The 144,179-nt window shown below is 40.3% G+C and overlaps 7 protein-coding genes across 13 annotated transcripts; 4 read left to right on the forward strand and 3 right to left on the reverse strand.

Moving 5' to 3' along the window:
* Window positions 1-21,359: 21,359 nt before the first annotated feature.
* On the reverse strand, window positions 21,360-26,516 carry LOC116250957 (cytochrome b561 and DOMON domain-containing protein At5g47530-like). 7 transcript variants are annotated; one of them, XR_004171550.2, is made up of 4 exons: window positions 25,548-26,516; window positions 24,994-25,402; window positions 24,059-24,107; window positions 23,377-23,901 (listed from the first exon to the last, which is right to left on the reverse strand). XR_004171550.2 is itself a non-coding variant. In XM_031624970.2 (2 exons), exons 1-2 carry the CDS (start codon window positions 26,157-26,159, stop codon window positions 25,250-25,252), a joined length of 765 nt encoding a protein of 254 aa, XP_031480830.1. In that variant the 5' UTR covers window positions 26,160-26,516; the 3' UTR covers window positions 23,377-25,249. The 7 variants fall into 7 exon arrangements, 2 of the variants coding, with proteins under 2 accessions (XP_031480830.1, XP_031480831.1); XR_007572891.1 differs by lacking the exons at window positions 23,377-23,901; window positions 24,059-24,107 and adding an exon at window positions 21,360-21,467; XR_004171549.2 differs by having other exon boundaries at window positions 23,377-24,107.
* A 15,029-nt stretch (window positions 26,517-41,545) lies between these two features.
* On the reverse strand, window positions 41,546-42,381 carry LOC116250959 (cytochrome b561 and DOMON domain-containing protein At5g47530-like). The gene has a single exon (XM_031624972.2). It carries the CDS (start codon window positions 42,302-42,304, stop codon window positions 41,564-41,566), a length of 741 nt encoding a protein of 246 aa, XP_031480832.1. The 5' UTR covers window positions 42,305-42,381; the 3' UTR covers window positions 41,546-41,563.
* A 4,382-nt stretch (window positions 42,382-46,763) lies between these two features.
* LOC116250317 (auxin-induced in root cultures protein 12-like) lies at window positions 46,764-49,382 on the forward strand. The gene is made up of 2 exons (XM_031623950.2): window positions 46,764-47,385; window positions 48,728-49,382. Exons 1-2 carry the CDS (start codon window positions 46,825-46,827, stop codon window positions 49,193-49,195), a joined length of 1,029 nt encoding a protein of 342 aa, XP_031479810.1. The 5' UTR covers window positions 46,764-46,824; the 3' UTR covers window positions 49,196-49,382.
* A 7,109-nt stretch (window positions 49,383-56,491) lies between these two features.
* On the forward strand, window positions 56,492-60,304 carry LOC116250600 (probable cytokinin riboside 5'-monophosphate phosphoribohydrolase LOGL10). The gene is made up of 4 exons (XM_031624352.2): window positions 56,492-56,794; window positions 58,413-58,541; window positions 59,380-59,564; window positions 59,688-60,304. Exons 1-4 carry the CDS (start codon window positions 56,606-56,608, stop codon window positions 60,046-60,048), a joined length of 864 nt encoding a protein of 287 aa, XP_031480212.1. The 5' UTR covers window positions 56,492-56,605; the 3' UTR covers window positions 60,049-60,304.
* Window positions 60,305-61,816: 1,512 nt separating this feature from the next.
* On the reverse strand, window positions 61,817-64,862 carry LOC116250601 (chloroplastic import inner membrane translocase subunit TIM22-2-like). The gene is made up of 5 exons (XM_031624353.2): window positions 64,484-64,862; window positions 63,928-63,992; window positions 63,706-63,778; window positions 63,560-63,613; window positions 61,817-62,282 (listed from the first exon to the last, which is right to left on the reverse strand). The coding sequence occupies exons 1-5, from the start codon at window positions 64,674-64,676 to the stop codon at window positions 62,035-62,037; spliced, it is 633 nt and encodes a 210-aa protein (XP_031480213.1). The 5' UTR covers window positions 64,677-64,862; the 3' UTR covers window positions 61,817-62,034.
* Window positions 64,863-66,001: 1,139 nt separating this feature from the next.
* On the forward strand, window positions 66,002-67,726 carry LOC116250318 (berberine bridge enzyme-like 22). The gene is given in 3 exon segments (XM_031623951.1): window positions 66,002-66,987; window positions 66,989-67,605; window positions 67,716-67,726. Coding segments are annotated over 3 exon segments (1,614 nt in total).
* A 20,401-nt stretch (window positions 67,727-88,127) lies between these two features.
* On the forward strand, window positions 88,128-90,061 carry LOC116251135 (uncharacterized). The gene has a single exon (XM_031625221.2). It carries the CDS (start codon window positions 88,595-88,597, stop codon window positions 89,828-89,830), a length of 1,236 nt encoding a protein of 411 aa, XP_031481081.1. The 5' UTR covers window positions 88,128-88,594; the 3' UTR covers window positions 89,831-90,061.
* Window positions 90,062-144,179: the final 54,118 nt, after the last annotated feature.

A 144,179-nucleotide genomic window follows, 5' to 3' on the forward strand; every position in this document is an offset into this window, starting at 1 on the left:
CTCTAGCCGTCACCAAGGGTGAATTCTGGCAGCCTTGGCTTCACCCTGGTATCCTACGATCTCCAAGAGTGACCAGAAACATGTCCACTTGCACCTTGCTAAATCAAGTGATGGGAAATCACTATTCAATCAAGTAATATGAGCAAGTGTGGGGAAAATAGATGCAATCACCAAATTATAATTGAACCCCAAGATGTGTGTGAATGTTGGGGGAAGCTGTCGCCAATCTCACTTGGCGAGTATGGTTCCTTCTAGGGTAGGTCCGGAGCCAGGTAGGTTGGTCCGCTCCTCCTTGGTCAAGGCTAGGCTGAAGGCTCTCGACCAGCTTCCTTGGTCACCTTTCCGAGTTAGGATGTTGACCACGTTGACTCCACCTGGTTCATGTTAGGAAAGACCCCATAGGGTAAGTCTTGGCTCAAGTCGACTTGGTTGGCTCCTTCTGAGTGTAGTGCTTGAACTCCTTCCTAAGATGGCGCGGTCTCCTCCTCCAAGCATGTGGTAACTCTTCCTTCCAATCGGGGTGGATGGGCTCACCTTCCTAATCCTTCTCCTTCCGGATTAGTCTTCCTTCCGAGATAGTTGTGCATGATTCCCTTGATTGCCTCTCTACTGATTTGGCTGAATCCTTCCTATTTGAGAGAGATCCCCTCCAAGTTGGTGCAAGATAAGAATCCCCTTTCTCTAGAAGCACGTGGTAGCACCTTTCTCATGATATAAATACCCTTCCTAAAATGGCACTAGGAAAATTAACAACACCCTTCATGCGGTTATCCTCCTTCCTATTTTAGCATTGAGGATCACCTTCCCAAATTATGGTTGTCGTTTCTATATCTTCCAAATGGGTTGCACAGCCAAATTTCCACGTGGCTGCCCCTCACCATGCCTAGAGTTTGAATTCCTTCCAAAATGGACATAAGATCTCCACCAAGATAGCGAGCTAATCACCTTCCTATTAGGGTGCACCTTCTTCCTTGAATTAGCGCCAAGTGTCCTTCCACCGGTTTGGGAATCAACTTTCCTCTTAGGACCGAGTGCTCCCTTTCACATGCGAATTCCCTTTAATGCCCATGTAAACCAATATCACAACTAAGTTTAGAATTTGATTGTAGGGGTAATTCGGGAAAGACAACATGACGTTTTCTCCCTTGCAGCTTTAGGATTTTCTGCCAGCTGGCGGTGAACAACCAAAACTCCGGCCGATGACTATAGCACCAGAAAAACAACTCCAATCTGGCCCAAACTAAGCCATATTACACCTGCAAAGTTCCGTCGGCTGATCAAAACCTATCAATTGCGGTTCCCTTGACAGCAATTGTAGAAGATAGAGCCCGACCTCTTGCTGCAGGTTCCTCCTTGATTCGAACTCCAAATCGCATCAAATTTGGGCAGATGGTGCCTCAGAACCTGGCTAACATAATGGTATTGATCACTTCCTTTGGTCGCCATCCGTTCGCCGGAATCCACCCTTTGATCAAACTATTTTAGCCGCGGATTCTAGCTCCTTGTATTCTGCTGAAACTCAGCCGATTGAATAGAATCTTTCTCCCTAGTTGTCCACAGTTCCTCGCCGATACACAAGACAAGATTCAATCAATACTTGCAGCGAGAATGATTGTACCAATCCTATGACCAAACTAGGCTAGATCTAGTGTTAGACTGCCACCTCGAGACAACCGAATGTGTCATTTCTCCCCTACTAGCTCTACCGAAATTGATCTTCAATCCAAGTTGAAATTGATTGGAACACACCCGAGTTAGACAAGATTTCTCTTGAATGCGGGGGCTGTCCACACGTTAGATCTCATGGATTGTAAACAAGACTTCTAAGCCAAGCATCAAGAGAATAGATACTTAACTTTCAGTAGAAGCCTTGTCGGTAGTTGATGTACAAGTTTGAGAATCGCCACCAAAGCCACGGGTGCCGTTCCACTTTCTCATGACCTCGGCCTCTAGACTCCCTGCATGGTCAAGGAGAATGCACCGTAGGTGAGGGAAACATTGTCAAAGCCTCCTGTGGGCAGCAACCGGCCGTTGCCTCTCTGGATTTTCCAGCAATGCTACTCACACGATAATGAGTATTTGGGTTGTAGTGCCTCACGGCCACACCCTTGGGGCCAAAGAACTCCTCATGGGAGAGAGAGAGAAACTCAATTCTTCCTTCCAAAAAGCACATGTACAATAACTCGGTTTTAGCCTTTATAGCTTGGCTGAACCGATTCCTACCTTGTCTCAGGTTGAGACGTTACAAGAAGTAAAATGACTCAAAGTAAAAGCAAAAGCAAAAGCAACTAAAACGATACATGAGCTGAACCAAACCGAAACCAAAACAAGAAATAACATGACTTGAGCGCTAGGCTCACACCTCGCTTAGGTTGTGCGTGAGCTCTTGTTGACTCAACTAAAAGGAAAATTGGGCTTATGCCCGGACTCCCTCAGGTTACACATGAGCTCTTCCTGGTCCATCGTGATGTTGCTGAAGAGAACTGGGCTTGCACCCACCTCGCCTAGGTTAGCCCTAGGCTACTGTTACGGACCTCCCAGATGGTCCAGACCCAGGCGAGGCCGAACAGCCCGAGCCAAGCATTAGGCGTAGAAACGCGTCAGATTTTTGGGGCTCGGTCCTTGCAGCAGTTAGCCGAGGAAACTCCCAAGGAGGCTAACGTAGCACCAGGTCAGGTTGCAGTGGGAGGAGCGGGAGGAGCAGCCAAGTCCGCAACGGTGCTCGAACAGGATGAACCTCAGGGTCACACTGAACCGGTTGTAGAACTCACCGAGCGTAGGCTAGACGCACCCAAATCGAGTTCGACTTTCTCAACCCGCGAGGTCGTCTAAGACCAAGGGTCTTAAGTGAACGGCTCGGTCAGCCAGACCGAGCCCTTATACTCCAAATGCGAAGTGAGGGCGCTTACCCTCACGAGGTCCCCCTCCTTGGGCTCATAAGGTTCAAGGAGTCGATCTTAGTAGTTAGGCGTTTTAGCATTTGCTCTTCGTTTTTATTAACTCATTTTACTTAGCGCCTTGGAGATTTGAAGTAGAGACCTAAGCCGGCGGGTTGTGCCGAGCGCCCTTAAGTTTTGGACTTTGGTTTTTGGATCCGCTCTTGTAAATATCGGATCATATTAGGTTTGTATATAAGGATTTGGATCCTTTGTAAAATCATCGAGGAAATTGAATTTTGGCTCATTGCGAGTTTTGGCTCTCTCTCCTCTTCGAGGACTCCATCTCTTCGACCCCCTCTCTCAACCCGAGTTAGGAGCGTCTCCCACCATTGAATCCCCTTGCCCCCGTCGTCCGTGTAGACCTCGGCCTCAAGGAAGAAAAACAAGGCGGATCCCTTCCCACCGGCGGTGATCCCTCCTCGTCCACGCTTGCCTCTACGAAGAAGAACAACAGCCCGATCATCGGTGCCTCCCCCTTGAACACGAAGGAGAAGAAAGGCTGAGATCGGCATTAGAGAAGATCGAAGTCCCCAAGGCTTCGATTCAACGGCTTATTAAGGTTAGTACCCGGATCATTAGACTTCGTCCATTCGGCTTGGAGTTGTTCACTTCCGGAGCCTCACCCGCGACCTAGGCCCCTTGCTCGGCATACCCGAGTGACTGGTTTGAGGATCTACGGTGCCCCTCCCTTGGTGCACTCTCTTCCCCGCTTGGAATCGGTTTTCTATCCGTAGGAACCAGCCCAAGCCACCCCAAGGATTCCGACGGACTGTTTCGCAAAAAGGATCACGTTCTACCGTCGAGTCTCATTCAAATGTTGGCGTGAATTCCAGCAGCATTAAAAGGGCTCAAACTCCCGGTTCAACATCAAGGTTTGGGCTCCAAAGTTATCATATTGGAATCGCCACATCGAGCTGTCCAACATAGTTGATTTTGGGCGCTTTTGGCCCACGCGATAGCAAGTTACCATCCGGCCGGAATTCTGGTCGGAGCTAGACGCCGCTGCAACATCTGACGCCTGACATTGTTCCAGGCGGCAGAGTACCGTTCTGCCCCTCCGTCATCAGAAGCCCCCGTAGATTCGAGGAGGGCACAAGCGTCAATTCGGACGAGGAGCTAACCCTAGCCGCGGTGCGTGAAGGAGCGCCTCTTCCTTGGCCGCCGGCCTATTCCGGGTAAGTTTTCCTACCGCGCATCTTGGCCCTCCGTTTCTCCACGTGTCAAGCATCCACCAACCCGCGTCCTACCCTGTCCTCGTAGCCAGCCACGTGTCCTCACCAGCTAACCTAGTCCCCTCCGAGAATCCCTCTTGGATCCCGAGCTCCCAGCTCGCAACCCCAGCCCGCCGCTTTCCTTTTTGGTGTATTCTTCTGGTCGCCAACCCTAACGCCTCATCCCTCCATCGCGCCACTTGTCACGATCTCAGCCACCCTGCACCAAGTCACCCGCCCACGTGTCCGCCACCTGTCCTGCCTGGTCCCACTTAGAGCCTCGCCCCGTCCACGCGGCAGCCAGCTCACCAAACCGCGTGCCACCTACACCCGAGCGATTTGGCAAGTCCCTGGCCGCACGCTCCCCTTTCCCGTTTCCTCGCCTATCTCCCCTATCCTCATCTCAGCCCTAACCCGCAGTCCATCTCCACCGCTCATCTCCTCCACGTGTCACCTATCTAGTTAGAGAGAGAGAACTCGAGGAATCTCGAGTGCCACCTCCTTGATTGCCTAATCTCCTTAGCAATCAAGCTCGATCTCCTTCCTACTTTCTAGGATCGTGATCTCCTCTCCCCTTCTCGCTAGCCTTTCCCCTAGCGAGCTACTCTTGATCGTTGATCTTGCCACGTGGCAAGACCCGATGCACTCTCTTGGCTAGACCGCCAAGTCCAAACCCCCCTAGCTAGGTTAGCCTCTTGCGTCGCCTACCCTAGGAGCTCACTACCCACACTTGATCCGAACCCACTTGACCTTAGGACCTAGTCAACCCTCTGATTTCTAGACTTAGCTCACTAGGTCAACCCTCAAGCTTGACCTAACCCTAGTCTTCTCAAGCCTACCTCGAGATTGCCCGAACCTACTTCACCCGGACCTATCACTTGGCCCAGTAGTCAACCTACCCTCTAGAACCCACTACCGTACCCGGTCTCACGTGACCAACTCATCCGAGCTTAGGCTCATCCCTAGCCAACCCGCATTGGCCTACCCTCTTAGTTAGAAACCCTAACACCTCTCCCCAAACCTCATCTTTCCCTCGGCCTACCTCAACCTTAACCTCTCTTGACCAAACCGACCTACCCATCTAGAGCCCAGCCGTGCCTTAGTTAGGATTAGGTGTAGCTGTTCCGTCGGCCGCCCCCGTGGTCGACCCCCTTCCGTCGTCATTCTCTTGGCGTCCGTGGCCGAGCCACATCCGAAGGAAGGAAGGTAGGCATTGCCCTTCTCGGCACTCGCCCCCCTCGTCACTCTGCCGGAGTTCGGGCGAGAACCGCAGCATCAGCGCACTCGGACGCGCGCTCCCCGCCGTCCTACTGTCTGCACCGTCGTCGCCTGCAGGCGCGCCAGCCTCGGCCGAGCGCTCCCTGCCTGCCCTTTCTCCACGCCAGTGCCTTCAGCGTTCAGCGGCAACTAGGTCGTGCGCTTCCCGCCGGTCTCCCAGCCCTTGCAGCAAGCTCCGAGGAGGCTCGCCTCAAGTGGACTTCTCTGGTCCGTAGCTGCAATATCCGAGGCACGGTATTCGCCTCGGATCTCATTCGGCGCAGCCAAGGCATCGCCTTGGCCGGTATCGTCCCCTTAAACCCCCTTGTAGTTTCGGGTGGGAGCATTTGCTTTTGCATTAGGAACTTGTTAGTTTGTCTCTTACTGCTTTAGCCCGGGCTTAGACCCATCGTCCGTTACGTGGTACCTCGGAGGCCGTAGGCCAAAGACACGACCGCCGCGGGCCCAGCCGTCCTATTTGGGATTTGGGCGTGGTTTGTCCGTTAGTCGTGGTTTGTTTGTGGTTTGTGAGTGAGTTGCGAGTGATTCTTTGTATCGAACGCGCTTGTAAAGCCTCGCATCCGATTTTAGTTTAATTGTAGTAGGATAATCCTTAGCTAGGATTTTTGGGAAAGGGTTAACCCGCTCTTGTAATCCATCACCGTGGGATTTTGCGCCGGGGTCCTGTCCGGCCGGGTAGACCTTGTGTTTAATTTGCTAGGATTTTTTGGTTTTTAGATTACCTCAAGGAGACTTGGGAACTAGGACTCGCGCTTGGTTCGCGCTTTCTAGCCGCAACCGGGTGAGTGCCTAACAATTGGTATCAGAGCTACCTTGGGGTATATTTCGTTGTTTGAGCACCCGAAGACTGAAGAATCGGCTTCACCAAAGGCAGCTTGTTCGGTTTTCTTGGTAGAGTGCAGATTAGGCAGTGGTTTTCTAGTGGATATTTCGGATTTCTGTCAGTGGTCAGTTTCGGTCTTCTTGTGTTCACGACTTCCGTAGATTAGTGTAGTTCTAGGCTTCGCTTGCTCCCCTTTAGCAAGTGTAGGGCTGTACACCTTGTACACCCGAGGGTAGCCAAGCTTGAGGTGCGTCGCCGAGACACCAGGCGGGTGTGGCGATTTAGGCTCCTTGAGCCCGGCCGAGAGCGAAGCGGGACTGCCGAGGCGCTAAGGCGTAGCACGGCAGTAGACGGGCCAACCCGTCTCCCTTGCCTTAGAACGCACGCGGCATCAGCGGCAGCGGCAGCGTGCAGAGGGCAGATTCCGTCTAGATAGGTCAGCGTAGCTTAAGAGTGGTAGTTTTTCAGATTTTGGATTTTTAGGGCAGTGGAGTTTAGGTAGAGCAACAGTGTTGCCTTGGCGGTTTCAAGCCATCCAAATGGCCAAGTCAAAGAAGAACCTCAACGTTGAGGAAGGCACCGCCGATGAGAGCCAAACCGAGGCACCTCATCACTCCGAATCCGTAGAGATTCAAGAACCCCTTGCCGGTCGCATCCTACAGCTAGAGCGGGATTTTAACCGCTGGAAAAGAGAGATGCAAAATATGGACCAGCAACGTAGAAATGAGGCCGTCCGTAGAGAGGAGGAACAACAACGAGAAACCAATGAGATGAAGGGCATGCTTAAAGCAATTACAGCCCACCTCAACATTGGTACAGATCGACCCACCTCGGACCCCTCCACATCAGGTCGAGACAAGGGCAAGGGCATATACGTTGAAGCGGACACCCATGACGCTTCACATTTTGGCACCCCGAGAGAAGGTGCCGGAAAAAGGATGCACCCCCCGCCGGACCGCACTCAGCAAGAGATGCGTAATTCCTTCCAACATCAACGCTTTGGTAACACAAGCCAAAGCCGAAGCTATTATGGCTCGGAAGGAGAGGAGGGTGAATCTCCTCAAAGAGAACGAAGAAGAACCAACTCTCGGCAAGACGAGAGGAGAACCCCCACGGTTAGATATGAATTTCCCAAATTCAATGGGGAAGGACTACGAGAGTGGCTCTTCATGGCAGAGCATTACTTCGTTTGCCACCGCATTCCGGAGGAAGAATGGATAGAAATCGCGGCCGCTAACACCACGGGCGAAGCTACGACCCAATATCTCTGGTTTGATCACAAAACTAGAGAACCAACTTGGGAGAAGTTCAAAGCAAGCTTCCAACTTCGTTTCGGTGAATCCACCTACTTGGACTATGATGAAGATTTGAAGAAGTTAGTCCAAAGAACGACCGTGCCAGCCTACCACAAGGAATTCATCCGTCTGGCTAGCCGAGTCCAATGGACCGAGAAGGCACTTATCGGAGCCTTCAAAGGTGGATTGAAGCAGGAGGTTGTCTTAGAAATGAAAGTCCAGAACTATGACACCCTCGAGGAATGCTTTGCCATGGCACGAATATGTGAAGAGCGCCTAGAGGAGAAGCGAGCCTTGAAGAGGACTCGCAAGTTTGACAAGCAGAAAAAGAAACCGGCGTTCTCTTCTAGCTCACGGCCTAGGGGTAATGAATCAACTCCCTACCCACCTCGACGGGAGTTCAGGGCCGATACAAGATCCGGTAGGAGCCCCCTACCCGCTACCTCACACCGAAGCACATTGAAGAATATCGAAGAAAAGGCTTATGCTATCGTTGTGAAGGAAAATGGGACAAGAACCATCAATGCAAATCCTTCTTCCATGTGATGGTAGTGAATGATCCCGAAAACAGTACCAGCTCGGATAGTGAATCATCCACGAGTTCATCTTCCAGCTCGAGTTCCTCTTCCGAGGAAGAGGTACAAATAAAAAGAAAGGCCAAGAAGTCGGTAAGAGAGGAAAAGAAACAAGAAGAGACTCCTAAAGCCGAAGGCAAGACCGATGAAGGAGAGTCTCTTCACACCATGCAAGACCCCCACAAGCCCAACGCCATGCGAGTTTTTGGGCGTATCAACGGGCAAAAAGTTTTGATTTTGCTTGATTGTGGAGCAACGAATAACTTCCTAACCGAGGAAGCAGCTCAACGATGCAATGTTGCCTTGTAACCAAGTAAACCCCAAACTATTGTCGTGGGAGGGGGTTACCGGCTGAAGTGCGTGCACGAGGTTAAGGACATGGAGGTCACCATCAAGAAGCGCACCTTCAAAGTTGACTCGTTGGTCATACCCTTGGATGGAGTCGACTTAGTCCTAGGCATGTCTTGGTTTTTATCATGGAAGGATATCCACTGGGACGTCAAGAATTTCTCTATGACGTTCATTCCAGAGCTTGATGGGGAGCCCATCACGTTGCAAGGACTAGCCAGCACGACAAGTCCTAAGGCCGCCCTGCGTTGCCTCGACCAGGAGCAGCCAGCCTGCTGGGTCCTTACGCTAGCTACAGATGTTCCGGGATCAGACGAGACAATTGAAGAACCGATCCCACCCTCAATTCAGAATGTGTTGAACGAGTTTCCCGAGATATTTGCGGAACCGAAAGGCCTACCACCTCAAAGGGCCTATGACCACCGCATAGTACTCACGCAAGGAGCTGAGCCTGTAAATGTCAGGCCTTATCGATATGGGCATAGTCAGAAGGCGGAAATAGAACGCCTCGTAAAAGAAATGCTCCAAGACGGAATAATCCGCCCAAGCTGTAGTCCGTTCTCCTCTCCAGTACTCCTGGTTAAGAAGAAAGACAACACATGGAGATTTTGCATTGACTACAGAGCATTGAACGAGGTAACCGTCAAGGATCGGCACCCAATACCGGTCATAGATGAGTTGTTGGACGAGCTTGCCGGCGCCACCATTTTTTCGAAGATAGACCTTCGCGCCGGCTACCACCAAATTCGAATGCAAGACGAAGATATTTCAAAAACTGCTTTCCGAACTCACGATGGCCATTACGAGTTCTTAGTAATGCCATTTGGTTTAACAAACGCACCAGCCACCTTCCAGAGGTGCATGAATGATGTATTTCGGGAGCATCTACGCAGTTTTATCTTGGTCTTCTTTGACGACATCCTCATCTACAGCAAAAGTGAGGAAAAGCATCGGGAATACCTGAGCATAACACTAAGCATATTGAAGGAACATCAGCTTTTTGCGAAGATGTCCAAATGTAGCTTTGGACAGTCTTCAATAGGGTATCTCGGGCACATTGTGTCGCGAGAAGGGGTTCGGGCAGACCCCGAAAAATTGCACGCCATGGAGAAATGGCCACTGCCCAAGGATCTAAAGGGTCTACGAGGCTTCCTTGGACTCACAGGGTACTACAGGAGGTTTATACAAGGATATGGTATTATTGCTCAACCTCTAACCCAAATGCTGAAAAAGGGAGCTTTTCAGTGGACAGAGAAATCTAGGGTCGCATTTGACAAACTCAAGTCGGCCTTGATGACCGCTCCAGTTTTGACACTCCCCGACTTCACCAAGACCTTTACAATCGAAACCGATGCATGTGAAGTTGGCGTTGGGGCCGTACTCGGCCAAGAGGGTCATCCCATCGCATACATGTCGAAGGCCCTAACCAGTAGGGCGAAACCTCTCTCAACGTATGAGAAGGAATTGCTTGCTATTGTGATTGCGGTGGAGAAGTGGCGTCCCTATCTCATTGGACGCAGGTTCATAGTCCGGACTGATCAAAACAGCTTGAGATACATGCTTAAGCAACGTGTATCCACCCCAACACAACAACGTTGGTTAGCCAAACTGTTGGGGTACGATTTTGAAATCGAGTATAAGAAAGGTCCGGAGAACAAGGCAGCAGATTCCCTATCACGCCTTACCGAACAGTTCATGACACTCTCGGTGGTGGAAACCAACTTGTGGTTACGATTGGCTAACGATCAAGATAATGACCAATCGACCAAGTTACTTAAGGCTGCAGAAAAGCAGAATCCGGGTTCCATCCCTTTACATTCGGTTAAAGGGGATCTTCTTTTTAGGAAGGGTCGAGCTGTTGTCCCTCCTAATTCAGAGCTGAAACGAGAGCTTCTGCAGCATTTCCATGACTCGCCTGCTGCAGGACACGAAGGGGTCGCTAAGACCGTGAGTAGAGTCAAGGCCCAGTTCTGGTGGCGAGGACTGAAGGCCGATGTGCAAAGATACATCCGTCAGTGCAAGATTTGCCAAAGGGAGAAATATGAGGCAATCAAGCCTCCAGGTCACCTAAATCCACTCCCAATTCCTACAAGACCATGGACGGATATCACCATGGATTTCATAGATGCTATGCCCCGCTCAGAAGGAAAAGAGGCAATACTAGTTGTGATAGATAGGCTGTCGAAATACAGCCACTTTGCACCATTGCCATGGCTGTACCAAGGGCCAATGGTGGCTCACGTCTTCCAGGAGTACGTTGGAAAACTCCACGGGATGCCTCAGACGATCATCTGCGACAGAGACTCAATTTTTATGAGGGCGTTCTGGAAGGAGTACATGAAGACGTTAGGTACAGAACTTCGGTTCAGCACTGCCCATCACCCGCAAACCGACGGGCAAAGCGAGGTTGTGAATCGGTCTCTCGAGACTTATCTCAGATGCTTCGCGGGAGAAAGACCTAATTCATGGGTCAAATACTTACCCTGGGCCGAGTGGTCTTACAACACGAGTTGGCACTCGTCGGCAGGGATGACTCCCTATGAGGCAGTCTACAGTTTTCCACCTCCAGCCATTCCAACTTATGAAGGAGGTAGCGCCTTAGAGGATAATGTGGACTGCGAACTGCGCACCAGAGAGGAGGTCCTTAACTCCTTGAAACAGAATTTGATTAAAGCGCAGAATCGAATGAAGCAAGTCTACGATAAAGGTAGACAAGACCGAGAATTCGAAGAGGGGCAGTACGTATGGTTGAAGAGGCTTCCTCTGAAGCAGAAGTCTCTAATGGGGCAGCCATACTCGAAACTTCTGCCACGTTACTACGGGCCATATCCCATATTACAGAAAGTCGGCAAGGCCGCAAACCGATTGGGATTGCCCAGAGAGGCACAAGTCCACCCTGTGTTTCATGTCTCTCGCTTGAAACCACAACAAGACGAGATACCGACGACAGTGGAACATGTGCCAGATCAGTTGCTGACGCCTTACAGAATTTTAAAGCACAGATATACGAGAAGGCAAGGCAGAACAAGGCATGAAATATTGGTTGAGTGGGAAGGCCCCGACCAAGGAACCTCTTGGGAGGAATTTGGGTCAGTTGCTCATCGTTTTCCCTCTTCCAGCGCTCGAGGACAAGCGCAAGGTAGGGAGGGGGAATCTGTTACGAACCTCCCAGATGGTCCAGACCCAGGCGAGGCCGAACAGCCCGAGCCAAGCATTAGGCGTAGAAACGCGTCAGATTTGTGGGCTCGGTCCTTGCAGCAGTTAGCCGAGGAAACTCCCAAGGAGGCTAACGTAGCACCAGGTCAGGTTGCAGTGGGAGGAGCGGGAGGAGCAGCCAAGTCCGCAACGGTGCTCGAACAGGATGAACCTCAGGGTCACACTGAACCGGTTGTAGAACTCACCGAGCGTAGGCTAGACGCACCCAAATCGAGTTCGACTTTCTCAACCCGCGAGGTCGTCTAAGACCAAGGGTCTTAAGTGAACGGCTCGGTCAGCCAGACCGAGCCCTTATACTCCAAATGTGAAGTGAGGGCGCTTACCCTCACGAGGTCCCCCTCCTTGGGCTCATAAGGTTCAAGGAGTCGATCTTAGTACTTAGGCGTTTTAGCATTTGCTCTTCGTTTTTATTAACTCATTTTACTTAGCGCCTTGGAGATTTGAAGTAGAGACCTAAGCTGGCGGGTTGTGCCGAGCGCCCTTAAGTTTTGGACTTTGGTTTTTGGATCCGCTCTTGTAAATATCGGATCATATTAGGTTTGTATATAAGGATTTGGATCCTTTGTAAAATCATCGAGGAAATTGAATTTTGGCTCATTGCGAGTTTTGGCTCTCTCTCCTCTTCGAGGACTCCATCTCTTCGACCCCCTCTCTCAACCCGAGTTAGGAGCGTCTCCCACCATTGAATCCCCTTGCCCCCGTCGTCCGTGTAGACCTCGGCCTCAAGGAAGAAAAACAAGGCGGATCCCTTCCCACCGGCGGTGATCCTTCCTCGTCCACGCTTGCCTCTACGAAGAAGAACAACAGCCTGATCATCGGTGCCTCCCCCTTGAACACGAAGGAGAAGAAAGGCTGAGATCGGCATTAGAGAAGATCGAAGTCCCCAAGGCTTCGATTCGACGGCTTATTAAGGTTAGTACCCGGATCATTAGACTTCGTCCATTCGGCTTGGAGTTGTTCACTTCCGGAGCCTCACCCGCGACCTAGGCCCCTTGCTCGGCATACCCGAGTGACTGGTTTGAGGATCTACGGTGCCCCTCCCTTGGTGCACTCTCTTCCCCGCTTGGAATCGGTTTTCTATCCGTAGGAACCAGCCCAAGCCACCCCAAGGATTCCGACGGACTGTTTCGCAAAAAGGATCACGTTCTACCGTCGAGTCTCATTCAAACGTTGGCATGAATTCCAGCAGCATTAAAAGGGCTCAAACTCCCGGTTCAACATCAAGGTTTGGGCTCCAAAGTTATCATATTGGAATCGCCACATCGAGCTGTCCAACATAGTTGATTTTGGGCGCTTTTGGCCCACGCGATAGCAAGTTACCATCCGGCCGGAATTCTGGTCGGAGCTAGACGCCGCTGCAACATCCGGCGCCTGACATTGTTCCAGGCGGCAGAGTACCGTTCTGCCCCTCCGTCATCAGAAGCCCCCGTAGATTCGAGGAGGGCACAAGCGTCAATTCGGACGAGGAGCTAACCCTAGCCGCGGTGCGTGAAGGAGCGCCTCTTCCTTGGCCGCCGGCCTATTCCGGGTAAGTTTTCCTACCGCGCATCTTGGCCCTCCGTTTCTCCACGTGTCAAGCATCCACCAACCCGCGTCCTACCCTGTCCTCGTAGCCAGCCACGTGTCCTCACCAGCTAACCTAGTCCCCTCCGAGAATCCCTCTTGGATCCCGAGCTCCCAGCTCGCAACCCCAGCCCGCCGCTTTCCTTTTTGGTGTATTCTTCTGGTCGCCAACCCTAACGCCTCATCCCTCCATCGCGCCACTTGTCACGATCTCAGCCACCCTGCGCCAAGTCACCCGCCCACGTGTCCGCCACCTGTCCTGCCTGGTCCCACTTAGAGCCTCGCCCCGTCCACGCGGCAGCCAGCTCACCAAACCGCGTGCCACCTACACCCGAGCGATTTGGCAAGTCCCTGGCCGCACGCTCCCCTTTCCCGTTTCCTCGCCTATCTCCCCTATCCTCATCTCAGCCCTAACCCGCAGTCCATCTCCACCGCTCATCTCCTCCACGTGTCACCTATCTAGTTAGAGAGAGAGAACTCGAGGAATCTCGAGTGCCACCTCCTTGATTGCCTAATCTCCTTAGCAATCAAGCTCGATCTCCTTCCTACTTTCTAGGATCGTGATCTCCTCTCCCCTTCTCGCTAGCCTTTCCCCTAGCGAGCTACTCTTGACCGTTGATCTTGCCACGTGGCAAGACCCGACGCACTCTCTTGGCTACACCGCCAAGTCCAAACACCCCTAGCTAGGTTAGCCTCTTGCGTCGCCTACCCTAGGAGCTCACTACCCACACTTGATCCGAACCCACTTGACCTTAGGACCTAGTCAACCCTCTGACTTCTAGACTTAGCTCACTAGGTCAACCCTCAAGCTTGACCTAACCCTAGTCTTCTCGAGCCTACCTCGAGATTGCTCGAACCTACTTCACCCGGACCTATCACTTGGCCCAGTAGTCAACCTACCCTCTAGAACCCACTACCGTACCCGGTCTCACGTGACCAACTCATCCGAGCTTAGGCTCATCCCTAGCCAACCCGCATTGGCCTACCCTCTTAGTTAGAAACCCTAACACCTCTCCCCAAACCTCATCTTTCCCTCGGCCTACCTCAACCTTAACCTCTCTTGACCAAACCGACCTACCCATCTAGAGCCCAGCCGTAACCAAGCCCAGCCGTGCCTTAGTTAGGATTAGGTGTAGCTGTTCCGTCGGCCGCCCCCATGGTCGACCCCCTTCCGTCGTCATTCTCCTGGCGTCCGTGGCCGAGCCACATCCGAAGGAAGGAAGGTAGGCGTTGCCCTTCTCGGCGCTCGCCCCCCTCGTCACTCTGCCGGAGTTCGGGCGAGAACCGCAGCATCAGCGAACTCGGACGCGCGCTCCCCGCCGTCCTACCGTCTGCACCGTCGTCGCCCGCAGGCGCGCCAGCCTCGGCCGAGCGCTCCCTGCCTGCCCTTTCTCCGCGCCTTCAGCGGCAGCTAGGCCGTGCGCTTCCCGCTGGTCTCCCAGCCCTTGCAGCAAGCTCCGAGGAGGCTCGCCTCTAGTGGACTTCTCTGGTCCGTAGCTGCAATATCCGAGGCACGGTATTCGCCTCGGATCTCATTCGGCGCAGCCAAGGCATCGCCTTGGCCGGTATCGTCCCCTTAAACCCCCTTGTAGTTTCGGGTGGGAGCATTTGCTTTTGCATTAGGAACTTGTTAGTTTGTCTCTTACTGCTTTAGCCCGGGCTTAGACCCATCGTCCGTTACGTGGTACCTAGGAGGCCGTAGGCCAAAGACACGACCGCCGCGGGCCCAGCCGTCCTATTTGGGATTTGGGCGTGGTTTGTCCGTTAGTCGTGGTTTGTTTGTGGTTTGTGAGTGAGTTGCGAGTGATTCTTTGTATCGAACGCGCTTGTAAAGCCTCGCATCCGATTTTAGTTTAATTGTAGTAGGATAATCCTTAGCTAGGATTTTTGGGAAAGGGTTAACCCGCTCTTGTAATCCATCACCGTGGGATTTTGCGCCGGGGTCCTGTCCGGCCGGGTAGACCTTGTGTTTAATTTGCTAGGATTTTTTGGTTTTTAGATTACCTCAAGGAGACTTGGGAACTAGGACTCGTGCTTGGTTCGCGCTTTCTAGCCGCAACCGGGTGAGTGCCTAACAGCTACTGATGAAGAGGAATGTCTCCTTTGACCACACTTGCTCTCTGCATCTTGACTTGAGCTGGCTTTGACTTTGGACCCACTTGGTGCTGCCCATCGGTCCTCCTTTGAACTTTTCACTCGTCCTCTTGCCAAGTCCAGACCCACTTGCCTCCTCATGCATGCCCTTAGTCACCCTAAGTTCACCTTGGCTGACTAGTTTGCTTTGGGCATTAGGGTCTCCCCAATCAAATTGCTAAGTTCAGGCTCAGCCTCACTTAACTTTAATACGTCTTTGCTAACTAGTCCGCCTTTGTCCGTCTCGTTCTGTCCATGAAGGATAACCTCACTTTGATTTCTCATGCTATCGCATGTATCCTCAAATATGCTCGGCATGGTCCAAATTAGGCACGTACCAACATCGAAGTTATGCCTCAAATGGATATTAGAGACTCCAAAACTGAGACGCTACAAGCCCAGCAGGTCTCCTATATAGGTGTTGTGGGTGATTGCTCTGGAGTAGAATGGGGAAATATGAAAATCATATGGTCTACCATAACTTTTTCAAAAATTTATGGTGGCATTTAGCATGGCTGCCTGGTTGAGTACAGTAGCATGGCCAGACTTTGCTGAGGCAGCTTGGCTCCATGGGTTTGGTGCCTTGGCAGTTGGGGCCCATCGCCCATAATACAGCTTTGCTTTAGACCTTCGCCGCCATCACCCACCAAAAAAAGCCTGGTCCCAATGCATTTCAAGCCCAACAACATGAAAAACCCTCAGGGGATGGTTTAAACCTGATATCTGGTGACTTGTTTTAGCATTATCCTCGTGAATTCATTGTCAATTTCATGAATTGATCATTTCTGTTCTCAAATTGGGGAAAATCCCCAAATCTATCGAGGAGTTCGTCGAACAGCAGTAGGAGTGATTTTCTGATCCAAGCAAGACTTCCTTTGGGGCGCGATTCTGATTGAAGGCGATTCTAGGGTCGAGCAAGGTGGCGTTGGATTCCGGCACGTGTCTAGTATTTTTGGACCGAGTTGCAGATTTTTGGATGATCTTGTGAAGAGCTACAAAATTTACAAGTGCTGCAGGCTTCTGAAGTTTCCTGTGACCTCCTGCGAGTGAGAGTCGCCTGCGACCCAAACAGACTTCAGCTGGGAATCCTCAGCAATCTGGTGACACATACTCGCCTTCCATCTCTCTATACTCTCTATAATTTGTCTAGACTTTGATGTTGTTCATGTTTTAGAGCTATATCAACTGATTGAAGCTATTGTCGAAGAGGTCAGTCATTGTACAGGAGCAGTGAAGAAGGAACGCGTCCGCCGGCGCTTACTGGCGACCACCACCCCCAAATTAGATACTCCTGGGGTTCAATTTGATATCTGGTGACTTCTTCATGACTCTTTGAGCTATATCTTGAGTATCTACCTTGATGCTTGACTGTTGCGCAGTTGGAAGCTGTCAATCCTGTAGAAGACTTGCTGTTCGTGGGAAGCTGGGACTGTACATCTGATGAGCTGCAGTAGTAGACGCCTATGCAGATTTGCAGGAGCCGATGACATTTAAGGCATTTGTCGGTGCCTAACCGATGATAACATGCCCTTATCAACAATCACAAGGGCAAAACTACACTTCGGTGAAGCACCTTAACTTCTGGTTGCTCTTACCTTGCTGATTTAATAGACAGTAAACTATCGTCTGCATGTTTGAGCCTAAGGTGTGCAAGGAAGCTAGAACTAGTTGCAAAAAGGAGCTAGCAGCAATCTGATCATGGTGCTGGAGCTGAATAGCTGAGACCTTGGACTTAGTCTCAGCTGAAACATCATTAGTGGAGATGCGAGACGTGGCTCCGGTAGGTGAGACTTTTTTCATCCTATAGATCACGAGTGGGCATGTGATTGTAGCCAGCCATAAGCCCTTCCAGGCTCCATCTGACTGTGGACTCCTTTGAAGCACATCCCTTAGGACACAGTCCCGGCTGGGCAGACCACCTAAGGGGTCCGAGGGGTATGGTTTGCATTCGCCTAAGCATGGATGACAGGATGGAAGGATGCTGTAGATGAATTATGTTGAGTGATGAGTGCTATTTTTGTATCGCATATGGTTGTACAAGCCTCACATTTTCATAGCTTCTGTAGTAGGCTGAAACCGGGCTGGGAGAACAACTCTTGTAACCAGTCCTAAGGGTTAATTTGAGATGGGGTTGCTGTTCAGCCGGGTTAAAATTGTATAACCTCCCTTAATATTCATCAGCCGGCTGCATCCTCGAATTGATTCTCGGGCGAGAGCTGGTTGTTGACAGCAATTTTTGGGTGCAGCTGAACCGGCTCTAACAGTTGGTATCAGAGCTGTGTTGGAGGAGCATATTCAGCCAGATCAGTTCTCAGTTGGTAGCAGCAAGGTTGGAATTATGGGGCAGAAGGAAAAGAAAATACCAAAGGAGGTCGAAATCTTTGAACAAGAAGAAGATTATGAGTTTGCAGCCAAGATATCACAGCTGCATAAAGTTCAAATTGATGAGAGGCTAATGCATCTTGAAGACTACATGACTGTGATTAAAAGCAAAATGCATAAATTGGACACACTAGATTGGTTAAAGGATTTTATGGACAGAATATTTGTCACAACTGAGACCCTAAACCAGTGAATGGAACAAGTAGAAAAATTAAATCGATGTGCTAATGTTCAGGATGAGAGAGGAAAAAATAGCCCAAACTCATTGGGAACATCATATCAAAGAGCACATATCCAAAATGAACCGGAAGGTCCAATGACCTACAATGAGGCTGCTAAAGTAGGAGGCCACACAAATGAAGACATAAGGATTGGTGACACTTATTTAGATCCGGAAAAAAGAGATCCCACCCATACACCAGCTTGGCATAATAGGTCACCAATAGAAAAGAACCAAGGACGGGCACATACATCTTCAACAAGAATAGAGCGTCCAACTGAAAAATATCAGCTGAATGTTTCGGAACCGATGAGAGAAAAAGGCATAGACATGGAATGTAAATTTGCTTATTTCTAATTGTATTTTAGCATTGACTACAAATCTGGATAAATAGTATCATCTTCTTTATGGTATCTTTAATTGGCCATAAACATAATCTAAGAAGTTAATTTGCTAAATTCGTCGGATTCTATGTTGCTTCTTATGGCTCAATTTTTCAGTGTGTTTTCTCTCAGTATTTTTGAGATCATTTAGTTAAGTTTGAAAATGTGTTATATGTCTAACTATTTCTTTCATTTCTTGTAACATATTTTACTTCTTTTGTGCATGTTTGCCAACAACTCCTAACTAGCCTCATTGATGCATGTCAACCTAAGTCGAAGGCTAGAATATTGTACTTCTTTTATGTATTCAATGCCATGTACAAATATCATCTTAATATAAAAGATGGACTAAATTAGGAAAAACATTGTTTGTTTTATTTCAGTTTAAATGATGACATCAATTGCACTTTGCATTTATTATGTTTCTTACAGGGGTTTGAATTGTATTCACATTATTTAGGTTGTACAAAGATAATGGAATATTGAAAGAAAATTGCAACATTTTAATGACGGTATAAAACCATCACTAAAAACATAATTACTGACGGTATACTAACATCAACAAAATTGCATGGTTTACTGATGGATAAAGCCGATGTCAATCTAAAGGAAACTGCAATGACATGTATTCTCTATCGATAAATGTCTTGCAAATACTGACAGCATGATGATGTTGTCTGTAAAAATTTCATATTTTGCTTGTGGCATCTTCCCATCGTTGTAGTTCCATTATATTGATGTTGGTATTTCCCATCAATGAAAGTTTCAATGACAGTCTCTACACTAACGGATTGCTACATCTGTCAGTGATACTTATACTGACAGCTTGTTACCTTATACTAATGCTTTCTGTCCGTCATTAAAGTTTCTTTTTTTTTTAGTGCAATTTCTTTTGAGTGTAGCCATGGATTCACTTGGGGTCATATTACCTTTCTTTAGATCAAATATTTTTTTTGTGAGACCTGATACATTTGGGCAGTACTGTACTTGTCACTATAAAACTCCTTTGTAGCATGTCGAATCTCTTCCATGGTTTCAAAATAATAAAAAACTATCAGGGAGCTCAGAGTCCATGAGTTATATAACGAGGAGATCACCATGTGATTTCTGGGTCCCTGTCCTTCATACTTAGGGTCACCAATGTTTGGTTTGGTTTTTTTCCATTGATGTACCCTAGTTTCGATTTTCTACTAACCAAAAGAGTCACAACCTTGGACCCAGCCAGATAATTCATACCATTCAATGAAACGTTGGTGATTTTGAGAACAATGGTACATGTTTCCATGACAATGTTTGCTGCCGAGTTGTCTCTGATTTAGAGTTGCGTCCATGTGAACCACTAGTTTCTTCACTTTCTTGGGAAGCCATGAATGAATGAGAAAGAACCAGGCAAGCATAGCTCTGATACCATGAAAAAATTCAAGAGAAAAAATTCAGAAATTAGTTGACATGGTTTAGATCTTTTGATCCTACGTCCACAGTAGAATGCCACGTGGCGCGTGTGTTTCTTTCTTATTTCTTCATCCAATTTGTTAGAAGAAATATACAGTCAAATTGAGGAATGGTAACAAAAAATGGAAGTTTAGTATAATCGCCAACCGAAGGAAAGAGGACTTGATAAACACGTCTACGTGATCCAAGCCAGCCCTTCACCACAATTGTTTATTTTGCGACCAAAGCATGATTCTGACTGAATTTTTATAGCTACATCTAGTACTTTCCTTTGATGATTAAACAAATCCGTAAATTGGGTTCGGTCCTGCATGTGTTGACATTGTGTGGTGAAAATTTGATAGAAATCGGGCTGCACTTAGCCCTCCAAAATTACAAAATTCTAAAATATGTTCCCGTGCACTAAGTTTGCATGCATAGTCAGAAGTAATTTAGCTTTTTAATGGTTTTAGATTTTGTGCAATGAATTTCAAGTCTATAACTTGGAACTGCCTCCTAAGCATTTCAAGAACATCCAATTTTTATGCACAGTAAAATATGTTCCCGTGCACTAAGTTTGCATGCAATGACTTTAGTTTCTGAGCTAGGAATGAGTACTTAGTTTAATGTGCTTTATAGTTTGTTTTCTAGTTTTCTTTTTGCATTTAGATTTGATATTTAGTCTTTACTTGATAGTAATAGTTCCATTTTAGTTGTAGGAGCATATTTTAGTTATTTAATTTGGAGGTCTCTCTAGTATACTAGGAGAAGGGCGGGTACTGTGGCCAAGTCAAATGCGTAAAGATGCATAATTTCTTCAACATTAGTTGCAATCAGCTGGAGAATACATCGACCAACAACAAATCAGATTTCATTCGTCTTGGTGCATTTTTGTGTTTCAGTTGTTTGTTAACATCTGAATAATGTACTTTTTTTATATCTTTTATTTTTTCAAGGTAATAAAATGAAATGTTATTGGGATTTAAATCTCATATTTGCATATGTTCCCCATGTTTGACTTGATCCCCCCACTTGTGGAATTGGTCTTTTTATTTGGTATTCGTTCTTTAGCTGTTTTTGTTAAAAGATATTATTTCAAATTTCATTTTTCAAAGGGAGCACCTCTTCTCAATATGTGTAAACATTTAATTTTTCCGGCTATCCAACCAAGGGTGGAGACGGGATGGTAGGGACCCTACCACCATTCAGATGTGACTAAATCTTTAGCTGGACCTTTGTGTTTAATAATTTGTCTATCATCTTCTATGTCTAACATATAACTTTTAGGTGGTAAGAAGATTCCTCTCTTGACATGGTCTTCTAGTTTAAACTTACCCAATTCAATGGAAGAGATCAAATCGTCAGGAAGAGGACTTCCTAGAACTATTGAGTCGGTATCAGTATAGTAACAGTCAGGTCTCGAAATGTATGGGTACATATGAATACGAGCACATGCAGTGATAGCAGCAGCCAATGGAACTGCCGACATCTTAGGAGCTTTCCAATCATCGTCGTCAGCAAAGCTACTATTGCTAATGTAATTGACCATATAATAATGATCGGTCAGCTTCTCTGCAGATTGAAAATTATCCATCTTCATCAATTCTTCATATTTCTTTTGATTGCAGATCTCTGTTACTGTACTTTCAGGATTCACGCCCCCCACCCCTCTTCTCAAAAAAAAAAAATTGCATGTAAACTTAAAGAAAAATTATTTATTCTACATAAAAATGATATTTAAGCACTTGTCAAAATTTTGAAATTATACTTTAGCCCCTTTTATGAAAAATACATGTCAACGCCCCTATGTCCAACCATGAATAAATCACGCATTCATGAATTTTCGACAGAGATACAGTGGCACTGGAAAGTTACTCACTACTACATGATAAGTAGCCTTTTCAGTTTTGTTCCTACGTTTGTCTCTTCCACTTGATAGTTATGAACTTCATCTTTATAGCTATTCGCATTGTTCGTTAAACAAAACGAAGATGAGAAGATAGTCGGAAAACTTGCCTGTATCCTTCTTTTGAAACTTTTTGTTGTTACTGAACTAATGCAATTGCAATCCACAAGAAGAGAAATGTATTAGCATGAAATGTGTTAAATAAGCCGGGGCATCGGGCTGAGCCGCCGCCGGGCCGGCCCGGCCAGGCCTGATCGGACCCGGGTCTGGGCCCGGAAAAACCTAGCCCGGGCCAGACCTGGGCCCGATAGGCCGGCCTGACTCTCCGCTCCCCCTCTCCCTCTCCGCTCCCGCTCTCCTTCTCAGCTCCCCCTCTCCCTCTCCGTCTCCGCTCCCCCTCCCTCACTCCCTCTCTGCTCCCGCTCTCCTTCTCAGCTCCCCCTCCCCCTCCCCCTCTCCCTCTCCTTCTCCGCTCCCCCTCTCCCTCTCCCTCTCTCTCTCTGCTCCCGCTCCCCCTCTCCACTCCCCCTCTCCCTCTCCCTTCTCCTCCGTCTCCCTCGCCACTTCCCCTCCTCCTTCGTCTCCCTCTTCCTCCTCTGTCTCCCTCCCCCTCCCTTTCCTCCTCCATCGGAGCGTGACGGGAGGGCGGGGAAAGGGGGTCGGGAGGGCGGGCCGGGCCAGACCGGGTCGGGCTGAGCGGCCCGGCCCGATGCCCAGGCCTAGTGTTAAAATATGTTTTTAAATAAATCTAAGTAAAAGCACCACCAATGCATTGATATGTTTGTGCTATTTTTATTTTTTATTCATGTAAAATGGGGAGGGGGAAGGGAAGAGAGAAAGAATCACTTTCTCTGTTTTATCTTAACACTACAAAGAAGGGTGATGACATTAAGGGTCTGTTTGATTGTCGGGTGAAATTTAACGTGGTAAATTTACCAAGGTAAATTTTTCTAGAAAAATTTACAGGATGAAATTTTTCCCTCTTCCAATCTGAGGTCCTGTTTAATGCACAGGAAGAATTTAACATGTTAAATTTAACCCTGTTTGATGCACAAGAAGAATTTAACGTGGTAAATTTAACCCTGTTTGATGCACAAGAAGAATTTAACGTGGTAAATATTGTTTTTTTTTTTGTCTTCTCCTCTCTAAATTTGACGTGGAAATTAGGGAAGCAGGCCAGGTCTGATATAAACATTACTGGATTTGACATAATCAGATTTTGCTATATCAAATTCAAGTTAGGTAGAACAAGCTAAAACATAATTTCACACTATCAACTAATTGGATGTGTTTCACATTTGAGGCTAGGTTGCAACAGATATTTGAGGGGCACTCAATTGAAGAACTGTGTGGACTTTGAATCCAACCACCTGAGCTACCATTATTCACTAGCAAAGAGAAGCTAGATGCAATTCTCATCAGGATAACAAAGAGAAGCTAGATGCAAAAGGTTAATTTGCATCCCCGGCTGGATGAGTAGAAAATGGAACCCTCAGCTTAGCTTAGAGTTTGGTCTTCACCTTGTGGACAGAGGAAAGGACTTCGCAAGAAAAATGTTCTTGCGAAGACGTTTCTGGTTTCTGAATAGCAACAACAAATCGCAATATACACGCGTGGTGACATCGAGACATACTCCAATAGCATTAGCAGATGAATAATGCAGAAAATGTCTGATTTAGTTGCATTTTTTCAAGCTGAAAGTTACGGATCACACACTCAGCAGATAACAGATAGGTTATGGCAACGTTGCAAATCTTTTCTGTATTTCCTAAGATTAGTTTGAAGCTTATCAATTTATTGCTTTCTCAAAGGAGAAACTCCAAAAGAAATAAGAGAAGAAAAAGATTAAGGGAGACTCTATGCCAAGGCAAAGTTTTATTTATACTGATATTAACTACTAGATTAACTTTAAAGTGACAAAACAGAGCATTGGAAAGTGGAAAAAAACCATTTCCTGATACATAAGCAGCCTAAAAGATCTTTAAAATCAAAACGGTTTTGAAGATAAGACAAGAGGATTAACTGATCAGCTTGTTTCTCAAGGTTGAATTAATGAAAGAGAAAACTATGCAAATGAATCAACTTGGCATCTTCAAGCCTGCGCTTTTTTGTCCTAACAGCTGCCTTAATCTTCTTTTTATTTGCCCTGACTTCACTTTGTTTGCTGCTTTCAAGGCCTGCGCCTTCGCATCAGGTTTCTAAGCAGGAGCGGTACGTAGAAATTTCAAATTACCAGCAAGGAACATGAAGTAGAGAGAGAGACACAAGCTAGTACTAGTATACTACAAACTTAAACTACAATATGTAGTGTAAAGAAATGAATTGCACATCAACTCAGAAACAACGTGGACATACTTTTTGCAGGAGCAATTCTATGGCAAATTGGCTGCCTCAGAAGTGCTACCTGCAAAAGGGCAACAGGTTAAGATTTCAACATATTATAAACATAAGATCAGGACAACTTATAAACATAAGATCAGGTGACTTCTGTCAAGATTGCCACATGCACTGCAAGATCTTAAGAATTCAATAAGGAGCCGAAGATAGACAAGTGCCTCGCATGGTACTGGATCATAATCATAATCATCAAATACAAACATCAAAAGTATATTACACTTGCAAAGAAATACCGTAAAGGAACCTTAACCCTCAAAATTCAGTGGGATTCTTAAACACCAGCCTCAGTAAGGACTCGCTGGCCATAAGTGGCCACAATCCAGTATAGAGGGAAGTGCGCCTAGAACTTGCCACAACTTAGAAAGCAAATCCACATGACTTTAGTAAAAGCATAATGCGAGACTTCTGAAATTGAACTTGACATGTTCCATTAAATTCCAAGAGCATGATCCACATTAGGAGATCAATAATGAGAAAGGTTATCCCAAAAAGAAGTTGGAAGGAAAAGAATTTTAGGGAAAACAGCTGAAAAATGTCCCTTTCCAAGAAGCAAGGTGCCGGTGGAGATGATGAACTCCTCAAGGGAAGCAGACCTAAACAAATTGCCGATGATATAAGACAGTTATCATGCCACCAAATACTGCACACACACACATAGCGAGAGAGAAAGGAGCGACCTCGAGAGAGAGAGAGAGAGGTGTAGGCGACTTAGCGACATTTGCTCACTGAAGCATAGCGATGGCTCTCTAAAAGGCCTGGTTTCCATTGTTGGTCCTCCTCGATCACGAAGGATAGAGAGGAACCATCTGGAACCGATTGCAAGAGAGAGACGGAGAAAAACAAATTGGGCGGTTTTGAAAAAGGGACACATCGAGAGCAAGAGAAACCCTTACATGAGCGGCGACTGTGGCGTTGGCGAATCGGCAGAGGAGCGGAGCAGAAATGGCGGAGCGGCGACGTTGAGAGCGGCCTTTGGTGCGACGGTGAGAAGTTTCTTTGCAAGGGAGGAGGAGCTGCAAAGGAGGGAAAGGAGTGAAATGCGACGGGAGAAGAGGGTGTCGAGCGGGTGAAATTCCACCCGCTCTCTTTTGCATTAAACGGGGTGAATTTCACCCCGTTTGATGCATTTTTGGTCGGGCGGGTGAAATTTCACCCGCCAGTAACAGGGCTTAATGGGAGACATTTCTCATTAGGGCAAGACAAAGAGAGAGAGAGATCTTTCAGGAAATGGCTTCCACCACCCCTTGGCGTTGCGTCGTCGGCCGAAGAACCGTCCCCTCCGCTGGACATGCTCCGCTCCCCCTACTGGAACAGTTATAATTAGATAAAATAAATCAGTTAGCTTTGAAGACCGAGCACGATATTCAAAGCTAATCACAACACGTAAAGTACCAACAAAACTAAACAATCATTGGAAACTGAAAAACGTTTCCTAAAAGGGCTTTACCTTTTTTCTGCGGGTCTTCGTATCACCGTCACTTGTGGACGTGCTGTGGCCGGAGATGAGGTCGAGGGTCCCCATGGACAGAAGGTTGGCACCCGTAGTAGGATGCATGGAGGGAGTCCTTTCAGACATGGGACCGGTCTGCCACACCTGATGCACGGTGGAGGTGTTGCTCGGCAGGCTCAAGGTCGCAAAGAGGATGATGTCGCCGCCGGAGACCTCGCCGGCGATTTTGGAGACGGGGAAGCTCAGGCTCCCGTTCCGCATGGAGGGTGTGTAACTAACGACCGATGTGGTTATCACGTTGACACTGTCAGAGAAGACGTAGCCCACGATGGCCTGCGAGCCAACCATGCCCTGGCCGGTGGGATTGATGGCCCAGGCGACCCAGTCGCCTCCCGAAGCAGGGGTAGCCCTATAGGCTACGTCGACGGTACCATTGGAAGCATAGTACGTCCAGTGGAGGGAGGCGTTGAGGACGGGGAGGTCAATGCAGGTCCCAAAGATCTTGTTGGTGAAATTCTGCGACGTGCAAGTCCGTGCAGAGGAGGCGTAAATGACGCTACCTACAATGTGGAGCAGGAGCAGCGACCTGCAAGTAGCGGAACGTACCATTCTAGATTATTGGGACCTTCTGGTCCGGAATGCGGAGACGTCTGCTGCTGCTCTCTTTCTTCCTCTATCTCTCTTCACAGAGATGGAAAGTGAAAGGGAACATGAGGAAGAAAGAGAGGGGACGTGGTGATCTCCTGGTTGGGTGGAAGGAGCTAGCTTGCTTTATAGGTGGAGGACTCACGTCCAAGCAATTGATAACTTCATTGGCCTTTCTCTGTCTCCCGCTTTCGAACAACCATCTTTCCTGTGAGGGAGGGGAGGGACCAAGAAGGTCGTACGCCGAACTGTGGCTTTCTCACGGCGAACATCTTCCTTGGTGGTCAAGCTTCTGATCTCTGTCAGCTAAGAGGGTTGCGAATTTTTTTTAGGCATCAAAAAGCCATTTCAAGTTTCTTTTATTGATCAGCTCGTGAAAGTGTTCTCATTTATGTAGCCATTAAACAAATGTCGACCAAATTTCAAGCACCTTTGAGAATAAAAATGAGCAAATGTGAATGGAAGAAGTTGACAAAACAACCACAGCCATCAGGCTCGCTCTTGTTTGAGTTCTAATTATAATTGATCAATATTGACTTTGGGTTTGTATCTAAATTTGTTTGCAAATAAGCCATGAACAATCAATTAAAAGCGGGGAAAGTCTAATCATGTAGAGCATCATATGTGTTCGGAGGGAGGGGATCTCCTTCCCGGCAACAAATATGAACGCAAAAATGAAAAAGAGAGATAGAGTATACAGAAATTTTTTTATAAATGTTCATATATTTTAAGAGGTGTTTAGGTGATACTTCAAAACTAGGTTTTTGAAGTGTTTAGATGCCATCAAATTGGGTTTAAAGAAAACCTAATTTTAATAAGACTTGGTTTTATAAAAAAGAGTGAAAAACCTAGTTTTATTTAAGTTATTCAAAAACTAAGTTTTGGATGTGCCATCCAAACATAAACACAAACTTTTTAAAACTCGTTAAAAATCTTAGTTTTGACAAAAAGTTAGTCTTACAAAAAAGAGTTAAAAAAGAGGGTGTCGTAAATGCCCTCTTAATTTTTTAATATTTTTATAATTTCTTTTTTCTCTTTTTAAAGTTATTTCCTTGTCACTTTAACTGGAACATTTTACACTTAAGCAGCATCGAGTTCCTTGGGCCTGTGGACCATAACTGATGGTTTGGAGAGGCACGTGCCTTATGGAAATGGGGCGGGGACCCGGCAAGTCTGGCTTAAAGAGTGGCCCAAGCCTGCGCATTCACCAAGCCCCCCTCCGTCGGCAAGCCTGGCTTAAAGAGTGGCCCAAGCCTGCACATTCACAAGGCCCCCTTCCTCGGGCAATCTCTTTTGAACTATGTCAGCCTTTTTGTTACGATGACCACAACGCCGTGGACAATCATTTTTTATATTGTTTCAGTTCGATGGCTAATGCCATTCGGTGCAAAGTGAATAAAGTGCTTGCGCAACTTAAGTAAGGAAATCATATTATTTTTGTCTTTTTAAAAAGTTTTTTTATTTAGATGAAAGGTATTTTTGTGATAACCATACTGACGCACGAAAACTATAATGCATATAACCAGGTTTACTAAGTGGATGCGACTTTGAAGGATTAAGGTCAACTGTGTGTGAGTATTTTCCTTTTCATTACGAGGCTTCTATTTTTTTCCTTTCTCAAGGTAAGTTTTGCCTTTAATAATAAAAAAAATATTTTCCTCTATTTTTATTGTTCTTAATGAGTTAAATCCAACGGGCCATTAGATTGCATCAGTTTGGTTTTACATAAGGCTGTACACAAGTAGATTCGAACTCAGTAAGCTCGAGTTTGACTCTTAAGCTTGAGCCCAAGTCACAACGCCAGCACGACTTAGTTGAAGCTCATTCATAAGCTCCCCATTTGACCTTAACTCTTTCCTTTATTTTAAGTTTAAAAATTACAAAAATAAATTCAAATTAAATAAGCTTTATCGAATTGAGTTCACGTAAGTCAAACTGGACCTGTTTATAAACTTGAGCATTCAATTCATCTAGTTTAATAACTAAATCAAACTCAATAATCGAATGAGTTTAAGACAGCTCTTGTTTGACTTCATATGCAGCCTTAGATAAGTAGTCACGCGTCAAGTTTATCTCAGGCTTCCACTTTCACGGAAAAAGCCTTGCCACAAATGAGCTTTTATGGACTGTGCGATCAGCCGTGCGTCAACGTTGCATCATGATCATCACGACTTCACATTGTTTCCGATGTCACCTGGTGGGGCATCGGATGACCAATTAGTGCTGCATGCGCCTTCACCCACGCCTGCTCCTTGAATTGCCTTGAGAAAATCCGATCTTTCAATTTGATCTATAAGGTCATCGTCGCATCAATCTTGCGTCATGCATGCCATCACCACAGCGTCGGACAATGAGTTCCCGTATCGTTTTCATATGGTGGCTAACGTCACTCAGTGGGCATCGGCTTATTTTTAAATTATTTTTATTAAATTATTAATATATATTTTAAATATTTAAATAAAGTACTTGGTATTATGAGGTTGACGGAAATTTTGAATAATGTTCTATTTTGACCTTTTACCTATCCTCTTTCAAGCTCTTAGTGGGAAAAGAGGGCTTTTTTTTTTTTTTGGTTGAATGTTAATATCTAATTGGTCCTCGTTAGCCACGGTCCATCAATAAGCAACCTGACCACTTAATAATCCTAACAGAAAAAAAAAATGCCAGTGAATGAAGAAGAAGATGGTTACCTTACCATTTCCAAAGAAGAAGCCAGCGGAAGAGACCAAAGGTCGCTGTCTGGGTCGGGACTGTGATGAGTGGGAATGTGTTTTAGGTAGTGAAGAGCCCGTTTACATAGTAAAACTGGGTCATTATGAGCCAATTCATCTTGGAAATGCATGATGAAGCGCCATAAATCGAACTGCACCAGGATCAAATGATCTTGATCTGGGTTAGCAATGTAAAAAACAATGCTATGTGGGTCGAGTCTTGACTCGTGGCCCAATATATTGCTGATCCGAGCTGTTGATTCGATGATTCTTGAGTCAGCTCACTGAGTTTGCCAACTATGTCTTAGAAGAGTGACAAATTACATGTTTACATGATTTTCCTTGTCCATGGCACCAATGTCCCCAGAAGGTGCCATTGGTCATCAACATCCTAATGGCTTTAAAGCTTGCCCCACACATAGGCCCCATTTTAGTAGGCGACACATGAAGCTGCCATTATGCCTCAGACTCTCTTTCATTACACAAACAAACCAAAGGATTCCATGGACAGAATTTTTCTAGCAGTACTCCAATAATTCATTAATTGTTCATGAGCTACCTAGCCATCCATCATTTTAATTCTCTAACAAACCCACCTCTAAAGGTCACAATGCACTCAAAACATTTTAATCACCTCCCTCTAGCACTACATAAAGAATGTTTTTACTGATGCAAGAAAAACATCAATAAAAATGTGCAATACATCAGGAGAACATTTGCTAAAGTCTTATACTCAATGTCAGTAAAAATTAGTTGAAAAATATGAGAGCAGAGAAAAAAACAAGATTTACGTAGTTCAGTTTCTAGCAAGAACCTATGTCTACGAGAAGCAAAGCAAAGACTATTTTATTATCGCCGATGTACAGAGATATTTATAGATGCAGGAATTTACGAAAATATTTTCTCATTATCTTATCGTCTATCACCAAGAATCATGGGATGTGATAATTGTTATTCTGGTTTTGTTTTCATTTTGTTTTGTTTTGATTTTCCTTCAGTTATGCTGCTTCTTTCAATATGGTAATCAACCTTATCTGTAGCAGATCTTTCCTTAGCAGAATTATCGTCTCCTGCCTTTTTTGTTCTAACCGTAGTTCATCCTTCCTTAGCTGATTCCATATTGTCAATACTCCGCCACAAACATAGCCGACCTGGGAGGCCAAGTTTGGAAGTAAGAGTGAAATGCTGATCTTTAGTAAGAGCCTTGGTAAAATATCAGCCAACTCAAGATATGAAGGTACCTATTTGGTGATATAATATGACCTTGAGCAACTTCTCCTGGATATAGTGGAAGTCGATTTGGATGTAGAAAACCTCATGCTAGAGAGAAGAAAATGAGTAAGGAAGGAGGTGACAGTATTTTAATGTGGTTCAACTGTTTAGTCTTTGTCCACGAAGAGAAAGTTTCTCTCTTGTTAATTTTCACAAGAGGAGAGATTTCATTTATACTTAATTCATACGTTCATCAATCCTACATATCTTGGGATTTGATTGATTTACAAGATCCTGCGTTTTTCCCTTTTCTGAGATAGTTGCCATTCTAGAATCGTTATTATCATAATCTCTTTTAGTTATAATCTTGGATCTGATATTGTTGGCCTAAGTGTTATTTCCTCCAGCATTGTTGCTGATTATATCATAATCTGATTTATTATCCCCACTCAAGATGAACGCTCGTGAAAGAGTGTTGAGTTTGAAACGGAGGTTATCAAAGGTAGTTGGAGGGTTTTGGGAGAATGTCAGCCAGCTGATCAGCACTAGGAATATAATGTACTGTGAGATGATTCTTGGCATTGTGATCTCAAACAAAATGGACGTCGATCTCAATGTGCTTGCTTCGATTATGAAAGGCAGGGTTGGCAGAAAGAGAGGTAGCACTGATGTTATTACACCATAGACGAGGAACATGCTTCATAAAGATGTTCAATTCCTGTAGTAAAAACGTGAGTCATAAAACTTCAGAGGAACAATGGTAGGATCACAAGAGCCCGATATTCAGCTTCTGTGCTGGATCGAGCTACAGTAGCCTGTTTGCAAGTAGATCATCAGAGAAGAGATGAATGTGGTTTGGCTACTGGGCTGAAGGAGTGAGATCTGGTAAGGGCTGAAGTTGGCGAATCGTCCAATTTGAGGTGATGGCAATCGTGAGAAGAACGCGTATAGAGGTATGTTTGGCTACTGGGCTGAAGGTTTCAAAGTAGTCAAGACCGTGTTCTTGAGTATGGCCCTTGGTGACTAAGCGAGCTTTGTAGTGTTCAAGTGCACCGTCAGCTTTCCTTTTGATATGAAAAACCCATTTGGAACCAACAACCTTAGCAAAGAGAGGTGGCGGGACAAGAATCCATGTACGATTGTTGTTGAGAGCTGCAAGTTCGGCTTTCATAGCATGAACCCATGAGTATGTTTCAAGGCTTGGGACATGGTATGAGGTTCAGTTTCAAGGTTGAGATTGGTGAGATGTAGTTCAGGGAGATGATACTTGGAAATGGTGTAGGTTTTGGGCTTGAGAGAGCCAGTTTGAGACTGAGTGAGCATGAAATGGGATCTCTATGGGTTTGAAAGTGTCGGAGGTGGTGGAGGAATGGGGAATGTTGTAGGTTCATGTTGCATATCCTGGGTAGGAGAGATGTGGGAGAAGGGGAAGGAATAGGGGAGGTTGGTTGGGTTGAGAGATCAGGTGTGAGAGGTGGATGTGACACAATTTGGGTTGGGGCATGATTCTATGATAGGTTTTGGGAAGGCATGGTTATGATTAAGGGGACGATAGGTACAGGTTTATTTGGTGAGGGTGAGGATGTTGACGCCAAGGCTTTGAAGGGATATACACCTTCATCAAATACCACATGTCTACTAATAAAAAGTTTGTTCGTATCTTGATCGAAGCAAATATATCCTTTGTGCATGCTGTTGTAACCAAGAACAACGTGTTGCTTGTTGCGAAACTATAATTTGTGAGAGTGGAAAACACGTAGACATGGATAGCATGCACACCCAAAAAACCTTTAAAAATTTATAATCCGAAGAGTTTTTAAACAAAACTTGATATGGTGACTGCATTTTAAGAACCCGTGTTCACATTCTATTGATCAAGAAGACAGCAGTTCTTAAAGAAAAATCCCAATATTTGTAGGGTAAGTTGGCATGTGTAAGAAGTGTTATTCCGATGTCAACTATATGCCTTTGTTTGCTTTCTATGCTGCCATTTTCCTGATGCACATGAGGACAAGCAACTCTGTGAACAATATCAATCTGTTTGAGGTAGGTAGAGATAGTTCGATATTCTCCTCCCTAGTCGCTTTGAACTGCCTTGATTTTCCAATCAAATTGTCGTTCAACCATAACTTAAAACGTTTTAAAGAAGGATACTCCCTCCAGTGATACTTTTGAAGCTGATAATAATGGTGGACAAAGCAAAACAAAATCAAGTATTGAATGTCAATACTGTGGAAGGAAATGATACACTGCAAGGAATTGCTGGGATATTCCTAAGGCATTTTCCGCCATGACGCTTGAAGAAGTCAAAGATGAAGCATGGTACCCTGGCATCAGAGCAACAAATCGTGTCACCATGGATGAATCCCAGATGACCAAAAAACAAGTCTACCAAGGAGGCAAAGCTATAATTGTAGGCAATGTCTCTTCTATTCCAGTTTCTCATGTTGGGAGTATGGTGATTCAATCTAACAAGCGATATTTTAAACTCAGTCGTGTTCTTCATGCACCGTATATTACCAAAAACTTGCTATCAGTAAGTCAATTTACATTAGAAAACAACTGCATTTTTTAGTTCACTCCGTTTGGATTCTATGTAAAGGTCTTCGAACAGGCGAGGTCCTCGCGCAAGGGTTAAGGACACGGACAAAACTATATGAGATTAAGCCATCAAGAAAGAAAGTGTTTTTAGCCAACAAAAGCCAGCGACCCGCGTCATTTGACATATGGCACCAACAATTGGGACATGCAAACAAAAGATCAATTGAAATTTTCCACTCCAAAGGATTGATTCATTTTTCAAATAAAGAAGATGGAGTTTGTAAAGGATGCCTTGTTGGAAAAGCTCACAAGTTGCCTTTCAAACCTGCCTTGCACAAGTCAACTCGTCCTCTAGAGCTACTTCATGTTGACGTCTGGGTCCATCTCCATGTGAGTCAAGGGAAAACTTTAATTATTTCTTTTGGTAGACAATTACTCTCATTATGTTTGGTTGTTTCCTCTCAAGTGTAAGTCAGATGTGTTCAAAATGTTTGTCGACTTCAAATCTATTGTTGAGAACCAGCTGCAAGAAAAAATTAAAATTCTCCAATCGATAATGGAGGAGAATTCATTAGTACCCAATTTGATTCCTTTCTAATTGAACATGGTATCTTCCATCGATTTTCCTGCCTATACACACCCGAACAAAACGGATTAGTTGAAAGGAAACATAAACATGTTGTGGAAATTGGACTCTGTATGCTTAACGGGTCCAAGATGCCATCTCGGGTTTGGGTAGATGCTGTCCGAACAGCAGTGTTCATTATAAATCGACTTCCTAGGAAACATGGTAGTCAATAGACACCATATGAAATCTTGTTCAAATACAGACTAGACTACTCTCTATTTTGAATTTTTGGAGCTATATGTTATCATGTGTTAACAGCTTATCCCCGAGACAAGTTGGAACCCAAAACTAATGTGTGTGTTCTAATTGGGTATGGTGTCAAACACAAGGGGTATATGTGCTTTGATCCAAAGACAGTAAGATTTATATTAGTCGACATGTTTTCTTCGATGAGAGCAAACTTGGCTTCCAAGGATTAGAAATGGACAGTAGTCATAGCCCTACCAACATCAATTTATGGTAGTCTTTCCCATGAAACTAGACCACCAAAACCAAAATCAGCCTAGCATCACCCAATGACCAAACCAAAATGACCCCATCCTCACTTCCTCACCACTATCGACTGGTCCTATCACAGCAACTGAATGGCTTAATCCCTATGAACCACCTGTTCTAAGTGTTAACCACCCATTAGAACTTGCTTCATCTCACCTACGTCCTTTCCATTCGTTGCCACCAACTACTGCTCCATCTAATACAGCCATCATCCCTTCAACCTCCACCAGTGAACAACCGTCCTCGAGCTCTCCCACCTTACAACCCACAATACCATTTGTTCCCTTACCTTCTCACACACACACCATGATCACCAGGTCATGACAGGTCACCTCAAACCAAAAACCTATGTCACCATTCAGTCTCATACCACCAAAAATCACTATGAACCTGCTACTTATACGGATGCCTCTAATCTACTGCTTGGCAACGTAATATGGATGCTGAATTTTGTGCTTTGTAGCAAAATCATACATGGGAATTGGTACCTCATCAAGATCATTTTCATGTTATTGGATCCAAGTGGGTTTACAAGCTAAAATATAATCCTGACGGTGCTATTGCTAGACATAAAGCTAGGCTCGTGGCCAAAGGTTATCTTCAAGAAGCTGGTGTTGATTTCAATGAGACATTTAGTCCCGTCATTAAACCCTCTTTATGCATGCTTCTCTCCTTGGCAGCACAATCCAAATGGGACATTCGCCAGCTCAACTTTGATAATGCCTTCTTGAATGGCATTCTCATAGAGGAGGTTTATATGTTGTAGCCTCAAGGCTATGAAGACCCGAAGAGACCAAATCAAGTGGGTCATCTTATAAAGGCCCTATATGGCCTAAAACAAGCACCACATGCCTGATACATGTGCCTCAGTAACTTTCTCCAAGATCTGGGATTTCATGTTTTCAACTCGGATCTTTCTCTATTCATTTCTCAAGACTGCCAAGTCTTCGTTCTTGTCTACGTTGATGACATATTGGTAACTGGACCATCTACGAGGTCACATAAAGGGTAATTCAAGAGCTCAAACAACACTTTTCCATCAAAGATATGGGTCGGCTGTCATATTTCTTAGGCATTGAGGTTCTCTATCAAATTGATTATATTTATCTCGATCAAAGGAATTATCTACTCAATATTCTTAAACAAACCCACATGGAAAAGGCCAAGGCATCGACTACACCTATGAACACCACCCATAAGCTGCACAAGGATGGAATCTCATATGACAACGATACATTCTACCGAAGTATTATCAGTGCACTTCAATATGCCTACATCACCAGACCGGATCTTTCATTTTCAGTCAACAAAGTATGCCAATACATGCATCTGCCAACCATTGATCATTGGAAAGCAGTCAAAAGAATCCTACGATATGTTCAAGGTACTCTCTACTATGGTTTGTGTTCCAAATCAACCACATATCCACTCACTCTTCATGCATATGTTGATGCCGATTGAAGAGGTTGTTTAGATGACCAGAAGTCGACCAGAAGATGCGTGATATTCCTTGAGCAAATGTCACTTCGTTCGAGATCATGTCAACAAAGGCCATATCAAAGTTCAATTCCTACGATCAAATGAACAAATTGCTAACGGTTTAACAAAACCATTGAATGTCACTCTGCATCATCAATTTACAAATAATTTGAACGTAGTTGATTACATGCTCAAATTGAAGGGGCGTGTTAAGACTGAATATCCAATCGTTGATGCTAATTATGTCAAGACCTGCTATCCAGCCATTGAAGAGACCTGTTGTCCAGGCGTTGCAAATAAAAGTGCAGCTCCAGATCAACAGTAGCCATCTCAAACTGGGTAGTAACCGACTTAGAGTAAAATTTCAATGCTACTTAAATTCTTAAGAGAACACTAAAGTGACTTCGAAATGTGATCTTCAAAAGGTCTCTAAATGATCTTTGTAAAGATTTTTCAATTCAAAATTTTTTAAACCAAAATGTTTTATACTTTCAAACGACTCTTCAAAAACTTTTTCAAAAATTTGAAGCATTAAATTTTCAATATTTTCTCAAACATTACACCACATTTAGAATGAAAAGATGTTTAAGCCAAAACAAAATGCATCGATTAAATATAGCCCTTGGATTGGTTTCTCCCAGTAAAGGCGCCGGAAATGGTCAATCCTCATACTGAGGGATGAGTCTATTTCTCTCTCATTTAAAATAAAACCTCATTTTTCTATATCGCTCCAAAAACTAAATATTTTTGGGAATGCAAACAAAAAGCTATGATGCTTCCTTGTGCAGATCATGATGGGTTTGTTTCATAGGTTGTCCAAGAGGTCATGCTTTGAAGAAATGATTGGACACAGAGACAAACATTTTCGAGAGCATACATGGTGAAAATCAAAAAAGAGGTTTTTTACCATCTTTTTTTTGCAATGGTTGGAATAGTAGGAAGATTATTGATTTGCGTAGGCATTAGACAATGCCATTGTGTTTATCACATGTAGGTCTACATTGCCAAAGTTACAATGTAGCTGATGGTGGTGTAAAAGGCTACATATCATCGCAGCTTATAGTGGATCTTCTTGTTTATGCCCCTCTTGGGGTTGAACCACTATCTTTCATTGCCATTAATTATTAGAGCAAAACAAACTATGGATACCACTTTCAATTCATACTATCCACATTTTATAAAAGTGGAGAAGCTTTAGAGAAGATTTTTCAAAAAAAAAAAAAACTAACTCTGTCATAAGCCTTACTTCAATCATCATGCATTCACGTTTGGCTTATGTGCACCATTTCTTGACTCAATTGAATGTTGTTTTGAATGCTGGATATAGGAAGGGATGTGACTGAGAATCAGTCAATTCTCTTTACACATAATATGAGTAAAATTTTTAAAATACTATTACAAAGGGATATTAGGCGAAATTTATACGTATCTTTTTCTTCATCCTCCTTTGAGATGAGGACCAGATGCTATTAATAGACAACTTGTTGATCAGTATGAGTAGATTATTAATTATATGCCTCAGATTGTCCCTAACAATGCTCCAATAAGGCTGAAAAAGCTGCAGATTATTTCAACCATCTGACCTTATAGTTGTATCCTTATCAACATGCATCACTAATCACAAGATTTCTTCATCTCACTTCCTTCAAGAGCATTTGTTTTTTATTTGAGACACAGTTAGCCCTTCTCCAATCTTCTTAGGTAAGGATCCAATGGCAAGGACAATGGTAAGTATATCCTTAAAGCATAAAGTGTTGACATCAAAAACCTCTTCCATGTGATTGGTGAACCTTTCTTCAGAGTGAACTGTCTGAATGTGATATCTCATTTGCTTCCCTTTGATGATAATATAATAACAACACCATCCTACAACCAAGATATTCTAGATTTTTTATGTCATTTTTCTTTCTTCCAACTTAAGAAGATGGATGGTCTTCTTTAGGTGGTTGGATTCTCTGTCTAGGGCATCTTAGTCTTCAACTTCTCCCTCCTTTGGGCTTCCACTATTTGACTCTTCAGTTAACCAATCCTTTTAGGGAGGTCACAAGACCCATATTGGTCCACCACTGATGCCCTTCCCTAATTGCCTTCAACTTAGAGATGATGTTAATCATAGGGCAGCTACTTCAACCCTCTTCAATGATTTCCCTGCAACCTTTCATAGAATCTCAATAATTAGAATATCTAAATACTAGTTTTCCATTGTATAGTTATGATTGCTTGAGATTTTAAGCGCTATGGGATTATGTTTAAGTACTACGGGATTATGACCTGATGTCATATGAGGTAGCACTTTCAATCTAAACAACTAGTATCTACCATCTACCCATTGAGACAAAACAAAACATCTATCCAATTTGCATATTATTTTCCCTTCATCCCTCCTATTGTCAGTCCACGTATATCTCCAATTAAAGTTAAAAATTTGAACAAAGTCATTGTGATTAATGAAATTAGCAAATGGAATGCAAGAGCATAATGCTGGCTGCCTTCCCATCTTCTCAAGACCCCTCATGAAGTTGAAGTCACCCATACATATCATGGGGCAGCTCAACCAGTTCATGTTTGAGCTCAATTTACTAAACAAGTGGTGCCTGATCATAAAATCAGAATCCAAGTAGACGCCAACAAATTTTGAAAACCTTTTAAATGATTTATCAGTCACATGAAGAAAAATCCAATATGGATGAAATTAACATTCCACCATATTGTCTCAAAACTCCATAAAATCTAAGCTTTTGCCCACTTACTAGTGATTTGGTATCTTGCCTGTTAAACTGTAAGCATTCAACAAGATGACTTTCATGGTTGCAGGTGAGGGTTCAACACCTCCACCCACAACCTCCACCCCCCCCCCCCCTCCCACAACCCCCGCCAGCCCCCAAAGACAGATGCTCACTTTGCTCATACGGCAACATAGAGATATTTTCTTTCTCTGTGTTGTTGCATTCTTATTTATTGGAACAACGCATGAGTAACCTTCATGTCTGCTTGAGCAGTAGTTGTTCCATTTGGGCCTACCTGTTTCAGTTCAAGATTAGTATCGACCACTCCTTGACTACCATCCATCGCTTGAGGCAAGATATTTCATTCCATCTCTAATAGAGCCTCTTTGGCGGGGGGGAGCACTTGCAGACATCTTTTTCAACTTCTGCCCTCTTTCTTTTGAGTGCTCTCTTCTTCGCTTGATTGGTGTTTTTCATTTTTTTCCTTTCTTCCGAGTTACCTACCATTGCCAGGTCGTTGTCCACCACCATGCCACCTTGAAGAGTTGAGCACTTCATTCCCCCTTGCATGGCCTATGCTGGGTTGTGATTTAGCTGGTCCGTCTCCAGCTCATTCCCCATCGTTGTTGTGTCTTCTTTTGTCCCCTCGAAAGAGTTTTACCTTGTTCTGACTCCATTCTGGCTTAGATGATTTCATCAAATTAGCCTCATCTTTTTTGCCATAAGGATTATCCACAACAATGGTTTCTTGATTATCAGTTTTGTGTTTCCCATGCCACCGATCCAGAGTTTGAAACCGATTAGTACACAACGGCATCTTTGGCATTTTAACTGCTTGCCAATCATGGCCATTGGGGAGATTGTTTCTGGACTTCTCATTAGCCTTCACCTCCATAGGCAAGAAATATAGTGATTCGTAGAAGCACATTTCATGTGGTATCTAATTTTTGTCTCATATTCCACTTTATAATCTGGAGTCAGTAAAAAATAGTTTCACTTCTAGAACTAGACAAAACCCAAGAGAAGACCATACTAACAATGTCTTTCGTGTATATATCAGCTTTAATAAAAGTAAACCCTATCAGATTAGTAATTAATCGAAAATGTTATGCTTCCATAGCTGGGCAGGCATGTCAAGGAGTTTTGCCCAAAATTCAGACTTTGTTATCAACCTCTATCTCTAAAGGCATGCCCCAAAACCAGCACTTTTGTTATCAGCAACCGCCCCACCAATTCCCCATCTTCTTAGTTCCGTAGTGCAATTATTGTTGGCTTTGTTGGAAGTCTCGATAAAAAAAATCCCCTTTCCAACAGAGGAAGTAGAGAGAGTACACACCTGGCCACTAGATCGACATTCTCCTCTTAATTTAGCATGCACTTTTGGATAGTCACCCTTCTCTTCCACCATTTCCCTCCCACGCCCACGATGGTTGTAGTGGCAGGGGCAGAGCCAAGGCGGGGCCATATGAGCTTGTCCCTACCTCATAAAAAATTTTAAAAGAATTTACATGTAAATTTTAAAAAAATTTACTTGTTCTATATATTTTTGGTCTTATTCAAAATTTAGAAACTTTAATGTGGTCCCCCTCATGAAAAGTTTATGGCAATGTAGGCTCGCATGGGCCTTGTCCACACCTCAAAAAAAAAGTTGAAAAAATTTACATGTAAATTTTAAAAAAATTCATTTGTTCTACATAAAAATTTTAAAAAATAATATTTTGGTCTTACTTAAAATTTAGAAACTTTAATTTGGTCCCCCTCATGAAAAATTTATGGCAAGGTAGCCCGCATGGGCCTTGTCCCCACCTCAACAAAAAAATTAAAAGAATTTACATGTAAATTTTAAAAAAATTTATTTGTTCTACATAAAAATGTTAAAAAATGTTATTTTGGTCTTTACTCAACATACATTTAGAAACTTTAATTTGGTTTCTCTCATAAAAAATTTATGACTTCTGTTGTGAAGGTTTTTAGCTTAAAACTAATATCACACTATTATCACCTCTCTCAATGACAGATCTTGAACTCCTACTGTCCATCACCCTTCCCAAGGTCACAAGCCTTCATTGAGGACAAAAAAACTAAAACCCGATCCCCAATGAAACCCTATCAGTTGATCTCTCTACCTATACCTAGCATCAGTATCAATTTCAACTCATCACAAGCCTTCCATTGAGGACAAAAAAACTAAAACCCGACCCCCAATGGAACCCTATCAGTTGATCTCTCTGCGTAGCATCAGTATCAATTTCGAACTCAAAAAGGGAGTCTTTTCAGTTTGGGTGGTGTAAGTCGATCCTATATTAAGAATGATGTATTTCTTTCAAAAGTGGTAGTTCCCCTTTTTTACTCTTTGGTATTTTTCATTTTTCAAGAGTAAATCATTTGAAAAATAATTTTCTGACACTTTAATGATTTGGTCCTTATAAGGAGGCTTGCAGGCACCGTTCAATCCCATTGACAGTCTGGATTGAATGTGACTTGTTGGCTAAGGCCGTTTGCGGGCCAGAGCTACTGGACTGGGCTGTGTCCTAATGTCTTCTTGTAATACTATTTTTTCTTGTTGAAGACTACTACTTGTCGTGCTGTCTAAATCAAGACGTAGATGGCTAGATAATTTCCAAATCCCACAGATGCCTTTTTTTTATGGCTTTATTGTCTTCCTCTTCTTCGCCAGTGTAGCTGTCTCACCATAAATACGTCTGATCATTTCTCTACCAAGGTGGAACTCGTCCCTTGATCACTCCATAAGGCAAGAAAGCTCGTGTTTGTAGGAGTAATGTACCGAAGCGTATGGTGTTTAAGTAAAAGCACGAGGCGTTCATTGTAATATGTACTAAAGGTCATTCAATTAAAAACATTTTGATCTTTTTTTTTCTTCTTCTATGAGAGAGAGAGAGAGAGTCTAAGCGTAATCATAACATTGCTCAAGTAGAGCAGAGCTAGGATTTTTTCCTTAAAAGAAAGGGGCGTTGTACAATTTCCAAAATTTTCACTAGGGCCGAATGAAAATTTTTTGAAAGTTTTATATGATGATAGAACCGAGGGAGGGCTCCCTCAACATTGACCACTCAATGTTCCTCTCTTGATGAGGCTGTCGTCTCGTGGAGCTGGCACCACAATTTCAGATTGGGAAGGAACATTAGAATTCGATAGAATATTAAGAAAGGATATGAGTCCGTGCAAGCAGGAAGCCAAGAATTGGTAGTCTAGTTATATAATGAGGTGCGGGTTAAGTATAAGAAAACTTCTGTAAAATGTGTTGTTATAAGTGTTTTTTTTTTTCTCTTTCCTTCTCAAACGGGAACGAGAAGAAAAAAGGATCGGTTGGAAGGAAAATGCTGTTTTAAAGTTTTACCGATTCATCAGTTTTTACAGTCGCAGAGAAACTATTTCTTGGAAACTTAATTACACCCGATGTGGGAAGATGAGGGAATCTTGGCAGGCGTATATTTAGCTGCTCCAACATCTATCTTACATCTGCTTCTAATGTAAGCTTTCAAAAAAAGCCGCCGCAAGGATTTTTTTTCCCCTCTTTTTTTTTCCAGAAGATCGAACTCAGCCAAAGGCTTATCGTTATATTATGTAAAATGCCAACACCGAAAGCAAAACAATCAAATCAAACAGAAAGCTGTTTGCCAAAAAGGTTAAATTTTTTCTCCGGATCTTCGAAACGCCACCGCTAGTGGTGGTGTTCTGACCGCCGCCGCTAGTGGTCGTGTTCTGATCGCCGCCGCTAGTGGTCGTGTTCTGCCCGGAGAGGAGATCCAGGGTCTTCATTGACTTAAGGTTGGCTTCGTCGAAAGGATGCTTGGAGGGAACTCCTCCCGACATGGGACCGGTCTGCCACACCAAATTCACTGTGGAATTTTTGGTCGGCAGGGTCAAGGTCGCAAACAGGATGATGTCTTTGCCGGAGGACTGGCCGGCGAGGTTGGAGACGGGGAAGCTCAGGCTCTCGTTCTGCATGGAGGGTTTGTAGCTGCTGAGGTTGGTGGTTATGACGTTGACCTTGCCGGAGACGACGTAGCCTACGATGGCCTGCGAGCCGACCATGCCCGTGGCGGTGGGATTGATGGCCCAGGCGACCCAGCCGCCGGCGGAACCAGGGGTTGCCCAGTAGGCGATGTCGAGGGTACTATTGGAAGGGGAGTAGGTCCAGTGGAGGAAGGCGTCGAGGACGGGGAGGTCTTGGCAGGTCTGAAAGAAGTTGCTGGTGAAATTCTGCGACTTGCAGGTCTGTCCAGAGGAGGCGCAAATGAGGCAAGCCACAGCGCAGAGAAGGAGGAGCGACCGATAGGCGGTCGAGTGAGCCATTATCGATGATGGGCAGCTTCTCTATTGGAAGAGGGAGACTTCTGTTGCATTTGTTTGTTGGGAGGAAGGGGATTTTATAAGCGGGGGGGGAATCATGACTCATGGTCAAGTGGGACTTGGCTGGTCTCCCCCTTCCTTTCCGATGGTAACGTTCATCTTTCGTGTGGTGGAGGGATGGAGAAGGACGTCCACCAAACCGGAGCGTTCCCATGGTTTTTTATTGCTGGTATAACCAGGTTCGTGTAAATAATCAGTTCATGAGAAAGCTCCCATTATGATCGTTTATTTCACACATTTCGACCGAATTTCATGAGACAAATGTGAGTGGGAAAGGAACTTGACACAGCCATCATACCCGTTGATCAATATATTCACCTTTTTTACAAGGTGAGGTGGATCAATATGCTCACCTTTTAAAAGGTGTCTCACCGCCAGGGCGGCCTCCCTTCTTCTTGCACTGTGCATCAATGACATTTACTACAGTATGACGTTTCCCTCTGCATCAGCAGATTTATTGACATTTTGAACCTTTTTCCTGATTCTTTTTAGGTGTGAATAGAGACGCTGCGTTATGTTCTCGTGGGTGGTGGGAACAGCTGCGTTGACGATTAGTTTTGATAACTTTCCTATTTTATGGCTAATGTCACGCAATCCACGGCATCGGGAAAGCCAGCAGTCTTGGAACGCCGGCCTGCCTGCATGCGTCGCATCCCATGCACCTTGCGCCATTAATGCCTCGAACAATCTCCTTTCAACTGTTGCGTCAACCATGGGGCGTCCAGCCTTGAGCTCGGTCTAACTCAACTCAATTTTAATTTAAAAAATATTGTAAATATGTAAATAATATATATATATATATATATATATATATATATATTGCCAAAGTCCCAAGTTTGACCTAGCACGAGATGTTGTCGGGCCCGGTTCGAGGCCTTTTTTTTCTTTTTACTGCTGGGCCAGGTATTTGAAAGTCGGTCACGTTCCCAACCCCACGCACACTCCCATTTTCATATTGTTTTGTTTTGAAGGCCAATGTCACTTTTATTAATAGAAGACGGCTTACCAATTAATCAGTGAAAACTATTTGTCTCAAGATTTTTGTGGTGGGTAAGTTCATTATAAAATATTACAAGAAATACTCGTCGCTATTAAGTCTCATATTTATTTAATTTGGCTAGCTAAAACTGGGGCCAAAAATCCGAAACTTGCTTTAGCTAGAGTATCATTGAGTAGCATCTTCCATATCGTAATAAGCCTTATATGGATTTGCTTACTAGGGTTATCGCGTAAGGCTATGAATCGGCCTATATTTTTGTTGTTTTTTATTTTAAAATACGTAAAAAATTAAAGTGTTATGATACAATATACTTTTTGGCTAATATATATGTACAAATCACCACTACAATGGGAAGGCCGTCGCACTGCCTAGGATTATGAACGACAACAAGGATTGCTGTGAGAAAAGCTTGTTGAAAGGGGCGGTAAATGAGAGCCAACTCAAACTCGCTTGATTAAATTCTACTCTAGCTCGACTTGTTTAATAAATTAGTTTATTTTTAATTAAGAAATAGACTCACTTAAATAAACAAATTAGACTCCAGCTCGAGCTGACCCAAGTTCAAGCTAGGTAAGCACCAGCTCGACTTGAGTTCGAGCAAGTAGCAGAGATATGTGGGGTTTTCATGGGGCATGAGCTTCACAGAGCTATTCTGAAACCTTCAATTTATAGTTGGATTTAAGAGAACCTTGTTCACAAGCAGTGAACTCCGATTCACGCACTCACGCTTAACAGCTTGTGATCGGCGGGCGGAAACCCCCAATCAGGGGTTCTTTCCATGCCCACTTCGTTTAGAGACTGATATCCGTGGTAAATTTCATGTTCGATCGGTTTAGAAGTTTTTAGTTCTTTTTTTTTTTTTTTCTTTAAAAAAACCTCTTTCACAGTAGGTAGGGTTTGTTTACGGGTCGGTCGAGTTCAAACTGCGGTAGGCAAGCTCGATCCAACTGATCAGCCTGAATGCCAAGAAGTTCAACTCGATCGAGCTTGGCTCGAGCCAAGGGCGAAGTCAGAAATGGGGTAGTAAATATGTAGTTAAGAACAAAGTCCACTCAAATTCATGGGGTAGTGACCCGTGTCTCTTTAGGGAATTCAATGATCTTCCCAAGTGTGTTTTGGTGCTTACTAGCCACGCTTTCAATAGAATTTGATTTCGGCCTCACATCTTATGTTAATGTCCCAGTCAAGGATCGAAACCATTTCCCATCACTTGTAGTTCCATCCCCACCATGGCATTTTTTGATAAAGATGTGAAAGGGCTTGTTTATCTCCACCTTGTTTGGTCAGACTTGCTAAAGAAATCTTAATCCAATCTATGAACCTGATTATAAATTTGTCATATATGCATGCATGTGGCACAACAGGATTGGCATTGATGGTTATTTATGATAGATAACGGCTGGTGGATGTGTGCTTTAAATGGAAGGTCATCCATGGTTGGTGAAATCTTTTCCAAAATATGATATAGATCAGATATGGTGCCTACCTACTTGCAACCTTAGTAGTGAATGTGACCGAGTTTCGGTAAATTTCCACAAGGTAACCCGTCAGCTGCTGAGTTAGTAAAGTGCATCTGCAATTTTGACTACACTTGTTTTTTTACAGTTCAATCATGACGCTGAACATGAACAAGCCTTAACTTTACCCAACTTAGGCTTTTTCTATTATGGTCACTAAGTTTCACCAAGCACATTAAATCCGTCAGCTGGATCCAGAAGGCATCAAGTCGACAGTCCATGCGCACACACCTGACATGTGACCGGCAGGGGCACCGTGTCAGGAGCGGGTGCTGGCAGGCCGTTGGCGGATCGACATCCTGCCGATTGATTGTGCCTCGTATATTTCACAATAACTCTCGCCCAAACATCATTGTCATTCGTCTACCAAATTAGTTATATGGATGTCAATTGGATATGAATTCATATCAGATTTAGTTTTAAATAAATATCTTATATCCAATGTTCTTACAATTTGAAAATCAGCCTAATTCAGTTTAAAATTTAGATATAGATTTGTATATAAATGTAAAATTTTGATTCAGATTGTGAAAAACAGATTTCAGATTCAAATATGACTTTTCTTTGCTTGTGTTTCGGATTCAGATGTGACTTTTCTTTGTTCGTATTTGAATCTGAATAAATTTGTGTTCACATTCGAATATAAATGTAAATAAAAACCGGATTCCGATTCAAATATAAATATAAATAAAAACCGGATTCCGATCAGAATCAGATTTTGGATTCAGATATGACTTTTTTTTATTAATATTTGAATCCAAATATATGAATATCCAAAAGCAGATATATATCATTTTTGAACCCGATCTACTGGCATCCCTAGATTAGATTAGATTATTGAGAAGCTTACTCACTGAGCAACCTGGTATATGTTCATCCTATTAATTAATTAAGACTCAGGGAAATAAGGACAGAGTCGATGGCTTGGCCGGCAGTCCGTGATTTCCAAGTTGAGAGAAGAGATCTAGGTTAGATCGATTATCAGTTTCAATGAAACCATTGTTTGTTATAAGCAAGATGGTAATTCTTAGTCGAAGCATTGTCTTATTGGATGACTATATATTAATCAACTGGAGAGCTGCATGGTATATGTTGGGTGTGAGCAATGCAAAACTTTTAGTAAGTGCGCAAGATTAAGAGATAATGGCACACTAATTACAGAGGATGTGCCCGTTGATACAGTTAGGGCTGAATTCACAAGGGGAAAATAAATGAGAGAGAAGACACTCACCCATCAGTCCTGGATTAGCCAGTAGAGAACAAGTTAATTTGTAAGAAAAGTGGATCAAATCTCAACCTTTTCATTATGAAAGGTAATATTTTCCTAGTATGAAATGACCTCTTAATTGAAGGAGTGAGCATGAGATTATGAGCTCACATGAAGTTTTCCTTACAAGAAGATCACCTATTTATCAAGTAGACTAGGCCTTAAAGGGTGTTTCATTAAATTAAAAAATTAAGTGAGATTAATTTTCTGGTCTTTGCAGGTAAGATCATCAAGGTTACATTATTCAACTTCGAATCAACTTTAACGAATTCGACTTGACTAGTTCGGCTGATTGAACTAGACTTCATGTGGTTGAATTCAGATTCAGGCCCCGGTTGAGACTATTTTGTAAAACCAATTTCCGAACCAACTAGCGTATGGAATAAGGATCAACATTTATGCGTAATCGAGTTAACTCTTCATTGGATCTTTAATAAGATCTCATATATTTGGATTCAAATTTAATTGTAGAGCTCCTCCTTCCTTCATATCCCACCTTAATTTTTACATCCTCAGCTACTTTCAGCTTAATTCGACCAAGAAAACCTTCAACAACCGGTCAACTACTGAGAAATTCCTTTCCCGCCACCTCCATTAAAAGAAAAGAAAGATGGAGAGTCATGTCAGCCACTTCAAGTCGTAGAGACAGAGAGAGAGAGAGAGAGCCATCTTCCTGCTAATGGCTTCCAGCACCCAGATGATCTTCTTACTCAGCATTGTTGGTGCTCTCATCTCCACGGCGTCTGCATGCTGCAAGTCCGAGAGCTTCCACAACAGGCGCTACGCCCGCTGCACCGACCTCCCCGTCCTCAATTCCTCCCTCCACTGGACTTACTCCTCCGCGGACCACTCACTCGACATCGCCTACAGGGCTCCCCCCTCCGCCCCCGGCGGCTGGGTGGCCTGGGCCATCAACCCCTCACGCCTCGGCATGGTCGGCTCCCAGGCCCTGGTCGCCTACGTCGACCACGGCAAGGTCACCGTCTTCACCACCTCCGTCGACAGCTATGGCCCCTCCATGCGGAAGATGAGCCTCAGCTTCCCCGTCTGGAACCTCGCCGGAGAGACGACGCACGGCGCCGACATTGTCATCTACGCTAAGCTGCGGCTGCCGTGGAAGAACACGACCATCAACCAGGTGTGGCAGAGCGGGACGTCGGTCTCCAACGGGGTGCCGCAGATGCATCCCATGGTCCCCGATCACTTCCGCTCCACCGGCAGACTGAATCTGCTCTCGGGCTGATCACAGCAGCAACGTGACGATGACAATGCAGAGAGAAAAATGGTCTCTGTCCAGCGTTTGTTGTCTAGCTAGATATTTTCTGCTCCTTCGTTTTTTGTGGGAAAGATTATGTGTTCTCAGGAATCTGCTTCGTTTCCCTTGTTTCATCTGTTGGGAATTGTGATCTGTGTTGGGAATGATGTGTTCGCATGTGGGAAAATGACTCCGAACGTTTTCCTTCTAAAAATGAGTTCACGCAGATATTCTAGTTCAATTCGCAGCATAAAAGAGTTTATTGAGTGCATCCCTCAACTTCTTCAAGTGTTTTCCTCTTTTCCTTCAATTTAATTCACCCATGGCTGCCTGCCACTACGGCTCGTTGGTTTGAAACTTTGAATCCCCTCATCTCTACAAACATTTTCACTAACAACGAAGAAAGCTGAAAAGACTAAAATACCCTTAAATCGGGGGAAAAAAAAAAAAGAACAACAATGTGATTTCCCTATAAAGACAAAGTTAGAAAAGTTAAAACAAAAGTTACTTAAAGAAAATCCATAAAAGGAAATGTACCTTCACCAATTAGTGTTAATGGTCGACCACGCACTGCTCATCTCTTGCTCAAAGGTCAATACTTTTGCACTATTTCAAACAAATCGTATTAAGTTTTCTAGTTTGGCTTAATTAGATCCAATTTGTTGAACTCAGATTCATACTCAAATTCCAACTATTTCTTAAAACCAATAATATATCTAAATACCATAAGATTAGACATTTATATGTAACTGGATTAGATATTCAGAATCCAACATTTATATATAATTGAGTACTCAGCCCGATGCTAGTCTTACCATGATAAAATTGAAAAAACATACATTATCATTTCCTATTTAATCCTCTCATGACAGTTTTGTCTTTTCAATTTTTCCCCTCTCATTTTACTGGAGCATGAAATGACTAAAATACCCCTAATCTGTCATGTGAAAAAAAGAAAAAGAAAAGAAAACTGTTCACGTTTGAGGACGGAAGATTAAAAGTGAAAAAAATGTAAAATCTCCAAAATATGTATTTTCTTCTTTCAGAAATAGTTAAAATGTCCCCAGATTCCCTTTGCCGCATACACACTAGGGTGATGCCCTCAACCCGGTCTACTGGACCTCTCCTCCACCGAGTCCATTAAAGAGGACACATAGACTAACTCAGCCCATTCAAACAGTGAGTCGCTTCCTTTATATATAGAGAGGGAAACAGAGGGAAAGCGCCACCTTCCCCTGAAAATGGCTTCCACCATGCAGCTGCTCCTTTCACTCTGCATTGCGTGCGCCATCATCTCCACAGCATCTGCTCGGTGCCAGTCTGAGAGCTTCCGCAACAGGCGCTACGCCCGCTGCATCGACCACCCCGTCCTCGGCTCCTCCCTCCACTGGACCTATTCCCCCTCCGACCACACCCTCGACATCGCCTACAGGGCTGCGCCCCCGCCCCCGGCGGCTGGGTGGCCTGGGCCATCAACCCCGCCCACCTCGGCATGGTCGGGTCTCAGGCCCTCGTCGCCTACGTCGACCGCGGGAAGGTCAACGTCTTCACCACCTCCGTCGACAGCTACAGCCCCTCCATGAGGAGGACGGCCCTCAGCTTCCCCGTCTTGAACCTCGCCGGAGAGACGACTTCCGGCGGCAACATCGTCATTTACGCCAAGCTGCGGCTGCCGGGAAGAGGCACCATCATCAACCAGGTGTGGCAGAGCGGACCGGTCACCAACGGGGTTCTGCATATGCATCCAATGACCGGCGGTCACTTGCAGTCGAGCGGGAGACTGAACCTTCTCTAAGGCTGGGTGGAGCAACGTGACGATCATACGCTCCGGCGGATGTTGTTTTCCTAGTTCTTTCTACTTTTTTTCTTTTGTTGGGAAAGGCTATAGCTGTGTTTTCCTAGGAATCTGCTTCTTTCCCTTGTTTGATCTGTTTGGAATGTTCGTCATCGCATGAATAAAGAGGGAAAATGACTTGGAGCTAGCGTTTTCCTTTCCAAAATGGGTTCATCAAGAGCTAATAAGTATTCGAAGGAGGGGAAAACTTCAGAACCTCCTTTTGTAAAAGCTTTAAGATTTAACCATTGTTGACTTGTAAGCAACTGACGGTGAAAAATTCTCCCCCCACGAACGTTCGGATTTGCTTGTGCGGTGAAAATTAACTAAAGTCAGATTCCTAAATTGTGCACATTTTGTTATTCCAATTTGATAAGCTTCTCTAGCCACCATTGATGTTCTTTTGCTAGATATTGGCTCATAATAGGCCTTCATGCCCTATTTAGTGTATATATTATGATGATTCTCGTTTTGGGGTTGAATTTCCAAACATGTTGGGCCATGTACGCCACCAACCAACCAACCCAAGCTAGTCTCTGTCCATTTTTTGCAATTAAATTTGCTTCCAAGAACTACAATGTACTAAGCTGGATGGGGAACGATTGCCTACTAATTGGAATAAAAACAGCCCTTATTTTCCTTAATCTCCTTGATTTGAGAATAAGGAACTGCTTTGGCTTATGAAGAGTCGACGCTCATGAGGTTTGAACCTTTGACTGCCCGCTTAGTTACATGTCCTAAGGGCAAATTCCGGTGCAAGGCTGCCCGGATTTTGAAAGCTCCCTATCCATTTTATTAGTTGCGCTCATTGAATGCGATTTCTCCACCCAATCAAATCTCTCTCTCTCGATCATGGGTCAGAGTACGGTGTGTATTAACTATGTCATGGGTTCGATTTGGAAGAGGCAATCCTGATAATACCAAGTGTTGATTTGTGTTTAGTGTTACTGTTTTATGGCTAATGTGGCTGAGTCTTAACTCCAACCTCTCTCTCTCTCTGTGTGTGTGTGTGTGAATAGATGGCAGAGAAACCATAAATGGCTGGCTTGCAAGTAGATGATTTGACTCTTCCAAAAGGAGATCACCTATAAGAATTTATGATGGGAATGGTGAATAGTATGGCTTGTATGCTTTCATCAATAAAGATGGGAGACCAATCTCTCAATTGCATGAGAATAATTTAAAGCTTGTGTGAAAGGTGAAAAATAGTCCATCTTTTGGAGACATATTTAGAAGGAACAACTCGGGGATGGCAGCTGGTGTGAAGTTACCACAATTCAAAACAGAAGGGACAGTTAGGTGTTCTTTTGGTGCATACAATTAAAATACCGTCAGTTTACATTGAAATAGAAAACTTTTTGTAAATACAAAAATGAACATTAAAAATACTTAAAAACATTAGAAAGAACATTTCTTCTTAACCAATTACCAAAATATCTCATCTGCTTTTACTACTTATAGAAGTTATGTGTGCAACGGTGCAGGCAACTCACACACAGTTAAGAAAGTGGGACGGGACGAGTAGATGAAGAGTGGAAGACAAATGCACGAGGAGCGAAGCCTACGTCGTCAAAGAGTTGGAAGGGCCGAGGCTGACATGAAGAAGGGACAAGGCAGAGTTGAAAGGACAAGTAATGTTTTTAACTAATGAAGCAACAACGCAGAGATGAAAGGACAAATAATGTTTCTAAATAATGAAGCAAGATATTCTGATCTAGCGAACCAACTACAATTTAACTTGTAGTGAGAAAATATTTGAACGCTAAAGCACATAGAAAGAAGCTTATTAGATAAAAAAGCAAGTTACAAGAAATTGTTCATATTGGTCATGTAGAGTTGTCTCCGCTGAGTTTAAACAAGCTCTTTGGATATTCAAGATGAGCAGATCAGTGAATGCATGGCACGCCAACTTGAACGAATTAATAACAATCTTAATTGCTAAATGTGCACCAACAGCTACTTATAATTAGGGCTGGAAATTAGTGGGTCCAGTCTTACCAGTTTTTATTGTGTCAGATCCAATTGAGTCTCCAATCTACTTGATAACTGCTATTTATTAGGGTTGGAGATGAGTCCAATCTTGCCTTTTATTGTATCCGATTCCAGTCTTCCAATGCAGTGGGCAAAGTCCTTCCTGCTGTCCAAATTTGAGTAAAATATTCACCGATAGGTAAGCGTATATCTTGTCGGCAGGTAGCCTAAAAAGTCGGGCCAATACAAGCCGATATATTAACCAATATATTAACGAAAAGCAATTTAAAAGTTTAAAATGCTTTTTCTAAGGCCGATGTGGACCGCCTGGAATATGTCGCCGATGTATTTCGGTCTTCTTGCGAAAATGGAGATTTATAAACTTGCATTTGGCGGCTCCTCTCCCATATCCAACCCATTAGTTTCAATCGCAACTAATTCAGCAGTAATTTGAGATTTTGAATATCTTCATTACTAGAAGACAATATGCGAGATGTCAAATCTAAAATAAAAAAAAGGTTGATAGTCAATTAAGAAGAGGCAGTCGCCTAAAGACAAAGGACATATATTGTCAAGAGGGATAGCCGCTGAGAGGGGGGTTAAATTGCTAACTAATCTTAGCATGGATTTTTCATTAAATCTAAGTGTGGGTCATATTTAGTAGACACAAACAACTTTTTAAAAAAAAATAGTAAATTTTTAAAATTCAAAAATTTTAGATAAAATAAGTAAAAAACTAATAACATAAAACCCAGGCTCTGGTCTAAGGCTCTTACTGAGCAAAAGCCAGGCCGCTTGACGTAGGTTCAAGCTGTGTTTGGAGAAAGATGCATAGGCCCGAACCAATGAAGCCCGATCTTGATTGATGCCTTAAATTTCAATCTTAAATGGGTCGTCTGAAAGTGGGGCCTATCCCCAGTGGGTTGGTGGACTTTGTGGAGGCATCTTCTTTTATGGATTTATGGTTGGAGAGAAAGAGAGTTAGATCTGGTTTCAACGCTGAAGATTTATCCATATTAATGAGGACCAAACTTTTCCGTGGCCAATTAATGGCAATGGCATCGGCGCATGCTTTTACCAGGAGCAACTTGTGACCTCTATGGGATCTATCATATCACTTTAAGAGAGGCAAGGTTCATAAAGTTACGTCACTCCTGCGCGCCGCACCTAAAGGTGGAGACCCGCCTTAAAGAAATCTCATAAAGTTCATAAGATAATAAAAGTCGTGCAGTAATCTCTCTTTCTCTTTCTTTCTCTCTTTCTTTCTCTGTGTTCTTGGTGGTGGCAGTTAGCAACTGAACATTTTTTCATCACCCAATTCATTAGTTCAAAATTCGACCTGTCTTTCCCTAGCGTCTGGCATAGTTCTATCTCTCACACCTCCTCCTCTTACTTTTGGTCCGACATGCTTTCTGTCCTTCCTCTTTTCCTCCACCTTGCTGACCTCTCATCGTTCACGTTCCCATCCTAACACATTTCACCTACCCGTGAGTTCACTTTTTCTTCTTGTTACCTGACCTCCTTTGGTCCTTCTGTCGCGTCACTTCCCTCCGGTCTCTTTGGTCTCTTGGCTCATCTCCTCGTGCCATTGCTTTTGTCTGGCTTCTTATTACTGGTCATATCAACACTTTTGATCACTTACAGCGCCTTGGCATCTGTTTGGCTAACCAGTGTCTCATTTTTTCTCTAGTGTTTTTGCTTCTACTTGTCATTTCCTTGTTAGTAATCTTCCAAACCCACCATCCATTCGTCTTCTCTTCCTCTTTTGTCCTTTCCCCCACCTGATTGCTTCCTGGAGTCATGTCTGGAAGTCGTGGCTCATTTCAGTTTGGTGGCGCATTTGGGTGGAGCGCAACAACAAGGTCTTCAGGGGCATTTCTCTTCACCAGATTCTGTAGCTCGTCTTGTGCAAGGGGATATCCAGTTCGCCATTCGGTTATAGCGCCGCCCCCTGACTGCGGTTGGGTGACTGTGCCGCTTCGTCTTTCCTATTTTTCTGTGCATTGTATTGTATATTTGTTTTTCCTGCTTGTGTTTTTTGCGGTATGTTTTTTTTTGCGGATTGTTTTTGTATTTAGGGAATCTCTTGTCTCCAAATTTTGTTATATATTTTCATTTTATCGGCTCTCTCTCTCTCTATATATATATATATATATATATATATATATATATATTACTTTCATAAGCTCGAGGCTCTCATGAGTGATAGTACGGAATCTCTCTTTCTCTTTCTCTCTCTCTTTCTATATATATATATATATATATATTGCTTTCATAAGCTCAAGGCTGTCATGAGTGACAGTACGGAAACTATGCAACCCTAATATATGTACTAGAGAAAATTAATGGTACACTATAATATAATGTTCACATGAATATGCCCTCATCTTTAGAGATTAATGGAACAATCTGTCCAAATTACCAAATGGCCACTTAGAAATGTGTTTGAGCCATTTAAAAAGGAAGATTTATAAAGTGCTTTACTTACTTTTTTTTTCTTTTATATATCAGTGTCTTTTTAAAGTTTGAAATTTAAAGTGACATTAATGCCCAAAAATTTCTGGCTCTGTCACTTAGATAAATAAACTTGTAAAATAAGATTTTTTTTTTCTTTTTTTTGGGTTTTCAATCTCAAATAACTCCTGATTTTGATACAGTCCAAGTCTCGCATATCTAATGTTTTGACAGTATATAGTACTGGCCTTTGGGATACTGTTTATGAAACTTAGAAACACGTCAAGCTAGCTACCATTGACTTTTGGAGAGAGGAGAGAGAGAGGCAATATTATGGAAAGTATTTAAGATAGCCAGGCATCTCACCTCCCTCACAAGAAAAATTGATCAAGGAGCTTACCTCACCAAGAAACCACAAATTAAAATTAACGGCAAGTTGGACCCAATTTCCATTAATTGTTGAGGGGACTTTGCCAGTGACGTCCTCTCACCCTCGCTTTGTTCTCAGTAACAATGTCGCTGAAGCTATCATTAATCGATCTAATCAACAAGTAATTTTACGTCCGACACCTTTTCATGTCTTATTAGGAAATCTAGTTTGGTAGCGACGTCAACAAATCCGATTTAGACCTGACATATGAGTCAACTGCTTTAAAAAAAATTAGATATGAAAAAGCTTTGATGTTCGATTGAGAAATCAGATGAGATTCAGATTATACATATTGATTATACATATTCAAGTAAATATCAAACCGAATTTGGATACGGTTCAGACCTAACTTTTAAATGAATATCCTATATCCAATGTCCATATATTTTAAAAGGTATACCTTTATAACACAGCCTAGATTCAGTTTAAAAGTCAGATGCGGATGTGAATAAAAAAAGAACGGCTTCTATTGGATTCATATCGTAAATTCACATTTGAATTTGGGTTTGGATATAGATTTTTTTCTTCATTCATACTTGAATTTGAATTTGGAGTACATCCAATTCAATTGTGATCCATCGCATCCTTATTGTTTGGTCAAACATTTTTGACACAGATGACTTCACGTTTCCTCTTTGTAGGATTTTGGCAGTTTTTTGTGAGAGACCACTTGAACTCAACTGATGATGTTTTTTGTAAATTTTGCTAATGGGTGGCTAAGTTTTTGTTTTTGTTTTTTTGGGTATGGGGTCTTGGTGGCTTGTATCTATGTGAAGGGACACATTTTTGAGAAGATCTGCTTATTTATCTCAGATCTTGCCTTCTCTGTATGCACCATTTGTTGTTTTAATAAAGGCAGTGATTTTTACTTCAATCAAGCATGAACTTTGTTCCATTCCTCAATTTTTAATATTTTGTTCATTTCATGTCTCATAACATTGCAAAGCAAGATAAACGGATCATGTAATTTTAAATTTTGGTGGAGCTGTGTGATTAAAATAAAAGGCATTTAGTAAATTGGGACCAAGTTTTTCTCTTTTTTGGAAGGAACAGGAAGATATCCCACTGTCCAGTGTCCCCTATCTCCCTATGTCCCAAAAACCTATATTGGTAGTTGGGCATTCCCTCCACACCAGTGAAAAGTGTTGCCCTAATAGTCGAATAGTGGCACTTAATTAGCATGACATACGGACCCAGTTCATGGAACTCTTTGTTGTCTGTCTCGGTTACCATTCCCAGTCTACGGATCAAAGGATACCAATGATGAGTTGGGTACCAACATCATCTACTGGGTTATCGGTTAAACGATGTATGTCATTTTTTGTTAGCTCTCGGTACCGCTTTGTTTCCTAAGAGGCCATTTGGCAACGGTAACAAACCAAAGAGGCTCACCAAATATTATAACACATTGTTTCATCTCAATATCTCAACAGGAAAGAATAACTACTGTTTTCGTTGCTAAAAGACTGCTTGCATAGGAAATTGAGGTCTACCTCCAAGAGCCAAAATTGTATTTTGGCTAATCATACAAGGGAATACACAAACTCCTGACAGTTTGAAAAGTGTGGGGTTTCCAGCTTCCCAGAAGTTGTGTGTTTTGTGGCAGCAACAAAGAGACCATCGACCTTTGCCTTGGTATTGTCAATTTTCTGCAAAATCTCTACCAAACAAAATGGCAAATCACCTCTACTGGTACTCGTAAGTTCTAGTTGGTCCATGTGTACATCCCTACCAGCTGCATCCCGTTCTTCTTGACAATGCTGATATTCTCTCTCTCTCTCTCTCTCGCATGAACAAAATGGTGAGATTCGTGACTTTGCTTATAGGTCGCAGGCTGTTCACAGGGCTAAGATCGCAATGGGTTGGATTCACAGCAACTAAATAACAAATACGTTGACACTGTATATAGTTTTTCTTTTTGTGTTTAAACCATCACTTATGTTGAGAGACATTGTTTATCTGATATGGTTGAAATAACAATAACGTCTAACCAGATCCAAACCCATTTGAGAAGAGCATGATCCACGTAAAAGGTTTACTTGGTACTGGAACATTGCTGTTCAACCCAAGCTCAAGCTGCATGGTAAGTCTGACCAATAGATCCAATTTGACATGCAAAGGGAAGACCTTGTCCTAGAAGCTGATTGGGAGTCGGATCCAACCTTTACCAAATTTGACTAATCAGATTTTGTGTTCTTAGAATTTGGATACGAACTTGGGCTCGGAGATCAAGTTAAACATTTTCTAGTCCGATCTGATCATACGATATATCCATACATCGTCATTCTAAAGAACCAACGTCCCGTATTAGACGTGTATTATGCGAGCTTAAGCTGAATGAAGACGGAGCCCAGTTGACTGGGCTCGTGGCGCATCTTTGGCAGCACCAACTAGTGGCTTATTGGAGAAAGGAGATTCCCTTGCATCATTGGTTTCTTCGATCTTTTCAGAAACAGCGGGAGCTTGGGGGATGAAATGAAAAGGAGCTCCTTCTTCTAAGGGCAGTGGGGAAACCAATGGCAGGCGTCCTTAGTTGCCGGAGCTTGGTCGGAAATTTTCGTTGGGACTTTGAATTTCTTCCGGACACGCAAATTCGGACACCATCGTTGTCTCAGATTCGCATTTCAAGACTCCATCCTTCTCCAAGAGTCGCAGTATGCAGGAAGGAGTCGGCGGATTTCGTGGGAAGGAGGAGCTCAAGCGAGGTGATCGAATCTTTCACCTTGTTGATCTCTTCTCTTTGATTCTGGTAGTGACTTTTGTTGTATATGGTGATGGTTGGATTATTTGTCGTTACCCTCGAGGTGCCCAAAGAGTACACTCGCCTTGGTAAATGGTAAAGGATTCTGTTTATGACAAGGAAAGTAAAGAGATTGGTTACCGATTAGATTGCTGATTACATGCCCAAATTAGTGTGCGTGTGAGTTGTACTCCTGTTTGACCTTCCATTGGTAAGATGCCATTGGAGAGTCATCCTTTCAGCAAGCCTCTGCCTCACTTTTGTATGATCTTAATGTGCAGTTGGATCGTAACAATATAATCTTTGATCTTGATTCATCTGGCGTATATGTTGATAAATCATTTTGAGATTTAGTATCTTTTTTTAATTTTGTGTTGTCATTTTCTGGTTTTATGAGCTTAAATTGTCAGCTCTCTTAAGGTATCGGAACTTCAAGGGTGTCCTGCCTCCTAAGAGGAATTCGATGTTCCTTGATAACATAGTCATCTCGTGTTCAAATCCTCATAAATAAGTGATTACTGTGCATTATCTTGAGAAGGTTTTCATAGAAACACGCCAACAGCCTTATCTTGGTAGTTGGTAGTCAAGAGCACGCTAAGCCCTAAGCAGCTACCCAGCCTAAGTTCCTGTATAGGAGCTGCTCAATCCTTTTGAAATGTCCGCTGCTTAGACCTGCTTAGTGCTTTTGATTACTAAGTTGAGACTTAAACTGCCCCCATCATCTGCTTGATTTATTGGGTTTGAGTTACTAGACGTGCTGATAGAAAAAAAACTTGTGGGTAGAAATCGTCCTATATACTGGCTTTGCCATAGTTGATGTTTACTTTGAAAAGGAGATGTAATTTCTTCTACATTGGTTACTTGATTGGGCTAGTTTACAGACGCTTCACTGCAACTGTTTGACCATTTGCCTTCTGACGCTGAACCGAATGATTTCTAGCTACCTGACATGGATGACTTGGAACGAGTATTATGAGTAACGGAGATGGCTGTCTAGAGCTTTTTCTTTATTCCATCCAACGTTGATCACGTCCCACCATGTGTTCTGCTCATGAATCGTTATTTGCTGTATTCCTTTCTGTTGTCATGGATTTGTCGTGTTTCCATAGCCAAAGAGGTAGAGATGTGCTACTGAACGCGGCTGTTGGATCATAGGCATGCGTTTTCCACATATCTGGCGTCTGCAGGTAATGGTAATATTTGGTACCTGATCAAAGATATTGCTGGCATTTGCTTGGCGCTTCTTAAGCTTGTCAGGCCTCCTTGTTCTTCCAAATCTGCAACTAGGTCATTTCGATCTATGTAAACTGATCTATTTGGAAAATGGTTGCGCATGCAACTGATGCTATGTCTATAACTGAAGAAGCTTATAGCTCAGAAGTGAGAAAGTTTTCTGTACGAAATAGAAGGTTGTACATATATGATTCTAGATTCTTGTATGATTTCTTTCATATTTTTTTAACATTGTACGAAGAAAAAAAAAAAAGAAAAATTGAGCCTATGGTTATAAGTAAATTATTAATGACAGATGAAGATCCTATATCTAACTGTTCGACCTTCACTCTGGCGTGTGCTGCATACAGGTTGGTAAGGAAATTCAGAAATGCTATGAACTCATAAACAGGCTCGGAAGAGGGGTTGTTTATCTTGGTTCTTCAAGGATAGATCCATGCCACCCACATTACATCCAGGCATTTGAGTTGGGAAGAGAGGTAAGTTAAGCATATCTGATGTTCATACTATATTTTTCTCATTCTCAGGTTTTGAAATTTACAGTAATTGAAATTTTCAAAACCTGAAATCTGAAGCTAATTTCTAATGGAAAGAGACTGAAGAAAGATGGACAATAAAGCATCATCTTTGATTCCATTACCTTTTTTATATTCTACCTATAGAAATTTCATTTGCCACATCTTCATGAATAAACCTTCACATGATATGGGTCATTATGATGGTGCTAACATGACCACATGTGCTTCGTGCACTTCGAAAGATGAATCAACTAAAGGCCTTCAAGTTAAAAGGAAATCAAGAGTCAACGCCCGGCTCAGGTCTTCTTTGTTGCAAGGCTAACACATTGGTGAGGCTTTCCTGACGGGCAAGGACAATGGGGATTTACATTGGAGAAATCTGTGATTATTCTCTCATGTGTTACACAACAAAATAATTAATGTGGTGTATGTTACTGTTCTGTATTATAGTTAACTTCCAGTTTTGTCTAATTAACCAGTATGTCAGTAAACCAAGATTTTTCTTTGTCAAGCATTATTCGTTTGTTCCCAGTTATGTATGTTAATAATTGCTCAGCTGGCACATGTAGATCAGCCATCTGCTTGTAGGATAACTGAAAAGATCCTTCTACAAGCTTCTTACCTGCTGAGAGAGTCCTCTTTCTTAAAAGGATATAATATGGCTTGCTCTAAATATGTGCACTTGCTAATCAGTGTTCACACGCTGATATCACCTAGAATGCCTCCTAAGCATCTGCCTAGCGCATGTATCTTTCCAATGCAGTTGAAGCTGCTGCGTTGATATTTGTTCCCTTTGTAGATAGCAAAGCTATTGGACTGCACAACATGGACAGGAGCAGGGCCTGGGCTAATGGATGCAGCAATTAAAGGTGCTCTTGAGGCAGGAAAACCTGTTGGTGGCCTAAAGATAGGAAGGGAGGCTACTGAATGGATTGCCTCAAGTATCCATCCTTACCTTCCTTCTGAAACATATTTAACTTGCAGGTAAGCTTCCAGACAGAGTGCTATATTTTTTCCTTTTATCATCTCTTCTGTTGTTTCACTTATATGATAACTATTCTTGCTCATGATGCAAAACGAAAGCCTGATTTGAAACCAATAATGCAGATTTTTCTCTGCACGGAAGCATGGCCTCGTGGATGCTGCTGTTAGGAACTGTGATTCTGACAGAACAGCTATAGTTGCTTTCCCTGGTGGAGTGGGCACCCTAGATGAGATATTTGAGATATTGGCATTGATTCAGCTAAAGAGGATAGGATCTAAATTTCCGGTTCCTTTTCTTTTGATGAATTATGATTCTTTCTACTCGAGGCTTTTGGACTTCCTTGATGACTGTGAACATTATGGTGCCCTCTCCAGAGGAGAGCTTGCATCAATATGGAAGATTTGTAGTGATAACCATGAAGCTCTTGCTTACTTGGCTGAATTTTATGGCCTCTCATCAAATTTAGATTATATGCTAAATTAGCAAGAACATACATGAATAATTTTCCAAAGGAGAATATACTATGTGAATGCACAAAGGGCAATTATTGTCAGGCGAATCTCTCTGATCCAATCAAGGATTCAAGAAGGAAACGCAGTCTCAGGAAGAAAAGGTGGTGTCCTCTTGCTCCAGTTTTCTGACTTGCCTAATGTCCGTGGTCATGTCTGTCGTCATAAGCTTATGTATTGTTCAGACTTCTTTCATTTATAAACTCTCCTGCATTCGGTTGGTTGACATACGTTAATGGTTTTGAACTTGTTTTTCCTTTCCAAATAGCTTAGAGAAGAAGAATAATTATGTAAGGAAAATAGCGCTCTGGAAAGATGATGAATTTTCTTCATCAACATCTCAAATTTCATATCAAATTTCTTTGTAAACTTCGGCAAGATGATGTAAAAAGAAACGGAGATTCAGCGCAAGTGGTTGTCCTCGTTCTTCTGTTAACCATGATATATGCTGGCCAGGAATGACTTATCATAAGGGATTTGATATTGCGCCTTTCCTACACTCAAATGCATTGCAGGTTGGTTTTGCTTTTTCTAGTAGAATTTAAATCTTATCCGGATCTTCTGATTTCCAGATTCAAATCCATCTCCCAATTGCACCGAATTCAACTTGTCTGATATGATGAGAGCCCGAGTTGAGCTGATTCCAACCCATTAGCATGCCTAAAGTAATTGAAGTACTTAGTGCACAATATGTGCCTGGCAGCATATCAACCTAATAGGCTAATCAATGAGGCAATCAAAGGAACAAAACATGTAAGCAGTTCAGAAATGTTCAGAAATTTGCTTACTCAACAGTTCTGCAAGCACAATATCGAAATTTCATTGTCTTCATCAATGGGAAGCCGATACAAGAAAGAGGGCCGGGGCTTGTAAAGCAGTGGCTGCTTTCAAACCACTACTACAAGAGATACATTCACTTGGGTAGGGGACGTAGGTCAACTTAAGACCTTCTCAGTTTGAAGGCCAGTTCATAACGGGGCGCATCTCATCTGGTATAATCTGGTACTAGTTTGCTAGTCTTGGCTGGTCTATCAAAGAGAGAGCTACTTTCATGGAGGAAATCCATGAAATACATGTCAGTCAAGCTGCAGATAGCCCAAATAATTTTTTTCATGTCACTGATATCAAAATTATCAAGGATCTTGATAGAGCACCTGAACAAATCGTTCCTCAGGAGGTTTTTACCAGTATTGATGGAAGCTTGATATTTGTCAAACAGAAAAAAATTCCTTTCGGGATTTGAGTTCAACTGACACTGTTCTTTTCTTTCTAAGTTCTTATTTTCAAGGTTCGTCTCTATTCTTGGAGTTTGAAATTACCAAATTCTACAAATTTGTTGATAAAACTATTTCTAAACAATCAGTGAGTTGATGCAAATAATGCTAAAAAGCATCATTCTTAGTGAATTGCATGGTAGATATATCAAATACATAATTTTAGCAAATGAGCCTGCTGACTCTAGGCAATTCAAAAGTGAGAAATGCAATAAAGGATCGTCTTTTGTGATGAATTAGCAAGTTCGCATGATCTCAATACCAAATAAATTACATTGGCACATGAAGCTGTTGATACAACATAGAAGAAGGCATCTGCAAATCTAAGCAGGCTAGGCTGTCTTTAACATTTCAGATAACACAATTACCCATTTCGGCTTAAAGCATCCATTGGTTAGAAAGTTAAATGGCAAAGCAAAGGAGACGCACACACACACACAGAGAAAGAGAGGGAGAGAGAGAGAAGCAGGAAGTAAGTTAGTTTATGTTACTGAATGCAGTCGTCTGACTGATTGCACATAGCTGATGTGATTGAGCATGCATCTGAAACTTACAGCTTTTAGTTTTAGATCTCATCTTCAAATTACGGTATAGATGAGACTGAAAACAAGTGGACAAAAATGTAGAAAAAGCGAAAAGACAAAAATAAGGAAAAGTTCAAAAGCTGGATTATAGATCTAAGAATATCAATGTCTCCCAACTCTAGGCTTTGATAAGTTCTGGCAGAAGGAAGAAAATGCATCGGCCATATTACAAGGCAATGCTAGTGTAAATGGAGGAAGAACAAGGGACGAAGCACCCAGGTGATTCCTCCTGTCACCAGCCTTACCAAATTGTGGCGCTGCTAATGCAGGTTGTTGCTTATTCAGTCCTTCAATAATACCTGAGAAAACTCCAAACGTGACACAGCTCTGGAGAACAACTTGTGGTGAACCTGAAAGGGCAATGAGAAAGTATCACAAACGTTCTGCTGCATTTCACATTGAATATGACTTAGTAAATCTTGAACAGCTAAAACTTTTCATGGATCACACATGTTCAACTTTTTAGATGCATCGACTGACAAACTTTCAACATGTGCAATTTATCAATTCGGTGCCAACTTCAAACTATAAATATTCATCTGGAAACATCATTCAAGCAAATCTGCAACTACTATCATCATATCACCTCTCTGCCATCAAATTCTTCTTTGCAAGATTACAGTTTAGTGGAGAGAAATGATGCCAGAAGATTCATAATTGATACTTATCCCCACAAGGGAGTTAACACGTATAACCAGTTCTAAGCTGAAAGAGAAGAGACCACAAACAGGCATATATTCTAATTAACAAGATTGAAGGATTGGAAAAAAAAAAGTTGTGTATTTGTCTTATTAAGTTCATGGAACTTATGTCATATGTTATATGAAGTTAATCAGACAAATTTGTGCTCTTTATGTCTAAAGAAAGCACTGATTTGTATACCTATCACAAGCATTTGCCTTGCCTACAGGTTCTTTTGACAGACCTCAGGAAACTTAAGGAACATGTTACACATGAAAATAGATAGTAAAAAAATCTCTTATCTTTTCAAGCTAGCTCTAGTATTTATGTCTCCTGGGGCAATCAACAAACAAGAAGAAAAGTTAAATGGATGGATAGGACTGAAATATCTCAGTAGAATATTGATTCCTGGACATAAGGGTCCCATATAATGCTGGCACCGTCAACCCTCAGATTGTCTTGCGGAGTTTCACCTTTAATTGCCTAATTACAACCATGTCATCAGTCATAACCACAAACCAAGTTCTCCATCCAACTATTCCAACTATAAGACCACATCATCGGTCATAATCATGCACCAAGTTCCCTGTCCTTGTTACTCAACTATAAGACAGCTCCTGCAGAGCAAATTATTCCACACAGAATCTTTGTGGGAAAGGCATGGCCTTCTCCCCGAATCGTCCAGAAAGGGACTTCAAGGCATATAAAGCAGCTATTCTGTACCAGGTGACTTTGATCTTTATTTGGATCTGGCCAAACTGGAGGAGCAGATTTTGCAACTTGTTCAGTGAAAGCTTTTCCCGAAGATAACATTATTCTCTACAGCATATATACCTACAGACATGCATGTATATGCCTAAAAGTTCCAAAGTTGCTGCGTCTGCCCAAATTCTAATGTAATTTTCAGTAAGAGTAGCATATTGCAGGTTCTTGATATGTAGCGTACCTGGAAAACTTAATGCAAGTCCAGTTACACATCCAGCAATGCCTGCATTGATTACTGCAAACCAGAATGAACAAACATCATGAATCTTACATGTAGAGACCAGAGATTAAAGAGTAATAGATTCGTCAAAGGACAAAAATCCAAACCATCATCTTTGCCACGAACTCTCTTCAGCAAGCAGGCAACGAGGCTGTGAACCCCAGATAGAACAGCAAATGTCTAAGAAAAAATATGAAAAGGGATACGAGTAAACCACAAGATACAGGACGCTTCAAAAGGACGCATTACTTTACTAGCAAAAAACTACAGGTCGCTTACAATGATCTCAAGTTCATGATGCTGTAAGTATATGAAAAGAAAAAATAAACCTTGGCACAAGAGCCGGCATCAGCGAATGATCCTTTAAGTCCCTTCTTTTTTATCAATCCAGAACCTGCTTCCACACACATACGCACATATGTTCAGAATCAGTAAATTATGAGATGTAAAGAGAAACAAAAAACGAAGGACATATGGTGACTGGTTCTCCTAATGGTAGGAGCATGTGGATAATCCAGCTTGCAATCCTCCCCAATCATCCCAATCCCCGATCAATCAACGGTCGCATTCACAATGACCAAAAAGAAGAACGGGAGAATCTCATGTGAATCCGATGCCCCATCCTTTGTTTTCCTATGGTCCGGGGAGATAAAGAGCACATAAATCTGAAACACGAAGTTGGTGAGAATTGTTGTTTACTCGAAGCAAATTTCCCACCCACACTCCCAATGCACGGTTCGCCATGGCTTCTCACCTCGTTAAATCATAAGTGCCAAGACCTTAGCGCGTGAAACGAGGAAAATAACAAGCATGGGCATCGTCGGGCCGATAGAAGATGAATGCAAGCGAGAGAGAGAGAGAGAGAGAGAGAGAGAGAGGCCTAACCGTAACCGAAAACGGAGCCCAGGAGTGCACCGCCAGCGGCGTCTCCCGCGAATCTGGTGAAGCAGAGGAGAGGGCCTCCTCCCCCTCCTGAAGAGGATGATGATGATGGTACAACGAAGGGGACGTTATCTTCAGGAACGTCATCGTTGATCTCGCTCACTCCACCCTCTCCTTCACTGTCTGAGCTCGACATCTCTCCCTCCCCGAGAATCTGATGACGTGCAGAAAATGAAGAGTCGAGGGTTATCCAGTTGGGCTCTCGGACCTGCAATTTTCTGCGCGAAGGTAAGTCATCAAGGTAGGGGAGGACTGCCCATTAAGCCATAAATTGCCACTAATTCCCCGAGAGGTGTCTGTTACTGTTGGAGAAGGCCCAACGCATTCTCTCAAACAACTCGGGACAAAATATCTCTGCGTTTTTGCGCTCGCCCTTAGTCCAAAAATGTCTTTACACAACTTGCTCTGGCGTGCAGATGTTGTCAATTTTTTTTTTTAATTATTAATGAGGCTGGACTTGGAAGTCAGGTTCGATAAAATTGGGACTTATTCAAGATCTTCAACTTGAGCTTCTTAGTTTCAGAAAAATTTCTTTTGCAGGCATATTTTCCACTCAAAATTAGAAAGACATCCTTATGATTTTTTTACTAAAGCTCATTTTTTTCAGAAAAGCTGTTAAACAAACGCCCAGAATATATTTTGTTTAATGGAAAAGGAAACGCCAGCTAAAACAATAAAAAAGTAGTATAGTGATAAAAATAATGTTGGGAAAAAGTTGGATAACTTTTGCCCTTTTTTAAGAGAATGGAATTTCACTTCAAGTGCTTAGTTGACAGCTTTCACAAAAGAATGAAAGTTTTTTTATAGTGAATTATGAAAATTAGTTTCTTTTAAGTTATAAGTGAAAAGTAAGTTAAGTTTGATGCTTCCATATTTCGATTAGCCTCCCACATTTTTCCCAAGAACCACAGAGGGATTCCCTCCGTACTTCTAAACTTGGCACCGGTTCCAAACTCATGCTCGTGCACAAGTTCGTTCAAAAGTGCAGATAGGTATGTTCACAGTGAATTTGTTATTATTGGACTTCTGAATGTTATTCTTTTTCTTTAGCAAAAGAAATTTGTCAAGTAAATTTGTTCACATTGAATTTGTTATGATTTGACTTTTGAATCGTAATTTTTTTTAAAACAAAAGTAATATGTCAACTTTACATTCTTTCTCTCTCCAACAGCAGTTCTTGCCTGTGAAATGAGTTCCATAGCAGGGCAAGGCGTAGATTAGCCAATTCAAATGCTGCAACCGTGAAGTTGAAGAGTTCCACCTGAATTGAACACCTTGTTCTGTAACCTCTTAAACCTCCTGCATGTCCTTTCCTGCTGCTGCGACGTGGCTTCTACTGCCAAGCACCATCTTCGAAATGGTGCACGTAGCAGTCGCATCTTTCTCACTCTTTCTCTCTCCATGTCATGCGAGGGCATAGAGGTATCCTTCCTCTTCTTTCTTCCACACGATACACCCAAGATGTATCAGATGACATTCTTAGCAGTGGCCAACCTCTTTGCCCTTTTTCTCTTCTCATCTCCCTCTGCATCGGTAGATACAGATTTTTTCTTCTCTTGTCTCATTCACAATTTCCCCATCCCGCTTACTTCCCTTGACGGCATCCTCCATAGCCCCGACACCTCCTCGTACTCTTCCCTCCTGCATTTCTCAATGCAAAACCTTCGTTTTTCCTCTCCCAACCTCAAGCCGCAACTCATTATAACACCCCATACAGAGTCTGAAGTCCAAGCCTCTGTCTTTTGTTGTAAGCAGCACAATATCCAAATTCGAGTCAGGAGTGGTGGTCATGACTATGAGGGCCTCTCCTATGCCTCAACCACTCCATTTGTGACCATGGACCTCATGAACTTAACAAGAATCAATATAGATACAGTGGATTACACTGCACGGGTGGAAGGTGGTGCTACACTTGGTGAAGTCTACTACAGGATAGCAGAGAAAACTAGCATCCATGGTTTCCCTGCCGGTGTCTGCTCCACTGTTGGTGTCGGCGGGCACATTGCTGGAGGGGGTTTCGGCATGATGTCGAGGAAGTTCGGCCTCGCTGCCGATCATGTCATCGATGCTCGGGTAGTGGATGTAAATGGAAGGGTTCTTAGTAGAGACTCAATGGGGGAAGATCTCTTTTGGGCCATCAGAGGAGGTGGGGCTTCAAGTTTTGGTGTCATCACTGCGTGGAAGGTTAGCTTGGTCTCCGTTCCCCAACTTGTTACCGTCTTCACAGTATCTAGAAGCACGAAGAAAGAAGCAATTCAACTAGTTGGCAGATGGCAGTACATTGCACACCAGCTGCATGATGATCTTTTTATCAGAGTCATATTTGAAGCTAATCAAGGGGAGAACAGGGAGAGAGCAATTAAGGTCGTATTTAATTCTCTGTTTCTTGGGCCTGTTGAAGAGCTAATACCAGGAATGAATGAGAAATTTCCTGAACTGGGCTTGAAAGACAGACTGTAAAGAGATGACATGGATAGAATCCGTTTTGTACTTTAATTGGTTTCCTCCAAACTCTCCAATTGAAGTATTGTTGGATAGGAAGAGCAGGGAGAAGACTTATTTCAAGGGGAAATCTGATTTTGTTGGAAAGCTCATACCAGAAAGAGTGTGGAGTGGGTTGTGGGACAGAATACTGCAGCAAGAGATTGTCTTTGTGATTTTGGATCCTCATGGTGGAAAGATGAGCGGCAGGTTGGAGGGCGAACTCCCATTTCCTCACAGGAATGGTAGCTTGTTCAACGTACAGTACGTGTTGAAATGGAGCAAAGAAGAAGAAGGGCCCTCTAAGATGGAATGGTTGAGAGATTTGTACGAGGTTATGGGTCCTCATGTCTCACAAAATCCAAGAAGTGCCTATATAAATTACAGAGACCTCGACTTGGGAATCAACTTAGAAGAGAAGGGTGGATATGAGGAAGCAAAAGTTTGGGGTTACAGATACTTTAAGGGAAACTTTATGAGATTAGCGGCTGTGAAGGGCAGATTCGATCCGAGCAATTTGTTTAGAAATGAGCAGAGCATTCCCCCACTTTTGCTGACGAGAAAAAGTGAAAGCCTCTCTCGAGGTTGTAACTCTCATTTCCGAAGGAAAAGTGTAGTACTTGGTAGTACCGAAATGGTCTTAGAGATCATTATCCAAGTGCTATATTTCATTAATCTCTTTTTTTGAGTCCAGGATCTGTTTGATTGACAGATATTGGTGATTCTTTCTTACTAATGTCTAAACCTGAATCTATTAATCGACTGCAGTTACTATTTCCTCCTTACATATCCTGCTAAAAACTTTAGTAACCACCATGAAATCAGCTCTGGTTAAGGGATTTTTTCCATGTTCTTTTGGAAATCATATGCACATCCATTTACTGTAACCCGCTGCGTTTGGGCGGAGCGGGTCGGGTCAGGGTCCAGACCCGGACCCTAGCCCCACGCGAGAGGAGCCCGACGCTGTCCCTCCTCCCTCGCTTTCTCTTCTCCCTCGCTTTCCTCTTACCGTCTCTTCCTTACCCACGACAGACGGCGGCATTGAGGTGAACCCTGTCGTCCCCTGCCTCTTCCTCTCTTCTCTTTTCTTCTCCTTCCCATTTTCTTTTCCCTCCTCCCTCTCCCACTGTCTCTCGTCTCCCCTCTCCACCGAACGACTCCCCCCACTCTCCACCGTCTCTCTCTTCTCTCCCGTCCTCTCCCCTCACTGCCTTCTTTTTCCCTTTTGACCGAACCCTCTCCCCTATCAGTCCCCCTCCGTTTTTCCCTCTTTCTCCCTCTATTCGACCTCCCTCTCTGTCCACGCTTCACGCTCTCTCCCCATTTTCTGCTCGTTTTCTATTTTCTCCAATCAAGCACTTTCTCTCACTGATTTTCACTATGCTATCACTGTTGGATCCGTTTTCAGCTTGGGGATTTGTCCTCCCCCTCGTAACAGCAATTAGAGAAGGCCTTGGTGGTGGCGGCATTGGAGGATTTTAGCCGTTTGGGGACCACTTGGACGGGTGAGGTGGCTGCCGGGAGGATTACAGCAGTTTAGACCTTCAATCGGGGTGAGCAATGCGAAATTGAACCTATTTTATGATATATTTTTCTTTGGAACGCGTATAATTATTGTTTGAGCATGCTAGAGCTTAGAATTGATTAGTTGGAACACATGTTAGTGATTTCGTATTTGGGGGAAAGCTTGCGATTATGTTGGGAAGCGAAGATTCATATATTGGATGATCATTTAAGCATGATAGATTAATTTTCGAAGCATTGGGGGAAACATGGTAGAGTTTGTGAGGTTGTGGGGAAGATTTAGGACCGTTTTAGTGAGCTTGTAGCACGCGTTTTTGTGAACGGGTGCATCTTGGAGTTAAATAGGGATAACGTACATAAGTTGGATGTATCTTTGGGGTAGACGCCTTGATTTAAGAAAAAGGGAATTTTGAGAAAGGCGTTAGTGATAGACGGATTGATGGCTTTGAGTTTTGGCATCTATTGGCACGGCTAGAAGTGGGAAGTGACCCTTTTGGAGAACTTGTGGGTCGACACTACCCGTCGACACCCTCTTGAGGCGATGACACGTGTCTCAATGAGTTTGTTTTGTTTTTGTTTGAATTGTTGAGGTATGAAGTAGGAATCTTATCTTGTGTTTGTGTCTGCAGGTACATCGGGTACGTCCCGTCGACCTTGAGCTACCGGATTCGAAGCTCGAGGCATTTTGAAGATTCTTGTGAACGCGCCACAGGTATGGCGACACTCCAGGCAAATCCCTGCCTGGGCAAGTGAATGAATGTGTGTTCCTAGGATCATGGGATCCTAGAATTTGTGATGTGAATTGATTGAGTGTTCCGTGGATGAATGTGGGTATGCATGTACATAAATTGATATATAATATGAATTGTTTTGAAAGGCTTATAGTAATTGTTTTGATAATGTTACGCATTTGCATGTGCATGCTAGAATTGATAACTGTTTAGGACAGATGAGGCGGGGTATCGAGTTGAGTGTCTCCTCGACCCCAATTGTGCATTAGAAAGCATCCTATAATGATAACTGCATAGGACAACTACGAGCCCACCACAGATTGAGACTACTCTCTGTGGTTTGGCTAAGTTTTCAAAGATGTGATTGTTATGATGATGAATGTGAATGTTATGTTTATTGAATACCCATTGCCGCGGGCAATGATGCAAATGTTTGCACAGTTGGTAGTTGTACTCATATTGTTATGACGGCTAGCCAAAACTGTTGTGGTTACGTGTAACCCTCGTGTGGAGGCAATTGGAGGTGTGAGTTCACTCGTGAAGTGAACCAACCTCAGGAGCTAGCCAGTTAAATGTGTTTGTGCAAGTATAAGTATAAGAACGAAAGAATAAGAGATGAGAGGCCAGTGAGATGTGACTATGTGTATGGGAGTTGTCCCGCTTTCGCCACTGGTCTCGCCTGTTCGGAGCACAGGCGGTGCAAGGCCCCAGGGTACTGTTGTTTGATGTGCTTGGAGCGTAGGCTCCCGCCTTCCCAACCTGGGTGTCCTAGGGAAGGCTGAGTATCTCTCCTTGGAATTCACACATCCATGGATGAGTGCTCTACCGCTGCAGTGGATAGATGGATCCATACTGTTCTGAGCCACCACGGGGGTTCTCTCTCGGCTGTGGGCCGCCCGCGATGTGCACGTGCCTGTGTTTGCACCCACAGGAACTGTAAATTCACTGATAGTAATGAAACTGAAATGTATGTGATTGAAATGTATAGGATTGTTGTACATGTGACTGTTGTGCTTATGAATGCAAGTGACATGTTGATGATGCATTGCATGTGATTGAAATTATGTTATTGTAGCCATTGAGTGGCCTCTGCATGTCGTGTCCTGACACGACATAATGATAGATCGTTCTGATGTTTGCTTGTATATTTGAGCCTTACTTGAGAGGGTTTGGCATTTTCCTGGCTTGTTGCCATACTGCGAAGGCTGAGCCTTCAGTTGTTTTCTTTTTCAGGTTTTGGCAGACCCGGGACAACAGGTTGAGCAGATGGCTTCACTCACGTCCTATTGGGGTGGTTTTGGGATTGTCGTTTGTAGTGCCGGCGCGTCATGTTTTGGTTTTATTGATGTCTTCTTTTTGTTAGGCATCAATGTTAGTGATTTTGGGGCATTTTGGTTATGCACATAGATGTGAATTTGTATGAAACAAAATGGTTATATCAATAAAAGTTCGCCCCATTGTTTTGAATTGCTTGGCTCATCGTCTTTTTGAATTATTGGGTAGTCACACCTCGATGCCTTATGTTTAGAAAAAAAAAAATATAGTTTGAGGGTTAAAAAGGTCGGGGTGTGACATTTACACGTAAGTAGGTCCACTAATTTTTTTGCATGGAAAAAAAAATTCTGTGCCTACTTCAATGTGAGAGAGCTTGAAACTTCTTAGTGCCAAGCCAAAACATAGACCAAGATGTGACATGGGTAAGTTCGCAAGCTGCTATTGGGAAGTGAAGAGCCTTACTTCAGTTTCATGAATGACTATTCTTCACAAAACAAAAAGGAAATGTAGTCTTATTTGTTCCTGTTCAGACATGGAGCTCTATCTCTCTATCTCTAAAACAGAGGAGGTGTGTCTGTAGCGGAGATACGTCCAAATTCGATCTAGACTTTATACCACTTAGCCTGGTCATTCTATAAATCCAGACATATGTGACAATATCGAGTTAAAGGTCGGAGAAGAAGATATATATATATATATATATATCACTTGGCAACCTTTCCATTGTTTGGAAAAACAGACACAGGCCCAGTGGCGTTGTACTTCACAGTTGATGACTCGTAAATAAGCACCCGAGTGATTGTACTTCACAGGTAGCGTTGTACTTCACAGTTGATGACTCGTAAATAAGCACCCGAGTGATTGTACTTCACAGGTAGTTGATGACTAGTAAATAAGAAGCACCTGAGTGATTATACTTCACAGGTGATGAATCACAACAATCTGTAAATAAGCACTTGACTTCTATCCCGTGCACCAGCAATGCAAAATACTTCTTCCACCCTAGCTCCAAAAATAAAACCCTTATCATCCAAGGGATCTTACAAATATATATATTTTGATGCACAATAATGAAACAAGCAAAGAAAGATATAATCTCAAGCAAGAGAAGAGAGAGATCAATTTTAACATGGAAAACCCTCTCAAAATAAGAGGGTTAAACCACTGAGAGCAACCCAATAACAAATCCACTATGCAATATGGAAACAACTACAAGAGGGAAATATATGATCCTACACTTCAAAAGCCCAAAAAATCACCAAAATAGAGACACAATAATTCAAATGACCAAAATAGAGAAGCAATGATGCAAATGAATAGGAGGAAGTGAAAGAATATCTCCTAATTGAGAGTGATTATCTTTCCATAACAAAAAGGCTGTCTTTGTCTTGCCCTAATCTTCAATAATCAAAGAGAAAAAGAATAGAAGAAAAAACAAACAGTAATGGAATCTTTCTCTCTTGTTAGAATCTCTTTAATGGCTTCAAAAATCAATGGAGAACAAGAACTATCTCTTTCTTTCTTTCTCTCTCTTTAAGAACAACTCATAAAGAAGAAGAAGAATGCCCAAAAGCCCTAACCCTCACAAGAAAAATTGGGCGTCCTTCTCTTTCGGCCCCCTTTTTAAAAATATTCAGTTTTAATCCACCAAATTTATTGAAATCTCTCATTTTCATTTATGTCAAGTACGGGTGCTTTCCTTTTTCTTTTTGGCTTGGATCTAGATTTTTCACATGGAGGTGATCCAGCCCAAAACATCCCCCCCTCACCAACTGTGTGGAGGATCTCTTCAAACTAGCGATGGAACAACACACTTCAAATTTTGAACGAGGCAATTCTTTAGTCATCATATCAACACCATTGTCATCTGTATGAATTTTCTTAAGCTCAAGTTGCTTTACTTCTAACATATCAGGTATCCAATGATAATTCACATCAATGTGTTTCAGCCTTGCATGAAAGGTAGAATTCTTGCCAAAGATAAATCACACTCTCACTGCCACAAAACAAAACATACTTTTCTTGAGCAAGACCAAGTTTCAGCATAAACTTTTTCATCCATAATAATTATTTAATAGCATCTATCACTACAATAAACTCTACCTCTAGTAAAAAGTATCACACATTTTTTAAATCTAGACTGCCATGACACTGCACCACCTGCTGAAGTGATCAAATAACCAAATATAGATTTTCTAGAATCAACATCACCAGTCATATTTGAATCTGTGTAACCTATCAAAGTAGGTTTCTATCAACCCAAATGTGGACACATATTACTAGTGCTTCAAAGATATTTCAAAATCCATTTCGTATCTTACCAAGATTTGAGAAAAACCTACTCACAACTCCAATTGCATGAGCAATGTCTGACCTGGTACATACCATAACATACATTAAACTACCAACGGTTGAAGCATACAAAATCTTATGCATGTCTTCTTTCTCATCATCTGTGGAAGGACTCTGCTTCATACTCAGCTTAAATTGTGCTCCAAGTGGGTATTCACTGCTTTAGCCTTGTCTATATTGAATCTTTGAAGTACATTTTGGATGTACTTCTCTTGTGATAGCCACAACTTCTTTCTTTCTCTATCTCGAACAATCTTCATGCCAAAATTCTAATTTGTGGGTCTCAAATATTTAGTGGCAAATGTTTTGCCCAATTATTTCTTTAAGTTAGTAATTCTTGAAGTATTTTTTAGCAACAATGAGCCTGTCGTCAACATGGAGCAACAAGATAACAAAGTTATCATATGAAAATTTCTTAATAAAAACATAGTGGTAGTATGCTTGTAACCATGCTTTCCCATAAAAGACTTAAACTTTTTGTGCCACTGTATAGAAGTTTGCTTTAAACCATACACGCTCTTTCTCAATTTATAAACATAGTCTTCTTTTCTTTTCCTTTCAAACCCTTCAAGCTGCATTGTATATATTTTCTCTTCAAAATCACCATGAAGAAAGACTGTTTCACATCCATTGGTTCAACTTTTAGATTTAGACTTGATGTCAAACTTAAGATAACTTGAATGGATGACATTTTAACAAGGTAAAAATATTTTTTCAAAATCAACACCTTTCTTTTGAAAAAAACCTCTCACAACCACCTTAGCTTTATATCGTGGGTGATAAGAGTTTTCAACATGTTTTACTCTAAAAACCCAATGATTCTTCAAAGTCTTTTTACCTTTAGGTAATTGCACAAGATTAAAGGTATGCTTGTCATATAAAGATTGCATCTCGTCTTCCATTAATCCAATCTACTTCTCTTTTTGCACAACTTGCATAGTTTTTTCATAGATCTCAAATTATTTACAATCTATCAACAAAACATAGTTATGTGTAAGATAGCATGTAGATGGTCTTATCTCTCTAGTAGATCTACAAAGTGACTCTATATTTGAAGAGGAATATACTTTAAACTTCCTACTATCACATCATATTGGCCAACATTATGTTGTGAATCTTTAACATCCTCATGTGTCATCATCAACCAAATTTGGGAATGAATACAAAGGAACATAATTCATATCAACTGTCTTGCTTTTACACTGAGATGTCTTATCAATTGCTTTTTCAATATCTTTAATATTTTAATTCTCAACAAAAACTATATTTCTGTTTCTAATGAGTTTCTTTTCAATAGGATCGTACAATTTTTACCCAACTCATATTCACTATACCCAAAAAATATACACTGACGTGCCTTTGTTTCTAACTTAAATCTTTCATATTTTGGAACATGCACAAACGCTTTGCATCCAAAAACATATAACACCTTCTTGCTAGACTAAAATTTATTTGAAACGTCACCATTCAAAGAAACATAATGAGACAAATTAACTATATGTGCAGCAACATATAAAGCTTCACTCAAAAAAGAATTAGGCAATTATGCCTTAGATAACATACATCTCAGGAATCTTAAGAAGAGTCTTTTGATGCCTTATTCCATGCATCCTGTAGTACTCACCAAAGGGACCCAAATAGTCACTTTCATTGTCACTGTGTATACACTTTAATTTTCTTTCAGTCTATCTTTCAACTAGAATATGAAATTGCTTGAATGTATCAAGCACTTGGTCCTTCATCTTTAAAGTATAGACTTACACCTTTCTTGAATGGTCATCAATGATAGTGACAAAATAAAGTGCACTACCATGTGTACTAACCTTTAGTGGACTACAAACATATGAGTGAACAGACTTTAACAATTTCTTCTTTTTTGTAAGTTGTTGATTTTTAAATAAAATTCTTCTTTGCTTCCCAACCAAAGAAATGAGTATGTCTTTCTAGCTTTCTTTCTTCGCCTCAAGAAGAAGATTCATTTTAATAAAAAATCAATACATTTCCCACTCATATGACCCAACCTCTTGTACCACAACTTAGTAGATTTCTCATTCTTTGCCACATGCACTACATCTTTTGTAATTGATGCCTAAATAACATACAAGTTGTCATACTTTTTGCCTCGAGGCATAACAAGTGAACCTCTAGTGAACTTCCATTGTCCATAATTGAAGGTGCTACATAAGCCATCATCATCAAGCTTTTCAGTTGAAATCAAATTCAATTGTATATCTAGCACATATCTGATATCCTTGAACTTTAATACAGTACTATTTTAACACAAATTTATTCTTGGTCTGTAAATTTATATCACCAAAACTAACAACCAGTTACAAACCATCATTATCCATTCTCGAAACTCCACAATCACCAGAAGTATAGGTAACAAAAAATTCTTTATTTGAAGTAACATGGAGAGAGACACCACTATCAATCACCCGTATTATAGTTTGTTAAGTTCACAACATCTTCATCATAAACAACAACCAAGTCGTTACACACAGTCGTAGTGACATGATCACATTACCTTCATTTTTCTTTTCTTGCTTCTCATTACTTCTATTTTCTCGCGTCAACTGCAAGCAATACTTCTTGATGTGCCCCTTCTTTCCGCAATGATGACATTCTATATTCTTGTACCTTGACCTCTCTATTTGCTTCGGTTTTTGTTAATACCTTTCCCACTTTTATATTTATTTCTTCCTCAGTTCTCAATAACAAGCACCTCTAACTGTGGAGAGCAACCTTGAGATTTTCTTCTAATTTATTAATTTAAATATCGGCTTTAACAAGCTCCATAGAAACAACACCATTTAAAGCCGATCATTTAAATGAGTTTCAAGGACTTATTAATCAATTGTCTAACATGGGGATTAATTTTGCGAATGAAATTGTAGGGCTATGGATGCTTGCCACCCTATCAGATTCACGAAGGATATTTAGAGTCTCAAACACAAAGATGCAGAGCCTTTACAAACAAAAGGTTCTTCATTCTGTTCTTCTATATATTATAACTTTTGCCATTCAAACTTACCATACGACTTGTGCCAAAATTCATTCTTAAACCAAACTCTATGCCACTTTTGTTGGGAAAATATGCATTAGCCAAATGATTGTACTTCACAGTTGAAGACAATGACTCACAACAACATGTAAATAAGCACTTTTATCTTGTGCACAAGCAAAGTAAAATGCTTCTTCCACCCGAGCTCCAAAAATAAAACCTTTATCATCCAAGAGATCTCACAAATATATATATTTTGATGCACAATAATCAAACAAGAAACAAAAAGATAATCTCAAACAAGAGAGAGACACCAATTTTAACATGTAAAACCCTCTTAAAATGAGAGGTAAAAACCACAGTGTTAAGAGCAACCCAATAACAAATTTACTATGTCATATAGAAACAGCTACAAGAGTGCAATATATGATGTATACGCTCCAAAAGCCCAAGAATCACTGAAATAGAGAAGCAATGATGCAAATGAAGAAGTGAAGTGGAGGAATATCACCTAATTGAGAGTAATGACATTCCCATAACAAAAAAGTCCTCTTTCTTTTGATATAATCTTCAATAATCAAAGAGATAAAGAATGGAAGAAAAACCCGAACAGTAATGAAATCTTTCCCCTTCACAATCTCTCTTTCTCTCTTGTTAGAATCTCTCTAATGACTTCAAGAATCAATGGAGAACAAGAACCCTCTCTTTCTTTCTTTTCTTTCTCTTCAAGAACAATACACAAATGAGAAGAAGAATGCCCAAAAGCCCTACCCGCACAAGAAAAATCAGAGGTCCTTCTCTTTCAGCCCTCTTTGTAAAAAAATTCAGTTTTGGTCCACCAAATTTATCGAAGTCGCTCCTCTTCATTTTTGTCAAGTACAGGTGTTTGCTTTTTTCTTTTTGGCTTGGATTTGGATCCTCCACATAAAGGTGATCCAACCCAACGTCCACAATAAAAATGTGGCATGTTACTTCCATGAAATACTAGATTTGTAGGACATGACACACCATTCAGTCAACACTGCATAATGTGAGGATCAAAGTGCCTCTTATTCAAAGACAAGCATAGAGTTGACTGAGAGATCTCAGTTGGTACACCTATTTAGGGAGCACAGTTGTACTATTGAAGCACATCACAAGAGAACAAGTATGAGAGAACAGGCTCGAATGAAGTCATAATGAAGGATTGATATTTGCCATATTGCTAGCCCTCCTGCTCTACCTCGCTTGTATAATACCTTGCAAAATGGCGGTCCACAAAGGCACGACCACCCCATCTCCATAGTTGCTGCACCTCCACCATCTTCTTAACCTTGAGGTAGACAAGACTTTGTTCCTCGTGCTTCCTCACAGCAAACGAACCAGCTTCCTATCATGGTTGTTCTTCTCCACATTATCGACATGAGTCCAAGTCTGGGTAGGGTAAGTAAGCGTACTGATCTAATCATTGAAAAGCTACTCTATGTACTGAAGAAGTTAAGGGTGGAAAGCTTGTACGCTAGATGTCAAGGTTTGGAAATTGAAGTTTTGTTACATAAATTTGAGAGAGATTCCTAGATCCATATTTCAGCTCTAGATCCATATACAGATCCAAATTCCAGCTCTATATCTAAAATGGATCCTTAGATCCATATTTAGATCCAAATTTTGGCTCCAGATTCAAAATAGATCCCTAGATTCATATCTGAATCCAAATCTCAAAACCAGATCCAATCTAAATCTCAGTGGCGGACTCATTTGATCCAAATTTGAGCCTTGGATCGAATTTAAATCAGATCTAGATGTAAGATCCATAATCTAGATTCATATCCATATTCAAGATCCAAATTCATATGATAGATCGAAATCTATCTTGTATCAATTTTTCGGCTTAAAAATTATAAATTTAGACTTGCCATGGTATTTGGATCTGGTTTTAGATTCAAATCCAAGTCACAGACCCTTCCCTTGCCCAAGTATAGAGGCGTTACGGTCGTTTTTCAAAATGCTATTGATTCTCTAGAAATGTTTTGAATTCTCCAAAATGCCCTTGATTTTCGTGATATATCCTTTCTTTTCCAAAGATACTCTCATTTTTTTATACACTTCATGCGGGCCATAGCTGACGTGGCAAACTGATTAGGCCCGGTTTGGCAACAGTTGGTGCAACCAAGTGCGGCCCTAGCCTAGCATGCCAAGTACGGCTGGCTAACCGAGGCCAAGCATGTGGCCTTTCTGTGCCTTTTCAGGCCAAGCTAAGCCAGGCCTGCGGCTAGTCAAGTTGGGCTGTAGCCTAGGCTTGCGGGCCGATTTTTAAGCTTGTTACTAGGCTGGGCCGGCCTTGGAGGCCAGACTACCACCCCTTGGCATGGTCAACCTCCTTTTGGATAGCTTTGACGTTTTTACTGTAATTAAACATATTTTGAGTCCATAATGGCTAGTTATTGGCTAATTATACTTTAAAAAGAACCATAATGCTCTTGAGTCTCTGTCTTCTATAAATACCTCTTCATTTGTACCTTCTAACATATCCATCATCTTCTTGAGTGGTCTCCTTCATTTTCGTCTTCTTCTTCTTCTTTTTCTTCAACCTTTTTTTTTTTCGTTGCTCTCTTTCTCTTCATTTTCTTTAAATCCAAACCAACATTCGAAGACCTTGGAAGAGCTCATCTCTAATTCATTTGAGTCCACCATCAAGGAGTCGCCTTTGCCCAAAAAAGCATCCCTTTGCAAGGTATGTATTTTTTTCATGGCAAGCCAATGAGAGTCTAGGACTCTCTCCACAGCTAAGGATATTCCTTAATGCCCGGGGAGCATGGCTGAAGCAAGCATAGTTGTTTTATACCTCTTTCTCTATGATTTTAACATAGTTTTATTTTTTTTTCTTTGAACCTTTTTTTCTCTTCTTTTTTCTTTCCCCTTTCATTTTTCCCTTTCTCTATATTTTGGTCTCTTTCTTAATCTCTCCTTTAATTTCTCACTTTTAAAAGTCCTTTTTTTTAAACCTATCTTTCAAATCTCTTTTGCTCTTGTATTAATATATATCTCTTTCTTTTTTTCTCTCTTTTTCAGCTCTCTTTCTCTCTATTTCTTTTTCTATGTACTTTTCTTTTTCTTTTTTGGTCTCTCTACTTTCCTTTCTTTTTAATTTCTTTCTTTCTCTATTACTCTTTAAATATCTTTTTTAGATTTCTTTTTCTATCACTTTTCATTTATCTTTTAATGTCTCTCTTTCTCTCTCTTTTATTAATCCTATTCTCTTTTCAATTTCTCTTCTAAAATTTCTTTCTTTCTTTCTTCTTTTGCTTTTTCTTTCTCTTTCAACTATCTATTATTAATCACTCTTTTACTAATCTATCGCTTTCTTTATTTTTCTCTTTCTCTCTCTATTTGTCTCTCTTTAAATCTCCATTTTAAGTCTCTTTTTCTCTCTATTCATTTCTCTCTCTTGCTTTTATTTTTCTCTCTCTATCTTTTTCTCATTTTTATTTCTTTTTTATTTCCACTTTTCTCTTTTTATTTCTATCAATTCTCATTCCTCATATATTTATCTCTTCCTCTCTTTGTGTATTTATCTCTTTATTTTGATGACTTGATTGTTTTAGATGCTATTACTATAAGAAGATTTGGGTGGAATATTTTTCTATTTTCATTATTTTGAGGTTGAAACATGTCAAACCCAAGAAAGACCTAAATACACTTAATGTATGTGTTAATTTGGATTGAGCATGTCATTTTCGATTTAAAATCCTTGAGTTATTTATTAGATGGGAGTTTATCCATAATATGAGTGAAATCATGTTTGTTGTCATTTGTATTAATGCTTTTTATTTAACATTTTCTATCAATTTCATATATGTATATGCATGAACATGCATATGCACACACCCTAACATCACAAACACAAATGAAATGATGGGTGGACTTTTCATTGAATTTTAAAGAAGGTATAGTCATGGTCCCTCTAATTCAAAATTTTAATTCTAAAACAAAGCTTGGAAAACTTGTTTTTACAAACATGACAACTTGAAGTCATGCATTGCAAAACAAGTAAAGCAAACCACTCTCATATCTGGTCTGGTGGATCTAAACCTGACCCTTAGTAGCTTCAATTCTAACCTAAAAAGTTATAAACTGAGACAACTAATCACTTAATAAATTTTTAAGGATTTTTACAATCTTCAATAGAGGACTAAACCTTTAAGGTATTACAATTCACCCCTAAAAAGCACATGTCTGTGTATGTGAGACTTTACGTCTAGGTGTTGAACTAGCTCTAATCATTGTGGTGGCAAGTTAACTTGGCAATCACCAAGTCGGCTAGAGTTCGTCCTCTCACTGGGCCACAAGTCAGGACCCAAGTGAGTCAGCACCAAAACTCATGCAACTAGGCCAAAAATCGGCTAACTCACTAGGCTAGTAACTCGGATTGAAACCCCCCGAGTTTGGTTCTCATTGTTTTAAAGTGTAAAAATCAATATTGATACTTAAGTTATTGAGCAATTTTTGTTTTTTTTTTTCTTTTCTAAAAGCTCTTATCAAAGACATGCAAGGAACACTAGCCTAACAATTTGCAAACAATTTCTAAATGTCTAGAGGCCCAAAGGAAATCAGGCGGTTAATACAAAAAGAGATAAATACAAGCTAAGCAAGTGTCCTTAGATTCATGACTTTCTTTATGGTTAGAATTGTTAGACAAATCATAACTAAGATCATGTTGTTTTATACTCACTGGAGAGGTAGTAGATAACACTACAAGATTGCAGTACACTCTAGAAATTTATGACTCACCCCATTGAGTCACTAAGTCAACTCGTGACCCACTGACCCAGTCATCTACTGTTTCAAGTTTGTTTCTGGGGTTTGGCATCTACGGCTCTGATACCATTGTAACAATTCAACCCACTCCCCCAGAAAAGCTAAAAACTAGGATAACCAATCACTTAAGTAACCTTTTTATAAGTCCTTGAAGATTTTTACAATTTTCAATGCATGACTAAACTTTTTGAGTGTTACAAATATCCCTATCGACTTGATCATTTTTACATCAATGTTTTCTATACCAAATTCTAACTCTCATCAAATTTATTTATTCAAAAATTTCAAATTGCCAAACACAGATTCTCCTTTATTCAATATCTATTTCAATCATTATGAATTATACTTAATTTTCCATCAAAGACTCATTTTTATTATTTGCAATTCCTATTTCATTCTTCATGTTCCTCCTCCTTTCTCTTCTTTGCTTTTCTCTTCGTCTTCTTTTCTTCTTCCCCTCCTCTTTTTTCCTTGTTTCTTCCCTTTTTCTGGCTGTTTCCGGACCGGTCGGTGAAGGGTGACTAGATGGCAACCAGTAGTTGGCTGGCATGCTATACTTGCTAGACAGGTCGTACTGGCCTATTGGCCACACTAAATTTGGGTACGGCCAGACTGCCCATGGCCTAGCATTTTAGTAACATGGACTCTTTGAAATCTTTGCCACACCCATGTCGTGAAGGAGGATCGACCGCTTACACTCAGCAGGAGAACGCCTTCATCATTATGAATGTCAACAAATTTGATTTCAATATAATATCTAACCAAACTATTTCAAAAAAATCACATATATGTAAAAATATTACATCCCATCAAGAAATGGGATCAGATTAAGATTTAAAAACTGACATTTGATTCCATACTGATTATATTTAAACAAATATCCTATCGGATTCAAATTTGGATTAGATTTATTTTTATATAAATATCTATATCTAATGTCCATACATTTTGGAAGATGGTTCTTAACATATTGTAGTGCAGTTTGTGTCAGGTTTAAAAGTTAGATTCAGATCTAGATGTGAAATTGAAATTGGATTCGGTTAGAATTGAGATTGTGAATTCAGATTTGGATTCAAGTTCAGATAGGTATAGACTTTTCTTCATTCCTAGTTGAATCTGAATTCCAATCCAAATATGTGAACATTTGAAAAAGCAGACATACTTATTTAAAATCGATTAGTTGGCATCCGTACCCATGTCACCCTTCTCAAGCCCTTGTTCACTTTAAGCCTTGATGCACTGGCTAAAAGATTCAATGCACTAAAAATATGAGTTTATTTGAGCATCTTTTGGCAAGAATATGTAAAAACAATTGGGCTAAAGCCTAATGCCGCATGAGGTCAACTATTAATTGTTGGAGATGTTAGTAAACAAGAGCCAACTGTACATGTCTTGATCATTTCACATTATCTATTTCCTGTTTCCAAAAAACAAAACAAAAAAAATCACTTGTCTCCATGAACATGTAGCATTGGTGTTCATGTGAACAAGAAACATAGCACATTATTTGAAAATTCGAACATATAAAATAAGAAGGCATTATTTTTTGATAAAGAGTAACTATTCTTGTTTCACTAGTAGAGAGAATCCTTAGTCATACATCTCATGATAGAAGGAAAAAGGAAATCCATATAAACAAAAACAGTGACAGAATATTATAAAAAAGCTAACTGACTATCCTTGCACTTGAGTCAACATCTCAAACTTGCTCAGTTTGTCTAGTGAAAGATGTCCATCCATTTTCTTCAGGGCAAATGGATTTGTCATCGTAAATACCTTAAAAAGAAAGCTCCAGACTCATCCATCCGAAAGAAGAGTGCAACTTGAGGAACTAGTTAGTGAGGCACAACATTTCAAAGGGCAGAGCTGCTTGCTTTCTAAAAGTCAAGTAGGAGGCCAGGAAGGCAACTTGAATATCTGTTAGCAGATTAAAATATGAATATCTCTCAAGTAATTTAAAGGTTACTTATAAATAAAGAAAAATAAAAAACAGCAGCACCAACCACGCAAAAATCAATTTTCATGGTTCTAAGGTAAATCAAGTTTCATCAAGGATCCTTTTCATTAGTTAAAGTTCATATTATTTTGTAGCTGCCAACAGAACTTCCCCCATTCAATGGCCTCACTATTGCATACTTCTATGATGGAAGAAGAAAGTAAGAATTTTAGCCATTCATGTAGTTTCCAAAGCTGAGAAACTTCAGCTATTAACTTGCAAGTCTACTCTCTTCGAGGATGAAACCAAACAGTGGACATGTTATCTGCTTCAAGAGACTGAGGTACGAAAAATGGAATAAAGGAGCTTGTTAAAATTGGTTTCATGAAACACACAAAGGTTCTCCTAAATGGAAAGTATGGTCATATTTGAAGTTAGAGCCAAAGACTTGCATGCATATCATTCTATAACATGACTAAATTGTAGGCAACAACACTAAATGAACAAAACAAGCAGGGTTCTTCTTGAACACTCATAGTATTGGTCAGAGTAGCATTGATATAATAAAGTCAAGTAGCAGAGGGAGTATGCTAAAATATGCATGTTCATGTAAATTACGAATCAAAACACAACACAGTATATTTGACAATCTTATGCATAAACTGTACAATCCTCTCCATCTCATTCAATGAAGGAGAGAGATATAGACAGTTTCTTTTTTGTCCCTTCCAATGTTTTGTACTTTTCATTTCAAGAGTAAGTTTGTCTTTTTTGTAAATCTCAATTATGGTCCAATACCTAAAAGTAAACTCTTAAGTCAGTCCATTCAATCCCTATAAATCCTAAACGACACATCCAAATACGTGCTGGTAGCGGATTCCAAATGTGTAACCATGGAATCACATCTATATTGCTAGGAAATTGAAAAAGTGAAAAGCTTAAAGCATTGATCTCTAAGTATAATTGCAAATTCTGTAGCACTCAAACTGGACCAGATCTGTCTCTTCTATAGAAGGACCATGTAGTCATCTTGGTACTCAGAATTTGAGTGTTGGTCGTTGGCCTGTAGTCTGCACATGAGCCACTTCAGGGGCCTTTGATCATGAATTTAGACCACTTGCATCTCAAATTCTACCATCTCGAATCAACAACCCTCTCCCTTGCGCAGTGTCTTTAGATCTATTGACTTGTACAGTTCGTTGGAACCCTGGATTTAAGATGGGTTGCATACACTTGCAAGGTCAAGTTTAAACTTCCGCAAGCAGTTGTCTGCACAACTTATTAGTGCCCCTCAACTATTTTACTATGAAGTTGAAGGTCTTTTTTTTTTTAAGGATCTGAAATTGTGTTTCTATGTGTCAGTGCCTCTTAGTCAAAAATTTCTGCTGGGCTTACATACTATCAAACACAGATCTATGATGTTGGGTAAATAAAACTTCCCTTAAATTTTCGAATGAGCCCAGGTCCGGTCCAACTGTGTTTGCACAAGCTCAGGTCAAGCTTTTGAAGCATCTAGAAGAGACATAATGGAGAAAACACCAAGTTGTTTGACCAGGTCTCACAGGTGTAGATTTCACCACCACCAATGTAATTATTCTGAAACTAATTGGCGCCTAATTGACGACCTTATCTTTGAATTATTTGGCTGTGGTTGACTCCAAATATAGAGAAACAAACATCTCAATGACCGTTCATACAACTATTTGTTTGTTTTATTCTATACTCTGATAAGGGCCTGCCAATCCTCATCTTTCCAATATAAATCAAATTAGATAAATATTACAGTTCATAGGATGGCTGCTTCACTAATTGATTCTTGTCTTTTTCTTAAGACTGTTAAGATGGAGTTGCTTTTGTTTTGGTCCATATATAGACCTCTGCAATACACTACCTTTCATCTTCTTACTCTAATAATTTGGCTACACCAATCAAAATCCCAATATTGAATAAGAAAGGTGCGGTTCATGCTAGCCAACTAGTAGCTTGCCGAAATATGAAAAGTTTAAAGGACATAATTGTGGCGAGCAATTTCTTTGTTGAAACAAGATGACAGGCTGCCGCCTTCAATTTGGTCGGCCGGGCAGCCCGTCGCGAAAAGGAAAAGTCCACTTAGATCCCGGCATTTGGCCTAATCTTCCAAAAAAACGGTTCCACGTCTTTCTCAAGAAGCACACAAAATCTTCCAAAAAAAAAAAAAAAAAAAAAAAAGAGAGAGGAAAAAGTCTATGCAGCGACCTGTCCTTGGCCCAATTTTTCAAAACACAGTTCCACGCTTTTCTTCTGACAGGCCTACTAATTGGATCACATAGGCTAGAGAAAGATTTAGTAGGGCACTGGCTGAATCGAATTAGAATAATTTGTGAATCGGATGAAAGTTAAAATATAAATTATTAGAATTTAAAATATAAATTATTTATGCAAAAAGTTAGAGAGCAAAAAATTAAAAAAATAATATTAAAGTCATACAATCGTTCATATCTCACCCTTGAAAAGGATTCGATGTCAAATAAAAAAGGGGTCTGATTGAATTTGAAACGGGCTATTCAGGCAATACTTATCATTATCCAAACTACCAAACAACCATGGGAGTACCTCCAATAGGCATTTGGTTTCGAAATCCAATATCTATGAATCTAATTTATCTCGACACTTGCTTTTCAAGGCATGATTTTGTCTCTAAACTCTTAAACCACGAACCTGAAATCAAAGATGTTCGGAAGGGTGTTGAAGCGATTGGTCGCTGGGTCGAGGTAGGTGTCACAACATGTGCTGTAAAGTGGACACACCAGTGACATGGAGGACTGGTGTATTCTCGAGGCACTCTACCCCTAACTTAAGATCGAGGATGTAGTAAGAGGGGAATGACTGACTTTATATTCATGAATTATACATAAATGGGTTGCTAGGATGCAGTAAGAGGGGAAGGAATGGTTACAAATTATTGTTGTAATTCAAGTATATTGAAAAACAAGATATAAATAATTGCTGTTGAAACTACGCAGATGGAAAAACGCTGTTGAAAACCATGGACATTAATTATTGTCGTAAGATCTTCTATCCAATTCAAGGATTTCAAATCACCTTCCTAGACATAGACATTCAAAGGGCACTTAAATTTTTGGCGCACTGGCATGGACTTGTCAAGCAGTTGTCTTTCCGTCTAACCTAGCCGTTCGGAAAAAAATTCAAGAATAAAGCTTCCTTTTTTTTCTTTCTTTCTTTTTACGAAGGGCTGATGATCATTTTATATGTCAAATCAGCACTTTAAAACATTTGAAACTGACACGTAGCACTCTTTATGGATGCTACCAATTTGAATTAATTTCCCGTCAATTCAATTCAAGTAATCAATTCAGCCCCCATTTTGATAACTTTTTAACTAAGGGCCTTCGGATATTGAAACAAAAAATACATTTTGGGAAAAATATAGTTTGGCCTTGTTAAAATTTTGTAAAATACAATTGGGCACCTGCAAGAAAATTCTTGGTTCTCCGGACTCGCCTGGAAAGTTAAAATTTCATAGAAACTAGAAAATTAAATATCACAAAAATAATGCTTCAATTTCACAAAAATCTACAAAAAATATCACGAGCAAAAGCTGCTTTCTTTTCTTTGAGCTTAGAAGAGAAAAGTGGAAGAAAGAAGAAAGAAACAATTTTTTTTTCTGTATTCTTTTAAAATATGTAAGCCTATATTTTTGAAGATGAAGCAAAGGGTGGATGAAGCAAACTAAAATATAATTTTTGAAAAATGTAATTGGGCCCCTACAAGATAATTCTTGGTTCTCCAGAATTGCCAGGACAGTTAAATTTCATAAAAACTAGAAAAAATCACAATCCTTGTGCTTCAATTTCACAAAATCTACAAAAATATGACGGGCAAAGTTAAGCTGCTTTCTTTGACCTTAGAAGAGAAAGGAGGAAGAAAGAAACTTTTTTTTTTTTTTTTTTTTTTCTGTAGTCTTTTAAAATATTTGAGCCTATTTGAGATAAAAGAGGGGCTAATGCCTATCCCCACTACCTTGGCAGTCCATGCTCCACATAGTGCTTTCCGCTCTTTCTTCTCTGCCTTGATCCTTTCACACCAAAAGGCAGTCCATGCTCCACTCTCCCACCGTCCAGAAAGCAGAAAAAGGAGGAGAGATCACAGAGAGACAAAACTAGAGTCGCACTCTCAGTCATTTCTGCAACGGGATATTTTGTTGACGGCCACAGGGGAAAAATAAAGGTCAGCACGTACCTAATCTTCCTTTCTCTCTCTTCTATCTCTCTCTGTTTCCTTTCTCCCTCTCCACATTAACCATGATAGCGAAAGGCCACCAACTATATTCTCTAAATGAGAGGAAGAAGACAAGAAGGGGAGAGGAATCATGAAGGTGCAGAACAAGGGCCTCATCCTCTTCCTTTTGCCTGATCATTTGGTACAAGAATTGTTGCTTTTCTCGGGCCATCTTTGGGGGCGTTCGAAAGGATCTTTTATAATTTTTGTCAAGGGTAATAATTTTTATCAAAACCGTCAAATAGAGCTTGAGATATAAGTTTGATGCCTCTACAGTACAACAAAGACAAATAATCTATGCCTTCTAGAAATATCTCTGATAGTTTCTCTAACATATAATTTGAATCTATGCCTGTAACATATGGAATTCCTTTTTGGAGGCTTCCAACTCAAGAATTTCAAACTTTTGCTTTTGGATTACTCTACTCCTCTGAAATCTGAACAAAAAGGCATTTTCAGTATTTCGAGCTCTCAGTCGTCAGTATTTATGAAAAAGTGAAGCTTTTCCTTAAAAAATTACCGAAAGTAGTATAAACGAAAGGAAAGCCTGAAAATACAAAGTTTCTTATACAATACTATTAGTCTACTATTATTATATACGGCGCTGTGGAATGGAAAATAATTGGATTGGAAGAAATGGTGCTGCTGCTGCTGCGGCCTCTGCCTTTGCGGGCCGTCTCCTCTGCCTTTGCGGGCCATCTAGGGGCGGGTGGTTCGTGGTTCGATGAGGAATGTCGTCTCCTTCCTTTTAACCTTTCTAGGTGAACAGAAACAACAAAGATGTACGCAATTTTAAATTAGAAGTAGTGACTCTATAAAGAGCACTTTCTATGGCAGTGTCAAACATTATAAAAACAAGTTTACCGGTGGTTTTAGTTCTTTGCTTCGATTTCACTTCTGCACATCACCCCATAATGCTTCTTAATTTATACAGTACTTATTACCTTTTCGAAAGGTTTGAAAGAATTTGCTTCTTAATTTATACAGTAATTATTACCTTTTCGAAATGTTTGCAAGAATTTTCCTCGGCAAAGATACTTTTGAGGAGCAAAGTGGACGCAACTTGACTTTGACCAGCGGGGTGGAACCTCTGTCTCTCTGTGTGTGTCTGTTTTGGAGTTGGGAGTCATTTAACAGAGAAAGTTGGTGTTCCAGTAGTCAGGCGAGTGGGGCCTGCTCCGCTGAATTTAAGGGCACCTTTACTTGCAATTGGGTGGGCCTTTTTTTATTTCTAACAACCTTTGCCTCTTCCTTTTGTCGTTCGGCGTGACGGGCTACAGCTTACCCAGTCAGGAATCTCACTACCTTCTCTCTGGGGACTCCTGATTTTGGTAGTGAATCGTGAGCTACAAGTTCTGTTCCGTTTGATTGTCTGTTTCCTTACTTTCTCCCTCTCGGTTGTGTTTTTGTTGCTTTTATTACCGTTCTTCTTGTTATGGTGGTCTGTTGAATTTGAAAGTTGGGAAAGTTTTACGTTTTTTGCATGTGGGTGTCGAGGCGAGATTGCAGCTCCTGGTTGTTTGATCGGCGGCGGTAGTGCTTTTAGTCACCACTCCTCAGTCGCTTTCTCCGTGTTGCAGAGTTTCTCGGTTTTGAAAATTCCAGTTTTGATTTGGTTTGGTTTGGAGAGACTGCTTTGCTTTTGAGGTTTTCCTTTCTCTAACTTCGAACTTTTTATGATGGAGTCTTTCTCGTCAATCTCTTCCTCATCATTCGCAAACTCGCTCGGTTCTAACGGGGACGTTCGCTCAAGGAACTTAAGAGAAGCCAACATGCTGAAGACTGATCTGATGGCCGTGGGAACGAAGAGTGATGGTTCCGTTGGCGTTCTTGAGGTCTACATCCACCAGGCAAGAGATATACACAACATCTGTATCTACCACAATCAGGATGTTTACGCGAAATTCTGTCTCACCTCCAACCCAGATTTGACAGTCTCAAGTCGAATTATCAATGGTGGGGGGAGGAACCCAGTTTTCAATGACAAGCTGCACCTCAATGTCCAGCAGATTGATGCGTCCCTGAAATGCGAGATTTGGATGTTAAGCAGAGCAAAGGATTATTTGGAAGACCAATTGCTTGGATTCGCACTCGTCCCAATTTCTGCTGTGGCAGCTGCAAATGGTGGCAGTCTGAGCCAGGAGTTCTCACTTTCTTCAACTGATCTTTTCCATTCTCCGGCAGGTTTTGTCCAGCTCTCCCTTTCATACAGGGGATATGCGCCGGAAGTTATGATGATGGGCACTTCTGGCTCCATCCCACACTCTGTTGTAGCTGATGAATCCTTACCTGATTCAGAACCCAATGATCCAATTTCCAGTGAGTACAGCAAGATAGAGTTCCCTGACTTGCAGATTGCTAAGGAGAATGAGCGGATGGTATCTGAATATTTCGTTATGCAACAGAGTCATTTGGATTCAGAGTGCTCAGACAGCTTTCCCAATTCAAGCAACGAGAATCAAATCGACTCCGACATTGGAAGCCAGGTTGTAGACAGCGTCTCTAGCAACCCTGATTCTGAGAGTATTCATGACCATCCTTCTCCCCGGAGTAACCTGACAAACAATGCACAGACCCAAGAACATGCTTCTCTGCTTAAAGGTGCAGAAAAGAGCGGTGAAATTGTCAATGGGGAGAGTAAATCTCCAGGTGGATTACCCACCACTGCCTTAGTGGAGCCGTTGATCAAAATAAATGTGCCAGAGCAACCGGTCATGCAGCAGCACTATGTTGACATGTATATGAAGAGCATGCAAGAATTCACAGAGTCCCTTGCAAAGATGAAGCTCCCCATGGATATTGAAAATGGAGGAGAAAGTACACAAGGTCCTAAAGCAGATGAAGGCAAGAAATTGGAGGCCTCCAAGAGTACAGGATCACGAGTCTTTTATGGGAGTAGAGCTTTCTTCTAAGATTTACTGAACTCATGTCTTCCTTTCTAGAGTAGCTGCATCCTGCTTGACTTTTATACCTCCTATGGAGTATGGACTGTATCTGATGTTTCTTCTGTATGTTGAATGGCTGAGAATAGAAACAATGTAGCCTCCAAAATTTGTGTTCTAGTGAGAGCCAGTGCCCCTGTAACAGTTGCTATATCCTGAGTCATTCAACTTATGCTCCTTTCATTTTCTTCTTTAGGTGCATCCAGTATTTGTTGGTTGCTTCTTGTGATACCATTTTCTTCCTCTATCTTTTCTTTGCTTTGTGTTTCATTAGGATTTATATGTTTGAATTCCTATTCAACAGGGCAGATGATGTACATAATGTGATAGATGCTTTTGACGGGGCACAGATACTGGGGTTTGTAATATATAAATTACTGGGTAGATCAGACTGGATCTTATTTTTACTTTTGATGGTGCACAGATACTGGGGTTTGTAATGTATAAATTACTGGCTTGGTCAGAGTGGATCTTATTCTTATGTGGCACAGATACTGGGGTTTGTAATATATGAATTACCGGCTTGGTCAGACTGCATCTTATTTTGATTGAAGTTGGCAAAAAAAAAAAAAAAGATTCAGGCCTAGTATCTACATCTAAAAAGAGATAAATATAAGTCCTTGATCCAGTTGAGATATACGTATTTAGTCTTTTGAGATTACGCAAAAATTGTCAATTTTAAACTGTGCAAAGATAGTGAAGGTGGATAAGGTCACTTCCTGACCTCGATCTGACTTTGTTTCCAGCTGTCTCCTAGGTCTGAACAGACTCAACATCTTCCTCTATATCTAATATGTATTCATTGTGTTCTTTCTGACTAATTGTGCTACTTCAGAGAAGACACCATCCCAATGAGAAACTGCAGATCATGAGACATAATTTTGTATACTTCTCGGCCCTATCTCCTGTTACTCCCAGTCTAGATCAGTTTTGTGCATACATTTCATAGTATAAAGTAGTTCATCATCTTCTTTTTTCCTTGCTAGAAGAAAGCTCTGCTTTCTCAAACATGGCATCTCCAGACATTCAAAGTTGGAAGATGAATTGCAGAAGCGTGCACGCATGTATATGAATTGCAGAAGCATGCACACGTATATATGGTCACACATGCACCCATGAACACCTATTCTTTCATGGATGGAATTCTGTAGATTAAAAAATCTGAAGGTGAGTTGCATGCATACACTAACACATCCATCTACAAATAAGAAAAGTGACATGTTGGTAGCATCTGCTACATTGCGTTTGACATTGTAGAAAGTTTCAACTTGGATAAAGTTCATTTTGAGAAGTCTCCCCAAAGAGTGGATTCTTATTCCAAGTCTTCAAAAAGCAGCGGTTAAATGTTATGTAAACTTAGGTTGTCTGACACTATTTTCAGTTATACAAAATTGCTAATGTGATGTGCACCTTTTTTTTGGATAGAGGTTGGGCTCCATCAAGTAGACCTCATCGTCTGTCTGATATATTTTCTATTATTGATAGTCAATACCATTGATGTTTGGTAGTACTTGAGGCACACACCATGCTATGTGGCAGGTTAATCATTGAATTTGAAAATGTTGTCATAAATGTCTGCTTTGTAATTCATCTTTTTCATTTTTTTTAGTTGGCAGCAGTGTTTGTCTCTATTGGCATTGAATATACGACCGCTTCCATATGTGTGTCAACTGGCATCATATGTACTTCTATAGTTCATTTTGTGTGTTTGAGTCACTTTTTGGTCATTTTCTGTATTGGCATTCATTGCACAACTGCTTACATATTGTGTGATAGATAGCTCACCTGACTTTAGTGTTGCTGATTTCCCAAGGGGATATCCAATTATGCATCTCAACATAGAGAATGATAAACTGTTAATGCATAATAAAGGCTGCATCATTTGGTGCTTGATGTATCCATAGTTTCATGCATTTACAGGAATGTGGCTTTTTGATATCTTCATCACAAATGCATAAGCAGTGCCTGTTGCAGCAGAATGGCCTTGACTATTATTATATGGTGCAGTTGGTATACCAAAAGAACACATTTGAGGTAGATGTTCTTGGGTACCACTGGTTGCTAGATCATTCTTGAGCAAGCTTGTTTTGGTTTTCCAGGTGATCTAGCAATTATGCTTGGCTAGATGCTCCTAAAAATTTGACTTGTATATGCTGTTGCCTTTACATCTAATTGTGTATGATGACAAAATTAGCAAGGAGTAATTAATGCAGAACCTGATCTTTATTCATTGTTCTATCTAACTAGCTGGGCTCCAACTCTACTTTTAACTCCTTTTCATCAATGTTTTTATCTTGAATCTCAATGAGTTTCATCAGTTGAAAAATGATGAAGCAGCTACTTTTATTGCAGAAAATTCTTGAGGAGGATTTCAGTGCAAGATATGTGAAGAAATATCACAACCCATTTTCAGTGGTTGTGCATACAGGGCAGTTGGTCAGTTCAAATAACTAGATTCCATTGTAGTTACAGTGGGATTCAAATCTAAAGCAATAGCATGCTTTCAAATAAGAAATTCTTATGTTCACCCGTAAATTGCCTGTTGACAAAATGTTTCTGGCTGAGAAAGTGAGTAACTGAACATGTAAATACGTACCCGGAAATGGAGATGTTGATCAATGTTTTCTCTTCGTATATAGCAAAATTGTTATGCATCACTACACTAAGGACCTGTTTTTGTGTGATTTTTTTTAACTACTGCTTTTGCATCTCTTGTAATTCATGCAGTCTTTCAAATTTCCAAGGACCTTGTTCCTCATAACAAAATCATTGATGGCAAAGCTTTTTCTACTGTCAGAATTTGGATGTTTCAGAAGTCATTTGAGATAATTGCTGAGTTGCCCACATTTTCAGACTGTCTCTTGGACTAATACCATATTAGCCCCCAAGAAACAATCTTGTATAGTTGTATGGCTTTGTTTCCTTTTAGGATTGTGGCTATTGTAACCATTTGGTGTCACTCTATGTTGAATCAACTAAGTGGGAGTTACTGACTTGCTTAAATAGAGAATTAGCTCATCTTTTCTACCATACTAACTTCTATGCCAATGTTGTATTTCCATGGCCTCATTTGTTCTATGGGATGGTTATTGCAATTTCGAATTCTACTTGATCTTCAACTGGAGTGATGCTCTTCTTTTAAGTGACTTAGCATGTGTATACAAAAGGATCATGTCTAAAGCTTTGCTTACAGCTAAGATCTCATTTGAAATACCTCATTTGAAATCCCTTTTTGTTGTCTGAAGTCTGTATTCTTAGCAAAGTGTAATGTTGCATGATTCATTTCTCAAAGTGCAATTGAAGAACTTATGGTTGAAAAATGCATATGTTTCCTTGGTGTCTCAGTCATCAAATCTGTTGTACCTTCTTTAATATCATTTCATACTTACAGTGGATCCACCTTTGGCAATGCCATATAGATTGTGTGCTATGCAATAACACTGCTACTAATATTTACTAGTAAAGCAACACAAATTTTGGTACCACTTCTGCATTGCATCACTGAATTTGTCTTTATGTCTCTAAAAAACTCAAGACATGAAAATGTTACTAGTTTTATTTTACAGGAGCTCATGTACGCTGGTAAAATATCATTAAGAGGACTTGAAAAGTGCACCTTCTAGTTCTTGAATTAGGAATTTTCAGTTGTCTTCTTCAGAGAAGAAGGATCAGGAATTAGAGTTATTCCATATCATTTTCCATCCTTTTGAGTCCTCATACCCGTTGTTGTTGAACTTCGTTCTTGTCAACTTAACACCATTCCAGATGATTAGTATTGATGGAACTATTAGATGATTGGTAACCTTTCTTTTGGTGAGCATACATGAAAATAGACCTTTTCATTGGATTTTGGTACTAATTTATTTTTCTTGTATCCATATTGCATCCTGCAGGCTCTTCTGTGCCAACATTTGATTATATAAGTAATTTGGTGCTGTATATTCCAGACTGAAGGTAGCTGTGCACTACATCATTAAGAAATGGTTGGCAATGATTCATTGTTTTGAAATGTTCATTTGGTGGCTTCTTGTTGTCATTGTTTTGCGCAGTCTTTTGTTGGTGAAACCTTAGCAAATTAAGGAACGATTGTTAGAAAAGTAACAGATTATCCCTTTCATTTTCACATTGTCAACTATCCTAATGTAGGGGACTAAATCTAAACAGATCATGCAATTCATATAACTGGAAATTAAGCCTGTCACAATGTATATGTGGTGCATTCAAGATGTCAGCCTTCAGAAACGAAATGGGATCTTCAGCTATTACTTTTTAATGTCTCCCCGCTTCTCTTCAAGCATCGTTATCAGCTTCATTCACAAGTATCGTTGATCTCACATCTTTTTCACAAGTCACGTGCCTAAACATTGTAAAACATATTCATCCTCTTGGCAACCATTGATCAAAATTTTCTCAAGCATCTTCTTGATACGTTTGCTTCCTTTCACTACTGCTTCTTGGTTTAGTAAATCCAATTACACCCAGGCAGTCTTCAGATCTTTTCTGCTCAAATGCTTCCCCTGACGAAAGAAGCTTTCATCGACGAAAGAGATTTTTCATTGTGGCCCTTCCTACGTTTTCCTCTCTTTTCCCTTGTTATCCCTTTCCCTCTGCCCTTCTCTTCCCCTTTCCCTCTTACAAGCAGCAAAGCACATGTGGACCAATCTCTCTATTCTTGGAATGTCAGTGGAACATATTCAAATCAGATGTGTACTTTATCATATCCACTTTTTTGGATATCCTTATATTCAGATTCAAATTAGGATGAAGAAAAATCTAGGCCATACTGAATTCAAATTTGATAAAATTAACATCTAAATCCCACATTTTAGACATTCAAAATGCATTATAGGCATTGAGTATGGGATATTTGTGCAAAATATTATCTGGTCTGGATTTGAATATTACTTTGGTCGATATCTACTTAAATCTGAAACTGAATCAGGTGTCATTACTTACATCGGAATCCGATCTGAGTTCTTAATGATATCAATTTTTCAACATATCAGATTATTTATATGCGGTTGGGTCAGATCAGATCTAAATTAGATTCATTGACATTCCTACTGTAGTCGTGTGGAAGTTTTGGGATGAGTTGTACATCCAAACTTGAAAGCCCGTCGGTCCAGAACTTGGTTTCCCTTCCCCGACAACTCTCTCTCTCTCTCCCCCTCACTTATTTCTCACTATTTGTATAACTTGAATGACCTCCAAAATTTGTCCTATCGTTCTTTAATCTTCCTTATTTGACTCTTTCAATTTTATGTGCATATACTGGCGACTCACCATTGTACTATGCTGAATCCTTTAATAGGAATGCTGTTTCATGCGTTGGGGAACAAGGTGTTGTCAAATTAAAGGCATTTTTGGTTTAGTGATAAAACTATAGTCATTGAAATTCTAATGTATCGGCATTCACTTGCCCAAAAATAAGTATACCAATGTGCTCTCTCTGTCTCTTGTGCACACATGTATATGGTGATTAATAAATTGACCAAGTTTTTAAATATTTTTGGTGGAATAATATATATATATATATATATATATATATATATATATATATATATATATATATAGTACAAACTATCTGCACGTATCTGCACATTCAACACCCACTTACAATCCACTTTTTGGAAAAAGGCCTGCAAACCCCTCCATTTCCCCTACCTCCTCCATTCCCTTTACCTCACCTTAAACAGATCTCTGGCCTGACAGCTATGTTATGCTTGTTTTGCCATATATTTGATATATGGACATTGTTTTATCGGATCTTTATTATTTCATTTGAACATCGGATTAGGCTCTCAAGAATTCATTTATTTCAGGAAATATCAGTTGCATCTATTTTCGAGCAGAGCAAGATGCTCAAGCACACTTATTGATATGATCACTGAAGCTAAACTGTGCAGAAACTATAGACCTGACAATGCAACTATTACCTTAGTAATTTGTTATATTATTTTAATATCAATAATAACCAGCATCTCAATGGTTTGGATTATCAAATAGCAATCAGTGATTATCAATTTGATGTTAATCAATGAGCGAATCACTTAAGCAATTGCCTCCAAGTCCCACCTCCTCTCGCTGTGACTAAAATGTTGGTTTCGTACGTATGTGAGTGATGACCTGTCTCGAGCTTGTAGATGTTAGTTCATCTGATCCATATCTCTAGTTTTTGGCCTCTCCGATCCTTAGTTTAACCCAATATCGCCATTTCCTGGCCGCTGGGAAAGCAACTACAGCTGCGGGGCATATTAACTAAGCTGCAATGATCACAAGAAGTGGAGAAGTGACCCCCCATGATTGAGATGACTCAAAGAACAGAGAGTCACCAAATGAAGCTTACATTCATGGCAGAGCAAGGATTTTTTTTAAGGAGCGAGCCAAACGGTTCAACGAACACTCATCCTGTAGAGTTAAACTAAACACGAATCTAAAAAATACATTACCCAACTAAAAATTTTTAGTTATTGTAATGTAAATTTTTTTTTTAATCAGTTGAGGAGGGGCCACGGCCTAGGTGGCCCCCCCTCCTTCCGTCCCTGGTTAGAGTCATCTCCTGGAGATGATCCCTGACTCCCAAGTGGCTACCCAACATGCCAATCATTACTTGATGCTTGTGCAGATCATCACTGGTTGAGTGGCCTTCCAGTAGTTCTTCAAAAAATGCTAGTGTCAGTCGGCAGTTTTCAAATTCAAGGTGCCAAAAATCCATTGCCCTTATAGTAGAGCTGTAAAGCCCACAAGGAGACATGACTAGCAGGCGCCAAGATTTTGCATAGGAAGCAGTATTGGTATAACTCATCAATTGTAAAACAGTGTAGTTCTTCCTGCACCTGGGGTTACATATATAGGAAATCAAACAGGACGCTCTCAAAAAAAAAAAAAAAAAAAAAGAAGGGATCTTTCTATTAGGAAAAGAACGTGGGACATGACATAATGTTCAAGCATGTAAAAGTTTGTTGAGTAGAAAAATAACAGCATACGTAAGGACCACGCAGGGCGCGATGTGTAATTAAAATGGAAAATGACACCAAAATAACACTTAATTTGGAAAAGAAGATTGAGTCAACCGAGTCCTTACCAAATCACACCAAGTAGAGTTGGATTCGTGGTGCTTAGTGGGAGGAAACAGCTTTGGCAATTGAGGAGAAGCGATAATAGACGTGCAGGGCCATGTTCTAGAACCGTTAACAAGAAAATAGAGGAAAACAACTCTAGGATCTAGAGCGATTCGACAAATGTCTACGTCCACGAGTGTGTTCTCTCAATCTGTATATCGCACAGTGAGACTTTGCATTGATATTTATTTTTAAGTTTTACAAGCCTCACCGCATGCAGCCATAGTAGGGGCGGCGTTAGCATAATTTCCATAATCTATGGGATTGCAACGGATTGATTTGTTGCCTTCTTTATCTAATATTTGCTTTTCATCTCCTTGAGTTTCTCCTTTATCCATTTAGTTGTCACCTCCTCTCTCATGCGTTATTGCCACTTGTTTATGCATTGACGCCAGCTGTTCATGATCTTCATGCATCAACGCCAGCTGGTTACTTGCCTTCAAACTCAATGGCCGGAGAAGGGTGTTGAGTTTGTCGCGAAGGAGACTGAAGCAGATCCGTGAGAGAGGTTTTGTCATAATATCTGCGAGCTGGTCATTGATGGGAATATAATGAACAGTAAAATGGCCTTGTTGAACATGATCCCGAACAAAATGCGCATCAAAAGACAAAACATGACCGGAAGCCTAGCTGGAAGATTACTGTGCCCTTTCATGATACATGCCATGAAGACCTGGTCAAATGACAAGTAGTCAGTAAGTCAATTAAAAGTAGATACATCACTCTTGGATTCAAAGGCTTCAAAATAATTCATAGAATAGAAACATGGTAGCAGAGCCATGTAAAAAATCAATTTGTAGCGTAGCAAGATAACTTCAAGAGGCCGAGTCAAAACAGTGTCCAAATCCCTTTGTTTCCCCATATCCCTGGCCTGAAAATCAAAGAGCAGTGTCAAGAGTAGATACCTGTGTTTACACCTGTCATGACTGCAAAATTAACAAAGGACCCCCAGCAAGAGCCTGGAATTATGTAAAAAGCATTAAGGTCTGATTGGCAGTTCAACTAGAGAATAAGCATGAAACTCTAGAATTGGCCGTCAGATAGCAGTTGTTTGCACCAGCATGTTGATCTCATTTATATCAATGTACATGAAACACATTACAAAGATATAACATTGTTATGCCACACTATTAGTTGTTTTCTCTGCAAGTTTAAGATATGTTAATAAAAACATCAACATCAGGGAAATGGAAAACTCAATGGAATAGAGAAAAAACATACATATGAACATTAAGATTACCATATGAAGCAAAATCTAGATAAGAAATGTTTTTTAGTAAGAATCTAAAAATTCAGTGTTAATAAGCAATTATATATATATATGTATATATATATATACACATAATATGTGTGTGTGTGTATGTGTTAAGTTCTAAGTGAAGAAATATGTCAGAGCAGGTTCTCGGACGTGGATATAGTCTCAAAGGCACCGGAAAACCACGATGCAAGTAGTGGACTGTTTTTTCTTTTTTTTTTGTTTTACTTGGCTGTTGGTTTCTTCTTTACAAAATATGAGCACTCATTCAGAAGCACGAAAGAAGAACCGGAAGGGAGGCAGACTCATTTTCAGTTCCTTTCTCTCCAGCCCTTCCATTTTCAGCTGCGACTGTGGCCTCAAAGATGGTGCTGTTGTAAGAGGCATTGGCAGACTGTAATACCTGCCAATTTTACATATACCTTTGTTTCAAAAGAAAAAAAGGAAAAGAAAGAGAGAGAAAAAAAAGACAATTAATTATAATAATAAACAAAAATAATGTTTTCAAAACATTGCCACTCAAAGAGTCGCCAGCGCTTCATCACCTATGTTCATTAAGGGGTTGTATCATGAGAGGAGAAGGTGGATACATCCATATATACTCGCTCGTTCTTATTTTCTTTCTCTTCCATTCTCTTGAGTGTACATTGAGGGTTTTATTTTAGTCATACTACCAAGAATGCACGATGTTTAGCACGACCAAGAATGCACGATGTTTCCTAATGTCGAGCTTTGCATGTTAATAAGACGTCTTTATTCATTGTGAACAGCAAAGGGAGTGTGAGATAGGTTGATTGCATGCATGTTTACTTACTCTTTTATCCTCTTCCGTTGCAAGAAATTCGTGCGAAATTTTTTAGGTATATTGTTATATAATAGTGGCGAAAGACACCCACACAAAACACTATAAAAATTCAGAGTCAAATACATTATGTACAACTTCATATCCACCTTCAATTGAATTTTTTACTTAGCAGTAATACATTTTGATAAAATTGCCCATGTACAACTTTCATTATGTAGTGGAGGCACATGTATAAAAATAAATATATGAGAATACAATTTTCAATCCCTATCAATATATTGTGTTGTCAGACATAATTATTTTAATGTTTGTTGTGAGGACCACTAACTTGCTGCTCACAATTTATAAAATAACTCATTGATATCTCATTGCTGAACCGTTTTTGTAAGTGTTTCTCTAGAAAATGGAATGAACTTTGAATTGCATACCCTTAAAAGCTTATTATGATAGTCATAATCTACAAAGCTAAAAAGACGTGCATGTATCATTATGCACTTAGCCATACATTTTTTTTATATAATTCATAACAAATTTATGTAGGCAATGACAAGTTGGATGAAATTCACTAACTATAAATGACAAAGTTCATTATTTTTCATCACTAACTTGTTTTTTAAACATGAATCTTTATGTCGGTTTAAGTGTCTAGTCAAGTTCCGGCATTTATTAACGGCGGGTAAAACTCAGTATATAGTCGCAACTTCAAACATGGTGACTTTCCACTCATGTGTGATCAGACTTGCTGTTGATTGGAAACGAAAGGGACCTCCCTGAATTAATTAATTATATACCTGCAGGCCGACCATGGCCACACGTGCAGTTTGCTGGTGGCCAGAGATGGCTGTTGAAACTTCTGGCAAAGATGTAGGCCCTTGAAACCCCAAACAAGTGAAATACAATGGAAAGAAAAAGAAAGAAAGATACATATAAGAGAGATAAGTCAGCATGGTTTTGCCTGGTGTTGCACTACCTCCATGGCGCTGCATACTAGAGATCGCCGGCCCTAGCCGAATGCTGGCAAGATTAAAGTTGGCTATGGGAACCCATTGTGTATAAGGTAGGACAAGGCATCCGGTTGGCTTGCCTAGCTCGAAACATGATTGCCTGTATAATAACCCGGGCACTTAATGGGCCAGCATCACGCTGTCCAAGGCCCACCTCGACCCATTTGTGAATGGCTCAGCAGGCGCCTGCTTATTATTATGCGCTGTCCAAGGCCCACCTCGACCCATTTGTGAATGGCTCAGCAGGCGCCTGCTTATTATTTTGCATGAAGCTTGAAATGAAGCAATTGTTCTAATTCTAACTTAGTTGAGCATTCAATTCTTGATTCATTAACTCATTATTGACTATAGTTCATTAAAAATGGATTGCCTAGAAGCAGGTTTTGCTGTTTTTCTTTATCTCATCGAAGAGTTTGTTCCAGATCAAACTTACTAATCAAGCACTGAACCTAAGGGAGCATTGTGACAACCATGTGCCTTAACTGAAAAATGATAAGGCAAAAAATTGAGATTAAAGAGCCAAAGAAGAATTGGAGAATAGGACACAGGAAAGATGTGCAAAGGAATTAGGCCAAAGGTCCCCATCCTGAATTGGCCAGCCCAAGAAGTAGTTGGACCCCAACATGGTCTGGCTATCTCCATACGGCCAGAACCTGGAATTGTTTACGGGTCTAGCTGGTGCCAGGCTGCCAGCCTCTTTTAAACCTGGTAAGTAAAACAGGCTAGCTTGGCTGGCCAAGTCCACTGGTGTCATCCTCCAGCTCTACCTGGGACCTGCCTGAGTAGTGGCTGAGCCCAGATTACCATTACTAGTATTTGTTGCGTCTCAACGTAAAATCTGGCCTAATGCTGCATAGTTGGCTGATGGTCAAAGGTCACAGACCAAATTCATGTTGGCTAGGCAGACTCAAATGATTTCACCCTAGGCAATATGAGGTGGCAAAGGTCCAGATATGGACTTGAGGTTTCCCTTTTTTCTCAAGTCCAAATATGAGTTTTATGTATTGATCCCTTTTGGAATGACACAGCCTATATCAAAGGCCCAACAAAAGGGACCATGATGGACGTCGAAGAGTTCACAACGTAAAATCTGGCCCATCGTAGAGTAAAACCCCAGCAGGGTACACTACAAGAGAACCGGTAAATTCTGGCACTATTTTTACATGAGCTGTAACGCCAAATTATGGAACGCAATTGTACTATGAAGTAGTATGGTGTTGCTGGGCGGCATGCCACTAAGCTATTTGGTGCTGGTTTCTGTTGTGCTAGGGCTGAGCTGGCTTGCGTCAATAAGTTAGCGGTAAGCTCTTGCGCTTTTATTTATAGCAACATGGAAGCCCAGCAGTCTGTTTCCTAGCACCAGTAGACTATCATCCCGGCAAACTTGAGAACGAAAAACACTTTTTGTACGACGTGCAGGTGTAGGTCAGCATGTCTCCCTTTTCATTTCTAGTCGACGCAGTCTACTGCCACTACGTCTCTCCACGGGGAAGTTGGCAACAGGTTGGAGGAGCAAAACTGATAGGGTCGGAGCCACAGTGGTAGAAGAAGCACGCGCACCGTCACCGATCCCACTCCAAGATCTAGGAGGTTGCCACTGGCTTATAGGGTTTAAATGTTAAATACATAAGATGGTTCCCGCGGACAGTCACCTTGGCTTAAAGTAGGTCAAGTGAGTACAAGAATGCCTTCCTCAAAACCCCGGTTTGAACCTACTACAAGAAGCTAAAATGAAGGGTTAGGCTTATTACAACTGATGCGTACATAAATTTCTGTGCTCACTCAACCATATATCACATAGCAAACCACCCTGTCATACAATCCATATGCATCCAAACCACACCCTTTCCCTTAGGTAGGTCTAGCAACCCGGGAGTCGTGTCCTTAGCCCACGACTTTAGAGGGACCTCAGTTGGTTGCAAGTCCGAAGACGACTTCAAACAAATCACACCCAAGCGCACGATCTATAGGGTCGTCTGATTTTACCTCCCAAGGCCACGCTTGGGGACTCCTCGTGCTCACCGGAGATGAACAACAACAACTAGATGTTGCTCTCCGGGTATTTCGCTTCCACCAAGTCACAGACAGCAAGCTCCTCCTTTTTAGATCCAAGAATACAAGAGATATTATTATCTCTCAAGGAATGAATCGTAAGGAGAGAAGTGGTCTTCGTCATCAGATTTTCAATTATCCTCAAGAGTCTAATTTTGTGTCGATTGGGGAAGCTATCATCAATTTCGCCCAATGGATGCAGTTCCTTCTCTCCTGGGCAGCAACTCACCCATGGTAGTGGTTGAAGCCTCTCGTTCCCTTGCTGGAATTCAAGTGGAAAGACAAAATCCAGCAAACATCAAAGAATAGAAGTTGACTAGAACTTAACTTCTCGATGAAGAAAGTCTTCACCTTGAGACTGTATGAACCCCAGTCTTTGTAGAGAATGGGGGAGGCGATCGCCGGTGCGCCGACAGACATTGAGGCAATCCTCAAATTACACTGCTTCTCATGACCTCTTCCTTGTTCTCATGTGCTGGATGCCGCTGGTTCCTCACAAGGATGCAAGCGTTCAAAGTCCAACAACCAGAAAAATATGAGTAGAGATGTGGTTACACTTCACCGGATGTTTGTGTAACCACTAGGAAGTGATCTGATTTGGGGGAGACAAGTTTAGGAAGTGCCTAAGCACGCATATCTTCCTTTTTCCGATGAAGGTTGGAGCTCCGGCTAAGGATGTTGATAAAAAACCGGCAATGATCTCCTTCTTCTCCTCGGCTCCTCTTGGCTCTTCGGTTGGTTCACCCGAGCGCACAAACTCTCTTGGCTGCTAGGGTTTGATCCTCCACTTTGATCATGCCTTAGTCCTCCTTGCAAGATGGTTCCTCACGTAGCTTAGGTTTTCTTCACGTGTAGGGTTGAGATTTCCCAAAGCTGATGTGTCAAGATCCTCTTGCCAAATGCAAATGTGACCAGGTTCACTGAATCTCTATGCGTTAGCCCTTTCCTTCTTCGTAATGCAAGGCCTGGACCGACACTGACGTTGTGGGTAGGGTGTGACCAAGATCTCATGCATTAAGTATTAGGAAAGTCGAAATACTTAGCTGTTTGGATGAAGACCTCGTCGGGCATCGATGATGGGGAAATGACGGGTGGAACCACGACACGTCATCTTCTCCACCTCCCTATAGCACAGCCTCTAAATCCCTTCGTGATCAAAGGAAATGCACAGCTGGCCACCCAAGTGCTCCCTTGGTTCGGGTATGTTGCAGAAATCCACCGTCAAAGGCTACTAGTGGCCACTGATCTAGCGAGTTTCTCCATTGCTCTCATGGCTTGGTGAGAATTTCTGTGTAGTGCTCCCTAAGAAGCCACAACCTAAGGCCCAAGAGACTCTCCACACATGAAGGAAAGAGAAATCAACTTTTTCATTAAGCAAGAGTGAGTAAAGTGTCTCAGTTTTGGCTTATATACAAGGGCCAAACCGGTTTACAAAAAGTCTCGAGTTGAGATGCACAAAGAAGAGAATCAAAATGGCAAACCGGTACAAAAGCAAATGAGTCTCAAAAGTAAAGTCAAACATAAGCAAAGTTAAAGTCTATGAATGGGCCGAAGCCCCACCTCGCCCAGGTTCTGCCTGAGCTCTTCATGTCTGGTCCGTGCAGTGGGCTCGAGCCCAGTTTGCCTGAGTCGCATTAGGCTGAAGTGATCTCCTCTGCATGCCGAGCCAACCCTCTTTCTCTTCTAGGCAAAGGTCGCCTAGGTCTTCCTCATCAAAGCAAGGGTTCCCTACGTCTTCCTCATCTAGGCAAAGGTCGCCTAGGTCTTCTTCATCTAGGCTAGGTGCGCCTAGGCCTTCGTCCTCCAACCTCGCGCTCTTAACCTCACAGAGGTCTGCAACGCATATTGCACTTTGCTCCAAAGAACTCCCTCTTGAGGGATAACCTCATAATAGAAAATCATGCCTCGGTCTCTTGAAGCCGCTCCCACAATCCCATCCTTAGCCTCCCTAGGAATCTCCTCGCATCCCGTAGTCGCACCCTCACAAGAAAAGATAGCCTCACTTAGATTTAGGGTGCCATCGACAGAGGTCCCGGCATGGGATGACCGAGCTCTAAGTGGGCTCATATCAAAAACTCGCATATGTCTCACCATCCGTTCTGGCTGCCTGCTTTTGGCAGCCCTAGCTATTTCCGAATAAACTTTCTTCTGAATTTTTGCCTCTCTCCCTCAACTGGCACATCTTCCTCTCTCTGAAACCGAGCTAGGGTTTTAGTTTACTAATCCACATCTCACTCTTTTGGTTCCCCACTCCATCTGCAGCTGTAGCTATCTATGGTCATGAGCTTCTTTCTATTGCTGACAGTTGAAACTTGTTGGGTTCTGTGAAGCAGAACGACACCTGTTCTCTGATCTTCAACTGCGCAACACTTCACTGTTGGGACTATTGTGATCGTCGTTAGGGTCCACCTCAATACACTAACCATCATCATGGGCGTATCACACTCTTGAGTCCTTACTTCATAGTTGATTATTGTGCTGATAGATGCCTGAGACAGTTTTCTCAAAGACAGAAGATGGTTTCTTTGCATGCACCAATAGGAACTATTCCCAAATTCAACCTTAATTCTCCTCAATGGGCAACATTGTTTGTAGTAGCTCGACAAGAATGGAAGACACAAATATCATATACTTGGTTCACAGGCCCAGTGGTAAAGAAAGAATATGCCGAGTGATGGGATGTTAACCGACCGCCATCTATCATTCCTTAAAAGTTTATGTTGTCAACTTTGTACTACTTATGTCGCTTTCAATCTTTGTCATATTTGTTAGTGTTTTATTTGGTTGTAACTTCTACAAACTCTTAATGCGATATGAACCTTTATTTTGTCACGATTTCCTTCCAATGACTCTTCATTTTTATGTCTCACAAGGTGAATACTTGAAAGCCAACAAGATGGTTGAGACCAGAGCACAAACTAAGCACGCTGCTCAGAACGAAGCTTCATCTTTTGAGCCTATGCCAGAAACACTTGGCCTCCCAGCAATTGAGCCAGAGGTTACTCTAGAGGGAACAAGAAGAACAAAAGGCCCTGATGGTTACTCTAGAACCAAAGAACAAGGTTACTCCAGAACCAAAGAATTAAAAAGCTGCCAAACAGAAGAGAAAGAAAAGAAAACAACAAATCTTCTCCTATAGATTGGGATGAAGATCATCAGGGTTCAGATTTAGCAACTAGTAAAGAGGAAAATCCCGAACTGCTTCCTCTCCAGAAGAAAAGGAGAACAAAAAAGAGCAAGAAAAGAAAATGAATTATGGTGGAAAGCAGCTCACTTAGCCCTGTCACCACTGGAAGTTCGGAAAAGAAACCCAAAAGAAAGAGAAAGCCTACCAAAAAAGGCAAAAAGACAAAGAAGTATATCCCCAGAGTTCTGCAAAGAAAGTAAAGGAGATCAAGGGCAAGAAGAAAAAGAAAAAGCTAGAACTAGCCGAATCAAGTGATGATAAAAGTTCGACTAAGCGCAGGTTTTATGAAATGGAGAAAAGAATGAACAATCTTCAACTTAGGAGAAAGGAAAATGCTCATATTCATGTGAAGATTACTGTCTTGGTAATGAAGGGGACAAAGACGTGAAAGGCTTCCCCAAGGAGTTTGTTAGATATGATGGAACCACATGCCCACACGTTCATCTTTCAACCTTCTTCAATGATTGCTACAAAATCCGAACAAATAACAGAGCGTTGTTTCACTATTTTCCAAGAAGTCTTGAAGACATCGCCACACAATAGTATAAAGAAAATGTCAACCCAGTCGAACTAAAGAAATTTGACAAATTGATTAACATGTTTGTCAAAAGATTTGAACAAAATGCTCCCATGGCTCCAACCCTCAGTACCATTTGCAGTCTCCGTCAGAAACAAGGAGAAAAGGCTTGAGAATTCATCCAAAAATGGAGAATTCAATGCAACAAGATGGAGTCCATTTTCGAAACACAAGCTTTGTCACTCATCAGGAAGAATCTTGCCCAGCCCTTGAAGAGTCTCATCCGTAATGCCTTGATCAAGATCTCTGCCGAGTTGATTGAACAAGCAAATTCAATAGAGAAAGGAATTGAGGAATGTGATCTTGATAGAATCATTGCTCATAAGTACAAAGAAGATGGAAAGAAAGGTGGAAGGACACAGTTGTCTGCATACTTTATAGCTAATGTCGGCTTTCGAAAGGACAACGACAACAGTTATAAGTATGATAAAGAAGTCAATCACAAGAAGAACACGCAATTTTCCAAAAGCAATGATGAAAGAAAAAACAAACACCCAGGCTGGGTTTATGACTGAAAATTCACTCTTCTTAGTCAGTTCCGTGAGAAGATCCTGGAATACTTCCTTGAAGGAATTATCGTCCTGCCAAAAGTATCAGAACCTCCAAAAATGATGGGAGGAGATAAAGAAAAACTATGTAAGTTTCATCGTGCCCTTGATCACGACATTGAAGATTGTTTTGTCCTTAAAAACATTATCCAAGACTTCATCAAGGATCTCAAGATTGGTGATGATAGCATCCCTAAGTTTTAAGGAATCCATTTCCTGATCATGGAAAGACGATGGTTGCTACGATCACCATAGGCACTCCACTACCATATCATTCATAGGAGCACATCTGACCTTGTGATGGAAGCAGTTCACACAAAGTCATGATGACAGATCGAAGTAAGAAACCTCTAGATTTTATTGCTATGATGAAAGACAAGACAAGAAGTTCACCCAAAAAACTTCTCATAATCCCAAAGACTTTATCCTATGAGGTGGCCCATCAGTCATCACCATAAGTGCTGGGGATCCAGCCTTTGGGATTATGGTAAGTTTTTTGGGTGAACTTCATGTCTTATTGTTCATCATCAAATGACTCTTCAGACGAAGATCCATGCTACTTGGATGAGGTTCTCCCCTTGGAAGAGCGTATGGTTGAGGGAGATTGGGTTCAACCATCTAAGGACAAGCCAATCACCTTTTCAGAAAAGGACTTCTCAAAATGGGGATATTACCTTGAAGATCTTTACATCATCATATAGGTCAATGGGATGACTGTGCCACATGTATTGATCGATGGAGAAAGTGGCTTAAATATTTGTCTAGATATCGCGGCCAAAGCTTTGGGATTTCGTGAAGATAAATATCAGTCCGATGATATTAAGATATGCGGATATGATGGCCGAGGCATGAACAACAAAGGTACCCTCGACATGAATGTGATCATTGAAAACACCAGTCATTGCATTGTATTTTATGCGGTGGATGTACCACCATCATATAATTTACTTCTAGGATGATCTTGGATCCACCAAGTATGAAGAATTTTATCCACTCTTCATCAGTGCCTCAAGTGGAATTTTGGCCCATCAGTCATCACCATACGTGCTGGGGATCTAGTCGAAAGGTTAGCACAACCAATGCTTCTTAGGCCAATTAATTCGGTGGATGTACCCAACATAAGAATAATGAAGGACAGACCTTTGAATGAATGAATGAAAAACATGAAACTAGGCAAACCATCTGAGAGTGCCCATACTATTTTAAGCAATCATGCAAGTTACCAAAAACACCCATTGTATGTTCCTTTCATGAAAAAGCTTAAGGGATTTCAGTTGCTTTTGAAAGGCAGCTATCATCCATTCACTGGTCTCGAGAAGAACGAAGATGACATTTTGCAGCCAATTAGTATCCCTTTTCAAATGGACATTAGAGGACTGAGATATCATGAAGAAATTTAAAGAAGATCTTATGGGCTAATAGTATTCACCTTTATTTCAAATCATCCCTTGAATTTTGTAATCTTAAACTTCCTTTTGTGTGGTCTCATGAGAGGACACCTTCTATGAATTAAGAACTTTTTTTTTATATGCAATGCAAGTAATCTTTTTTTGTCAATTTTATTTTCGCCCAATTCTTTTCTTTATCCTCTTCTTTACAAGATGCCAGAAATCAACATGTCTTAGTTTCTTCTTTTTCCTCAGAAGTCCTCGTAAAAATCATTTATCAAACAAGCAGTCGGTGAAATGGAATCTATGAGAGTACCCGAGTCAGAATTGCCAAAATTCACTCAGATTGAGAAACAAGAATATCCCTCGTCATTAGTTAATGACCCAATTGAAGAGATTAACAATGGAACCAGCAAGAATCCTAAAATTCTTCAAATTGATAGCAGTTTGTCAGTAGAAGCTTTCGCATGGAGCTATGAAGATATGCTAGGATTAGACCCCTAGTTGGTTGAATATCGTCTGCCCTTAAATCCTAGTTACAAGCCAGTTAAGCAAAAGTTGCACAAGCTTGATCCTCGACTCGAAGGGCTTGTAAAAGAAGAATTAAAGGACCTATTAAAGGCAAAATTCATTCGCGCTATCGATTACCCCAAATGGTTGACTAACATCCTGGTGGTTCCTAAGGAAATGACAAAGTCAGGTTATGCATCGACTTTTGAGACTTGAACAAAGCCATGCCGAAAGATGATTATCCACTTCCGAACATTGATTTATTGGTAGATAGTACTACAGGTCAAGCCATGTTCTCTTTGACTACTAATTTGATGGATATTATGGATAAATGGTCAATGGTCTTATTGGTAGATAATACTACAGGTCAAACCATTCTTCTATCCAAACGGCATCACCGTGTAACAGAAAGTGCCCTAGGGTGTAGTAAAAATGGTCTTAGGTTAATCAGATCAAATTAGTAGTCAAAGATCAACTTAAGACCATTTTTACTACACCCTAGGGCACTTTTTGTTACACGGTGATGCCGTTTGGGTAGAAGAATGCGGGAGCAACTGATCAAAGAGCTATGACCGCTATCTTTCATGACGAGATGCACAAAATCATAAATGCATATATCGATGACATATTGATTTAGTTTAAGGGAAGAGAAGACCACATTGAAACCCTCACCCAGGTGTTTGAGAGACTCTTATAGTACAAGCTCCATTTGAATGATAAAAAATGTGTATTTGGGGATGAATCGGGTAAACTTCTGGGGTTTATGATCAGTAAGAGGGGTATCGAGATGGATCTTATCAAAGCTAAAGCAATCATCGACATGCCACCACCTACCAATATCAAGGACCTGTGAAGTTTGTAAGGGCAAAACCAGTCCATCAGGTGATTCATTTCTAATTTAGTCATGAGATGCGAACCATTCAACCAGCTACTGAGGAAAAACATCAAGTTTGAACGGGGTTTTGAGTACTAATAGTCTTTTGAAAAGATCAAGAAATACCTCCTAAATCCTCCAATTCTAAAACCCCTATTGTCAAGCATGCAGCGGCTTTTTGACACAATATGAAGAAGGAAGTCGCGTAAAGCATGTAATTTATTACATTAACAAAACTTTTGTCAAGTACGAGAAGAAGTACTCTTCAATAGAAAAAACTTGTCTAGCATTGGTTTGGATGTGTCAAAAGCTAAGACATTATTTGTTAGTTTGTAAAGTCAAGATACTCCCCAAGCTAAATCCTCTTAAGTACATCTTGGAATAGCTCTTCCTTAATGGATGCATCGCCAAATGACAAGTTCTACTGATGCAATATGATCTTAAATATGTGTCCTAAAAGTCAATCAAAGGACAAGCAATTGCGGATTAATTAGTAGACTTTCTCCAGTATAAGGAGATCAAAACTAATGATGAGTTTCCAAACGAACATGTACTAAGATTGGAAACAGTCCCGCTATGAAAGATGTACTTTGATGGATCCAGAAATGTGATGGGAGTAGGCATAGACATCCTACTCATCACTCCAAATGATGAAAAACTCGACTTTTCATGTACCCATAACATGGCTGGATTTGAAGCCCTCATACAAAGACTTCATTCTTTATTGAGTTTTCAAGTGAAAACGGTGTATGTCTTTGGCGACTCTCAACTTATCATAAATCAAGTGAACAGAGAATGACAAGTCAAAGACAAAGAGTTGGTGCCATATCAAGAGATCGCAACCTCCTTAATCCATCAGTTTGAAGAAGTACAACTGGCTCACATAAAAAAGAGAAGTTTATCCTATTGCAGATGGCCTCGCGAGCCTAGGATCCATTATCACCTTTCAAACCAATGAAGCAATCCGTTCTTTTGAGATTGGAAGATTAGAACATCCTGTTTTTGAAACAATGACGCTTGTTCATCGTATCCAAGAGGGGAATACACATTGGTACCTTAACATCAAAAGGTACATTGAAAGCGGATAATTCCCAAATTGGAACGCTAAAAAATGATCAAAAAGTAATTCAGCATATGTCAGTGAGGTACTTTATTCTTGTAGGGTACTATACAGACATGGATTTACTATTGAATACTCTCAGTGCCTTGATGAATATGAGGCAAAGGAAGTCATTGAAGAGTCACATCGAGAATACTGTGGGGGCCATGTTGGTTACCAAACTCTCACCAAATAAATAATTCGAGCAAGATATCATTGGCGTACTATGTGAAAATATTGTTACCAATTCGTCAAAAGATGTAAAGAATGACAACTACATGCTCCAATGATCCATGCACCAGCTTTTCACTTGCATTCTGTTACATCTCCTTGGCCTTTTTCAATGTGGGCATTTGATGTAGTTGGACCAATATCCCCTGCAACTTCTAATGGTCATTAATATTTTCTTGTTGCAACAGACTATTTTACCAAATGGGTAGATGTCGCCACACTCAAAACAGTGAAATGATATCATGTAGCGATTCATTAACAAAAATCTTCTTTGCAGATTTGGAGTTCCTCAAGATATTCATTTCAAGAATGAAAAGATTAGACAGTTGTGTAGTAAATACCATATCATGCGTCACTTTTCAGCTCCTTATTATCCTCAAGTCAATGGGAAAGCAGAGGCCACCAACAAGATCTTGATCCGCATCTTGGATTAGACAGTACAAACGGGAAGAGATTGACACAAAAAGATGCTTAACACTCTATGGGCATATCGCACCACTATTAGAACTCCAACAAATGCAACTCTAGCAGAGCTAGTCTATGGAACAGAAGTGGTTCTACCATTACATGTGTTAAAACCCGCTTTCAAGTTCGCTTCTCTTATAGAACTTTCTCTAAATCAATATCATCATAAAAGACTAATGCAACTCGATTTGCTAGATGATAGAAGCAGCCGAACATGATGAAGCTTATCACCAAAGGGTGGCCAGACAGTTTGCCAAGTCAGTTATTGAGAGACAGTTCAAATTGAATGACTTGGTCCTATGATCGGTGGTGTACCTCAGAGGATGACCGCGAAGTAAATGGGCACCAAACAGGGAAGACTCATACCTACTAATTGATACTGATGGGGTGGAACGTGCCGATCCTGTTAACGTCGTTCACCTGAAGAAATTCTACGCTCAGTCCTTTTGTATTCACTTTCTAATCAATGTCAAGAATTAATGTTTTCACATCCAATCTACCATTCAATCTGGATTCTTCCTAGTCGTAAAACATGACAATTACATTGGAGCATTTTTTTTTAATTATTGCTCAAGATTTGAAAGCAAACCCATGCAGGTAAAGGGGCAAACCTGCAATATGAGGGCAACTCATGTAGGTAAGGGGTCAAACCTACAATGCAAGCTAAGGCAACCCATTTCAGGGGGGTTAAACCTGAATTAAATATTGGCAAACCCGTGCAGGTAAGGGGTTAAACCTGTAATTTAAGCTCAAACAACCCATTGAGGTGAGGAGGTAAGCTTGAAACATCACTATGCACATATTTTATTTGAAAAATGTGAAGTGCTTATCTTTGTCACTAAACACGGCTAACACCAGCTTAGTAACAAAAGGAACATTTGTAATCACCCCAGATTTTTCTAAAATGCTACGCTCTTTTACCAAAACACAAAACCTAATTTTTGGGATCCAAATTAGTTCCAAAACCCAAGTTCAGATCCAAATCAAGTATTTCAAACCCAAAATTCGAGTCAAGTTGGAAACAACAAAATTTGAGCATTGCACGTGAGCGGACCTTCCCTTTGTTTTAAAGACTCATTCTCATGACAAAACACATGTTTAAGCCAAAGTCGCATGCTAAAATGAATCGACAGCCCGACTGAACCAAAATCGGATTTGGAGTGAGTTTGGAGTCGCTCAAAATGAAGTCGACCACTCATTTGAAACAAAAAATCAGTTTTCCACATATTTTAAATAAAAAGGATGTTTTTTGCTCATTTTATCTTATTTTATTTTGCTTTAATTTCGTATTATTTAAAAGAATTAAACAAAAATATTGAGTTTTTGCATGTCCCGTGACTCGCAGTCGTGTGACCACGTGTCTTGCAATGTGTGCGCGCACACGACCGCCTCACTCGACCAGGAAATAAGGGAACAAAAATGAGGCTATATTCAAGAAAAGAGATAGCATGAATCAATCATAAAATGAAATATTATTTCACCTTCTCATGCTCCCGGTGTACTCAAGAATAGCATCTTTGCCTCCAAAAAGAAGATTTTAGAGTTATCTTTTATGACCATGGGGAGATGAAGAAGGAAATTAAATGAGGAAACCAAAACAAGGCTACATTCAAGAAAATGAAGAACATGCTTCAATTGTAAAATAAAATATCATCTCGTCTTCTCATGCTTCCGGTGCACTCGAACATAGCTTTTTGACTCTAAAATAGAGATTTGAGAGCTATCTCCTATGGTCCTGGGGAGATGAAGAAGAGAGAAACAATGAAAAGAATAGAGGGGATGTTGATTACATACCTCTAATGAGAACGATTTTGGGGAAAAATGATCACCTTTGCCTCGATGATCCTAGATTCACCTTGAATTGAGCTCTAAGATGATGAAGAGAAGGCCTGTAAGAAATCTTTGGTGCTCCCTCGAAGAGTTATAGATTGATGAAACTTGCTCCAAGTTGGAGAAGAAGAAGAAGAATGAGAAGGGAAGAAGAAGTAGCAAACGGAGGGAGAGAGCTAAAAACTCTAAGTTCTCAAGTGAGAATTCACTAGAGCTTCTCCAAGGGCTAGTTCATTGCCCAAGAGGGAGGAAAATGAGAGTTTTTCTATAGAGTTTTGGAGCCAAAACTCAAAATATAATTTTTTTTTGAATTTCATAACATTTTCATACGAATTTCAAATAATTGTGAATTTTTTTCAATTTTTCTAAAAAGAAATAGGTTTTGCATAAGTATGATTAGCCATTAGGCCTGAAAATTCATTTTTGAGGTGTAGATAGGGTTAATTCCCACTAAAAATGTTCAAAAATGCCCTTCAATGGTCGATTTTGAAGAAAAAAATGGGGCATGCGTGCTAGGCAGGCCTCGAAAGGTGCCTTAGCAGTGCATGCATGCGGCAACGTGCAAGCGTTGCCACGACCACGCGGTTGTGTCTTTTGCGACATGCTGTCATGCGACATGTTAATATGTATTGTTATGTCATTTTGCGTTAGTTTCCTTTCTAATCATCCAATTAGGAATCCTAATGAACACCTTATCATGTGGTTAGATTTTCTTTCATACCCAACGGTGGAATATATTCCCTTGTAACAAACAAAATAACTATGTTTTATGTTCATATATTTGAAATCATGCTTTTCAAAATATTTTCGAAAGAACCATCTCTAATGTGGCTTTGGAGACTTAGCTTAGGCTTTTACATGATCCAGGCTCCCCTTCGGCCTACATCAAACTTGAAGTCGGTTATTTTATGCAATTCCTTGATTTCGAATATCATGAAAACAGATATGAACATACATGTTATATACATATATGTGCACGTGATGATTCCCTTTATCCTTCTCTCTCTATGTTTCCACATTCTATTTGACAAATCTTCATATACACATGAATACATATATACATGTGTCTTATTTTCGCTTTCTAGAATATTTTATTTCTCTTTTCGAGACAAATATCTTTGCTTATAAATTTTCTTATACATACACATATGTATACATGTACGTATGTATATATATTTCTCTTTTCCTCTAAAAATCTTTCTTTTTATTCAAATCAATATCATTTTTTACAAGCTTTCATACACGTACATATGTGATGGTATGTACACGCATATATACATCTTTTTCTATCTTTCTTTCTTTGGGAGTATTTTATCTTTTTACTGTTTTGAACATATTTTTCCTTCAAGATCCTTTTATTTACCAATTTCAATAAAATAAAAAATGAAGTAATGACCCAATATTGGATGTATGTTACGGTAGGAATGCTTTATTCTCTTCTAATCACATAGGATCAATGTATTTATGCATTCACACTCACTTAATACCACTTATGATCACAAACACATCTCCAAAAGAATTTAAGCAAAGATGAGATGAAGCTCTAACAAGGTAGTAACCGAATTAGAGCAAAATCTCAAACCTACTTAAAAGTCTTAAGAAAATACTAAAATGACTTCAAAATGATTTCTCAAGCTTTTCAAATGATATTTATAAAGATTTTCTAATTCTAGTTTTTCCTAAAATATTTTACATTCTCATGTAATTCTTCAGGAACCTTTTTAAAAGTTTGAAACATCAAACTTTAAATATTTTTCTACACCGCATATAAAATGAAAGAGATGTTTTAGCCAAAATGAAATGCATCAATAATAAACATAGCTCTTGGATTGATTACCCTCAGTAAAGGTGTCAGAAACGGTCAATCCTCGTACCAACGGGCGAGTCCATTTCTCTCTCATTTTGAAAACAAAACTCATTTTTCTAGAGCACTCCAACAAAAGAAATTTTGTGGATGAGAACAACCATCTCACAAATAGGCAAACCAGGATGTTCTTAGCCCCATACAGGCTACATGCTTCGCAAATAAATCATTAGGAATTCGTTAATTAAAAAAATGCTAGCAACTGTTTCATTCATATATCTGAAAATATTTAACTACCATAAAACATGGCCACCCTAGACTTTCTTAATATATACTGACAAGCCAAATGACAAAACTTGTATCACGTCCAACACACAAACTAATAAACATTAAAAGCAAATGATATATATTCCTTTTATTGTTTTTCAAAATTGCTTAACTTATTTGACAACAGGAGTTCCAAAACATTCATTCTAAATTCAAGCAATACACAATCATATGACAAAACACATATTTGCTTTCTAACGGAGCAAAGAGTATATTCAAGTGTGCTCCCACTCCTCAAATGTTTACATAATCATCAACTTGATTAGTAATACACGTAATCTTTATTATGACTATTTAAAAGAATGAGCAATTAACTCATAGTTTATCATACACGTACTTTTCGTCTTGTACAATATTTATTAATATATCATTTCAAAGAATTTCATTTAACTCATCATTCATATGATAATTTTCATGACCAAATATTTAAATCATAACAAACAAAAAAAAAGCTTACTTTCATGTCAGATTTGTCAAGCATTTCATAATGCTCAACACATAGTTCCACTACCAAATGCATAGAACAACAATTCAAGTATTCCACAAGATGATCATTGAGATCACTAATAAGCTTCAGTTGGTTCATTACCAAACTGATTCTTAGTCGATCAATTACCTGACTGCTTATTAACATATCCAATCAATCAAACTTGTTCATCAAAGGAATAATTATATTTGTACTATTGGAATAATTTCATCTCATGCAACAAAGAAAAACATCATATACCCTACTTTTATTAGAGTATCCAATACATATGTATTTGCAAACATATCGTTTCATTTTTTGATATGAATTTAACATATATTATAAATCTCCAAAGATCTCAACATGGATCTAGTTAGTGTGAATCTCATTATATTCATGAGTATTATCTTACAACTCATTTAAATATTAAATCAAATTCATTCTTAAACAAGAAGTTAGTAGCATACTAGCATAGTAGCATGGTGAATCTTTAAGCAATAAATAGATCTAATTCCGAAAGCTACATGAATATAAAGATTCAGACTATATTAGCATAGATCCAAATTAGTAATATCCACAATACAACTAATATGAATTTAAAACACATGATCTTCATTGAAATTTTATACAATACGATTGAACAACCATATTTGGATCAATGCTAACCCATCTCTCTTTTGAGAAAAACAAGGTATCATGTACTAGAAATTTAGTGGTATAAAGCTTCAAATAAATGCATTCTTGCCAATATGAATTTTAGTTCAGGAGTGTTATTTTACATCTCTTGAGCATGCATTAAAAACAAATTCATTTTTTTAAGAAAGAGAAGCAAATGAAGCTTTATTCAATAGTTCTCTAGAAATATTTTTGAATTTAGAATGACAATAAATATTACAATATGATCAGATCCAAAGCAAACATGATAACATATATTGGAACCAAAGCAAACAGGATATGAATTTTTTCCCACATATCCAAACAAGTCAGTTTAGATATGAAGCTAAACTTTATGTAATGTGGATTTCATTGGTTCAAATATAGAAATTCAGATCATATCAACATAGATCCAAACACAACATAAGAAAAAATAACAAATATTTTGTCCCAAACACAACAAGCTAGTTCTCTTAAGTCAACACCAAAGGTTTTTCCTTTTCCTACTTTTAATATGATGCAAATTTAAATTCATACCCGTAGTCACCTCTAATAAGAGCAAATAAAATTTTCATGTACTAGAACTTTTAGTACGACAGATCTTCAAATAAAATATTTCATTAATATGGTTTTCATTATGCTTAAGAGTGTTACCTTACAACTACAAACATGATGATATATTGGATTCAATGTAAGTACAAGTATTTGAAACTAATGATCCAAACAAGTTAACTTGGATCCAAATCTATCATGAACCGAGTACAATGCCATTTGGAACTCACCATGTCTAAGAGTGTTGATTTACACTTCTTAGCATACCAACATACAGTAATATAATCATTCCATTTAACTATGATAAACATACAATAATGTGATCTTTGCCTCAGGATATTCTTTCATAAGGAGCAAAAGAAATTCATCTTTTAGCACTCTAGTGCTACTCATTCATAAATTATACAACTCGTAAAATCATTAGATCTAAAAATCAATGCATATCATAATATGTTTAGATCTAATCATTATGCTTCGACTGAGATAGGCGTAAAATGCAAAGACTTTCTAGCCGCTGTAAGAAGATGTGATTTTTTTTAGAGATTCTATCACCCAAGCGGCAAAGACTATCAAACCCCTTTTTTCTTTTTAACGACAACAACTCTTCGATCAGGCCAAAAAATTGATAGAGGTGATTTCTTTCTTCCTCTTTTGCCGATGCGCAATTACAGGTCAAACGCTCGATGCAGGTTATTGTTTCTAATTCATATTGCCATGGTATGTTTTCTCAAAATCTTTCAATGAAACTTGACTGATATGCATGCTTAGGTCTAGAGCTTGACTGCTTTCTCTATTTCTTCTCAAACTCAAGTATACAGAAAATAGAGCATAGTATGATATAACAAATCCAAAAAAAAGTTCATATATGTTTCGTCTATGGCATGCTTCATACAAACTGTCTAGAATGCTTCATATTTAGAGAGATAGTACTGAAAAGCATGATAAAAAACAAACTGTACTCGTATGTGCGCAGTTAGTATTCATCACATGCATCACACGCACCATAGGGGTCAGATTTCACTTACAGAAAATTCGACAAACAAGGCTCTGATAGTAATGTTGGGTTCTGTGCAGCAGAACAACACCCACTCTTCGATCTTCGACTGTGTAGCACTTCACTGTTTCTGAGCAAGAGGAAGAAACAACAACAACCCCTGTTTCTAATGAAGAGGAAGAAGATGAATAAATGTAAATTTTAGGGTTTGCTTCTATGAGGCTCTGATTTAGGGCAATCAGCTTGTGTCCCTAGATCAAAGAATAACTGGGCATATATAGTGCCACCTCATAGGTTTTTCCATAGCCCAATGGGCGGTACGGCGAGTGAGAGATTTAAGGAGAATTAAGCTCGTGATTACAAGTGGACCCCCTTGCAGTTACGAGATGAATGTGTAGGGCTCTTGGTCACTATCCAACAAAACTTTCTCTCTTGCGTGCTCTTTCTTTTCTTTCCATGGCATTTGGTTTGTTCTGATTTATTTAATGTGTTATTTTCTCAATTGTTTGATCTACTCACGAAAATTGATTGCCACACATTGTTGCTTCAATGGTTCTGATGATGTCCTTTTTCTGGCACAACCTACTTTTTGTATTCATCATTTTTAATAAATGAGATGATTAATTTGAAACATACGTCTGAACCTCGAAAACATGATATCTACCAACCGCATTTTAGGCAGATCCCCATAAATCTATGCTGACCCACTTGTTACAGATAAGAACCAAGCTGTTTGCTGTCTGTTAGAAAAAAAAAAATCACGATTTTCCTCCGCACATGCATGTCTGATCATAAGTGCTGTGGGGATATTATTGATTATCCTTTTTAGTTTTTTTTTTTTTTTTAATTTTCCCATGTGATGTTGCTTTTGCACAATGAACGCTTTTTCTATTAAGTTCTCTTATTGTCATTGGCTGTCATCGCTTGCATAACGCTTGTGGTCAGCTGCTAAATAGTAAGAGGAGAAACTTGCTTGTTAAGATGATAAGCAGAATGGTTCATGTAGTTCAACATGGCAACATTGTTGCAGAGAGAAAGAGGGATAGGGAGAGAGTAGAATAGTGTGAGGACAGTCTCTGATTCAGTTTCAATAAGGCCCCTTTGATGGCACAGTAAATTTTTGAGTGGTAAACTTTTCACAAAAAAAAAATTCAAGAAAAGTGTACGGCAAGTATATTTGAGATTTTTCCAAATCCAGGTCAGGTCATATTTAGAGTCGATCCGCCGGTTCCCATCGGTGATGGAGTCCGCTGCCTGCACAGGGAATCCTGACCTGAAATGGCGGAGGGAGAGTGAGAGGGACAGACGGAAAGAGAGAGAGTGAGGTGTTTACGTTTCACCAGCGGATGCCGCGATGCTGGGGAAGCTGCTGCTGCGACTTTGCAAGAGGACAGAAAGAGAGGGACGCGCGACACGAAGCCCTCACTACTTCTTTTGCTGTGAATGATTTGGTGCCAAGGAGATTGTCCCCCGTGGCTGTAAACACAGTTCAAAATTTTGAATAATGGGAGCGGCGAAGGATGCAGGCCAAGGTCGAGGGGAGCATCAAAAAGCTTAGGGAGCAGAAAGAGAGGGATGAGAGGAGGAGGAACAGACAGAGGAAGCGGACAGAGAAAGCGGCCATCGATTTTGATGATTCTGAAAAGGGGAAGATAGCGAACCAGAAGAGGTGAAGATTTTGGAAGAGGAAGAAGAAGAAGACGTGATCGTGGGGAAGCGAGTGGTTGTGTGTCGCCAGAGTAAACGATTGAGGAAACTGGCAGAGTACAGTACTCAGAAGAGGAATAGACGAGGAAGAGAAGAGGCGCAGAGAAGTCTGAACAAAGCCCTAACAGGCAAAAAAATTATCGTTGGAAAAAAGATGGACCTCCCAAGGTCCGACTTTTTTTTTGGGTGAAACTTTTCCAAATCCAACCTGTCGAAGGGGGGGGGGGGGGAATGTTTGTCTTTGACAGTGGGCAGTAAATCCATACAAATAAGAAAATTTTCCCTTGATGAACAGGATTTTCCTGCACATCAAATGAGGCCTAAGAGATTATCATATTAAAAATGGTTTTTTGTGGTATCTTTCATACTGCAGATATCCTGTAATGAAAAGCGGTGATTTATAAGCCAGTCCTTGCCAATGAAAAGTTTATAAGCAGTGATTTATAATGCTGTATATGAATCCATTGTTTGTGTGATTCAAAAACTTTGTAGGATGAACATGGAGTCCTTCAACGGGACAGAATTTGTACTGAAGTTGGTGAAATATGTTCTGAAGGGTAAACCATCACTAGAGCTTGTTAGAATAAATGTTGCTTCAATGGACGTGCTGGGACTATCAGCCATAAATGAGCTTCTGCACTTGCAGAAAATGTATTCACAAATAGACCTGAAACTTCTTTGCACTAGGAAATGAAGACATTCACAGAATGAGATCAAGCTTGCTTTTGGCGTCAAGGAATATAATGTACATCTCTCTGTAAATTAGTATGTTTCTCCTTCCAGAAATATTAATAAGGAAAGTTATGCAGTTTAGAGTTTGTGCATTTAATTATGTAAGCTTTGTATGTTTGCCGGATTTTGACAGTTGAATGCATCCTTGGCTACTTACATGGAATGTTTATATTTTCCCTTCAAGTTTGGGTGTCATGGACTAACTATAATGTGTCGGGATGTGGTGACTGTAGGCATGTTTTTTCTGTGAAAAATGGTTAGAAATATTGAATGGAAATGTGGCATACTTATAAAGCAAGTTTTGTTTCCTTCTATTTAACTCTAGTGAACATTTGAAAATTTTCTATCCTAAATATGGTGATTTGAGATGGTATGGGTTTTCTGGTATAGCAAGCATGCAGCCATTTAGGGTTAATTAACTTGTCTAGTGTATGAAGTCAGTTAAATTTGAGATGGTATGGGTTTTCTGGTATGCTGTCTTCACTGGTATGGGTTTTCTGGTATAGCAGGCATGCAACCATTTAGGGTTAATTAACCTGTCTAGTGTATTGAAGTCAGTTAAATTTGAGATGGTATGGGTTTTCTGTTTTGCAGCCATTTAGGGTTGATTTGAGATGGTATGTGTTTTCTGGTATGCTGTCTTCACTATATTGAAACTGACTAAATACGATTTCCAGTGTATTGAAGTCAGTTAAATCCATACCATTTGAATCCTTAAGACCTAGACTAAAATTTAAGCTTGATCAAAGGTTTAGAATCTGATGTCGGTCTTATTTAAGGATGCAGACTTTTCAATTCCACTGAAAAGGAGAGATTAATTAACTTGTCTGCTCCTGTCAAATGGCTAGTACCGAGATCAGTTCCATGAGTACTAAAGTGTTTAAGTCAATCCCATTTAAGGATCATGCCAATAGTCGTTAGAAGTATACAGACAGCCCTCCATATGACTTCACTATTTCATCATTTCTACTCAGAGCAATCTGAACGACAGTTCCCATTAGCGAATTAATTACTATACGATTCCAGTTGGACTATTTGCCTAGGTAAGTTTCAACCAAGATAATGTAATTGCACCAGTAAATTTCCTGGCATTTGATGGTTCAGCCTAATCAAATGCAACTGAAATAGTACCCATGTGTTTGCATCCCAAAATTGATTTTGCTTTTGAAGTGCTTTAGAAAAATGAGGTTTCATTCTTTTTTTTAAAAAAAGAAATGAATCTGCTTGTCGGTACGAGGTCTTGCCATTCTCGACGCTTTTATTAAGAATAACCAAACCAAAAACTAGCATATTTTCTTTGCACAATCCAATATTTGTAAGTGGTATCAATAAATCCTATATGCATGTGTCCACAAATTAAACAAATTTTTCTAGACACTAAGAGATTTTGAAGATGTTTAAAATAGGGTTTATTTTAAAATATATTGCCCTCAAGGTAGAACTATGGTCTTGAGGGAATTTTAATTTTTAATAAACCCCAAATGATAGCAATCTTAGAAAGATGAACTTGAAATGTAGAAATTTTAGAAAATAAATAGTTCAAAGAAATGTACTTCCAATATATTTGAGTTCTTCAAATATTTGCTATAACAAAATAGTATTGTTGGCTAGGGCTCTTGCCTTGGCCAATAATAGGGCTGCACAACGAGTCGAGCCAACTCGGGCTCGACTCGAGCTCGACTCATTTTTTATACGAGTCAAGCTCAAGCTTAAATATAAACTCGAGTATGTTAACGAGCCGAGTTCGAGTTAGTCGAACTCGACTCGATTAAACTCGACTCGGCTCGAGTTTAATCTCATTTTTTGTTTTGTGTTTTTAGTTTTCCTTCCTTTTTCCCTCTCACGCACGCAGCCTAATCTCATTTTTTTTAGTTTTGCATTTTTTAATTTTCCCTCCTTTTTTTTCCCTCTGTTAACCCACGCAACCCACGCAGACACGCTTCCTTTTACCCTCATTATTACACCACACTTTCATCATTACACTTTTCAATCAATCAACACTCTTTTCATTTTCCCTCCCTTTTTCCTCTTTCCTCACCATGCTCGTGGTTCATTTTTCCTCCCGTTTTTCTCTTTTCTCACCCACACCTTTCCTCCTTCCCATGCCTTAATGGGGTGCTCATGGCAGGTGGCAGAATCAGGCTCTTGTTCACGAAGACGTCGTCACCGAAACCCACCTTCAAGATTTGGGCATGGAGCTGCGAGTCCTCGGATGCAGCAATAAGGAAGGCACATGCCTTGAGGGCGAAAGGAAATGAGAACTTGTCAAAGCAGCAGCCATCTTGTCAAAGCAGCAGCCATCTTGCAGCATGCGCATTACCAAGTATTAACGAGTTTAAACGAGCCACTCAAATCGAGCTCGAGGTCGAAGGCAGTCATTCAAGTCGAGTTCGAGTTGAAGTTGTGAAGCTCGTGTCAAGCTTGAGTCGATTTCGAGCTAACTAAACATGTGTCGAGCCGAACTCGAGCTCCACTCAGCTCGTGTGCAGCCCTAGCCAATAACCAATTTAGCTTGCCAAAAGTATTTTTGGCAACAGAAACGGTTGCTAATGGCTGCCCTTGCTATAGGTATTGTGCCAAAAAATAACCAAGCAAAGCACAAGCCGTTGCCAAAAAAGTTTTTGGCCACACTCCAAGTAGTTATTGGCTACAATAAGAGTCGTGGCAATAATATGACTTAACCCTACCTGGAACCAGCACCCATGCATTATATTGTTGCATATATATATATATATATATATATATATATATATATATATATATATATATCAATTTCAAATAAAACCAAGAAAAGATTTTGACAAATGAAAATTTCATTAAAAAAACTATCATAAAGTGTCCAATTATACACAAAATTTATACAAAACCAAAAAAATTATCTACAAATTTATCTAGTATCCCATTTTCACAAATTGAAATTTTTATTCAACGGATCAAAATCAAAGGCTTGGCATGTATCTTTATGTACTAAAAGAGCTTCATTCAGTATGTTCATGCCAAAGGTGCTGAAAGGATCCAAAAACCAATAGTTACTACAAAAAGAAAAACTACTGCAATTTTGAGTTTTTTTTATTATCGTATAATGAGACTCAGCAGAATCTGAAAATAACAAACTTATATAATGAAAAATATGAAAATTTTTACAGCACTTAAATATGATGGGCCATTGATAATTATCGTTGACCATGAAAAGATGGCATTCATTGAATAAGTTAAGAAATTCAACCAGCTTGTTCAACGAACTGCACACAAAGTTAAGAATCACATTGACATATGTTGAGTATTGCATCTAAATTAATGGAAATGGATATCAATCTTGGAGGCACTAGGATATAATGAAAGGCACATGTCTGAACCAAACACTAATCACAAAATTTTTCTACGTTGGCAAAGTTGCCTATTAGTTCCAACAAATAGATCCATCATAGATACTTCTCTATGTTATGTCGTCCTAGAACTAATCTTATTACATATTTATTACAAGTTCAATCAATTTTGACACTCGATTAAACTCCAAGTCAACAAGTTAATCAACTCTCAAAAACAAAAGCTCAGTTATGATGAACCTAGCTAGTTCCATCACCAACAAGCATGAAAACAGAGATCATGTGGCCACTACTCTAACAAGACTAATATTAGTTTAAACATTTTAACAATGCACATCTGATTGAGAGCCTGACTAGACAAATCTAGATTCTAAACTAACAGAAAAGTGAAAATTATTGATTTAAGAAATACGGCAGGTCTCTATAAGATGGTTTATCTCTATGCTATCGTAGGGAAGACAAATCATACTCTAAACAAATTTAAGAAATTCAGTTTCTTATCTTTCTAAGACAAATCTTGGATGAAAAAAACTGACCGATCACCAATATGTCTGTTTATTTTAGTATCTTCCAAGATCTACCAAGCCGCTTTTCTCCTGCAATTTAATGATATATGTTTTCCAAATGTTCTAAACCTCCTCATTTCAGAACCTGGAACACTGAAATTCCAGTCCCAACTTAGATGCAGCAAGATCGTTGTCCAACTATATGCCACTATACTCTACAAACCATTGAAAAAGAAGCACGATCAATATTTAGTGCATTTAGTATAGCTTTGTTCACACACTATGTTATAGAGTGGCACTACAAACCATTGAAAATGAAGCTCTTTTCGACATGTTTACATTGCAAATGTGTGTGAAAGGGAACACTGGGATATCATGCACATTTCTTGGCCACTAAAATGGAAAATAATGTAATCTATGGATTAGATGGGCTAAGATGCAACTCAGGTTTCTACCTTCTAGCAGCTTGTACATGTCCAATTTTTTCTTCTGCATATTAAGGAAGTTAAACAAAATATTAAGATGCTTTTTCTCTCTATATCTCATTTTCCTCTAACGTTCACGAGTCTTCCTTGCTGCTGTGTATCAGCTGCAGCTCACAAAAACTCTTACAAGAGCATAATTTTTTCAACAAATTAATTTTTCAAAGGAAGGCCATTTTCAAATTTCATAAAAGTTCTTGCTTTTATGTGAGAAACACTTAGAACACCAAATGCTATTTTAACGAACAAGATATTTGCAGGAAGTGATCTAGCACTTGCTTTCTTCAAGAGTTCATGTTTTTCTACCATATCTTGATCTAAAAATCTCATACAGAGATTTCAACCTTGTTTTAGAAAATTATAAGGGTGCAAGCCTTCAAACCCTCACTCGATATGATTTTGCCATGTGCCAACTTTTAACCATTTCCTAAAAATATTAAACAGTTTCAAAAATTTTCATTTAATTTTTTTATATAATAAGTTTTAATCAATTTTCGGTCGATTGAATTGGATCTGTAAATCGGCTCACAAATAGAATTTAAATTTTAAAACATGGTGCTGCTATATCAAAGCAGTTTGTCTCTAAGATGGCATTTCTCTCTATATCTCATTTTCCTTCCTTACTTCATATCTTTTTGTTGATCTTGATCTTTACAGAATTGAAGAAATCGAAAATCCCTCCCCTCCCCCATTTCCCCTCCCCCCGCTCCCACCTCTCGTCAAAGGCCTCACAGAGGACAGACCCATTCCACGTTTGATCACCATAAATAAAAATTTGTAAAGCAGAAATGTATGCCTTATGACATGTCTGATCAGTTTTAAAGAAACATGCTTCAGTTCATATGCGGTAGAGAAAAACTCAACTTCACATGTGAGAAATTCTAGCAAAAAAGCATATAAATTCAAAAAATTCAAGTTCGCATATGACCATTCTAGCCAAACATAGATAAATCACAAAAATGCAAGCATATACATGAAAATTAAGTAAAAAACAGGTAAGTTCAAACTTACATAATGCAATTCTAAGCAAAAGAGACAAACTCAAATCACAGATGGTGATTCTAGACCAATTAGAACAAAATCTCAAATTTATAGATCTAGATATGGAAGTTGGCGAGTACTCACTTGTGCATAATGAGATTAAGCCACTTGAGCCTTGAGCCATCAAGAATCTGCTACCAGATGATAGGTGGTGTGCTGGCTGAAAGAACAATAAAGAGGGGTCTTGCCTGCTATTGGTTGCAACATGAATGTTAGCTGTTTACAAACAAGGAACTGATTTAGCGCCCTTTTACCTCCCATTTTCTCATTCTTTCTCACATTTTTCTGTATTTTCCTTTTTTCCATTCTCTCTAAACTAAATTCATGTGCACCTTTAGATTGATAAATTTTAATGAAGAGAAAATGGTAGCTCTCAACAGCTACCGACCCTCTTCATCGTTTGAATCGACCTTAAACACACAGGTTAATGCGAAACCCAACTTCAATAATATTTCATTTACTTCTTAGGGTTTTAATTCCCCTTAAGAGGTATATATACATATCAATGCGAGTGGGTGGGTTTATTACATGATCTAACTGATGACCCAACTCGTGAGCTCCTGTGAGTACTGAAACAGAAACAAAACTAAAAAACATAAAAGCATTGTTAGTTCAGTGCCTAACAATATCCCCCCCTTCGGAAACACCTTGTCCTCAAGGTGTGAAATTTGGAAAATGCTGGGCAATCTCCTCTGCAAGTTCCCAGGTTGCTGCCATATCCTCATGGTGACTCCATTCTATTAGCCATTCCGTGATGCAGGAACCGTTGTTGCTTTTCTTAAGGACACCCAAACGTCTGAAGGGGCGCTCAACAATGGGAAGAGAGCATCCTAGTTGGGTGGGTGGAAGCAAACCTTCAGGTTTGAGATGTGGAAGACAAGATGAATGTTACTTCCTTCAGGGAGCTGCAGTTCATAGGCTTAAGTTCCAATCTTCCTAATGATCTTATGAGGTCTGATGTAACGAAGGGCCAGCTTTCCCGCTGCACCGTGCGTGCGTAGGTCTACACAAGTGTAGCCATTTCTCTGCCTCAAAGTGCTGCTCACAATGCCTGTGGTTGTACTGGAGTACCATTCAGTTGCGAGCTACTGCTAGGTGCTCCTTCACATCTGTAAGGACTGCATCTCGACACCTTAGTAGAGTGTCAACTTCTTATTCCTTAGCAGTCCCTGGTTGAAAGCGACGAACGTCGGGAGGGGCCCAGCCATAGACAACTTCAAAAGGGGAGGTTTGGTAGGATGAATGTCGGCTGGTGTTATAAGAAAACTCTGCCCATGCTAAGTGATCTACCCACAGACAAGGTCGCTACCCTGCAAAACATCGTAAGTATATTTTAAGACAACAGTTTACCACCTAAGTTTGTCCATCCATCTGTGGGTGATAGGTAGTGCTTATCTACAGTGTTGTGTCTTGCATGTTGTTAACACCCCAAATTTTTCTACATCAGAATTGAAGCAATGTCAAAATTTAACAAAATAATTATGAAAAAATGCAATTCCAAAGCCAATTTCGAATCTAAACACAATTTAGATTCAAATCCTGAATTTGATTCATGATACGAATCTCAATGCAGATAGTGAGTCCAAACTATGTCCAAATTAGGATTTGAAATCCAAATCCAATTACAAATGTCATTTGAAATCTAAATCCAATTACAAATGTCATTTAAAAACAAAATCCAATTGCAAAATTTAAATGCTGATTTAAATACGATAAATGGACGAAAATAAGCCTTGATCGGATCAAATCCACTATGACTAAACTCAGTCAAAGTATAATTTAGCTCAATTAAGAGATTTCTTAGCTCAAATTACTTCAAACATAGTCAAACTACTCGGAAATGAGCTTTGACTTTGGTCAATTGGTCAAAATTGACCAATCTGGATAATTTTGCCTTTTTATGAGCAAATTGAGATTACAGAACCTAAATTAGGACTTTATGAAAGACACATATACATTTGGATTTGTCAAATGCATAAATCAAATGCCAAATTAAAATTTAATATTTCAAACCAAAGTTTGATTCAATTGAAATTCATCTTCAATCAAGTTATAGATGAAAATACCATTTTCGAACCAAATTTGATAGAAATTTCAAATTTGATTGAAATTTTAATTGAATTATCATAATTCAATAACATTTAGAGCTTAACAACTAGGTGTTAACCTAAGAAGCTCAATTTTATATAAATAAAAAATAAATAGAACAAAATAAGACAAAACCTTGCACAAGCTCATTTTCGTCCAAAATTTTAGACAAAGTTGGTCAGCTAGGTCTCGTGTAAATGAGATAAGAGTGATTAATTGGAGCCATTAAACCCTATTTAACCCATTTTACAAGTCTCAAAATCTTAAGTAAGTTTCCAATGTGAGTTAAGAAGGTGGTTGAACAATTCTTCTCTTTTATATAAACCCTCCCTTGGCAACCAATGGGGGGACAAATTTTTGAAGTTTTCATCAAGTTGCTGCCATGGAGCTAGGAGGGAGAAGCCAAGGAGGAGAAGGAAATTTCTTCCCAGCCCTCTTCGCCCCTCTCTCACATTCTTTTCTTCATTTCCCCAATTCTCTTTATCGAGTTTGCTAAGTTAGGGTGCTTAAGTGAACCCTTAAGATTTTGGTGGAGAAAAACTCTCCTTTCCCCACAGCAAGTCATTCTTCTTCTTCTCCTTGCTTTGCTAAGCTCGAATCCAAGCTTGGTTTCTTGCTTAGGATTGCTTGATTTAGAAAACAAGTAAAGAAGAAGATTAAGTATCAAGACCGACCGTAAGGTAAATGATTTTAACTCATTTCTCATCTACTTTAGCTTCTTGTTGGTTCATTTTAATTTCAGAAATTCGTGGGAGGGGTTTATTTTCATTTATTTTATAGTTGGAAAAGATGTCCAGTTAGGGGGAAACTACGATTAAATGTACATGTTAATCCATAATGCATGCATGAGTCGGTTTTTTTTAAAGATGAACCCATGAATCAAATTTTGAAAAGGGTTCCAAGGCCACTTCCCTTTCAAAACAACCAGCTTAAAATCATTTTGAACTCTCCACCATGAGATAATCACACGGTGAGAGAGTGATTTTGCTGCAACAAATATGACGAAAAAGCCTATTAAGGATGAATGCATTCTCTTGAATGTGATCCACCTATGCATGGTGAAAGTAAAGACGGACTAGCTTGAGCATTTGTTTATCTCATTCTATTTAAAGTCATTTTGTTTCATACTTTTTTAATTGATCAAGGGTGGCAGGGGAGATTAGAAACAAGTTTTCAATCTTCCTACATAAAAGAACTCAGCCATGAATCATCATGATTCATGAGTTATGCGGTCCCTTGATTAAATTTTATTTTGAATAGTAGGATATATATATATACACACACACACATGTGCAATCTCTTGTTAAATCATTTTCCTTTTTTAAAATTAGGTTGGAGCACGTTTCCAAATTGTTTTTTTTTTAAAAGAAGGGGTTCATTTTGTTGATTTTTGTAGTACAAAGCTATGAAATTATTTCATTTCATCTTAAATTTTCTTTTATTTTCAGCAATCCATACGTAAGGTGTACACAAGTTCCTGAAATCAGACCATACTTTAAAGGAATTAGCTTAATAATGTCAAAGTTTTTATACATTTAAAATGCCAATTTTCAGCCACAAAGTGGCTATGCTTTGAGGAACAATAAAAAAAATATCTAAACCCATCCAATCGGCATCCTAAAACACTTTTTATGGGCTGCTGGTCTCATTCATAAATTTTCATATTTGCATTGGATTAATCCTCTCCTAAAATGCTGAAAATTTTCATTTTTTTTACTTCTCCAAAAGGAAGATCAACTATTATAAAATTATCCAAAAAAGTGGATGATTCCACTGCTATGAAATCTGAAATTTGAATAGGTTTGAAAGACTCGTCGTTTCTATCTAAGAAACAAGCTCACTCTCTTGGAATCAATGTCCACAATTTTCAGTTATTTGAATCTGCCCAAAATCTGATTTTTTTTTTTTTTTTTAATTTTGGGACAAAAGTGGATGTCATCCACGTCTCCCATATATTTTAAAAACTCATTTTGACATCATTTTTATATTCTTCATCGTTTTGATGATTTTATGTTAATTCTCAACCTTATGGACTGCATGTCTAACATTTGTGCTCAAGAATATGATAAGCACATTTAGAGAAAGTCCTACGTTTTAATTAAATTCAATCTTTATGTGTAGATTGTATGATGTGTAATGGACTTTGAGAGATTAGTGAAATATGAATGTTCCAAGTGAATGAATTTGAGAGATTATAAGAGAGTGAAGCATGTATGTATTATCTAGTTTCCTTTCCCACTTCATACATTCACACTCACTTAAAGCCAATAGGAACACATGTACTTTCTCAAGAAATTAGGTGATCCAAATTTGAGTTGCAAAAGGTGACCAAGTCATACTGCAACAACAATTTGTAAACTTCACTTAACTTCTGAAGAAAACACAAATAATGCATTCATAATCTTGGTCAAAATATGTTTAGAAAACAACACATTTTTTAACAATTTGAAACCTATGTTTCATCCAAAGAATGAACTCTACCTAATCAAATCCTAAGTTTCTAATATCTTAGACCAAATCAGATGATTTGACAAAGGAAAATTCAAAATCAATTTTCCTTGCTAAGGTAATTTAGCCATTTTTCTAAAAAAATTGATCATAAGACGATCACAATTTTAAACAAAAAATTATCTTGAGTTCACAACAAAGAACTCAATTTCAACCTTCAAAATCCCCAATTAAAACCACTTTCAAGAATCTGGATTTCAAAATAAATAACAAAATAATGGTTTTAAAATCCATTTGAAAACCCTTCAATCTTCAAATAACTTTTCAAAACATTTCCCAAGGAATTTATTTTCAAAAACATGTCACTTATTCAAGATGAACTTTGCTTCTTGAATCTAAAACCTCAATGCACAAGAAGATAGGATTTGCATCAATAATTTGTACATGATCCAAACAATCATTAGTCCTTGGTCCAATTACCCTTGTGGCAGGAACGGTTAAACCTCGCACTGACGAGTGGATCCCTTTCTCTTGAAAATTTTCCTCAAAACCCTAATTTAAAAAGAATTTTTGCTGATTTTCATTTGACGCCCCCGAGGATGGAAAGGGGTGCAAACATATGGCATGCCTGGTGGGAGCTATAATTGTCTGTCTAAGGATTTATTGGATCATATATAGGTTACCTTTACAATACTGGATATCAATTGCATAAAATTTTTCATAAACTTGCATACCGGCATCATGTAGCAAATATTGAGGAGATTCCATGAGCCTCTTTTATTTCAATTTATCCTACTTCTCCTCAATTTAGGGATTGTATGAAGCCCATGTATGCTCTCAAATTCTCAAATCTATTTCTTATGAATGTATGCTAAAGAGCCATCTATTTTTCATCATCTCATGAGTTTTGAAAAACAAATCCTTACCTATATCATATCCTAGTCATTCTGTTGCTTGGCTATTTCTAAGACATTAATCCAAGATATAGCCTTACAACTGAACCACCCAATTGGACTAAGAATACCCCCCATTAGTACCGAAACAGACAATAGTCCCGGTATATATCGATGGGTGAACAATGAGAATTGGAGAAACCAAATCTAGAAAACCCTTGAAGGAGTCTATGTTAGTACCATAAATTTGGTATATAGGCATACCTTAAATTTTGGATAAATCAAAAACAATTTACCCATTTATTCTCTATAGTTTCCAAGACCAACTTTCAAAACAATGCATATAGGCAAGAGTTATAGGGCTTGCACTATCAATTTTTCATTAATTGCTTGATTAATGCATGAGATGTGATGTTTTACGTTGTCTCCAAACCCATGTCCAAGTGCAATGTCAAAACCCTTCTCGAGTCTCTATTGGGTCAATTCATGTCAACGTCTGATACTTTCTCTTATTTAGATGAACTCAGAAAGCAGTTTCTCATATGACCACATCCTATTCGGATCGTGTCAAGGTCAATCCGCACTTCACATCATCCCAAGTGGAGTCTACCTACCTCAGTGGTATCTTTCATGGTACCCAACTTTTCGGTGCATGTTTCCAGACCACTTAGAGGATTGCGGTCTCGAAGATGTAGTTAGTATTGCCATGCAACCTATTAACGAGTGACAGGGTTGAATGAGCTTTACCTAATATTGTTGGGTTTCTCCTAAGTGGTCGTCTAGTTGAAGGAACACAAATTGCTAATGTAGACAATATAAATATTTTGCAAGTGCGTACATATGTACCAATATAATCTTTTCATCATTACACTATTTCTTAAGTCATATAAATAAGACAATATATGCTTTATACATGCAAGGTAACCTTATTGTTATTATGATAGGGAACACTTAGCTTTGGTAAGGTGTCAAAATTGAAAGAGACCTTGTTAAGTTGAATGCATACATAAAACGAAATTTTCTGAGTGGTTTAATGGTTATATGATGTGTGCAAAAACAACAAATGAAATCATCAATAATGAACTTATATATCTTGTTCAATTTCCTCAACCTGTTGTCAAAATATATAAGGGATACATCATAAATGGGTATCTATTTCATACTAAAAGTATAGAGAAAAGGAAAACACAAAATAGTGGGGTGTGGTGGTAACTATGTAAACATCTAGTTTCTCAAGTACTATGATGAAAGTCCAATAATTGGTGACGTAACATATTATGGGTTCATCACTAATATTATTGAAGTTCAATATAATCTAAGTTTGAAGTTCATGTTATTCAAATGTCAGTGGTATGATGTTCTTAGCCCACATGAAAAGGGCATTAAAATCGATCAATTTGGTTTTATTTCTATGCACTCCAAATACTCTTGCATGACCAATGAACATTTTGTTTTCATAAGTCAAGTGACACAAGTGTTCTACATTAAGGATCCTATTGAACCAGAATGGCAAGTTGTTATTCAGAGGAGGCCTCATGATTTCTATGGTATACTAGCACAACCTATTGAAGATGCAAATAAGGAGCCTGAATATATGACTCAGAGTTTAGATGTGTCCAATGTGATAGAGCATTATTAGCATGAAGTGTGTCTTGTTACAAATGATGTTACCGGGGTGACAATTCATCATGGTTATAACTAACAAAGTGAAAAAATATGGATAATAGATGTAGTTTCAAGTAAAACATGATGACACATCTTCTTGGGATGACCCATTTTTTTTTAAGCTGTGGATTACATTTTTATGGTTTTACAATTTTTTATGTTATATTTTGTCATGATATTCACAATGTTAGTTTATACCATATATTGTTGTATAATATATTTTAGAAAGCTTCCTCATACTTACAAGAAAGTTTATGAGATCTTGTAAACGTTTTAGCTATATATTCGTACACACAATTTAACTTGAATTGCATTACATTCCTCATGAGGCTACAATTGCCTTTTGTTAAGATTTTTTTTCCATCATGATCTTCTTATCCATATAGTGACACTATTCTTTTAATTATATGGTTGATTTTGAACAAAAATTTCATATTTTCTCCATTGAAAAATGCATGGACTAGAGCATTTGTAGTTTTTGCATTTTGTTATGTATGGATCTCAAGTCAAAACCTTATATTCATCATTTTAATAGATTGTAATAGAAGGCTGCTTCAGAAGTTTAGTTTTACTTCTATCAATATAACCATCATGATCATATGTAAGAAACTGAATGTAAGAAATCATTGTGATATGGCATGGGCATTGATTAGTGTTTTAGATTATTAGACATTTCTTACATTTTCTCGATTTGTTCATTTAACTTAATATGCACTCAGGTCAGCAATATTACACCATTGATAGAAAGTTGAACAAATGGGTGTTGACTGAATATGCCAGCCTATGGAGAAGATGAAGGCAGAGCCTTAGACATGTCTACAAGAAGTTCAATAATTTGCAAGGCCAATTGAATATTGACTTGATGACATATCGTAAGAGTTATGGAAGGCTCTCATGTAATACTTTGATATTGACAAATCAAATGTATAGATAGTAAGCATGTCATCATTGTCAAATATATTTGACAACTGAACACCTATTTACTTTGTATCTATTGTTCCAAACTACAGGCCTTAAGCAAAAAAATAATACTAAGAATTGCTCCAAGCAGAAGTATATACACACCACTAGAACAAAAGTTTTGTTCGGTTAAAATGAAGTTGTAAGTAGAAAGCAAAATGTTACATTATTTTATTTTACTAATGTTACACTAACACCTCATAAGATGTTCTATGTGTTTTTTTTGACAATTAGATCCAAGTAGGTGATTTTGAGCCCTCTAGAACTCAACTGTGGACAAGGATACATACATCCTCAAGTGTGCAGTACCATAATGCAAAGACACAAACAATTATTGTAAGACTACTTCCTTTTCTTTGAATTGTGTCTATCATTTTAAACATGAAAGATTTCGAGTTGATTGCAAATATCCAATACAACTTAATCTATACAAATTTACTATATGTAGGACAAAATTAAAGGAACTATTGTTGCAAGGCCAAAAGGTGAACTAGATCCATGATCTTGAACAAATGTGTTTCCCCAAACACTTGTTGAAATAAATATGGACATGTGCACACATGCAAAATTGGCATGAAAGCATCCAGATTATTGGGTCTACTTCTCATGATTTCTTGGCACAAAATGTGGTTTTACATGCAGAAGCCATGAGACAAAAAGGTAAAATTGAATCTCTTGAGAAAGAGATTGGTAGGATTCTAGTTTTAGAGGAGAAAATTGAAAGACTTCTTGCTATAGATGCCAACATCAATAAGCTTTTCTCACGTAGGGGGTGAAAGCCAATCATTTTTCACACAAGTAAACTTACTACCTCCTCATAAAATGATTTATGCATTTCATTTTCATATTGTTTACAATAATTTTCACATTGCTTATGTACTACAAGACCATTGATGCAATCTGCATTGTTCAGCCACCTATCCAATATTCACCCAAACTAGTATATTAAAGAGCTGCTAGTTGATATTCATATTTGGCGGTTTCTTGAAAAGAATTGTATATTTCATTATCCAATATTTTTGAAAATATAATACGATTTTTTTGTCATGTTCATCCCTCCAAACTGTTTTTTGGGATATGGTTGTCACAGTGCAATCACATGTTTTATTGACATGATTCATAGTTCATATATCGATACTTCATGTGGAAATGATGTTGGAGTTCATTTCTTGGGTTTTTTGTCTACTCATAATGTCAAACCCCAACCTTTTTGACCCTCAAACACATTTTTTTTTCTTACATAAAACATTAGATTGTGACGACACAACAATTCAAAAGAGTAAGCTATGTCATTCAAAACAATGGGGCGAACTTTCATTCATATAATAATTTTAATTCATACAAAATCACATCTAAGTGTATGACAAAAATGCCCCAAAACATACAATTGATGTTTAACAAACACAAGACATCAATACAATCAAAATAAGATGCACCGGCACTACAAAAGACCCAAAACCTCCCCAGTAAGACGTGAGTAAAATCATCTCCTCAACCTGCTGCCCCTGGTCCACCAAAACCAGAAAAAAAATGAAACAACAGAAGGCTTAGCCTTCGCAATATGGCAACAGGCCAGGAAAATTCCAAACTATCTTAGATAGGGCTCAAATCTGAGAACGATCATAAAAACAACTTATCGTCATTTCGTGTCAGGGCATAGGCACATCATTTAGCAAGAAAACCCCTAACATAAACCATGACATGAAAAGGTTACTCAAGGGCCACAGTAACACCATCTTAATCACATGCAAGACATGCTTAAACATTTCATTTCATTCATAGAACAACAATCACATGCACATCAATCACGTACATTTCATCCATAAACTTTCATTTTCATTAGCTTTGGTGAATTGACAGTTCCTGTGGGTGCAAACACAAGCACGTGCACACCATGGGCGGCCCATAGCCTAGAGACAACCCCCGTGGTGGCCCATAACGGTATGGATCCATTCATCCATTGCAGCGGTAGAGCACTCATCCATAGGTGTGTGAATTCCACGGAGAGATACTCAGCCTTCCGTAGGACACCCAGGTTGGGAAGGCGGGAGCCCAATGCTCCAAGCACATCACACAACAGTACCCTGGGGCCTTGCACCGCCTGCGGTCCAAACAGGCGAGACCAGTAGCAAAGGCGGGACAACTCCCAAATACATAGCCACATCCCACTGGCCTCTCATCTCTTATTCTTTCATTCTTATACTTTTAATTGCACAATCACAAAACAATTGGCTAGCCCATGAGGTTGGTTCACTTCACGAGTGCACCCACACCTCCAATTGACTCCACACGAGGGCTACAGATATCAATAACAGTCTTGGCTAGCCATCATAATAATATACCTCCATTTCATTCATTTGCATCATTGCCTGCGGCAATGTGTATGCAACAAAACAAAACATTCACATCTTTGAGAAACTTAGCCAACTCACAGAGAGTAGTCTCGATCTGTGATGGGCTCGTAGCAGTCCTATGCAGTTATCATTCTACGATACTTTCTAATTCACAATTGGGGTCGAGGAGACAATCGACTCGATACCCCACCTCATCTGTCCTAAACAGTTATCAATTCTAGCACGCACATGCAAATACGTAACATTTTCAAAACATGCTTCTAATAGCCTTTCAAAACAAATCATATCATATATCAAATCATTTGCATGCATACACACAATCGTTCACAAAACAATCCATCAATCACATCAGAATCCTATGATCCCACGATTATACGATCCCACGATCCTAGGAACACACATTCACACTTTTGCCCAGGCAGGGATTTGTCTGGAATGCTGTCATACCTTTCGTGCATCTACAAAACACTTCAAAATGCCTCGAGCTTCGAATCTGGTCGCTCAAGGTCGACGGGATGTGCCCAATGAACCTACAGACATAACCAAAAAATAAGATTTCTACTAGTTACCTTTACGACCCAACAAATATAAAACAAAATCATTGAGGCACATGTCATTGCCTCAAGAAGGTGTCGATGGGTAGTGTCGACCTACAAGCCCTCCAATAGGCCTCCTCTTAACTTCTTGACGTTGCCCCCAAACATCAAAATTCAATCCTTCGATCAATCATTCACTAACACATTTCTCATTAGTTTTCCTTAGTTGAATCGTCTTCCCAATAATACACCCAACTTACATGTTCTACTCCAACTAACATAAGAATGCGCCCATAGACAAAAGTATGCGCCACATGCTCACTAAAACAATTCTAAATCTTCTCACCTACATCAAAACTCTAACATGCTTCCCTATTGCTTCGAAAATCAACACATCATGCAAGAAAAACACTTACACACATAGATCATCGTCTTCTCAACATAGTCATAAACTTCCCCAAAATGGCAAAGTCGCTAATATATATCCCAAAATCACCAATACTTAATTCTATCATGCTCAAACAATATTTATACGTGCTCCAACAGAAAATTTACAATACTATAGACTCGATTACGCCTTGCTCACCCCAATTAAAGAGTCTGAAGTGTTGCAGTCCTGCCGGTTGCCACCTCACGAGTTAGAGAGGTCCTCAAACGACTAAAATTTCTCTCTGTCGCCTCCACCAATGCCTTAAAGTCGTTGCTATGAGGGGGAAGACAAGTCCCCAAGCTGAAATCCGACCAAACAATCGTAAACAGGGTGAGCTTTTGCAAAAGAGAGGTCAAAAGGGAAAATCTGCCGTTAGAAGAAGGCAAGTCGGCCGTGAGTACGAGGTTTGGCTGAGAGTGAGAGCGCATGAGAGAAGAGAGAGAGAGACCAGGTGCTAGGGAGCAAGTGTGCTGACAGAGAGAAGTGAGTATGGGATGAGCATGCTTGAGCAGAGAACGTGGGTGAGGGAGGTGCTGAGAGAGGGAAGTGAGCAGAGCAGAGAGAGCACGAGAGACAAGAGTGTGCAAAGAGGTAAAGAGAGATCGTGCGAGCAGAGGGAGGGCACTTGCGGAGAGGAGAGGAGGCTGCGCAGGAGGAAGGAGGTGAAGAAGGAAGAGGAAGGGGGAAAAGGCGAGGGAGAAGAGGCAGAGGTCCAGAGGGCTTACCAGAGCGCTGCCGCAGTCCTTCCTCCGCCGACCCAAACACCGTTGCAACCACCTTCTGCCTCCCGTAGCTCTCTGTCGTGCGAACCAGGAAAAGACAAAAGAGATGGAGACATTGAGGAAGGCGAGGGAGGGAAGAGTTCGCTCGCGCGGTCTCCTTCACGACGTAGATTTCGGGTCCGGGTCTGGACCCGCTCCAACCCCAACCTGAAAAAGACGAGCATTACATCCTACCCTCCTTAAAAAAAAAAATTGCTCTCAAAATTTAGATCGTACCTCAAAGCAAAAACAAATGTGGATATTTCTTTCACATATCCTCCTCGATTTCCCATGTGCTCTCCTTCAACCCATGAAGTTGCCATTCCACCTTTACTAAAGGAATTCTCTTCATACGGAGCACTTGCTCTCTTTGATCCACAATTCTAATGGGCCTTTCTTCTATTGTCAAATCATCTTGCACCTGAATACCTTGAAAATTAATCACATGCGTAGGATCTGGTACGTACTTTCGAAGTAGGAAAACATGAAAAACATAATGAACATGACTCAAATTAGGTGGTAGTGCCAATCTGTATGTCACCTCTCCAATCTTCTCTAAGATTTCCAAAGGTCCAATGAACCTCGGTCTCAACTTTCCCTTAACACCAAATCGAAAAACACATTTAGTAGGTGAAATCTTCAAGAACACATGATCACCAACCTCAAAAGCTAACTCTCTACGTCGAATGTCGGCGTAGCTTTTCTGTCTACTATGAGCAGTCAACAACTTTTTCTTTATCAATTGCACTTGGTCGGTGTAGTGTTGTAATACTAAAGGGTTTTCAATCTTGTCATCACTCAAATCGGTCCAACAAGCTGGCGATCTGCACAACCTTCCATACAAAGCCTCAAAAGGTGTCATCCCAATAATAGAATGGTAACTGTTATTATACGTAAATTCTGTCAATTTCACTTGTTTATCTCATTCTCCTTTCCACTCTAAGACACATGCACGCAACATATGCTCTAAGGTTTGGATGGTCCTCTCAGATTTCCCATCAGTTTGGGGGTGGAACGTTGTGCTCAACTTAAGCTTAGTACCTAATCCCTTTTGCAATTGCCCCCAAAACCTAGAGGTAAAACGTGGATCTCGATCCGCAATGATAAACTTTAGCACTCCATGAAATCTCACTATCTCGCCAATATATAACTCTGGAAGACTTTCTAAAGACTGACTGATTCTTATTGGCAAAAAATGAGTGGACTTCGTAAGTCGATCAACAATCACCCATATGACATCATGTTGTCTTCTAGTGTGAGGCAAACCAACTACAAAATCCATCTTAATGTCTTCTCATTTCCACACTGGGATATCAATTCCTTGCAACAAGCCTCCTGGTTGTTGATGCTCTGCTTTGACCCGCTGGCAAACTAAGCACTTTGCTACATATTCTGCAATTTCACGCTTCATTGCAGGCCACCAAAAATTCCTTCTCAAATCCTGAAACATCTTTGTACTGCCAGGGTGTATAGAAAACTTAGATTTGTGAGCTTCATCAAGCAACTGTAGCTTCACCCCTTCATCTATAGGGACCCACAATCTGTGTCGGAACTGCAATGAACCATCTTCATCTTGATGCCAAAGAGAATCTACCTTCTTAGATTCTTCCACGTTCTTAGCAAAATCGGGATCTTCCTTTTGCTTCAATTTAAGCTCATCCAATAAAGGATGTCATATCAAAGCCGTCATTATTGCTTTGTTCTCACCACAAAAGTAAGGCTGCCATGCTATCACATCTGGCAACAATGTCCATGACCGAGTCAACATACTGCACAACGCTGCTCTGCTCAAAGCATCAGCACCACATTCGCCTTGCCTGGATGATATGATATCGTGAAATCATAATCCTTTAAGTATTCAATCCATCTTCTTTGCCTCAGATTTAGATCATTTTGGGAGAATATATACTTCAATGACTTGTGATCTGAAAACACCTCAAACGTTGCCCCATAGAGATAATGTCTCCAAATCTTCAGTGCAAACACAACCGCTCCAAACTCCAAATCATGAGTGAGATAGTGTTGCTCGTGTGCTTTCAACTGTCTTGATGCATAAGCCACTACACGACCATGTTGCATCAATACACAACTGTAACTGATTCCTAATGCATCTGTGTACACCACAAATCCAGAATGACCCGATGGAAACATCAGAATAGGTGCAGTAGTAAGCTTGTTCTTCAGAGTTAGAAAACTCTTCTCACATTATTCATTCCAAACAAACTTCACTCATTTTCTTAATAGTTTAGTCATGAGCATAGCTATTTTCGAAAAGTCTTGTATGAACCTCCGATAGTATCCTGCCAATCCCAAAAAGCTTCTCACATCAGTTACATTGCAAGGCGTCCTCCAGTTCTGTACAGCCGACACCTTAGCCGGATCTAAGGAAACTCTATCCTTCGAGATTACATAACCCAGAAAGTTTACATTCTCTAGCCAAAATTCACATTTTGAGTATTTGGCATAAAGCTTATGCTTGCGCAAAAGACCCAACACACTTCTCAAGTGATCTTTATGCTCTGTCTCACTCTTTGAGTACACCAAAATATCATCAACAAAAACAATAACAAATCGATCTAGGTAGTCTTGGAACACCCGATTCATGAGGTCCATAAACACTATGGGGGCATTGGTCAAGCCAAAAGGCATGACCCTGAATTCATTATGCCCATATCTAGTTCGAAAAATAGTCTTAACAACATCTTCCTCCCGTATCAAGAGTTGATGATAACCTTTCCTCAGATCGATCTTGGAGAATACTCTTGCATTCTTGAGTTGATCAAACAAGTCTTCAATTCTTGGAAGCGGATGCTTATTCTTGATGGTGACTTGATTTAACATGCGGTAATTGGTACACAGGCGCATTGTTCCATCCTTCTTCTTAACAAACAACACAGGTGCTCCCCAAGGTGACACACTAGGTCGGATGAAGCCCTTGTCTAAGAGCTCTTGCAATTGCTTCTTCAATTCTTCTAACTCTGCTGGTGCCATTCGATATGGTGCCTTAGAAATGGGAGTTGTCCCTGGTAACAACTCTATCTTGAATTCCACTTCTCGTGTTGGAGACAAACTTGACAGTTCATCAGGAAACACATCGGAGTACTCACTCACAACGGCAACCTCTTGTAACCTCGCCGGTTTAGTCTCATTGGTCAACAGATTGACCAAGAATGCCACACTTCCATTGTCTATCAAATGTTTAGCTTTCGAAGCAGACATCATTATCTTGTCAGTTCGACTAGCTTTACGAGCATAGAATTCCACAGGTTGCATCTCATCAGTCAACGATTGTATCTGCTTCTTCCTGTAATCTATATTAGCATAATGCGCATATAACCAATCCACGCCCAAAATCACATCAAACTCACTGAGACTCATGATCACCAACTGTGTAGGTAAGTGAGTTGATGGATCTCCACGTCCACATCCAGTAGATACTCACTACACGACTCTTGAGCATGCATAGGGCTGACAACTTTTAAAACATATGGCATCTTCCTAGCCGACACTTCTAGTGAAGTAGCAAATCGACTAGATATAAATGAATGAGTCGCCCCTGCATCAAACAACACTTTAGCAATATGAGAACCAATAAGTAAAGTACCTTCAACAAGGTCGTGTGCCTGAAGTTCCTCCACAGTAGTTGCATAGACACGTCCAGTCGTCTGTCGTGCACTAGAAGGACCGGCCTTAGGCTTCTCCAATTCTTTTTCTTGTCTTATGGGGCAATCTTTGATGAAGCGTCACATCCCTCCACAATGTAAACACGCCCCGGTCACCCAATAACATGGCTTTCCGGGGTGCACACGTGAGCAAGTAGGGCACCTCTGTGAAGTCGAAGTGGCCACTGCCCCCTGTGTGGCCTCACTGCAGGTTGGCTGGTTCCGTTTGAACGTTTGGTCATCACGCCTCTCATAAGGCCTTGCCCTGCCTGCAAAGGGTTGGTGCTTGACCTGTGTTTGCCCACCATGTGATTGTTGGCCTGCCTTCTTATGGTGATTCATATGTGTCCTAGCCCAGTCCTCTTCTATGCATCTTTCCATAGTGACCGCTTCGTCCAAGTCACAAGCTCTGCTTGTCAAAACTTTCCTTCGCAGTCCATCTCGTAGCCCGCGCACGAACTTGCCTGCTTTGGCCCCATCTGTAGTATAGAGGTGCGGGCAATACACCTCCAAGTGTCGATATTTCATAATATATTCTTCCAAGCTCAAATGATTCTGCTGCAAATCAAGAAACTCTTGCATTTTCTTGTCCCTAGCATGCACTGGAAAGTATGTGCTGAAGAAGGAAACTCTAAACTGCTTCCAAGAGATTAACAGTTGGCCCACAAACAGGATCTCACTAGTCGATTGCCACCAATTCTTGGCATCAGCCTTCAACAAATAAGAGCCATAATTCACTTTGTCTTCTTCTGGCATATTCAAAAGCCAAAAATGCGTTCAACTTCCTCAATCCACTTTTTTGCCTTGTTTGGATTGCCTTCTCCTGTAAAGACAGGTGGCTACATTGCCATAAGCAATTGGTACGACACCGTCGTTGCCTTCTCCCGAAGTGGTAAACTGGTGTCTGGGTGTATGGTTCCTCTGATTACTGACTATCGACCGCACAAGGAAGGTAAGTGTCTACAATGTTGTCAGCAGTATAGTCTGCTGATCCACAGGTGGAGTCTGTCTCAGCGGGGTTTGAGCACCCACACTAGTCTGGGCATTTTGTTGCCCTGATGTACTGTCATCCACTAAGGTACGTGCATCAGAATGGGCCGAACTTGGCTCTCTTTGTGTCTCTGTAGAAGACCCAGCTCGCTTTTTAACCCTACATTGATATTCCATCTGTACAAACAAGAACCCTTGTTCTCAAACCAAGTCTATGACCAATCTTGCAAATCCAATCACAAACGTGCATGAGCACAAAGTTCAAAACATCGTTCACATTATGTACTTATACTTGTAAAATCGAACTACAACAACAATTTAATCAACAAATGTATACCTGGGCAACACGACTTCACATATAGGCTTTAACTCACATCCATAGTGGGGCTTGCCATAGCTCTGATATCAAAGCTATCACACCCCAACCTTTTTGACCCTCAAAAACATTTTTTTTTTCTAACATAAAGCATTGGAGTGTGATGACACAACAATTCAAAAGAGGGAGCTATGTCATTCAAAACAATCGGGCGAACTTTCATTCAAATAACAATTTTGATTCATACAAAATCACATCTAAGTGTATGACAAAAATGTCACAAAACATATAATTGATGTCTAACAAACACAAGACATCAATACAATCAAAATAAGACGCGCCGGTGCTACAAAAGACCCAAAACCTCTCCAGTAGGACGTAAGTAAAACCATCTGCTCAACCTACTGCCTCTGGTCCACCAAAACCTAAAAAAAAATGAAACAACAGAAGACTTAGCCTTCGCAGTATGACAACAAGCCAAGAAAATTCCAAACCCTCTTAGGTAGGGCTCAAATCTGAGAACAATCATAAAAACAATCTATCCTCATGTCGTGTCAAGGCATAGGCACATCATTTCGCAAGAAAACCCCTAACATAGACCACGACATGAAAAGGCCACTCAAGGGCCACAGTAACACCATCTCAATCACATGCAAGGCATGCTTAAATATTTCATTTCATTCATAGCACAACAATCACATGCACATCAATCACGTACATTTCATCCATATACTTTCATTTTCATTAGCTTTAGTGAATTGACAGTTTCGGTGGGTGCAAATACAGGCACGTGCATACCATAGGCGGCCCATAGCCGAGAGACAACCCCCGTGGTAGCCCATAACGGTATGGATTCGTTCATCCGTTGCAGCGGTAGAGCACTCATCCATGGGTATGTGAATTCCACGGAGAGATACTCAGCCTTCCGTAGGACACCCAGGTTGGGAAGGTGGGAGCCCAACGCTCCAAGCACATCACACAACAGTACCGTGGGGCCTTGCACCGTCTGCACTCCGAACAGGCGAGACCAGTGGCGAAGGAGGGACAACTTCCAAACACATAGCCACATTCCACTGGCCTCTCATCTCTTATTCTTTCAATCTTATACTTTTAATTGCACAATCACAAAACAATTGGCTAGCCCATAAAGTTGGTTCACTTCACGAGTGCACCTACACCTCCAATTGCCTCCACACGAGGGCTATAGATATCAATAACAGTCTTGGCTACTCATCATAACAATATTACCCTCTATTTCATTCATTTTATATCATTGCTTGTGGCAATGTGTATGCAACAAAACAAAACATTCACTTCCATTATCAAAATAATCATAGCTTTGAGAAACTTAGCCAAACCACAGAGAGAAGTCTCGATCTGTGATGGGCACATAGCTGTCCTATGCAGTTATCATTCTAGGATGTTTTCTAATGCACAATTGGGGTCGAGGAGACAATCGACTCGATGCCTCACCTCATCTGTCCTAAACAGTTATCAATTCTAGCATACACATGCAAATATGTAACATTTTCAAAACATGCTTCTAGTAGCCTTTCAAAACAAATCATATCATATATCAAACCATTTGCATGGATACGCACAATCGTTCACAAAACAATCCATCAATCACTTCACAATCCTAGGATCCCACGATCCTAAGAACACACATTCACACATTT

This window comes from Nymphaea colorata, chromosome 3 (assembly GCF_008831285.2).
Source record: "Nymphaea colorata isolate Beijing-Zhang1983 chromosome 3, ASM883128v2, whole genome shotgun sequence".
Taxonomy (NCBI): Eukaryota; Viridiplantae; Streptophyta; class Magnoliopsida; order Nymphaeales; family Nymphaeaceae; genus Nymphaea; species Nymphaea colorata.

What these genes read in the sequence shown, in the direction of transcription:
- LOC116250959 (XM_031624972.2), bottom strand. Translation starts at nt 42,304, where the DNA reads ATGGCTCACTCGACCGCCTATCGGTCGCTCCTCCTTCTCTGCGCTGTG.
- LOC116250601 (XM_031624353.2), bottom strand. Translation starts at nt 64,676, where the DNA reads ATGTCGAGCTCAGACAGTGAAGGAGAGGGTGGAGTGAGCGAGATCAAC. An exon ending in GGGCTCCGTTTTCGGTTACG is followed by an intron (nt 63,993 to 64,483) that starts GTTAGGCCTCTC and finishes GTGTGGAAGCAG; the next exon opens with GTTCTGGATTGATAAAAAAG. An exon ending in ACTTGCATTAAGTTTTCCAG is followed by an intron (nt 62,283 to 63,559) that starts GTACGCTACATA and finishes TTGCCCTTTCAG; the next exon opens with GTTCACCACAAGTTGTTCTC.
- LOC116250957 (XM_031624970.2), bottom strand. Translation starts at nt 26,159, where the DNA reads ATGGTACGTTCCGCTACTTGCAGGTCGCTGCTCCTGCTCCACATTGTA. An exon ending in CGAAGACCCGCAGAAAAAAG is followed by an intron (nt 25,403 to 25,547) that starts GTAAAGCCCTTT and finishes CTGTTCCAGTAG; the next exon opens with GGGGAGCGGAGCATGTCCAG.
- LOC116250600 (XM_031624352.2), top strand. Translation starts at nt 56,606, where the DNA reads ATGGCAGGCGTCCTTAGTTGCCGGAGCTTGGTCGGAAATTTTCGTTGG. An exon ending in GAAGGAGGAGCTCAAGCGAG is followed by an intron (nt 56,795 to 58,412) that starts GTGATCGAATCT and finishes TGCTGCATACAG; the next exon opens with GTTGGTAAGGAAATTCAGAA. An exon ending in GAAACATATTTAACTTGCAG is followed by an intron (nt 59,565 to 59,687) that starts GTAAGCTTCCAG and finishes CCAATAATGCAG; the next exon opens with ATTTTTCTCTGCACGGAAGC.
- LOC116251135 (XM_031625221.2), top strand. Translation starts at nt 88,595, where the DNA reads ATGATGGAGTCTTTCTCGTCAATCTCTTCCTCATCATTCGCAAACTCG.
- LOC116250317 (XM_031623950.2), top strand. Translation starts at nt 46,825, where the DNA reads ATGGCTTCCAGCACCCAGATGATCTTCTTACTCAGCATTGTTGGTGCT. An exon ending in GACTGAATCTGCTCTCGGGC is followed by an intron (nt 47,386 to 48,727) that starts TGATCACAGCAG and finishes CCAGTCTGAGAG; the next exon opens with CTTCCGCAACAGGCGCTACG.